The following is a 144,179-nucleotide window of genomic DNA, read 5'->3' on the forward strand; positions in this document are numbered from 1 at the left end:
ATAGTTTTATTGTATAACCATTTTAAATTGAGCTCCATAGTTGTATGGCTTGTGTAACAATTTTGCTGACTGGTTTGAACACTGGTATTATGATTAAAAAAAGAAAAAGTAATCTAGTTCCAGTTCGATTAATGAATACCTTAATTTTATTAATAATTAATGAATGTGTTAGGTTTGCGTTTCTTGAGTGATAGTTGTATAGCGTTTCCTGGTATGGCATTTTCTTACTTTCTCTTAGATTTTTACATTTTAGTCAATTTAACAGACCCTCCAGAGTGACTTACAGTAGTGAATGCATACATTTTGGTACCTTTTTCATACTGGTTCCCCATGGGAATTGAACCCACAACCCTGCAAGCGCCATGTTCTACCAATTGAGCCACACTGGACCATCCTCAGGGTTTTACCCCCAAATTGTGTGAAATGTTGACACTACTCTCAAAATATGTGGTCATACTTATTGTGATGAAACAGTAATGTCCCTTTTATTTATTTTATGGTGCACTATTAATATTTTATTTGAGCCCAGGTCAGTTGATATGCTCAATAGGGGGAGACCAGTTAGGGCTTGAGTAGGCCTATTTGTAATCCTCCCACGACATTCAATGTCCCATCTGGGTTCTCAACTGAATTGTGTTCAATAGCCATTTCAGTGGCTGACATTAGCCTCACCCTTTTGATCTGATTGTTGTGAAGAGAGATTTAGAGAATTTAATATTGTGATGTAGTATTAAATTATTTGCACATTATGGTAATGAGCATGTTATAAAGACTTACTGGGGATAAAGTGTATAGCTAGTTGAACAAAGATGAATACACAGACAATGGCTTGGCACTAGGGATGGCCTATGAAATTTCCTAAATTGAATTTGCAAGTGAAATCAGTTGTGTGTTCACCAATTAATTAATTTTGGTGAAACAATGCTGTTTATAAACAAATTATAAGTTGCAGAAGGATTTGTTGGGCAAAAGTTAATATAGAAATCTCATAATCACATAAGCCAATTGGGATAATGAGGATTGCAGTATCAACATGAGCAGTCCTGAGAGGACTCCTTGCGACAGGATGGCATAGGACTGTCGCCTTCGTGCTTTGTCATTCGTGCGATTGTGTGTTTTTGTTCATATTTCTCCTCTCCCATATTAGATAACCTTACTCTAAGTTTTCCAACTGTAGCTACACTAAACCCATCTGTAATGTACAAAGGTGTGTTGTGGAAATTCTACACAGGGTCACTAGAAGTCGATCTGTCGATCCATCAATCCATCTGTCAGGAGCTCTCTCGGGGCAGTCCCGTCGGATATACAGGTTACAGACATGTTACATAGTTCATAGGGTTGATTCCAGCAAGTCTCTGGAATAGTCTCCCATCTTAACTCATAGAACATATTCTGGGTGTTCTGCCAGGTGGTCCTAAGGAGGATGTCATGTCGCCACCCCCTCATATCTTTACCAAGCACAGGCAGGAACCAAAGATTATTTATGACACTAAGACAAGATGAACATTTTCAAGGCAGTCTCTTCACAAGTTAAAATGTTCCATCACAGGTGTATTAAAAGTTTATTTTCTGGATGAAGCTGGTGTGATCTACAGGTGTCGTCTGCTGCCTGTAGGGAAGTAGGACTTATAGGACAGTATGCTCCCGCCTGCACCTGAATTATCCATGTACTGGGGCATTAAGTGGAAATAAGTTATCAGATGAAAAAACAAATATCCCTATTTTTCTGCCTGTTTGACATTTCCAAGTGGAGTTGCTAGCACTGCTGTTGTGTAATATTTGGGGGGGTCAGAACACAGGTAAGTAACTCTGCTCTCCCTCATGTTTTGTTCCTATAGTGCTGCACAATGGGTTGGTAGCACCTTGCAGCACAACATGGGGATTGGGACTCTGCTATTGCTCCTACTCTGGAAGAACATCACTTACCGCAGAAGGAACATCACATAAACAGACAACTTGGATATAAAGAACTAACATTTCTCTTTATAAAAATTCTATAATGTATTCTGTTTCTGATTCTAACGTTTCTACTGAACCTGTCCCCCTTTATCATGTATGAAATTGATATCCATGCTGTAGCCTAATGAATGAATGAAGCCTTTATGGCCATTAGGCTATACTAGCCACTGTGTGTATGATGATGATTTCTTCCCTTTCCCTTACTCCAGATCCCCTGTTCCTCATCCTCATCTCAGTGCGTCGCTCTCATCCTCCCTACAAACCGAGCCAATGTGAGTGCTCATCATTCAGTGTTCTCTTGTGTTGACAGTGCTGCTCCAGTGTAAGCTGCCTACCACCTCTGCCGTAACACACAGGTTAAACACTCCCTCCCCCCTCTGAAATTTCCAGCCAATCACATAAGCTAGGTAAGAGTGATGCTGGGTGCCACGCACACTTTCCCCAGCCTGTTAGGTTCTTCATCTTCATCTGGCTTATTATGGACCTTTGTCATGCAGTGGTTCAATCACACAGTCGTAATATTGTATGTGTTTCAGGTTAATCTTAGTGTTTGCATTTGAGTCCATGGTTCACGTCAGTGAGAGTGTTTAGACTCTGGTTTCAAGCCAATCCTTGTCCTCCTAGGCAAACTGGTTGCCTCCCCCCATCCACCCACCCACCCACATTACAATGCTCTGACTGACATTTCTGGGACTAGGCCAATCCCTCTGTGCTGAAAGGAAAGTGATTATTACACACATCCAAATATAGGACAGGAACTGGGCAATAGTTCACCATGTTGACATGTTTTGCATGTCTCAGGACAATCCCTCAGCTAACAAATATACAGTGCATTCGGGAAGTACTCAGACCGCTTCACTTTTCCCACATTTTGTTACGTTACAGCCTTATTCTAAAATTGATCAAATATTTTTTTGCCCCGCATCAATCTAATACACAATAATACATAATGACAAAGCAAAAACGGTTTAATTTTTTTTTAACATATATAAACAAACAAAACTGAAATAGCTTATTTACCTAAGTATTCAGACCTTTTACTTTGAGACTCGAAATTGAGCTCAGGTGCATCCTGTTTCCATTGATCATCCTTGAGACAACAAGGATCATCCTTGAGACAACTACAACTTGGAGTCCACCTGTGATAAATTCAATTAATTGGACATGATTTGGAAAGGCACACACCTGTCTATATAAGGTCCCACAGTTGACAGTGCATGTCAGAGCATAAATCAAGCCATGAGGCTGAAGAAATTGTCCGTTGAGCTCAGACAGGATTGTGTCGAGGCACAGATCTGTGGTAGGGTACCAAAAAATGTCTGAAGCATTGGTCCCCAAGAAGGTCCCCCCGGGTGACCTTCATCATTTTAAAATGTAAGAAGTTTGGAACCACAAAGAATCTTCCTAGAGCTGGTCGCCCGGCCAAACTGAGAAAATAAATTGTGGGAGGGCCTTGGTCAGGGAGGTGACCAAGAACCCGATGGTCACTCTGACAGAGTTCCTCTGTGGAGATGAGAGAACCTTCCAGAAGGACAACCATCGCTGCAGCACTACACCAATCAGGCCTTTATGGTAGAGTGGCCAGACAGAAGCCACTCCTCAGTAAAAGGCACATAACAGGCTGCTTGGAATTTGCCAAAACGCACCTAGAGGACTCTCAGACCATGAGAAACCAAATTCTCTGGTCTGATGAATCCAAGATTGAACTCTTTGGCCAGAATGCCAAGCGTCACGTCTGGAGGAAACCTGGTACCATCTCTACGGCGAAGCAAGGTGATGGCAACATCATGCTGTGGGGATGTTTTTCAGTCCCCAAAAGTATGTATTCTATTCACATAATATAGTCTTTCAGCCACTCTGGTGGCTTCACATCTCTTTTTGGGCGAGCTTGTGGCTCTGTGAGCATTCTCTCTCCTTCCCCCTCTTTTTGTGCGTTGTCTGTGGCCTCCTCAGCCTGTGTGGCTGGTAGAGCTCTGACGTGTGTTTTGTTGTTCCGTACCTCAGCTGAGCCTGGGTCAACCACATAGGAGCGTGGGGCATCCGCTTTCCTCGGCACTATTGCTGGTGTCTGAGTTTGTAATCAGTTCGTCAGTTAACTGTAAGTGCTGTTATTGGGAAGTGGAAACTTCAGATTGACAGTTTTTAAGGAAGCTAACAACGCTGGTTCCCCCCCCCCCCCCAACTTTCTTTGTTGTAAAACAAAATGTTCACATTGTCAGAGAGCGATGCTTACACACAGTTTTTGTGTGTAAGCTAGGTCTACTGTAGAACTCACACTATATAATCATACTGCCCCTGTAACAGTATAACTTTAGTCCGTCCCCTCGCCCATACCCGGACTCGAACCAGGGACCCTCTGCACACAGACAACCTGTCACCCACGAAGCATTGTTACCCATCGCTCCACAAAAGCCGCAGCCCTTGCAGAGCAAGGGGGAACCACTACTTCAAGGTCTCAGAGCAATTGACGTCACCGATTGAAACGCTATTAGCGCGCACCACCGCTAACTAGCTAGCCATTTCACATCGGTTACACCCCCGAGTAGGGTACAGCCTTTACTCCCATGTAATTATCCTAACTTACTGACCCTTTTTTGACGTTTCAATAAACTTTTTCTGCAGCCTCACGTGTCGTTATTAACATACTTGGCTGTCACAAAACGTTATTCTCCCACTAATTTGTTACCCGACCTGCTAACACTGACAGTAGTTGGCTGGCTAGCTAGAGAAGTTTCTCTATCGAATTCGCTTGTTTTAGATATGTCGTATAACAACTTCCAGTCTTTGCTGCCCACGAACGGTCTAGGTATTTTAAAAAGTTGATTCTTGTCGGCTTGCCTATATGCCCTTTCAACTTGCTGGAGACCAGCTGGGAGATGAAACTACCAAATGGCCCCAAGTAGCCTATGGCGATATCTATACTTACTACCTACACCTAGCCAATTTATTGAAAGCTAGCCAATGTAACTTTTACTAGCCTAGCCAGCTATTGTAAATGTAAATTTGCCTGCTCAGAAGGGGCTGATGTTTCATTAGCCATCTTTGTCAGTGAATAAGAATTTTGAATCATGATATGTCTCATTTCATGTAACTAGCTGCGGCCTTAAAGAAACATTCAAACATATACTTTGCACAGAAACCCACATAAAAGCATGTAGATCCAAATATGTTTGTGCGTGTCAAGTACGCTAGAATGGAGGTTTAACAACTAGCCGCAGGCTTTAAAAACATTCAAACATTTACTTTGCATAGAAACCCACATACATGCATGTAGATACAAGTGTGTGTCATGTATGTTAGAATGCATATTAGCCAACACAGCATATCCAACACACATAGCATAGCATACATTGCAATACAATCTTCTCTAAAAACAGCTGGGCAAAATGTATCCAATGTGCCCTGCAATCAGATAACCAGAGCTTGATTTCTAAACTCAATCGTCAGTATTACAGGTTTGCCTAGACAATTACAGCCATAGATTCTTCAACTAACCTGGTATTGGTGATACTCGCTTCGTTATCTGTTCTGGAAAACAAATCTTATAAATGTTAGTGTCCAGTTGCAGGTGGTTCTACAAACACCAGAGAAAACTCAAAGATAGTAAATCCTTTTGTACCGCGCAAGCTGCCGCACATCTAGAATTTTCCAGCATTTTTGCCAGAACTAGTCATTTCTCTGCGACACAGCTGTGTCCATGTGTAGAAGTAGATGACAGTGCGTCACACAGTGCTACCAAAACAAAGATCTACACACATCTCACTCGATAGAAAACACAAATTTACTATCTTTGAGTTCTCTCTGGTGATTGTAGAAAAGTGTCAAAGTAGGCTATTACCACTTTAAGAATAATGAATACTTTGGGCCTGGCCAATGGATTAATATTCAAATTATTATTACATTCTAAAATATGTGAGAATAATGTGGACTTGCCTGACAAAATAAATTGGATGCAAGCATGGCGGTTTTTCTAGACTGTGGCTGACGCAGGCACACATAATAAAGCCATACATAGTGGTAGGATTAATTTCACCATGACAGTTTTTATAATGAGAAAGCGACCAAAAACCAGGTTCCTTTTTTAATGGAGGGATTTGTATGGAAAGCCAAGTTGAACAGAGTAGTGCAATACCCTTCAGTTGAAACGCCGGGAAACAAACTAAATTGTCCATATCTCTCACAAAAGCGGGGAAAAAATTAAATCATAGAATTCATTGGTGACCCGTCATTCAGGGCAGTTGGGGCAGAGGCCCATCTGTTTAGCCTGTTTTGCATGTTATTCTGGCATTAATACGTGTCACATACGTGACCGACCGGCTATATTGGGTCTTATGTAGCAAAATTTGAAATTGTATTTTTTTACACTGGATAAAAGTAGTCTCCGAGCTAGAAAATTGTATATCATACACTACAGTTGAGGAACAATGGGAAAGTAATTGTGCTCTGAAAGATGATAAACATAAACAAGGGCCATTTTCTCAAAAGTGAGGTTACAAGTATTGGTACCTACCTGAGAGCTCTTCTTTGTCTACACCCATTCAGTACCCTTCAGACCCTCTTAAGCAAAGAGGCACTGAGTTTGAAGGTAGGCCTTGAAATACATCCATAGGTACACCTCCAATTGACTCAAATTATGTCAATTAGCCTATCAGAAGCTTCTGAAGCTATGACATACTTTTCTGGAATTTTCCAAGCTGTTTAAAGGCACAGTCAACTTAGTGTATGCCACTTCTGACCCACTGGAATTGTGATACAGTGAAATAATCTGTCTGTAAACAATTGTTGGAAAAATTACTTGCACAAAGTAGATGTCCTTACCGACTTGTCAAAACTCTATAGTTAACAAGACATTTGTGGAGTGGTTGAAAAACGAGTTTAATGACTTCAACATAAGTGTATGTAAACGTCCTACTTCAACTGTAAATGAGAGAACAGCTTACTCTGACCATTTTACTTCCTGGGCATCCTTTACCCCTCTGCTCTGCTCATGCAAGATATCTGGCAGCCTTTTTTTCCCGTTATATTCTCTGACTAGACCTCTTCTACATACACCGACGTACTTTTACGATGTAGCCAGCCAACAATTTTTTGTTTTTCATCATGACAGATCGTCAGCAACTTCATTTGCATGAGCAATGTGTTTGTTTGTGCACCTTCTCTCAACTACAATGTTGCCATCTGGTCTAAAAGTGGCAACAGTGAAAAACGACCAATCAGAGCTCGAGAATCTGAATGGAGCATGGCTTTGAAATCTAAACTCACTGACCCCCCCTTTTATGGTGGTGTGTCATTTTGTAACCTATTCTATGCTCAGTATAGTTATAGCAATATGGTATACTACTTTATTCAATAGTAAGGCCATTTAGAAGTAACTAGCTACACAGGAACAAATCAATATTTTGTGAAGAGGTCACCTCCAAATGCATCAGTCCTCAAACTTAATGCTCTCTATTTTCCCCAGCTTGATAGAGGAGCGCAAATGCAGCTCTCTGCCCAACTCCCCAGCCAAATGTGTGTCTCTGACCAAGAAGAAACAGTTCTTCATCAACCAGGCCATATGCAACTCTGACCTCACACCCAGAGCCAAAGGCAAGAAGAACCAAAGGCGGCAGGAGAACAGTAAGTTCTCACTCTGCTGCAGATGTTGGGTTGTTACAGATTTTTTTTTTTTTTTTTTTTTTTTTTTTTTTCACCTTTATTTAACCAGGTAGGCTAGTTGAGAACAAGTTCTCATTTGCAACTGCGACCTGGCCAAGATAAAGCATAGCAGTGTGAACAGACAACACAGAGTTACACATGGAGTAAACAATTAACAAGTCAATAACACAGTAGAAAAAAAAAATGGGCAGTCTATATACAATGTGTGCAAAAGGCATGAGGAGGTAGGCGAATAATACAATTTTGCAGATTAACACTGGGGTGATAAATGATCAGATGGTCATGTACAGGTAGAGATATTGGTGTGCAAAAGAGCAGAAAAGTAAATAAATAAATAAAAAAACAGTATAAAAACAGTATGGGAATGAGGTAGGTGAAAATGGGTGGGCTATTTACCAATAGACTATGTACAGCTGCAGCGATCGGTTAGCTGCTCGGATAGCTGATGTTTGAAGTTGGTGAGGGAGATAAAAGTCTCCAACTTCAGCGATTTTTGCAGTTCGTTCCAGTCACAGGCAGCAGAGTACTGGAACGAAAGGCGGCCAAATGAGGTGTTGGCTTTAGGGATGATCAGTGAGATACACCTGCTGGAGCGTGTGCTACGGATGGGTGTTGCCATCGTGACCAGTGAACTGAGATAAGGCGGAGCTTTACCTAGCATGGACTTGTAGATGACCTGGAGCCAGTGGGTCTGGCGACGAATATATATAATTATAAAATTATAGATATAATTTGTGCTGAACAAGCATCTTCTCAGTACCCACTAGCTTGATTGCAGCATGTCTGAACACATCCATTAGTCATAGCCATTAGCCACACAGCATTTTATCAACATCATTTAATGATGCCTATTCTTTTCCTCTGTCCAAAAATAAAAAGGTTGCTACCTTGCCAATCTTCTTGATAGAAATGAGTGCTCCAAAGATGAGGCAGAGGTATGCAGCGACTGCCCTCCCTTCAAACTTCACTGTGGTCTGCACCAATGGCAACTACGTGGAGGTAGGCTTCTACTGGTCCCAACATCTTTCAAAAGCCTTGCTTGTTGCAAGTGAATGTTTTACCACTACTACCCTAACTACATTTTTTCCCGAAATGCCCCTAACTTGAAAGGGTAAGATGTAGCTCATTGTCCCGTTGTCTCTCTCCCAGCAATGGAATGACTTTATGAACCGCTCTGGATAGGAGCAGGAGAAGCTGCAAGCCCTTCTGGAAGAGGCCAAGAGGAACAACTGCAACAAGCTCCTCAAGGACCAGAGAGAGGGTGAGAGCCCAGGGTCAATGCCTGCCACACCACAACATACACTCCCCTAACAAGCTTGTAGTGTTAAGCTGTTGAAAGTTCATTACCTGTGTCACAGCCGGCCGTGACTGGGAGTCCGGGTTAGGGGAGGGTTTGGCCGGAGGGATTTCCTTTGCTCATCATGCACTAGCGACACCTTGTGGTGGGCCCGGCACCTGCAAGCTAACTTCTGTGGTCCGTTTCCTCCGACACATTGGTGCGGCTGGCTTCCGGGTTAAGCGAGCAGTGTGTCAAGAAGCAGTGCTGCTTGGCGGGTCATGTTTCGGAGGACGCATGGCTTTTGACCTTCGCCTATCCCGAGTCTGTTGGGGAGTTGCAGCGACAAGACAAGATCGTAACTGTCAATTGGATATCACAAAATTAACTTTTTAAAGAAAGTTAATTACCAAGCCTATGTTTTGGTTTGAGGTGTTTTAACCAAACATAGGGACACTGTTAGTCATGCTAGTGACACGTGTCATCATCGACACATACTAACCAGGTTTCCATCAAACCATTTCATGCAGATGAATTACCTGACTCATAAAAAAAACAATGACAGGGCTGATGGAAACAGGAAATGTCGATTCAAATTCATAAATGTTGACACTGTTCATTCGACATGGAGTCCATAAAATGAATCGAGAAATGGTGGTGGAAATGTCTTGATGCGCAAATATTGATATAATAACCATCATATCGATGTAAATGTAAAGTTATGTGATGATAGGCTGTTACGTTGTAGGCCTACCACCACAACGTGGAAAAGCATGAAATGTTTATAGGCTGGTGAAATAAGTTATTATTATCAGATATCAAGGTAAGACCCAAGTGCAGGTTGTGTGAAGTAACAATGTTTATTGTAACAACAGGGACAGGCAAATGACAGGTCAAGGCAGGCAGGGGTCGATAATCCAGAGTAGGAGCAAAGGTCACGGACGGCAGTCAGGGTCAGGCAGGGGTCAAAAAACAGGAGGACGAGAAAAAGAGAGGCTGGGAAAAGATAGGAGCTGACAGGACAAACGTTGGTAAGCTTGACAAACAAGACAAACTGGCAACAGACGGAGAACACAGGTATAAATACACAGGGGATAAGTGGGGAAGATGGGCAACACCTGAAGGGGGTGGAGACAAGCACAAGTGAAACAGATCAGGGCGTGACAATTATGAACTTCACATGGTGGTTAAGTGCACGGTGATAATGCAAATTTACAATAGGCTAAATATCGAGTATAGGCTATTGAATGCTGGTGACATGCTGATCAGTGCTTGGCTGCCAATTATCAAATAAAATGATCTTGCTCTTATCCATATGTCAACAAATAAGCCTAACCTGTCCACTTTAACAGCAAACTCTTGTCTAGAGAGCATGCGCCAAAACCAGAATGGGCAAGTTTTCAATTTATCGCAACCGTTTTTGCGAAAAAACCATCAGTAGAGTTAGAAACCCATTTAACTTATGTTTTATTTGTTACATGGGATCTTAATGCAACATTTATTTTTATGTTTATGTGCACTACGTCATCAGCACATCCTTTTATCCTCAACATGTCAGTTTGATGGAAACATACCTCTCGTGAGAAAATCCCTGTATTGTTTTTAATACAGATTTTAGAAGATTCACATGAAAATTTGTCACCAATTGGATGGAAACCTAGTCATAGACACTTTTACTTCCCTCGCTCACATTGGTTTAGGGTACACTTGAGGTACTTGGAAGAGAACATTCTCAGTTTCTTTGGTGCTCAACCTCACTCTGTTTACGCCACCAACCTTGGAATCAGATACTTTTTCCCTCTGAAGATTTTCCGAGGTGAAAATGTAGACGTCCATCTTGGCGAAAGACTGGACTTGCATAGATACTGTGGGAAATTATGACCCAATTAACTAATTTCCAGACAAATGAGATGGAAGGATGTTATTGATTTATTAATTTAGCTTTGAGAGGCTACAGCTGACTTTCATGTCTTAGAGTAATTATGGAATGTAATTTATCTTTGCTTATTTGAGCTGTTCTTGTCATAAAATGGACTTGGTATTTGACCAAATATGGCTATCTTCTGTATACCACCCCTACCTTGTCACAACACAACTGATTGGCTCAAACGCATTGAAGAAGGAAAGAAATTCCACAAATTAACTTTTAACAAGGCACACCTGTTAATTGAAATGCATTCCAGATGACTATATCATGAAGCTGGTTGAGAGTATACCAAGAGTGTGCAAAGCTGTCAAGGCAAAGAGTGGCTACTTTTAGACTAGTTGAGTATCTGGAGCATCAGCATTTGTGGGTTTGATTACAGGCTCAAAATGGCCAGAAACAAAGAACTTTCTTTTGGAACTCGGTAGTCTATACTTTTTGTAAGAAATGAAGGCTATTCCATGCGAGAAATGTCCAAAAAACAGAAGATCTCGTACAACGCTGTGTACTACTCCCTTCACAGAACAGCGCAAACTGGCTCTAACTAGAAGAGAAAGAGGAGTGGAAGGCCCCGGTGCACAACCGAGCAAGAGGACAAGTACATTAGTGTGTCTAGTATGAGAAACTGAAGCCTCACAAGTCCTCAACTGGCAGCTTCCTTAAATAGTACCAGCAAAACACCAGTCTCAACGTCAACAGTGAAGAGGCGACTCCGGGATGCTGGCCTTCTAGGCAGAGTTCCTCTGTCCAGTGTCTGTTCTTTTGCCCATCTTAATATTTTCTTTTTATTGGCCAGTCTGAGGTATGGCTTTTTCTTTGCAACTCTGCCTAGAAGACCAGCATCCCGGAGTTGCCTCTTCGCTGCTGACGTTGAGACTGGTGTTTTGCGGGTACAATTTAATTAAGCTGCCAGCTGAGGACTTGTGAGGCATCTTTTTCTCAAAATAGACACTAATGTACTTGCCCTCTTGCTCAGTTGTGCATCGGGCCTCCCACTCCTCTTTCTATTCTGGTTAGAGCCATTTTGTGTCACACCCTGATCTGTTTCACCGGTCTTTGTGATTGTCTCCACCCCCCTTCAGGTGTCGCCCATCTTCCCCTGTGTATTTATACATGTGTTCTCTGTTTGTCTGTTGCCAGTTCATCTTGTTTGTCAAGCAAACCAGCGTTTGTGTCAGCTCCTGCTTTAACCCAGTCTCTTTTCTCGTCCTCCTGGTTTTTGACCCTTGCCTGTCCTGACCCTATACCCACCCGCCTTACCACTCTGCCTGACCCTGAGCCTGCCTGCCATCCTGCACCTTTGCCCCACCTCTGGATTGCCGAACTCTGCCTGACCTGAGCCTGTCTACCATCCTGTACCTTTGCCCTTGTTGCTGTAATAAACATTGTTACTTCGACACGGTCTGCATCTGGGTCTTACCTTGATACCTGTTCTGTGAAGGGAGTAGTACACAGCGTTGTACAAGATCTTCAGTTTCTTGCCAATTTCACAAAAGGAATAGCCTTCATTTCTCAGAACAAGAATAGACTGACAAGTTTCAAAAGAAAGTTATTGGTTTCTGGACATTTTGATCCTGTAATCGAACCCACAAATGCTGATGCTCCAGATACTCAACTAGTCTAAAGAAGGCCAGTTTAATTTCTTCTTTAATCAGAACAACAGTTTTCAGCTGTGCTACCATAATTGCAAAAGGGTTTTCTAATGATCAATTAGCCTTTTTAAAATGATCAACTTGGATTAGCTAACACAACGTGCCATTGGAACACAGGAGTGATGGTTGCTGATAATGGACCTCTGTACGCCTATGTAGATATTCCATTAAAAATCAGCCGTTTCCAGCAACAATAGTCATTTACAACATTAACAATGTCTACACTGTATTTCTGATCAATTTAGCGTTATTTTAATGGACAAAAAAATTGCTTTTCTTTCAAAACAAGGACATTTCTAAGTGACCCCAAACTTTTGAACAGTAGTGTATATATGTTAAGTAAAGTCAGTACATGTTTAGGAAAATAATCAACATTCGTAATATAGTGGTGTAGCTTGTAAATGTAAACTTTTCTCTTATTTCTAAGCAATTGGCTGTGTAATCCTTACTGGAAAAGAGTGCTGATAGCCATGTCTGAATAGACAATTGCAATAAATGTTAATTCAAGTGTTCAATGACTCTTAAATGAGGTGATTATTTAATCATTGATTCAAGCAGTATTTCAGGAACAACTTAAAATATAATGTTGCATTTGTAATATGAAATGGACAAAGGGTAGTAAGACCGAGCCGTATGGTGGAGCAGAAAGACTCGCCACCATAAGTCATGAGTTTCAATGATTGGCAGGGATTCAGTATAGAAAACATGGTTGAAGGACACTTAAAACGTCATTTAAAAAAGTAATTAAAATAATTGATTACGTAACAGGAAATGTAGAATGTAATTCTGCTTCAAATGTGAGGAAAAGCCCACAAGAATGCAATACCTCTGGCAAAACATCTACTTTTCTGTGAGTTGGGTACCACAATGTGAAAGTCTGAACATGTTTAACCAATTACAAACCTGAACTAAACAAAAAAAGTGTATGTGCAATTGGTCAATAGATCTTGCATCCAAAGATGATTTTATGAAATATCTGCTGCAACTTCTAAAGTGGGCTTTTACCGTGTATCTTTGATTGTGTCAAAGTTTCAGAAAATTGGGAAAGAAAGCACAAACTCAGGATGTATGTTTAACTTAATGTTCATTCATTTTTGTACTTAAACCATACTACGTTTTATACGTTGGTTAGTTAGAGGCTAGACTACCTGTGTGGCTCCTGTAGACTGAGGAAGGGATGGAGTTGGGTCGGAGCAAGGGTCTTTGATACTGCCACTCCTTTTTGACTTTCTGCTGTTTGTAGCAGCCAATCAGACCGAATATTGATGATCAAATGTTACGCTGCTGTGGCAGTACTGTTGATATTTAAACTAGGTAGCTAGCTAAACACACTTGATGGTTCAGGGCAACAATGATACAACTTTATACAAAAATGTCTTATTTTACCACCACCCAAACGGGCATTTTGCAAGTCGGAGGGCAAAGGGGTATGTGCTCGGGCACAGGCTGACTCCTGTCTGTGCATATGCCTGGTGCACAGTCACGCCCGTTACAGTTGGGCAATTGCTGGCAGTATTTCCTCCTGTTAGCAGTGTGGAAATAAATCACACATTTAGCATAGGCCTATATGTGCATGGTAAATGACACAATGTTTTGTTAGTGATCATTTCAGTTGTTTTGCAACGCTGTCAAGAGTTCTGCTATAGTAAATTGCTTGCAAGACAGTGTATTCTATTTTGAGAGTTGCCATGATTCATGAATCTATCCACTAGATGGCAGCATGATGTTAGTAATGCATGATGTTGGTAAAGCTGTAAATATGTCACTTTTTTTTTCTTCAAAAATTCACGTAGGAATTTGAGTTATAAATCTGACATTCTCATTGAAAGCAAGTCAAAGAGGAGATATATCTGTTTTGTGTGTGCTATTTCTGTGTGTGCTATTTCTATGCTTGCTGTTTTAAAGTTTAGTTTTTGCATCTTTTTATTTTTGGTTTTGTACACCAGCTTCAAACAGCTGAAAATACAATATTTTTGGTTATGGAAAAGAATTTCACAGCAGTTTAGATATTACAATATTTCTCTACACTGTACTTTCTTGTTTTGTCACATAAACCGAAACTAGGCAAACTATTAGAATTTTTGTAACCAGGAAACAGAGATTTCTGCATAGTTCACTTTAATGTCTTAGAATTTTTTTTTTTAAACAATCTTTCATGTGTTAGAAGAACCTTAAGTTTTCCTCTGTAAACTTCAATAAATGATTTTAGTTTATTTGTTAACTGACACAAAATGTCTTATAGGTAAATTGTCGATACTGATAAGAATGAAATGATGCTTCAATTCAAATACTTGTGCTGAAAGTTGACTTAAAACAGCAATCAGCAGTTAGAACAATAACAAAGCGTACACCCCGCCCCTGTTTCAGTTAAACGTTGAGGGATGAGGCTGCGGAAATGTAACCACTCTCAAATTCATAGACCGATCCATGGATTCATGGGAATGACCATCCATTATATCAAATATATTGTTTTGACCATGTTTTGAGGCTATTTGGGGTTTGTTTGCATTTACTTTGTTTACAAACATGGAGTTAAACAACCTTTATTTTGGGTTCTGATGGGGTACGAAAGATGAACTATATCCTTCAAGAATTAATGGGTACATAATGAATACATAAGTAAAACAAATGGATGTAGCAACTGCAGATTGCCCCTTTAAGTCCTGTCTCACTTCAGCATTGTTAAAACTGACATTTGACTATATTTGACTATAAAATATAGTAGGCCTACACTAGTGAAACAGACCTGCAAACCAAAGATTTTTTACAAATGTATACAATTTGTGCCAAAAGTCTACATTCTTCATTATATCACCTTCAATGGCAAGAAAAAAACATATATGGAACCGAACCTGATTTAAAAGTATAAATGATATCAACACATTACGCTGCTTAAATCAGAAATGCAATTCTGCTCAAGTATCACATTTGTTTAAATGAGTAGCCAAATCTTATCAGGATTGCAGTCTGGGCAAGAATAGGCAACCTCAACTAATTCTTGCTATGGTCAGTAGTTTGACCATTATTGTACTGTTATTGACTCTTTAATTAATTAAAGGAGAGTAGTAGTAATTTGATACATTAAATGATTGTTTCATTAATTAATGTATGTATTAGAGCTCATGCAGTTATCTTCGGTTTAGTAATTGGTATTTATAATTACAAATACTGTAGCTGTATTGTAGCTAACCTTTGCTGGGTGATTGAAATGCATAACCCCTTTATAGGACAAGTAGTCTAACTCTGAAGAAACGCTAAATTTCTCTTATTAATTGTTATGCATTAATGATAGTTAATATAATAATCATTATTAATAATATTATAATAATGAAATAATTGACGTTTATTTCCCAAGAAAATTCACATGGTAAATTTGGTAAAGAATAAGTTAAATGTATAAGCGATAATTAGGAGGCGTGGACTTAACTCTTCATTCGGTCTGTTTACTTCTTGTGCTATATATTAAGCATACAGTAGACACCACCCACCTACCCGCTGTAGGGTTAAAATGATCACCACCTAAGGGAACGTCGCCAAAAGCTCTTCATGGGTTAGGTAGTCTTCATTATAATTTCAAGGGACAATCTGCCAAGTTTCCAACCATGACTACGCCGAGGTGTGCTTAAGCAGAAAATTGTTAACGCATTGCTCGAATTATAGAACGCGCACACGTTTCAACATCTCTTAGTTATTTCAACAACATGAAACGTATAAAGTCGGTTTATAATGCAATTATTTCCCCCACATTGACAGCACATATATATTACACTTGCCGACATTCCCTTTGTATTGGGGTAGGTTGGCCCCCTCTGATTCAGAGGTTAGGAATTTGCATCCGATTGCTGTTTGTCAACCAATGATTTGACTCTACGACCGTGAGCACGCCTTGGATTAGGCAAAGATACAATGTAACCTCTGAATCAAAGCCATACGTTGAAATCGAATAATATGTATACAACGGAATAGAAATATCCCAATCAATTGATATCAGTTTACTACTATATATGAAATGTACAATCAATAACCACCAGAACGCCGTAGATTCAGGGGAAATCAGGAATGTTTGTTCCGAGTGCAAAAACAAAACGGAAGCTGATTTGGTAAGTTTTTCTCTCTCTCTCTCTTATTGTGGCTCACATATTCGATTTGATTTGGATTTATACAAATAAGCGCCAGTCTTATTCTGTCTGTTTAAAAATATATATATAATGTCTGATTTAACTTGACTAATCGGATACAGTCTAATGTATTCGTATACGTATGCTGCCATGTGTGCAGTACATTCCCTTTTCGATATGTGGCGACGTGCCAAGTAATTAAATGATCGTTATGATATAAAAGCTTCAGTTATTATTATGGAATCCATCTGTGATCAATATGTTTCTGTGAAGCCTTTTCAACTGCAGTTATCCAGAGTTTGGGTTAATTTTGCATTTGCAAATAATTATTTAATAGACTTTCTAATATAAATAAGTGTGCTATTTAACCTTTATTTAACTAGGCAAGTCAGTTAAGAACAAAATCTTATTTACAACGACGGCCTACATCGGCCAAACCTTCCCCTAACCCAGACAACGCTGGACCAATTGTGTGCTGCCCTATGGGACTCCCGATCACGGACGGTTGTGATACAGCCCGGGATTGACCCCGGGTATGTAGTGACGCCTCTAGCACTGCAATGCAGTGCCTTAGACCGCGCGCCACTCACTAATGTGAATGTCACATTAGTTTGGCGAATGGGGAAGTTGGAAACAGATATGGTAGCTGTATTTACAACTGGCCTGAAGCCAAGTTAAATAGAAAACAAAAAACTTAAATGAAAGTTATGAATATAAAAACCAACGGGCCTATTATATTTATCAGGTAAATTACATGATATAGCATGGAATCAATTGGGCCTTTTCAGCACTGCTGGCCTGTTTTTGAATTGAATTGACTTTTTGTAGATCCATAAAAGTTGCAGCATTTACATTTAGATGCATGGTGAGCGGGAAACACTCCACTCTTAGGAAAACGGTGCTATTTAGAACCTACAAGGTTTCTTCCGCTGTCCCCATCGGAGAACCCTTTGAATAACAATTTGTGGTTCCAGGTAGAACCCTTTTGGTTCCAGGCAGAAAGAACCCATTTCAGTTCCATGTAGAACCCTTTCCACAGAGGGTTCTACATGAAACCCAAAGTGTTCTACCTGGAACCAGGTGGGGACAGTTGAAAACCCCCTTTGGAACTCCTTTTTCTAAGAGTTTTAATACACAAGCAGTGTTTCCACAATATTCATTTGCACAAGCCATCCTTGCTTCGTACATTTCTAATGAATGTGTATCAACTATAGTGCATAATGTATATACGTGTGGTATATTCATGTATATGTCTATATTTGTTTAGACAGCCCAACTTGTATGTTGAGATGGCAAATTTGAACAAGTAGAGCAAAGCAAGGGGATAGGAAGTGTCTTATGGTAGTGCCCCCAAAAAAAGGGCGTTTGGGTCTAGCAGTATGGAAGGAAATGAAGTCTGCAACAATCAAATGTCATCTCTTTGACTGTTACTACATCATGACATAAGGTGCCTGTGTCTACTGTTCCAATTTGGTAATACATTGATTCTGGCCCGTGAAGGTTTTGAGAAAGACTCAACGCAAGTCTCTTTTAAGTGTGTGACAAAAATGTCCCTTGGGTGAGCTGTAAGCATGGCATTTGTGATTTCATTGGAGATGACTAACCAGGGTTAAACTCTGGAAGAACTTGCTATACAGAGCGGCAGGGTAGCCTAGTGGTTAGAGCGTTGGACTAGTAACCGGAAGGTTGCGAGTTCAAACCCCCGAGCTGACAAGGTACAAATCTGTCGTTCTGCCCCTGAACAGGCAGTTAACCCACTGTTCCCAGGCCGTCATTGAAAATAAGAATGTGTTCTTAACTGACTTGCCTGGTTAAATAAAGGTAAAATAAATAAATAAATAAACAGAGGCTGACTTACAATATACTCTTGGGAAAAAAGAGTCCAGAAAACACACACACACATGCAATGTTGTTGTTTGTTTGATTTATTTTATTCATGTTAGCCTGACAAATAACAGTATTTTATCTCACTATCATACCCAGCCAAGGTAGTATCTCTACTTGAAATCTGTGTGGACAGCATGCCAAATTATGAAACCATAGTTGCTCACTTTGTGCCTTTCCATATTTATAGCCTGCTGTAACGCAGCATCCCATACATATTCCTTTTCCAATGGCGGGCCATTCTCCATATTAGCCTGCAATGAGTCCTCGTTAAGAAAAGGGGGGTTTGCTCAGTGATTGGACCTCTTTTGGATTAGAAACGTATGGTGGGCGATCAAGACCCAATGTCTTTGCATAATGAAGGCAGTCTAATGAATAACATGCCTTGTCAAGGCAGAATTTCTGTTACAGTTGGACATGTTGTGGCCATGAAATTGTTTAGAATGTGTTCAGAGCACAAACTGGGCTCACTAAGGAAGTGCTTTTGTAGTTCCATCAAAGTGAAAACTGTAACTGAGATAGTGAACCGGAAAACAAACAAGTACTTTTGGTTGGACATGTAACATCTATCATATGATTTGTACATGGTGGCAGTCTAGAGATAATGTCATTTTTCTAGGAAGCCGGGGAGTCAGCTGATTTTTTTTCCCTTTTGTGGAAAATATTCCTGGTCCCTCCCTTTTTATTTCTTGTTTTTTTTTGTGTGTGAAAAAAAAACTATTGGAGATCTTCATACTCTTGTTTAATGGAATTATACTTAGTTATGTTTTACAGAATATGTCAGGAATTCTATAAAAATCGAGATTCTGCACATTGTCTTGAAATGCTCAATATAAATTCAGTGTTATAACAGAATTATTCACTATTTCCACTAACACGACACTAATCCTTTTGTTGCATCTGGAATTCAATCAGCAGTCATTTTATTTAAAAAATTAAAAAGTAATCAAACAAGGGCAATTTGTAGAACAGTGACAGCATCTTCATCCTTGTCGATACATTACAATAGCTAAAACCAATTTGAACTGAGCTATCGTGTTTCTAAGCTATGAGCTTAACATCCGTCCAATAGTTCTCTGCTATAGCCTTGTGTGAATGTCTCCTTTTCCCAGGTGCAGTGAAAATACAGACTCACCTAACAGCTTAGTTGTTTATGAACACACTGGCAAAATATGAAGAAGAAAAATGTGGCGTATGTTTGCTGTTGAAATGTACGTTTTTATAGACACGTTTATATCTCAATGTAGCTCCGTTTATATCAGCTATAGTTATGATAGAAATGACATGGGTAAAATATTGTTACTATCCAATCTTACATCTACAGTGTAATTGGTTTCAAGTGACTTCATGTCACAAAGGATGACCGTCCTCTAAATACACATTTAGTTTGGCCGTATTACATACATCTTGTGATATTTGCCAGACATATTCATAACAGACAAGTAAGCAATTTGAATGAGTCTATAGTATCAGTGAACAGTAACCACAAAGGTCAATGAATTGAGAATTTGTTTTAAAAGGAGGATACATCTTCAACTGTCAAATACTGTATGTTTGAACTGAGCGCTGACCATACTTTTGTACTGTCATCGTCCTGTTGTTGCTCAGATATATTTGTTGCAAGAAAATGTCAATTGACATCTGTTGTCTTCTATAATTGTAATATCGTATGTCGTTTTCTATTACTGCTGCTCAGTGACCACACAAACCCAAAATGCCTCTTTTACTCCACTACTGTAGTTTCCCTGCCATTCAAGGGGGAAGTGTAGTGAGTTGGCTTGTTTTTCAGCTGTTCCTTTGCCAAAACCCACATATCAAAGTGTCCTTCTGGCACACAAGCCGTTTCTGTGTTTCTCCTGGCAGAAAAAACGGAAAAGAAAATCACTACTTCACTCTTTGGGTTCAAGCCATGGGGGGAATCCCGGAAGACTGATAGTGACGTAATGGAGGTGGAATGAAGCTTGGGTAAGAATCTTTCTGTGGGAAGAGCCATGTTATTTGTCCACCAATAACATTGATATACATTTTGCGTGGACAACTGCCAGTGCAATTATATTGAAAGCCAGAGTCATAGTCATCCAGGACTATCCTTACAGGTGTCTGCCTTGAGACCAACACAGAGCTTCGCACGTGTCCATCTACGAGTTTATTTGCGCTTCATATTTACACCCCTTGGCATGAATGTGTGATGAATGAGCAAGTTGGCAACTTGCCCCCAGAATAAAATCAAGACAAGCTACTGGATAACTATGGTTTCCCAACTGGGCTCCCGAGTCGGTTGCATGTTTTGCATGGGGCGGCAGCGTAGCCTAGTGGTTAGAGCGTTGGACTAGTAACTGGAAGGTTGCGAGTTCAAACCCCCGAGCTGACAAGGTACAAATCTGTCGTTCTGCCCCTGAACAGGCAGTTAACCCACTGTTTCCAGGCCGTCATTGAAAATAAGAATGTGTTCTTAACTGACTTGCCTGGGTAAATAAAGGTAAAAAAAAATAAAATACACAGGCACACAGCATGTGTCATGTAGCCCACATGTACGTGTCATTTTTTTCACCAGACTAGATTAGGAATCCATGCCAAAGAGCTGTTTCCTGCCTATCGCTCCTCACTTACCCAGACAATGGCTGGATTGTACAAGATTAAATTGAATCAAATTTTATTGGCCGTGTACACATTGTGTACTGTTATCGCAGGTGCAGCGAAATGCTTATGTTTCTAGCTCCAACAGTGCAGTATACCTAACAATACACACAAATCCCAAAAATACAAAGAAATATCAGAACAAGCAATGTCAGAGTCGTGTGTGTGTGTGTGTGTGTGTGTGTGAGAATGTAAATATATACTGAATAGGAAAGGTATGTACAGCAGTTATATAGGATGACTGGAATACAGTATATGCATATGAAGTGGGTAAAACAGTATGTAAACATGATTAAAGGTGCCAGTGTTAAATGACTATGTACAGTACATAGGGCAGCAGTCTCTTAAGGTGCAGGGTAGAGTACTGGGTGGTAGCTTGCTAGTAACAATGAGTAAGTTCAAGACAGGGTGTTGGGCAGAAGCCGGCTAGTGGTGACTATGGCCTCCCTGCAATTGTATGAATCAACAAGTTAATCCAGTTTGGGGCATTCGTGTTTCAATGTAGATACACTTCATACGCATATTAAGTACCTCCTCTTCAGCTCAGTCCTTAGGGAGAATTATTTTCCTGTGTCACTTAAAGAGTGAACATGGAAATGAGTCTCACAGCGTCTTATCTAGGAAATGCATTTCTAGGGCTGTTTCTGAACTCTCCGGGAAATAATATAAATGATGGTGCTTTTTAAAGGAATTAATAGCATCAGACATGATCAAACAGGGAACAATGATAATGGCTAATGGGCAGTGAAAGGCCAATATCCACAAGAGAGACCTAACTATCGACAGGCAGAATTTCCTTTCAGAGGTCATATAACATCTATGTGTGTGTCATTCATCCTATACAAGAGTAGTCTTACAGTTGCAACAGCTGTGCAAGGTTTAGTTGTTTGTTACGTGGGAGATCTGATATACTAAGATCACCATTGATTCAGAAGCCAGAGTGCTGGTGTCAGAACCTAGAGAACTGAGCACTATAGCAAAACTGCAATGGCCATTGCTGGTGCTGCAGTAAGAGAGAACCTTTCAAACTGAATTAGTTACTTTATTAAAGTTGTTGATGACTTTCCAATTACAGCAACCTTATTCTCTGATTTTTAGCTTTTATATTGGAAGTACTTGGCTGGTTTACTCTTCTGCATGTTCAACATGGTCAATCTGGAACGTATAGTCTCAATTAGGGCTGTTGCGATGACCGTATTAAAAATGACCGTATTGAAAATTAATCGCACACATATTATTTAGTATATGTAAAGACAAGATTAAATCAAGAATAGTCTGATGAGTGACTATTAGCCTATCACTTGTGAATAATGCCCAGCATAAGAAACTGCCTTATTTTTGTTGCAACTTTTCCTCCATCATAGTCGCACACCTTATGTAGCCTAGCCCATAGGCCTATATGTTTTGATAAGATTTGTATCACAACTAAAGTGGCCAAATAACTTCATAAAATTAAGCACATTATGCCGCTTCACAAGGGGTGTAGAGCCTAACTGGCATACATAAGCAGCACGTGAGATTCAAGTTTGGGGGAGATCATTTTCACCATAAATTTACCTTTATGATAAAAGCATTACATGCATAACCGCATTTGTGGTCACTTTTGAGAATGGTGTTTTCCTGCTCATGGAACATTCACGCTTATAGCCTACTGCCATGTGCGCATTGCTGCGCTTATAATGTGAAGAAATAACATAATAGTTTATCAACAACCTCTCCCCCCATTCTCATCGACGGGGCTGCAGTGGAGCAGGTTGAGAGCTTCAAGTTTCTTGGTGTCCACATCACCTACAAACTAACAGGGTCCATGCACACCAAGAAGAAGGCATGACAAAACCTATCCCCCCTCAGGAGACTGAAAAGATTTGGCATGGGTCCTCAGATCCTCAAAAGGTTTTACAGCTGCACCATCGAGAGCATCCTGACTGGTTGCATCACTGCCTGGTATGGTAACTGCTTGGTCTCTGACCGCAAGGCACTACAGAGGGTAGTGTGAACGGCCCAGTACATCACTGGGGCCAAGCTTCCTGCCATCCAGGACCTCTATACCAGGCGGTGTCAGAGGAAGGCCTTAAGAATTGTCAAATACTCCAATCACCCGAGTCATAGACTGTTCTCTCAGCTACCGCACAGCAAGCGGGGTACCAGAGCGCCAAGTCAAGCCATAAAACTCCTGAACACCTAGTCAAATGGCTACCCAGACTATTTGCATTGCCCCACCTCTCTTACACCGCTGACCGCTGCTACTCTCTATCCATAGTCACTTTAATATCTCTACCTTCATGTACATGAACTCAGCAAAAAAGGAAACGTCCCTATTTCTTTCAAAGATAATTCATAAAAATCCAAATAACTTCACACATCTTCATTGTAAAGGGTTTAAACATGGTTTCCCATGCTTGTTCAATGAACCATAAATAATTAATGATCATGCACCTGTGGAACTGTCGTTAGTGTCTTAACAGCTTACAGACGGTAGGCAATTAAGGTCAGAGTTATGAAGACTTAGGACACTAAAGAGGCCTTTCTACTGACTCTGAAAAACATCAAAAGAAAGATGCCCAGGGTCCCTGCTCATCTGCGTGAACGTGCCTTAGGCAAGGAGGCATGAGGACTGCAGATGTGGCCAGGGCAATAAATTGCAATGTCCGTACTGTGAGACGCCTAAGACAGCACTACAGGGAGACCGGACAGACAGCTGATTGATCATCCTCGCAGTGACAGATCACGTGTAACAGCACCTGCACAGGATCGGTACAGCCGACCATCACACCTACGGGACAGGTACAGGATGGCAACAACAACTGCCCGATTTACACCAGGAACGCACAATCCCTCCATCAGTGCTCAGACTGTCCGCAATAGGCTGAGAGAGGCTGGACTGAGGGCTTGTAGGCCTGTTGTAAAGGCAAGTCCTCACCAGACAACACTGGCAACGTTGCCTATGGGCACAAACCCACCATCGCTGGACCAGACAGAACTGACAAAAATTGCTCTTCACTTACAAATCGCGGATATGTCTCACCAAGTGTGATGGTCGGATTTGCGTTTATCGTCGAAGGAATGAGTGTTACACCAAGACCTGTACTCTGGAGCGGGATCGATTTGGAGGTCCGTCATTGTCTGAGGCGGTGTGTCACAGCATCATCGGACTGAGCTTGTTGTCATTGCAGGCAATATCAACACTGTGCGTTACAGGTGAAGACTTACTCCTTCCTGTGGTACCCTTCCTGCAGGCTCATCCTGACATGACCCTCCAGCATGACAATGCCACCAGCCATACTGCTCGTTCTGTGCATGATTTCCTGCAGGACAGGAATGTCAGTGTTCTGTCATGGCCAGAGAAGAGCCCGGATCTCAATCCCATTGAGCACGTCTGGGACCTGTTTGGTCGGAGGGTGAGGGCAAGGGCCATTGGTGGAAGAGTGGGGTAACATCTCACAGCAAGAACTGGCAAATCTGGTGCAGTCCATGAGGAGGAGATACACTGCAGTACTTAATGCAGCTGGTGGCCACACCAGATACTTACAAACGGTTACTTTTGATTTTAACCTCCCCTTTGTTCACGGACACATTATTCAATTTCTGTTAGTCACATGTCTGTGGAACTTGTTCAGTTTATGTCTCAGTTTTTGAGTCTTGTTATGGTCATACAAATATTTACATGTTAAGTTTACTGAAAATAAACGCAGGTGACAGTGAGAGGACGTTTCTTTTTTTGCTGAGTTTATTAACGAACCGGTGCCCCGCACATTGACTCTGTACCGGTACCCCCATGTATATAGTCTTGCTATTGTTATTTTACTGCGTCTCTTTAATTACTAGTTAGTTTTATTTCTTGTTCTTATCTGTATTTTTTAAACTGCATTGTTGTTTAGGGGCTCGAAAGTAAGCATTTCACTAAGGTCTACACCTGTTGTTGTATTCGGCGCATGTGACTAATAAAAATGTTTGATTTGACATTTAAAACTAAACGTTCTGATCTGTTGCGTCAGCCACTTTGCGTTAAAAAATGTTTTGAAGCTAGTGGTTGTATGCTAGTGGGATCTATCACATCCCACAACTGTCCCAGACTATCTTTGGAATATTTATTTCTAGCACAGAATAGGTCATCTTTTGTACTCTGGGGGATAGTAGATTGACATAGACTAGTGCTTTTGCTGTTTGTTAGACATACTCATCTTTTTGGCTGATGAAAAGTAAATGTGGCCAATTCTTCCAATATCTTCAATATGCACCTCGGAATTAGATAAGGACAGGTGCAGTTGCATCCCCGTTGGGTCTGTCTTCACTTGTAGCCTGTGAGAAATACCCAATCACGTGATTGAGAGCCATGTGAGAGCGGGCAGCACTCAGGGAGAAGGGCACAACGCAGCACTGCAGCACAACGGCCATTGGCTTTCAAAAGGCATGGATCTTTTTAGGGTGCATGACAGCCAAACAATGGGGATGCCACTGTGAAATTTGAGGCATTATCAAGTGCTTGTCAAATTGTGAATGAGAGACTGATAAAGTGTGTACAGCCTGCACAAAAAAAAACAAAGCAGAGCTCATGCCTTTCAAGCAAATTTTTTCAAATCATCATTACAGTCGCATCATACAGCCTTACAGTGTATTAAAAATCTAAACCTATAGCCCAACGTTTGTAGAACTAAAGTTACATAACTCTAAATTAAAGTGTAATGGATTTATTTTAGACAGGTCTAAAGAAGCATGGTATGAGGAAAATGTAGTCTATTTCAGAAGAACAGAAAAGCATACTCTGTGTTGTCCTTTGTGAAGGATTATGCTATATTGCATGGATTTATTATACTTTTTTTTAAATGCAGATGTTCCCAAAGGTCTGCATCTGTGTGGAATCCAGGAGATGCTAAATGCGTTCATGTAAATTACCGTGAGACCGACAGTTATTTGTTTGACAATCACCGGCTGACTAAATTTTGTGATCACCACAGCCCTAGTCTCAACTGAAATCCTGACTGCGCCAATCGTATGTTGACTTCCACGTCACACTATTTCCCTCCCATGGCTCAATGGAGAGTACAATGCAGCTCTTGATAGCAGGGTTGTTGCTAGCCTAGTTGCTAGCCTAGTGTTAGCCTATCATTCAGAGATGAGCACAGGCAATAGTCAATCAATCCATCCATCCTTCATGTATTTTCAGTCCCATTGATTGACCATGCTTTTGCTCTGAAAAATGAATAAAAACTGGTTTGCAGTTTCATTCCATCAGGACTATATTGAAGTGAATAGTCAGTAGGTTACTACCTGTGTCAGCATTTTCAAAATGGCTGAATGTGTGTGTTTGATTGAAAACTCCCCCAAAATTCCTCTAAACTTTTATAATAAGGAGATCATTGGATTACGATTATTCTGAAATTTGACCAACATAATTTAATGGCTGGCTTTGCTAATCAGATTTGAGATTTGAGCCCCATGCTGAATGTATTGTGGAAGAGGTTGGTGTAAAGTGCTGGTGACACTTCCTGAATGATCTTGTTGTTAGTGTAATGGGCTCAATAGAAGCAGTGTTATTCTCTCCAGAGGTAATACCTGGAGGAATGTGACAGAATACCACATACCAGTAATCAAGACCAGCACTATTGACCAGGTTTTAGAAATGGACCTTGTGTTTTATGGTGGTTATCTGGTCTGCAAAAGGCCTCCACCTGTATTCTAAGCAAAAAAAGGAGATGTCAAGATGTAGTCTGTCGTCTCAGAATATGTTGGAGAGATACCTACACACTTCCAAACTCAACTAGCGCTTTTCTGTCCAATACCAGCGTGCCGGTTAAATATACACAGCAAATGACAAATGTTACCAATGCACAATTTTAGTGCTCTGTACTGTCTCATGTGTTCTTTAGGAGACTATAGTTGAATATTAGAGCTTTATGTGAGGTGGCCCTTTATCATGTTGGAATTAGACCCTTAGCGCTTTCCTTATCTCTTTGTCCTGTTTGTTCAGACCTCACAATCTTCCACCCTCACCCCTCCCTCGGTCTCTGTGCCAGTAGGTAACCAGAGGATTAACCCAATAGCTCTCATCATTCGTCCCTTATCCTTCTTTTAAACCGGCTGTCCACCCGGTTGGCTTCGTGGCAGTCCCCCCCTCATCCTGTTTCATCTAGCCTCCAACAATAACCCTATGGTCAGATCACTTATGGGTGTCCATTGCTGTAGTTTGAAGCCAAAATACATTTCAATAGGTTGCAATGATACTGTGATTGACTCAAGGTTGTGGTTCACATTGTGTGTTGTGTAGAGCAGTATACTGAAGTTACTCAGTTTGCCCTAGCCATTCACCACCTGTGACGCAAAATAACTTGTTTGCACCAGAAGGCTGACCACGCCTACATCCATTTTGCATAACAAAGATGAATGATAATGGCATTATTATGCAGTCACACGAATCATTGACATAGTCCCAAAGTTATTTATATAATGGTGGTGAATGTGATGCAGCGCTTCAATGTTCCCTATTGACAATCAGAATGATGAATGAATGATCTAACATACAGTCCTCACTCTATCTTGCCATGTCTGTGGGAAATCAAAGATGTTGGCCACCAAAACAGGCTTTTGAAGCAGAGAAACCACTAACACCTCCCACAATTCAATGTATTTTAATCAGGAACAGCAAAGACCTTGAAAGCAGTTTGCTGTTATGCTATGGTGTGTCTCTGTAATGGAATATTTCCAAATATAAGGAAGCACATTTTGTGCAAAATTTTAGAGAACCACTCAGTCGTGAAGCAGTCAGTTTTGAATTGGGCTTAACCACTGGCTTATGAAACTGTATTGTGAAACATTGGGGGCTGCAAATTGGCTTAAGATAAATAATTATGGTCAATGCATTTGACTGTTGATGATTTCAACATGTATGTTTAGAATGTAATAGCAACACAGTTTTGGTCTGTAACCCCTAGTCTAGTTTTATGGTTGCAATAAACAGACAAGATACTTGTTACCATAGTGCTATAGAACTTGATACAATATGATACGCTATATGGCCAAAAGTATGGCCGAGCAGTCGCACACAAGCCTAAGATCACCATGCGCAATGCCATGCGTCGGTTGGAGTGGTGTAAAGGTCACCGCCATTGGACTCTGGAGCTGTGGAAACGCGTTCTCTAGAGTGATGAATCACGCTTCACCATCTGGCAGTCCGACGGACTAATCTGGGTTTGTCAGATACAGGAGAACACTACCTGCCCCAATGCTTAGTGCCAACTGTAGAGTTTGGTGGAAGAGGAATAATGGTTTGGGCTTGGCCCCTTAGTTCCAGTGAAGGTAAATCTGAAACGGTTTGTTGAGATCGTTGTGGCAGAACTTGACTGGCCTGCACAGAGCCCTGACCTTAACCCCATCAAACCCCTTTTGGATAAATTGGAACGCTGACTGCAAGCCAGGCCTAATCCCCCAACATTAGCACCTGACTTCACTAATGCTCGTGGCTGAATGGAAGCAAGTCCCCGCAGAAATGTTCCAACATCTAGTGAAAAGCCTTCGCAGAAGAGTGGAGCCTGTTATAGTAGCAAAAGGAGGACCAACTCCATATTAATGCCCATGATTTTGGCATGAGATGTTCGACGAGCATGTCTACATACTTTTGGCCATGTATTGTATGATGTTCTATTGCTACTCTTTTGGATCCAACAACTGCAGTGACACAGTTGCCCTCTGTGCCAGAAAATAATGTTGCGTGAATCGATATTGAATGTCTCTCACCTCTACTAATACAACTGTTCATCTGGTGTTTATTTCTTGTCTCCTGACACACAAGCCCATAGAAGGGACAAAGAGGTTTGCCAGTGCTGTTTTAGTCACTTTATTATCCCATTCATACTAAGACGTTTTTCTGCCAACTTTACCATACCGCCATCTTTCTTTTCTGCCTTTTCCTTATATCTGAAAGGTATTGCCGGTATCAAAGCCAAAACTTTTTTATTTCCGCTTAACGACCTAGTAATCATTTCGGTAAACAAGTGGAGGTGGTATAGCTCATCTATTCGTTTGCTCATCTATCACTGATCAGAAACATTTAGCATGCAATAATGTAGCCCAAATCAAGTGTAGGCCTACTATTTTGCCCGATCGCGTATAGGCAACTCCAAAAGCCAACAGAGGTCGTGAAATATGAACACAAGACCGCTTTTGAAAATATAATTCCTATTACTTTCAGTCGGGAAAAATATTATTTGTATTTTATTCTGTTATATTCCATTATGTTCTTACTACAAAATATGTGTGTTGACTGTGATCGTGGTAGGTGTGTCTTGTCTGTTTTAATTCCAGAGGCAACCTAGTCTGTTCAACACCTGCTTGGAGAATCTGTCTTCATATCCCTGTCAGTGTATGCTCTTGTTTCTAGAGCAACATATGTAAAGCTTATCTTTGTTCTGACCTAGATGTGACCTAGGCCTTGTTCAATCAAAATGTAGACCATAGAAGCAACTACAGTGCCTTCAGAAAGTATTCACAACCCCCTTGACTTTTTCCACATTTGATGGTTACCAGGAAGACAGTGAATATGTCTGAGTTACAGTTTTTGACTTAAATCTACTTGAAAATCTATGGAAAGACCTGAAAATGATTGTCTAGCAATGATTAATGACCAATTTAACAGAATCATTTTGAAAAAAAATATGGGCAAATGTTGCCAATCCAGGTGTGAAAAGCTCTTACACACAAAGACTCTTTCGCTGCCAAAGGGGATTCTAACATGTATTGACTCAGGGGTGTGAATACTTATGTAAATGAGACATTACTGTATTTACTTTTCAATAAATGTAAAGCAATTTATAAAAACATATTTTCACTTTGTCATTATGGGGTATTGGTTGTAGATGGGCGAGAGAGAAAAAATCATATTGAATCCATTTTGAATTCAGGCTGTAACACAACAAAATGTGGAATAAGTCAAGGGGTATGAATACTTTCTGAAGGCACTGTAGGAGCTATGAATTGCTGTCCATGTGAGTCATTTGAGTAAAGTACAAATAGATCTTAGTCATCCTAGAAAATACTCTGAGTAATGTTTATTGGACAAATTACATACTGGTCATGCAAATCGGCGCTGTATCATGGATTTCCCCCTTATATTTGAATTTCTGACCAAAAATATGTCCTACCATGAATAGGGTGCATTGTATGTCCTTCAGCCATTGTGTGTGTAAATGTTGGTAAAACACTCAATCACAGTGTAAAAGCTGATGAGCATAACACGTTGAGCCTGTTACCCATAGAAAGATAGGCTAGTTTACATTTTCTGTTAAGCTTGTATTCAATTTCCCTTCCTCCATTCATCCCTGTCACAAGGAGAGTTATGGGTGATTTAAGAGAAAATGGTCAACCCTAATACAGTCAGACCCTGTCGTTTTAAATTAAACTGAGTGGCTGCGGATCCAACTTCTCTAGACCCCTCTTCCCGACAGCTAAAGGTCAGAAGCTTCTGCCCATGTGCAGGATTCTTTACTTTGCACACCGTCTCTGCTCGTTCGGCTACCCAGAAAACAGACTACTCTGGCGAATGGTGCTCATTTAAGAAAGCTGAATCAATGTCTGAAAGATCACATAATGACCGTATTCAACATAACAGAACCGAATATAATAGCATAGTATAATGTTACTTTAAAACAAAAATACCACCTCTTTAATGATACGATTTTATAACGATTGTTCGACTAGTGGCCAATACTCAACAGAGCGCACCACTAGGCAAAATAAACTTGGTTATAAAAATAGAAAATATATTTTGATTTGTTTAGCACTTTATTTTGGTTACTAACTGATTCCATATTTGTTATTTCATAGTGTTGATGTCTTCACTAGTATTCTACAATGTAGAAAATAGTCAAAATAAAGAACAACCCTTGAATGAGTAGGTGTGTCTAAACGTTTGACGGGTACTGTATGTGCTTACCAACATGTGAAAAATGTTGAAGCAGTGGCTGGTGCTTTGTCTCACATGTGTTTGTCTCTTTCCCACAGGCCCTGGTAAATCCCTTCCGGTGAAGTCCACATAGAGAGATCTTCAGCCACTAGTTCTTAAGTACAGCACTCACATGGACTCTGCTAAGTGGTGAGACTTCACTGACCTTCCCTGCACTGAGAAACGGCACAAGAGTCTTCCGGCTCGGGAGCTGTGGACAGTGTCCGAGTGTATGTCTCATCGCTCTAAGCACCCTTCCCACTCTTCAAGAACCTACCCGTCAAAAGAGCTCTGCAGCCGCTGAGTTAGTTGGTCAGGCCTTCTATCCAGCCCCTCAGCATCAGGACTTAGAGAGGTGGCAGCCCCCACCGGCCCCTGTGACTGGAGCTGTTCAGGGGGAGGGGAAGGAGACCACTGACTGGTGCATCACTTTCCCTTGAGATGAAGCTTCAAGCCGTGATGGAGAACCTTCACAGGCAGCAGAGGGCCAAGTTGCTGATGGAACTGGAGCAGCAACAGCTGCAGCAGGGTGGCGCTCTGCAGGGTCATGGATGTACCTCCGCCCGCATTGGGGACGAGCTGATGGGAAGCCCTGCCCCCGAGGCGGAGCACGCCCAGATGGCGGCGCTGGCAGCCATGAGAGCAGTGGCGGCAGGGCTGCAGAGGGCCTCAGACAGCCCCACTTCAGAGCGCAGCATTAAGGGACAGGAGGAGGATGACGAGGATGAGGAAGGAGAGGAGCAGTACAAGGATATGATGGACTCTGTGGAAGAGGAGCAGATGTGAGTAGGACTGCCTCATTCTTCTACCCTGTTGTCTTCATTTCACCTTGAATGGCTGACTTGCTTTGCTCTGGTGCTCTGGTGCTTTGCTCTGGTCTAGGGTTTTGTCTGGTCTTTGTTCACTTGTAATGGGTGAGCGTTTCATACACATTTCCTCAATCTTTACCATTTAGCCTATATAATGCAACACCTTTTTAAAGTTTCAATGGTGTGTTAGCTAGCTTTCCATCGAATGTGATCATTGCCCTTACTGGTTACACAAGTGCACCAGTATTCAGGTATATTTCAGGTATATGCCATTTTGTGTACGGATGTTGTAACATGCGGGTGGCGTGGCTTTTCTCTCGGCTGCAGAAAGCAGAAGTGGGATGAGGAGGACTTTGAGGGGGAGATGGAGGAGGACTACGAGGACGAGCTAGTCAACGAGGGCCTGCCTACAGGCCGGCAGGCAGTGGCCCCGGGGAAGGGCATCCTGTTGCTGCCTCACCGCCAGCTGCACCCCCACTCCCAGCTGCTGAAGCCGGCCCGGCCCAGCACCGACCCAGACCAGGAGCCCCGAGCGGCCATCCTCCCCCCACACGGATCCCAGAGCCAGCTGGGTGGCCTGGACCATGGGGACTGGACCTACGAAGAGCAGTTCAGACAGGTAGGACTCGGGGGGGTAGCCTAGCGGTGAAGAACGTTGGGCCAGTAACCGAAAGGTTGCTGGTTTAAATCAACCAGCCGACTAAGTGAAAAATCTGTCATGAGCCCTGTAGCACGTCACTTAACCCATATTGCTCCTGTAACTATGCCACTTTGTTTACATACCCTACATTACTCATCTGTTACGAATCCCTTTTGGCCCGACAGTCTAGGGGGGATGGTAATGAGACCCGTAACATAACTCATGCAAATTATTATGGTGACAAAGTAAAAGTGTGCACGAAATAACCACGACAACAGAAATCTACCGTCAAACTCTAGGTTTATTTATAAACACACGGTAATGGGGGGAGCAGGAAAAGGGGCTGAGCTGGACCCAAGGAAAGAAACAATAAGTATTCAAAAACACCCCTAAGCTAGACTAGCCTACTTTAACAACAGCTAACTAACTAACCAAAAATACAGTGGGTGGTCCGCCCAGTTCTAACTAGTGTATTTAACAAAGTTCACCTACGGGTAGTGTATGCCCATGGGCGACTTGTCTTGGTTTCCCCTTTTCCCACCAGCAACAAACAAACACCATAACCAAAAACAATACTCACAGGTGATGACAAAGTGCTATGAGGTGCTTAAACAAAAGAGAGGTTAAGACACAAAGCGAGAGTGAAACACAGAGACCTACAGACATGGCATTTACAGAGAGATTGCTAGAGATTGAGCTAGAGATTGCTCTAGAACAAACAAATGATGGGGTTTTTAAACCATGGGGAAGGAACTGTGATAGGGTAGGAAATAGGAGGAGGTGTGTCTTCTGATTGATGATTGATTGTTGACTGATTGGGGAGTGATGGTTTTCACCTGTGAGGGGAGAAGGAGAGAAAAGAAACACACACACAGGATACACACACACACACAGGATAACTGTATCCGTAACATCTCATATGTATATACTGTACTCGATACCATCTACTGCATCTTGCCTATGCCGTTCTGTACCATCACTCATTCATATGTCTTTATGTACATATTCTTTATCCCTTTACACTTGTGTGTATAAGGTAGTAGTTTTGGAATTGTTAGGTCAGATTACTCGTTGGTTACTACTGCATTGTCGGAACTAGAAGCACAAGCATTTCGCTACACTCGCATTAACATCTGCTAACCATGTGTATGTGACAAATAACATTTGATTTGATATACCCTGGATAGAGAGTCTGCTCAATGACAAAAATGTAAATGTTATAGTACACTCAGTAGTAGTATGATATCATACACAGCTGGGCTCTTCCATTTGCACCCTCCCTCCATTGAGGTATGCTCACATTGGAAAGAGTCTTGTCAAATTTCAATTCTGTTGATGTAAGCAGGAAGACGCCTAGTTGTGTATGAGGATGTCATATTGCTGAGTCTACCTTTAACCTTCCTTAGCAGTCTCGTGTTTACTGTAAAGGACTTTGGGTATGAGCAGCTGTAGTTGAGCGCAGTAGTACATTTAGCCGCTGTAAACGCTGCCACAGGGTATTTTAGAAATATTGGGAAATGCAAGTTTGCTTCACAGATTGTCATTATTTGATCAGACTTCGGAAGTTATGTAATAATGACACAAAAATGGTGGTAATGTATAGGGGAGTTTGTGTATTTGGTCATATTACAGTGTAACTAGATTTTTTATAAACCATAATTATATGTCTTATGAGTTTATCTAAAAGGATATGTGCCTTTTTAATGTGAGTTACTTAAAATGTTGCTTTCAACAAATGTTTGACAATGTTATAAGACCCACGGCGAAATGTGATGCATTTTCATGTTGTAGTACATGTTATCAGGAAATGTCAGTAGCTAGGTTTCCATCCAATTGGCGAGGGACTACCCTGTGTATATTCACGTTTTTCCACCAGTGGTGGATTTCCACCAAATTGACTTGTTGCAGATAGAAATCAGCGCGTGATGACCTAGTCCTGAAAAATGTACCTTTTCCCTTAAGTTTTTATGTACCGAATAAAAAAAATCTGAAGTTCAATACATTTTCAACTCTACAGTTCTGTCACAAATAGCAAATGTGCCTACTCTGGTCTCGGCACGTGCGATCTAGCCGGCAGTTTGCGGATACAGTCTACATGGTGAGACTATTATGGATAAGGGAGAATATTTTCATTTGTTAAAAGGCTGTCAAGCATCGATCATCATGTCACCAGAATAAGACCCTCGATATTTATTGGAAAGGAGCGCTGTGTAATATTTGCACATAAAGGCCTTTCCACCGCCATTTCTCGCATAATACATTTTGCAGACACACACCAAAAACATCCCACCGCGTCAAACAAACAGATGATCTGTCGGCATTTAGAAAATTGTATCGAAACTTCCTGTTTCCATCACAGCTGTCGGGATTTTATTTTATACGGTATGACTATATTCGCATAAACACTGTGGATGGAAACATGGTTAGTGTTGCTGAAATGATCCGAGTTATATCATGGTTACCTCAGAAAATATGAATATTGTTGACAGTTAATAATTAAGATTGCCAGGATGTTTTTTTTCTTTACCTACCCCTCCCCCCCTGGTTAAATGTGTTTTTCTTACGATAATAGCTGAGTAGAAGTATTGTGATGGTCTGTGCCTCTCTCTGGGGAGGAAGGGGTTAAGACTGTAGAGTTTATTTTGGGTAGGTGGGTGGAGGCAGTTGGAATGTGCCTGAGGGAGCGTGATAATCTGTCCACTCTGGACCCAGACCCTCTCAGAATGCTGCATGTCTCTATCGGTCTGTGCCAGTTGGAACCATTCCAATCTGATATGTGAGCCCTACATACAAACTAGACATGCAGGTGAGCGTATTATGGATGTCCATGTTACATGAAAGCCAGTGTTATAGCTGCCTTTAGTCAAACCTGGTCATGAAACATAGGAGTGTCCATCCTCTTGGCTGACGAAAGGTCTGACTAAATCAGCCTCAATGTGGTCTGGGTAGAGGTCTGATAAAATATGTGGTCATTAATTAATCAACATTTCTAGGCAGGTTGCCAGTAGCCTCTGATAGACTATATCTGCCAGAGGCAGCTGAATTTAAAAAATGATTCATTGGGTGGATATCAAATTATACCAGCGGTGGATAATGTTTGCCAGTTAAACTGATTTGCCCCTGGTATAGTGCCATTTGAGCTGTGTTATGTTAGTGAGACCCATCCCCACCCCCTGGCACCTATACATACACCTATCCTCAGATATTTGTATATGACAGCACTTGTTTTACTACTACCCGGCCCTCTTTTTCCATTCAGAGTTGTTCACTCCCTCAAACATGAGGGAGAATCTTTAACTTTTTGTTTCTCCACCAACCTGTAGGCCTACATGTATCTGTTACTATTTGACATCTGATAAGGCATAGGTCATCGAAACCGTCCATTATCACAATCACATGAGGTGAGAATCTGCTTTTGGGGCTACTTCCACAGTGAAAATGTACCTGTGTTATGTCCAAAATGGCACCCTGTTCACTGTCCTACTTTTGCCCGGGAAGTAGTGCACTATGTAGGGAATAGGGTGCCATTTCAGAAGCAGCCTTGGTGCTCATTCACCAGAGGCAGGGCTCTACACTGACCTTTTTCTTTTTTACAAGGAGCACGTGTGTACCTAAGTTGGAAAATGTAGGCGCACGCAAAGGAATTTAGGAGCACAATGAAAAATATTAGAAAATATTAAAGCTAGAATCTTTGATTTTTCTAGGCGCACTTTTGCTCCTAAATTAAGTCTAGGTCGCACAGCAAAATATTTAGCATAAAATGGATGCACTGTAGAACCATGAGAGGGTAAACTCCATGTTTTTACCTCCCTGTTCAGAACTGACTCATTAACCCTGCAGCTAGTGTGTAGACATACATATTAACCTCTTCTATTTGTTCAAACACCTTGAAACATGTTTTAATTATGATGACAGCATGCAGTGTATTCAGGCCTCTATAACAAACATGTTTTAATTATGATGACAGCATGCAGTGTATTCAGGCCTCTATAACAAACATGTTTTAATTATGATGACAGCATGCAGTGTATTCAGGCCTCTATAACAAACATTTCCAATTCAAAGATCATTGCAAGCACTTTTTAAATAGAGAGAAATATTTAAGTAACAATATTAGCGTTTAACTTAACGATTTCCAGACGAAACCACTATCAGGGATTTAATTTTTTTGGGGGGGCCTTTTAGGATAACAATTACCACGTTCCTTAAAGTTGACTAATCACAACAGTCATTGTGTTGAAGGGGAATCTGCTGCTTGTCCACAAACAAGGCGGAGAGTGCCTCAGAAATAACTGTGTTGACCTCCCGACTGTCCATTGTCTAACCCTTCTCCCATTACACCATCATTCTCAGGCTAGAAAAGTCCAGAAGCAAATAAAACCTTTGTGCCCGCTCTTGTCTCTCTCCTTCTGTATTTTTAAAGACACACAGCAGGGAAGACGGAACACAGATGGACAGTAAAAGAGGGTATCTCTTTAAAAATTCATTCCACTCCCTATTATCAGGGAGTCGGCATTAAATATTGATTTGCATGCACACACACATGGAATGGGGGAAGGGCAGTGACCACAGGAAATGAAGGGCGAATTGGAGCCAATACAGAGTGCCACTTATTGGGATTGCTCGCCAGCACGATTCTGCTGATTACAACTCCTATACCGATGGCATTCCTTAATGTTCGCCTCTGAAATGTGTTAACAGTTTCTTCCTGACTGTTTAGTCCGTGCTCAAATGACAAAATACATTTAGCCTATAGCTTTGCCAGCCTACTTGTTAGTGTCAAAAGCAACTGCCATGCAGTTTTGTTGTTTTAGCTTATCTCAGTACTTTTTCAAACTGTTATTTCTTTTTTTTATGACTTGGTGTTTACCAGCTGCTGTTTATTTATTGTAACAGATCAAAATAAATATTCTAAAAAAAAAAATATGAACTGTCTAAAAAAACAATTTCACTATATCCTGAGGTTTAGCTTTTAATATAATTTAACAGACTTCTACATTTAGGCCTAAAGCCAATGACTCTGAATATTAGTGAAACATCCTTGTAATACAGACAGTCTTGCTCAAATGTGACTTAAGCATTTTGCCTTTGGTGTGAACCCCTGTAAAACAGTTTGCCTCTCTGAAACCATTTAGCCTATAAAGATTTGCTCATACAAATGTAGTCCATTGGCCTGATTTATAAATAAATCAAATCAAATCTTGGAGCAAAGTCAGTGAAGTATTGCATCCAGTTCGCACAGCATTGACTTGTGACCCAACCATTTTGTATAGTGCACAACGGACCATTGGAGGAGCATATGCTGAAGACAGTTGGACAACTGAATTTTTCTACAGATCTGCCTTAAAGTGCCCTGGTGAACCTTTGGGTGTGCGGCAGGCTCCGTTTAACACAAAGGAGGAACAGGGTTAATGGAACGTGGCATCCCACGAAAAACAATGTAAGGAAAACAAAATAAACAGTGACATGGGAAGCCCTATTAAAGTCTTCTTGAATCAAGGAGAAATTAAGGGTTGTAACTAAAGGGTGTGGGAGGGAGAGAGCAGGGAGGAGCTACAATTTGAACAACAGCCAAGCAGTACAAGTGTAGTGAATACTGGCCTTTGGCTATGAAGTAGAGTGTTGGAAAGTGTCCAGCTTCTAGTTGCTGTGCAGCTGATGTCAGAACTGGAAATTGGCAGGCGCTGAATATGGCGTCAAAGGGGGGTAGCTAGTAGCAGGAATGTAAACAAAGATTGCATAAAGGCCAGCACTTTTTTGCGTGTTCCCATTTTGGTGCTTGAACTTTTTTGTATTTGGTTTGAAAGGGAAACCTAGTCAGTTGTCCAACTGAAATGTGTCTTCCGCATTTAACCCGACCCCTCTGATTCTGAAAAGTCTAGCCCTTGTATTTCTTCATAACTTGATTTGATTTAGGCATAACCGTGAGTTGTCTGCTAATACATTGTCAGGGAATGGACTGAGATTACACAACTTGCATTTCCTTTATTGGCTTAAAGCAATTAAAAAAACTAAAAGGGTTGACATTGCTGGACTTCTCAAGCCATACATCTGTCTTTGTGGATGCCTTGTGTCTTTTGTAGTGTCTAATCTATACATTTCTATACAAGGCTTAAACTCTGTCTCCATTTGGTTCTCCCCACCTTACTGTATGAAAGCCTAGAATGTGACCTTGAGCAATAATACAAAGATATGTATTAGTGTTTCACACTGCCTCGCATTTTTGAATGCACCTTATTTGAAATAGATTGGTGTGATAGGAAAATGTCAAAAGGGTAAAATATTCATTTACAATTGAATCCGTAAAGACCCATTATGAGCGTGACATTCATACAAAGTATGATGTGTGATATTAGCAAGCCCACACCTTGTTTGGATCCCATTTACATCTGGAAGATGTTTAGGATTCAAGTCAAAACAGTGGACAGTGTCATGACTCTCCCTGATCTTGATATGACATTGGTGGGTCTTTGTCATCTGTTTTGTCTTGGTAGGAGGTGGGCTTGCCAAGTCCAGGCTGAGTTGCACACCTACCACCTCCATGGTTCCTCTCTTTGTCCTTTAACTCAATCTCCACAACATGGGGGAGGACAGCTGACAAGGAGTGGACAAATCAAGGGTCAGCAGAGGTTAAACGTTCACCCATACAACCTATTGATCTGGATGGTCCGGTCACGCGACCGGGACATCTCCTTCCCTAAAGAGCCCCATGGAAAGGGCTGCTGAGGGGGAAGGATCTGGGCTGTCGTCAACCATTACCTTCATAGCCCAAGCCATCAATCATTCTGATTGACACTTGAGGCGCCTTACCCCAGCCCTCTGTTGCACAAACAACTGGAGCCTTTCTCTCCAGACATAACATCTTCTGTTCCCTCCAGATTGTCTGCTGGTCCTGTTAGGTGACGCAGGCTCTGGTTTGTTTCGTGACATTGGCGTGAACCCTGAGTTTCACTACTATCTCTGTCTTCATCTCTCTAACGTTTAGAGACAACATTATCACTTCATCTCCACTGGCGCTGAATAAATGCTTCCAGCTTGCGCATGAATAGTCATTAGATGTTTATCTCGTTGCTAAGTAGAAATGTTGGGCCTTTTTGGGGTTAATTACGCTTATCAGTCTCTAACGTGGTAATGTAGTGTGGAAAGGTTCTAATCTATATAAAGGACCTCTTTGTTTTGTTAGGTGATGTTGTCGTTCTTAGAACCTGTTCTTGTTCGTGCCAATAAAACATTTCCCCACCCACTCACATTGCTGCCATGTGAAACTGCAGCTTGCTCACAGTTCTGCCCTACCTTCTTTGTCATTTATAAATATGATACTATTCATTAGACTTTATACAATGGGTGGGTCTAATCTTGGACGCTGATTGGTTAAAACCGCATTCCAGCCGGTGTCTAATCCAGAAATTACCACCAGCTAAAACTGATGTTGAAATGCCTTTTTACTCTGTTCCACCTCACTGCGCAATCCACTGTCTCTTCAGACCAGCCAGACAATTTATAAACTTTATCTCCACTTAAAAAGCATCTAGACATTATCTCCCATTTCTTTTAGACTAGAAATTGGTTTTCAATAGCGGAGATTTGTTTAAACCTTGCTGTCTGTCTGACATTTACAACATGGTTTCAATAATGAAATTCGATCTACAGCTGTCCCATAATAATGTACGTGTAGGGGTCGGGAGACGAGACGGACAGGCAGGCAGGCAGCATTTCTCAGCCAGTCGAAATCATGAATCGGCATAATTTGTATGGATATAAACAAAGAAATGTCAATATGAAACGGGTCAAATGAAACTAAATGCAGCTGTCTTTTCAGCTTTTTTGACGTGACTGTACGTTAGCCGTAGTTGGCTAGCTAGCAAGCAAGGGATAAGAACATTGCCAGCCAGTATGACAATAGAACATTTAGAAGAAACGATTGGGTCGCATCCATAGATGCAGGACAGAAAGTCTTCACAACTGGGCCGTGTTTTTGGCAACCAAACCAATAGAATGAATGACCAGATGGCTTGGGTAGCAACCTCAGACTTGTGTCAGGACTATATTTCGTGGAATGATAAAATGGTATGAATACATTCATCTAAATAAGGTGTTTCATGAAAATATGTCAATCATTATTTGAATAGGTTGGTAAGCTGTTGTTTGGAGGATATATTGGCACGGTTTGCCAGGCCTCAACTTCGTCTCGGGCCTAACGACACCCATGCCATTATATCCTCCAAACATCGGCTTCTCTGGCATTATCATTTAAGTGTAGTAAGGTTAGGCCTTTAATACATCATCCATGCAGTTAGCCATGTAGAGGCTCTCACAAGCTACCAACTATTCTACATTCATTATCAACGTCTGTACTGGCTGTGTGTAAGAACAGCTGGGGTTAATGGGAATGGGATACATGTATCATTTGAATATTGTTCATTCTATTTTCATGTTATGTATGGTCAAGTGGTGTTCACTCTCTTTTCACTTCAAATGTAAATATATACAATGAAAGACATGATTATTACTTTGCCATAGGCCCTATATAGGATTACTTTAATCATTTAAATGTAGTTATTTTATTGACTACACTAATTGGCAGAATTCAAACATATTACATGAGCTATCACCGTTACTCTTAATCCACACAAATCAATTCCTTGGAAGTTATTTTGACAGTCCTCTCAACTCTCTTCAGTTCTTAGAAAATGCAGCAATACTCACTACGAGAAACAGCTTTTGTTTTTGCTTTTTGAGTATTTCAGTTTCAGTTTTAAGTTCTATTATGTACAGGATACACATGGTATACACCGTTCAACGAAATGCGTACTTCCCTGCGTCTTAGTCCATTGATTGTGCCCCAACCCTCTGTTCATAAGGTGCATCTTGGATTTAAAGATCGGGAATTCAGTCAGGATTAAGATGTGTTGGAGCATGTTTGGCAGTGGATTCTGTCTCTGTAGGTATAGTGCTCAGAAAGGCTGAGTTTGTTCTCCGGTTTTAAAAGAGTAAATGTCTGCTCATGCATAGGTTTCTGTATTTGTTTGGGTGTAGAAAGAGGAGAGAGAGAGAGAGAGACTGGAAAGTCAAATAGACTAGTTTCGGACTCATTCAAAGACAGAGTGGAACTTCTCTAGCTATTCATTCATTGACCATACGCAAGCGTGAAATCTTTCTCACTGTGTTATGTCTTCGCACGACACTAGAAAGAGGTACAGACTGGGGATGATTTTGGAAGACGTTCATCTTTATTTACATACTACTTTGGTATATTCTGCAAGTCACTTTACCCTGTAGGTATTAGCTCCTTATTTTCACTTCAAAAATAAACTACAGTATACTTTGCTGGTTCCTTCTTCTTGAGCTTAGATTATGGGAAAGGGGGATACCAGTTCTACAACTGAATGCATTTAACTGAAATGTGTCTTCCGTATTTAACCCAACCCCTCAGATGCAGAGAGGTGCGGGGGGCTGCCTTAAATCGACATCCATGTCATTGGCGCCCGGGGCGCAGTTGTATTTGGGGGTTAACTGCCTTGCTCAGAGGCAGAACGACAGATTTGTACCATGTCGGCTCGAGGATTCGATCCAGTGACCTTTCGTTTATGCTCCTACCCGCCAGGCTACCATGTAGTCTTCATTTCCTGTTCTTGCAGCCAAGTAAAACTTTGACTTGACTTGTACAAATTATTTTCCTCTTGAGTGGAAATATTCTCTAGAAGGCACAAAATATACACAATTATGATATTTTTTTTCTTAGGGAAAAATAAAGGTAAGCCCTTAGTTGTGTAACGTAATATAGTAGGCCGTAGCCTAAAATAAGGGTATTATACTCAACACAATGATTTATCTGTTTTCTACACGCCAATTCAAATTGATAAATTCAGAACGTTTTTTAATTTTTAATTCAATGCTAGCATACTCAGCTAGTGTAGCGTTAGCTCTTTAGCTTCCTTACCTCACTGTGATGCATTTCCATTAATGTGGTTTCTTATTTGCAACTGTGGTTTTATATCTCTTTGAGTTGAGTGTGTATGAGTGTGATAATGAGTGAAAGGGAACAGCCAGCACCACCATTGTGGTGTTGAACTGTCCTTGTTCACTTGACAGCCATGTGAAAACGCAGAAAGCTAGCATAGGAGGGATACAGCTAGGAACAATGCACTATTTGAATATGAGCCATCATGTACCGATGTTCACAAACCATATCCAGAACCTTCTCACACTGGTGAAGTCAAGCTGCATGTTTGCTCACTCCCCCTCCTGACCTTTCCCTCCCATCCCCCACTCGTGTGTGTGTGTGTGTGTGCGTGTGTGTGTGTGTGTCAGCCCTGCCCGGAGGTGATTGTCAGGTGTGAAAGGATGGGTAAGTGTTTGTGCAACACATCAGCTCAATGCAGTTCCCTCTCAATATCCATGTGGGGAATAAGTGTTCAATAGCTAGGCCCAATTATGTGCTACGTGACACTTCTCGCCCGGTGCCATGATGATTTGCATGGGACTCCGGTTGCTGTTGTTTTTCTTAACTGGTTTGAGTACCAATTCCAGCTACCTGTGCTGGAATTATTCATGATATTTGACATGAAGCAGATTTTTGTGTGTGTGTGTGTGTGTGTTTAACCCAACAGGCACACGACAAGCTTGACCTGCACACAGTAGTTAGAGCATTCAGAAATGAACATGTTGCTTATCTTGTGTCCAATGATCCAAGAGTTACGAATGAAGAAACATTGTAAACAGCCAAATAAACATGGCGCGCTCAACCATTTTATGTAGTTTGCACAGACAATGCATTGAAGTGGTCTCTGACTTTCTGTGTGCATTGTAACTTTCTGTGTGCATCACATTGTAACATTCTGGGTGGATCTCAGGAAATCTGGTTTGGCAGGAAACCTGCTCATGTTAAAACTCCCTGCTACTAAAAAGTTACATCTAAAACGCCTACCTACTTGGCCGTAGTATCACTGGGGCACAAGTAAAAGTAATGTACTGTAATGCTCACCACCAATGTTTTTGCTCATTGACACAGCTCTTTGCGAGACAATCGCACACAAGGAGACGGTCAACGCCCTATCAGTGTGTATACTATAGATTTAGGTTGATGTGACAACCTGTAGCCCCCAAACCCCACCCAACCCAGATAAACAGATGTGTTATACTAGAGGTATGTGGGGGAGGGGTGGGGGGGTCTGGTTTGGAGGGGGATTAGATGGGTGTGTGTGTGGGGGGTCTCTAAGAGTTTCCTGGGAAAAGGAAGCAGCTGTATCCAGTAATACGAGAGAGAGGCCCAACAAAAAGGGAGTGGTGGTTGATAGAGAGAGGGGGTGGGGAAGGGAACCTGATTGGTGCGTTTCTCTAGTAACTTGTGTCAGGAAAGTAAACTGTTTTTTTGTTTAGTTTTTTAGTTTTTTGAATTTTACCCCCTTTTTCTCCCCAATTTCGTAGTATCCAATTATTAGTACTTACTATCTTGTCTCATCGCTACAACTCCCGTACGGGCTCGGGAGAGACGAAGGTCGAAAGTTATGCGTCCTCCGAAACACAACCCAATCAAGCCTGCTTCTTAACACAGTGCGCATCCAACCCGGAAGCCAGCCGCACCAATGTGTCGGAGGAAACACCGTGCACCTGGGACCTTGGTTAGCGCGCACTGCGCACCCGGCCCGCCACAGGAGTCGCTGGTGCGCGATGAGACAAGGATATCCCTACCGGCCAAGCCCTCCCTAACCCGGACGACGCTAGGCCAATTGTGCGTCGCCCCACGGACCTCCCAGTCGCGGCCGGCTGCGACAGAGCCTGAACGCAAACCCAGAGTCTCTGGTGGCACAGCTAGCGCTGCGATGCAGTGCCCTAGACCACTGCGTCACCTGGGAGGCCCAAAAGTAAACTGTTTAAAGTAAGAGGAGCATGCTCCATGGCTTTGCCTAAGTAAATTGATTCTGCTTGTCAGGGATGGTGTTGGTAATCTTGTTCAGAGTGGTTGCTGCTGTCCCTCAACCTCTCCAACTGTCTTGTTCAGAGTGGTTGCTGCTGTCCCTCAACCTCTCCAACTGTCTTGTTCAGAGTGGTTGCTGCTGTCCCTCAACCTCTCCAACTGTCTTGTTCAGAGGGGTTGCTGCTGTCCCTCAACCTCTCCAACTGTCTTGTTCACCCGCCACTGGTACTCCAAACACTTTGATATGGCTTGGCCCAGCTAATCAACTTTCCTTTGACATGAATCTCATGCTAATATTCAGTCTAAACCAGGGGCCTCCAAAGTAATTTTAGCGAGTGGCCCATTGTTTTTATAAGAAAATCTTATTTTCAATATATAGTACAGGCTCACAGTATAGCAATTACCACATTGCCAAACCAGAATTGACTGAATCTTTGAGGTACACATTAGATTAGATGGCTGCAATTGGGCCCCCAGACATCATGTCTCAGACCTCTGGTTAAGCTATGAAGCCAAAAGGGTATCCTATACCAGATGAAGAGAGCACACAAATCTCCCTATTGACTACACACAGTTGAAGTCATAAGTTTACATACACCTTAGCCAAATACATTTAAACTCAGTTTCACAATTCCTGACATTTAATCCTAGTAAACATTCCCTGTCTTAGGTCAGTTAGGATCACCACTTTATTTTAAGAATGTGAAATGTCAGATTAATTGTAGAGAGAATTATTTCTTTCATATTTTATTTCTTTCATCACATTCCCAGTGGGTCAGAAGTTTACATACACTCATTTAGTATTTGGTAGCATTGCTTTTAAATTGTTTATTTTGGGTCAAATGTTTCAGGTAGCCTTCCACAAGCTTCTAACAATAAGTTGGGTGAATTTTGGCCCATTCCTCCTGACAGAGCTAGTGTAACTGAGTCAGGTTTGAAGGCCTCCTTGCTTGCACATGCTTATTTCAGTTCTGCCCACAGAGTTTCTATAGGATGAGGTCAGGGCTTTGTGATGGCCACTCCAATACCTTGACTTTGTTGTCCTTAAGCCATTTTCCACAAAGTTGGAAGTATGCTTGGGGTCATTGTCCATTTGGAAGACCCATTTGCGACCAAGCTTTAACTTCCTGACTGATGTCTTGAGATGTTGCTTCAATATATCCACATAATTTTCCTTCCTCATTATCTATTTTGTGAAGTGCAGCAGTCCCTCCTGCAGCAAAGCATTCCCCCACCCCACTTCGGCTTGCAAGCCTCCCCCTTTTCCTCCAAACATAACGATGGTCATTATGGCCAAACAGTTCTATTTTTGTTTCATCAGACCAGAGGACATTTCTCCAAAAAGTACGATCTTTGTCCCCATGTGCAGTTGCAAACCGTAGTCTGGCTCGTTTTCTTATGGCAGTTTTGGAGCAGTGGCTTCTTCCTAGCTGAGCGGCCTTTCAGGTTATGTCGATATAGGACTCGTTTTACTGTGGATACAGATGCTTTTGTACCTGTTTCCTCCAGCATCTTCACAAGGTCCTTTGCTGTTGTTCTGGGATTGATTTGCACTTTTCGCACCAAAGTACGTTAATCTCTAGGAGACAGAACACGTCTCCTTCCTGAGCGGTATGATGGCTGCATGGTCCCATGGTGTTTATACTTGCATACTATTGTTTGTACAGATTAACACGGTATCTTCAGGCATTTGGAAATTGCTCCCACGGATGAACCAGACTTGTGGAGGTCTATGATTTTTTTTCTAAGGTCTTGACTGATTTCTTTTGATTTTCCCATGATGTTAAGCAGAGACACTGAGTTTGAAGGTAGGCCTTGAAATACATCAACAGGTACATCTCCAATTGACTCAAATTATGTCAATTAGCCCATCAGAAGCTTCTAAAGCCATGACAACATTTTCTGGAATTTTCCAAGCTGTTTAAAGGCACAGTCAACTTAGTGTATCTAAACTTCTGACCCACTGGAATTGTGATACAGTGAATTATAAGTGAAATAATCTGTCTAACCAATTGTTGGAAAATTACTTGTGTCATGCACAAAGTAGATGTCCTAACCGACTTGCCAAAACTATAGTTTGTTAACAAGAAATTTGTGGAGAGGTTGAAAAACAAGTTTTTACACCTAAGTGTATGTTAACTTCCGCCTTCAACTGTAGATGCTCTGTGGCAAACATATATGCCCTCTTGTTTATGTTTGCTGTAACTTATGTGAACTGATTTTGTCCAGACAGTTCTATTGTCAAGGCGATTATCTTTTCCCAGGCAGGTTAGGCCTATCTCAGGAGCCTACAGTAGGAATGCTGGCAGAGCAGACCGGTGTGGATTGGATAGAAGGAAAAGGAAGAACACAGCGGTTGCTCTGTGGAGGAGGTGGAGGGAGGCATGGGGGGAGATCTATTACAAACTTGTGAGAGAGAGAGAAAGAGCGAGAGAGACTGAGGGGAGCCATTTTGAAGATTTATGGCACGGCACTCCTCGAAATGCAGGCATCCTGTAATTAAGACTTGCCTTGCCTCCAGCCCTACATTACCGCTCTCTCTGCCTAATCATCCAGCCCCCCATCCCTCTGATAATAAGATCTTACGGCAGCATGGCGTCACTAATGAGCGCTAAATGCCACAAAGAGAATGGCCTGTTTGTGGTTACACAGCAAGAGCCTGAAAAAAGCCCTCCCAAACCAGGGTAGAGTTTTACATTGTGTGCTCTGGCCGAACTGTAATGATGAAGAACCTTGTGCAGCAGGTATATATATCATTTCTTTCACCTCAGGTATACATTTGTTTTGTTAACTGCACATTTGTTTGACATTCTAGCCGGTCAAAAGATACTCTTCGCACCAGCGAGTGTGAATCAATCTTCATACCGCAATTGAAGTTGCCTCAATAGCCCACTGTGTTCCCCTGAGCATGTGATCCACTTTTACTGTTAACTTTCACTGAGCTTTCCGGAGCTCTCAGCTATAGCAGCAGGGCCACATCAGGTTTTCATCAGACTGGGCCTCCTCTCTCGACTTGATGGCATTCTAAGGCTGAGGCTCCATCCTCCATTTTGGGGCAATAATGGCTCTCAACCCCCGTTGGTAATCTGCTCCCAGTTGTAACTTGTTTCATCTCTTCCCCCCTCCCCTCTTCTCATCTCCTCAACAGCTCTATGAACTAGATGGCGACCCCAAGAGAAAAGAGTTTCTGGATGACCTATTCAGCTTCATGCAAAAGAGAGGTGAGGGAGTGTCGTATGTGCCAGAGAGTGCAGTACCTTTCTGTCCCTCTATCTAGCAGAGCCACATCAATGCCAATAACTGCCATGACTCGATGGAGACTGGAAGGCTGTATTGTTTGCCTTGGTGGATTAGTACTGGGAGGCAATGTTCTGTTCTCTAGCCCAGTGGTTCACAACTCCAGTCCTCAAGTACCCCCAACAGTACACATTTTGATCGTAGCCCGAGACAAGCACACCTGATTCAACTCAAAAGGGTTTGATGATTAGTTGAATCGGGTGTGTTTGTCCAGGGCGACAATCAAAATGTGTACTGTTTGGTGTACTTGTGGACTGGAGTTGGGAAACACTGCTCTATAACCCCCTGTCCCTCCCCCTTCATTGACATACGAAACACCACTCTCAGCTTTCACCTCCATGGGCGGATCGTTATTCATTTGGAGATGATTGCCAAGCCCTCACTGTTCCCAGCGCGTCTAAAAGTAGAGCGTACACAAGAGTGCATGTATTGAGTTAGGAATGTATTTATGCATATGTTTAGGCTCCAGAGTTTGTATGTTGCTCCGTTCAGTTATGGTGTTTGGTTTGGTTCAGCATTCCAAGTGTGAATTGCTGCCTCAGAACATGGCAATTCCACACACGCATATTTTATTAATCGTAGTCAGACTGTATCTACAAAACAATGCAGAGAAAGATCATGGAGAGTAGTCAGCAGTCACATTGTGGGTTCATGTGGTGTTTTTATTCAAGCATTTCAAACAGCACAGTACATTGTATAATGTTGATACACAAATGAGTTCTACTTTGGAAATATGAGGCCAACATGTTGAATGTAATAACAATAAACATAAATAAACGTCAAGATAGTCAGTGTGGAAAATCCAGTATTGGAGGTTTACAGTATGTTTGCTCTCAAACAAATGTATGGGCGGGTCTGCGTGCATAGTTTCTCTAATAATTGGACACTGCCCTCTAGGGACAATATAGGGAATTGACAAAAGACTGAAAGGAGTATCTTCTTTTTCCCCCCAATAGCTTTCTTAATTGTTCAAGAAGATGTCACGTATTTGAAAGGATAATAAGACCCAATACCATAACAAGAATAAAACCGACATGGCATTGACAATGTATTATTTATTGAAGTAATGTGTGCTCAGAAAAGGTGTGACACTCTGTAGGAAAACAATACCCTCTCCCTATTAGACCATGACATTTCTGTCACCAAAGCCACGCCCATTGAATGTAGTTATTGTACTCCTGAAGCGTACAAACCGTTTCAAACGACTAGAAAGCTTTCTCAGTTCACACTCAGTTCCATAGTGACGTATCAAAAGAGAAACCTAGCAAAAGAGTATGGCATAACCACTGGCAGTGAGTTGTCTTTTCCCTGTCTCCAGGAACCCCTGTGAACAGGATCCCCATCATGGCCAAGCAGGTCCTGGACCTGTACATGCTGTACCAGCTGGTGACAGAGAAGGGAGGCCTGGTGGAGGTCATCAACAAGAAGCTGTGGAGAGAGATCACTAAAGGACTCAACCTTCCTACCTCAATTACCAGTGCTGCCTTTACTCTCAGGACACAGTGAGTACCAGGGGTTGGAACCAAAATAAACATAGTAAATGTTTATATCGTTTCTTTCTGATCGTTTTTTAAACCTCTGAAATCAACTTTTTGTCTCCTCCTCCACCCGCTCCTACCACCCGCAAAATTTCAATCGCATCTCGCACCCTACACTTGTCTGCCCAAGGCAACATTAAATGACTTCAATCAGTGCGGATAGAGCAGCTCGCTCTGGAGCGGGCAAGCTATTTACATGTTCATCCATTCTTCTCTAATAAAAAATCTCTCTAATTTCTGAACCCCACTTGTACGTCTGTAGGCTACAGTAGACTATACTTTGGAGGGGGAGTTAGCCTACACGCACACTCACTGGCTAAGATGTTCAGCTAGCAGGTAGACACTGGAATAAGTGATTGAAAGTGAGTGCTTTGCATGGGCGTTTTGTTGCGTTTTTTTGTGGGACTGAAAAAAAATGCTGTAACGTAAACTAATGTTATTATCCTGTTCCCATGCTTTTAAAATAACCGTTCTGTTCTGGAACAGTGTAATTCACTTTCGTTCTCGGTTCTGTTCCTCTAAATGTATTATTTTCTGGTTTTCTGTTCCGTTCCCTGAACCAGTTCCAACCCCTGGTGAACACACACACACACAATTTGTAAACTTGTTTCAAGGTATACTTACTCATCCATTGTAATAGTGTTTTTCACATGATTTCAAAATGTTCCTAATACCAACTGAAATTACGTTATCACAGATACATGAAGTACCTGTACCCATATGAATGTGACAAGAGGAGCCTCAGCAACCCCAATGAGCTCCAGGCAGCTATCGACAGTAACCGGCGGGAGGGCCGCCGGCAGAGCTTCGGCAGCTCCCTCTTCACCTACTCCCCCAATGGGACCCCCACCATGCTGTCCTCCCCCAAGATGTCCATGCAGAACATGGGGATGAACGTGGCCACCAACGGAGCATCTCTCACTCCCATCCAGAAAATCAAGAAAGGTGTTGTTGGAGAGCAACGGGTTTTGCTCAGATATCTTTAGAGGACAATTATGCTGCATTGAAATGAGGAAGTTTGTTTTATTTTATTTAAATTCTTCTTTCGGTTCATTCATATTATTCAGATTGAGGTGAACAGTAAACCATAACACGAACACAACCCCAAAGTGTTGGGTGCGTTCATACAGATTACCACAGAACAGTTGAAGTGAACAGTAACCCATAACACGAACACAACCCCAAAGTGTTGGGTGGGTTCATACAGATTACCACAGAACAGTTGAAGTGAACAGTAACCCATAGCGTCACACATTTGATTTGAAATGCCAACACATCCAACACTACTATCCTGTTCCAAACTTCTCCGTTTCCCCTGCAGACGATGAGGGCGGTCAGCCCCTGTCCGGCGTGGGCCGCATGTCTGGGCATCCTCTGGCGGGTCACTCGGTGGCAGTGGTGCAGGCGGCAGCGGCCCAGGCAGCCATGGCAGCCCAGGTAGCGGCTCTGGAGCAGCTGAGGGACAGACTGGAGGCGGGCGAGCCCCCGGAGAAGAAGATGGCTCTGTCTGCTGAGGAGCACCAGCGACTGCTGCAGAGAGCACTGCAGCACAACCTGCTGGCTATGACCGCCCAGATGCCCATGAACATCCGCATCAACAACCAAGGTAAAGAATGTTTCAATTTTAGATGCACTTTAAATAAGTTTTGATTTGAAGGTAGCAATATTGGGCCACCATTGCAGCCAATCAGTAAAATAACATATGTCGTTAATAACCACACAGTGTGTTGTGAAATTTGTGAATGAATTGTAATGTTTTAAAATGGTATAAATTGCCTTAATTTTGCTGGACCCCAGGAAGAGTAGCTGCTTTGGCAGCAGCTAATGGGGATCCATAGTAAATACAAATCCAGCATTGATTCCCAAACCTTTTTACATTGTGACCTAGCTAATGAAGGCCTTTCAATTTCTCCTTGACAACCACCACATTAGACAAAACTGTATCTCTAAGCCACAACCCAGTCTTTAGCTACAACCCAGGGACTGGCCACACAACCCATTTGTGGTTCTCAACCCATCATCTGAGAAAACACTGGTCTACAGTAGAGTCCTGAAAGGGGATTTATGTCATGTAGATCAGGCCTCCTGTTCTTAAGCAAAATTGTCGATCTTGAACTGGCCATGTCAAACAATTGCGTATATTGACCCCTTTTGCACAAACAATGTTCCCCAGCAGCATACAGACTCTATACGTAGGGGATTCAACAGCCAAACTTTCTTATCCTCTTATCAGTGTCTAGTAAAAGTACAGAATGCTGGGGAATTTTCCTTGACATTTTGTTGTTTTTGTTCAAATGAATGAGTACTATTTCATGGAAATGCCTTAAAGCTATGTAGCTTTTCCCCCCTCAACTCTTCTCTTATGTGTTTTCTGTCTATTTAACAGTAGTTTGCAAGTCTACACAGACACTTATGAGGTTGTGTGTGTGTCTGTGCTTCAGTAGTAGGGTTGTGTTTTCATGGTTGCTCAGACGTTTGGTTGTTCAGGCTGTTTGTATGTATAGTTCAGCAAGGCAGTTTACATAATAGAGATAGTATGTAAATGTTAGGTTGTTCAGTGACTTTGTTTAATATATTAGGTTGTTCCGTTTGTTAAGGTTGTTCACGTAGTTAGTTTATTCAGATATCAATTTGTACGTGTTAGATTGTTTAATGAATTAGTTTGTTTATAAATGAGGTTGTGCAGTTAGTTAGTTTACAGTGCTTTCAGAAAGTATTCCTGCCCCTTGACTTATTCCAAATTGTTGTTACTTCCTGAATTCAAAATGTATTTAAAAAAAAGAATTCTCACCCATCTACACACAATACCCCATAATGACTAAGTGAAAACCTGTTTTTAGAAATGTTAGCAAATTTTGAAATGAAATACAGTATCTAATTTACAATTACTATTCACACCTCTGAGTAAATACTTTGTAGATTCACCTTTGGCAGCAATTACAGCTGTGAGTCTTTCTGGGTAAGTTTCTAAGAGCTTCCCACACCTGGATTGTGCAACATTTTCCATTGTTCCTTTCAAAAGTCTTCAAGCTCTCTCAAATCTGTTTTGGATCATTCCTAGACCACCATTTTCAGGTCTTGCCATAGATTTTCAAGTAGATTGAAGTTAAAACTGTAACTCGGCCACTCAGGAACATTCACTGTCTTCTTAGTAAGCAACTCCAGTGTAGAGTTGGCCTTGTGTTTTAGGTTATTGACCTGCTGAAAAGTGAATTAATCTCTGGGTGTCTGGTGGAAAGCAGACTGAACCAGGTTCTCTAGGATTTTGCCTATGCTTAGCTCCATTCCGTTTATTTTTTATCCTGAAACTCCCTAGTCCTTAACGATTACAAGCATATTCATAACATGATGCAGACACCACTATGCTTGAACATATGGAGAATGATACTCAGTAATGTGTTGTATTGGGATTTGCCCCAAACATAACTTTTAATTGCTTTGACACATATTTTTTTGCAGTATTACTTTAGTGCCTTGTTGCAAACAGGATGCATGTTTTGTAGTATTTGTTTTCTTTACAGGCTTCCTTCTTTTCACTCTGTTAATTAAGTTAGTAATGTGGAGTAACTACAATGTTGTTCATCCATCCTCAGTTTCCTGTATCACAGCCATTAAATTCTGTAACGGTTTTAAAGTCATGGTGAAATCCCTGAGTGGTTTCCTTCCTCTCCGGCAACTGAGTTAGGAAGGACACCTGTATCTTTGTAGTGACTGGGTGTATTGATACACCATCCAAAGTGCAATTAATAACTTCACCACATATAATTGTACATATCATTTAAGGATATTTACCCATTAACATTTTTAACATACCCATTGATTCTTGAATAATATAACATATAAATGCATCATGAGCTTAGTTTAACTGTCATACCCCATCAACCTGAAATATAAGCATGTTTTACTCCAATGTTTGTAAACAAGTATCCTGTTTTCCGAAAATCGTCAGTCCACATGTCAAGTGTAATTGCGCCATTGTATTTGCCTAAGTTCTCTCGCAACTCCACGACCACCCTCCAGCAGATTGGTAAACAAAATGAATGTAAACAAACACTATATAGCCTCAAAACATGGCTAAACTATCATTTTGACATGGATGGTCTGTCCTTGCATCCATATCGGTGTCTATGAATTTGAGAGGGGTTATGTTTCTCCAGCCCCATCCTTCAGCTTTTTACGGAAACAGGGGCAGGGGAAAACGCTTTGTTGTTTCAACTGCTGATTGCTGCTTTAAACATCACCTATGAATGCTGTGTACGTTACATGCTGTGTGTGTTTTCTCAGGTGGCCGGCAGGACTCCGCTCTCAATCTCACCACAAATGGCATGAGCAGCATCAGTATGTCAGTGGAGCTCAACGGAGTCATGTACACCGGTGAGTCACCAGTCAGTCAACGACACTCTTGTGTTACTACAACTGTCATTCCTGACCTGTTGCAACTCACAACATTGGACCTTTTGTAGGTCAGGAAAACACAAGTTGAACTTTCAACTTGCTATCTTTTTGCAATGACATAAATGTTACTTTAAGTCTGTTTTTTGTGTTCATTCAGGTATGCTTTTTGCTCAGGCAGCAGGGTCAGCCTCTTCAGGCCCCTCTGGATCATCAAGTAACAACAAAGCCCCTGGTGGGCGCAGTGGATCCCAGCCGCTCCCCTACACACCTACCTCAATCAACCCATCATCTTAACAACTCTGAACCCTTCACTTTTTGATGCCAAAACTAAAGCCAAAAAAAGCCCTACCAAATTTTCTAAATAGCCTATGCCAAAAAAAAACATATACAGGAAAACACAAACTAAAACTCTGTGTACTACAAGTGGTCTATCTCAGGTTCTCTCATATCTTCTCTCCTCTTCTGTTCTTTAGCCAAAATAAGTTTGAATAACCCAACAAAGAGCCAGTATATGATTACGATATATGCACAGCATGTGAATAATTTATTTCTACATAAATGCAGTGATTATCTAAGAACAAATAAAAATAATAGGTTGGAAGGGTAATGCACTGTTTACACGTAACACAGCTACTGACTCACAATTAAACTTATTTTATTTTTAACATTATTATTCTCATCTTTATTATTATTATTATTATCATCATCATCACTAACAATATAGTTATTGCAAAAAATATATATTTGGATTCTATAAAGTAGAACATTTTAAATATATTCTATTTTAAGTAGAAACGCTTTAAAGATTTTATTTCTTCAGGGCATAACAAAGTAACATTGTGACCTCATGTTATAGAAAACCTCTACATTTGCATAAGCAGTCGCACACAAATCAATCTTTGCTGAGATTGTTTATTAATTGTACCTCAGACACAGGTTCACAAGTCTCTGTGGTCACGATGCAAGATCATTTAATTTTTTTTCCTGGTGGAAGTCAACAGGAATTGTTAATGCTCATTGGGACTTATATGTGCAGACATGTTGGTTTTTCTCAGGTGTCTGCCAGCTTGCTGTGAAACAATCACTTTGTATTTCACTGCTTTACGTTTCTGTCATAGTTACAAACTATACAACTGTATTTGCTGGTTTGAGTGTTTGTTTCGTTTATGACCCGTTTAAACCATTTGTTTTTTATTTTTATAATGTAGTTTTCTATCCGGTTGTCTCATCAATTACCCAGGGTCCTCTGTACTTTTATAAGTAGAGGGATCATCTTCACTCTAAAGTTAAGCTGCTCTTTTGGATGTCCTTACTTACAGCTTATAGTAGGGGATTGATGGGTGCAGGAATTCTTAGCTCTGCAATAGTGCTGCTTTAAAACAGAGGTTTGGGGTTGAAGTAGCTTTACTTAGGTGCTTGAAATCATGTCTTAAAAGCACCTACACATTGATATGACATCATCGTAACAACAAAGCGTTTATGAATTTAGGTACGTGCTTGCATTTACGTAGGGCTGCTTATGTAAAGGATTGGGGTGGAAACAGCCAATCAATTCCTGTCTTTGGGTCAGCACTGCTCTTCAAATTGACCTTTTGACCTCCTTGTCCCCAAGGCAACAACTGAGCATCTGGTCATTAAGAAAAGTATCTATTTTTATCAGATATCCATCGATTTGCAGCGCTCAGAAATATTTGCATTTTAACCGCTAAGGTACCACAGCTACTACGAAGGTTGTTTCTGCATCTTCAAGAAACTGCATGGATTCACACTCTTTTCGAGTTCAGAATCCTCAGTGAGGGTGGAGTTTTGAGTTCATTGTAGCGACAATCAGGAGATGTTACAACATTGTATACCTCGTGTGTTCTGTTTTTCCACAATGAAGCCCCTCTACCTCAAAGACTATGATTAGACTATATCTCTTGTAAGATCATTACACAGTACCTTAATGAAGTAGTATATTGCGGTTATATCTTAAAGTGTGATATATTATGCTGCGTTTCATGACTTGGGTCTATACTGTACAATGTATTGACAGAGATAAGAGATTGTAGTTGGATTGTGGTCAGGGAATTCAGCTTTTGATAAATAATGGTTGGAAGGATAGATTATTGCAGACAATCATATTAAACCTTTAATCTTTCCTCTATCATAGCTGATGATAATTACTTTGGATTTTTTTGGCAACATGCAATGGAGACCAGGGACGCCTCAGTCAGGAATACTTATTTTATTACTCTGGGATGCTGCCCCCTAGTGGACTTCTTTGTTACAGTGCACAATCATACGTTTCAGGGATGGATATGGTTGTTTTTTGGGGCCCCTATAGCTAGCGTACAGAAGTGTTCTCTTGAAAAAAATGACTTGCCTTTCCCCTGTTGATATTTGATTGCAAGCCCCCCCCCCCCTCCATTTCTTCATCTCAACCAAAGTTAAGAGACTTAGTTATTTCTAATCAGAATCATTCCATGAATTTTCAGCCTTGATATGAGATTTACCACTTGCTTGAACTATTTGTTTGGTAGATAGTGTATCGCAGGGACAACCAAAACATATGTGGAGATTAAATCAAATGAAATGTTATGATAAAATATCTGCTGTAATTGCAAGATGCCTTATGCTGTGACAATTCTTCTATGAATGAACCTGTATAGGTAACACTTCTGAAAAGGCTTTGGATGGCTGTAGATATGAGTTACTTTGTTTTCACGTTTTAGTTCTTTCTTTAACAAATATGATATAGAAACTTAGCACAGAGATTACACGATGACATGTATCATAATATTAATAATAACAGTCATAATATGAATGACGATAATAGTATTGTGAGATTTGGGGAAGCACTAGGTTGACATACCGGCTTTGGTTTTGTTAACTATTTTGTTTTCATGTACAGTACTTGGAAATTCAGAGTATAAATGAGGCTTTTTGTCTTTTACTTCTCAGGAATATACTTCTACCTCCAGTTTTGCAGATGTATCCCTGCTAGGGCTAAAGTTGGTGGGTGCACAAAGGGTCGCACTCTTCATTGGTGTTCTAGTTGGTTTTTCAGCTTTCAACTACTTCTTATAGATACAGGCACAAAAGTATTTTTTAATCTGTTCTGTACACGTGTGCAATTTTTTTTCTCCATTATTTTCCATGATGAACCTTTCCACTGAATGGGATGCTTCCCAAAATATGAGGAAACAAGTGAAGATGAAGTGTGGCATGTTGTGCCTCTTTAATAACCAGTTATTAGTATGGTGTAGTGCCCAAATAACAGATCGTCAACAACATGCTTTTTAGAATGTGTGACCTCTAATGCTTTTAACCATTTACTGAGGGGTGACGAACTATTCTTGCATATTTAATCAATATGTGTTTGTGTGAATGTTTTATTGGGGATTTTAATAAATATCACTTTTTCCTAGAATGTCAGCTGAGGTGTTACGTGCTGTTCTTGTCAACACAAATATACAGTACCAGTCAAAAGTTTAGGGTTTTTATTTGTACTATTTGTACTATTTTCTACATTGTAGAATAATAGTGAAGACATCAAAACTATGTAATAACACATGGAATCATGTAGTAATCAAAAAAGTGTTAAACAAATCTAAATATATTTGAGATTCTATAAAGTAGCCACCCATTGCCTTGATGACAGCTTTACACACTCTTGGCATTCTCTCAACCAGCTTCAGCTGGAATGCTTTTCCAACAGTCTTGAAGGAGTTCCCACATGTGCTGAGCACTTGTTGGCTGCTTTTCCTTCACTCTGCGGTCCAACTCATCCTAAACCATCACAATTGGGTTGAGGTTGGGTGATTGTGGAGGCCAGGTCATCTGATGCAGCACTCCATCACTCTCCTTCTTGGTCTAATAGCCCTTACACAGTCTGGAGGCGTGTTGGGTCATTGTCCTGTTGAAAAACAAACAATAGTGGGACTAAGCGCAAACCAGATGGGATGGCGTATCACTGCAGAATGCTGTGGTTTCCATGCTGGTTAAGTGTGCATTGAATGCTAAATAAACCACCGACAGTGTTACCAGCAAAGCACCCCCACACCATCACACTTCCTCCATGCTCCATGCACGGTGGGAACCACACATGCGGAGATCATCCGTTCACCTACTCTGCGTCTCACAAAGACACAGTGGTTGGAACCAAAATCTCAAATTTGGACTCATCGGACCAAAGGACAGATTTCCACCGGTCTAATGTCCATTGCTCGTGGTTCATGGCCCAAGCAAGTCTCTTCTTATTATTGGTGTCCTTTTAGTAGTGGTTTCTTTGCAGCATTTTGATGATGAAGGCCTGATTTCACGCAGTCTGAACAGTTGATGTTAAGATGTGTCTGTTACTTGAAATCTGAAGCATTTATTTGGGCTGCATTTTCTGAGCCTGGTAATTCTAATGAACTTATCCTCTGCAGAAGATGTAACTCTGGGTCTTCCTTTCTTGTGGTGGTCCTCATGAGAGCCAGTCATCACAGAGCTGGATGGTTTTTGCGACTGCACTTGAAGAAACTTTCCAGATTGACTGACCTTCATGTCCTAAAGTAATGAACTGTCATTTCTCTTTGCTTATTTGAGCTGTTCTTGCCATACCAAATAGAGCCATCTTCTGTATACCACCCCTCCCTTGTCACAACACAACTGATTGGCTCAAACATATTAAGAAGGAAAGAAATTCCACAAATGAACTTTTAACAAGGTACACCTGTTAATTGAAATGCATTCCAGGTGACTACCTCTTAAAGCTGGTTGAGATAATGCCAAAAGTGTGCAAAGCTGTCAAGGCAAAGGGTGACTACTTTGATAAATCTCAAATAGAAAATATATTTTGATTTAACAATTTCTGGGTTACTACATGATTCCATGTGTGTTATTTCATAAATTTGATGTCTTCGCTATTATTCTACAATGTGGGAAATAGTAAAAATAAAGAAAAACCCTGTAATGAGTAGGTGTGTCCACACTTTTGACTGGTACTGTAGTTTATGAAAGTTCAATCTGGAAGGCTGGTCTGAATGGCTTGTCACTTAATTCATCTTAGTAAACACAATTCACATTGCTTCCTATGTCACTCATCAGCATAGTAGGTGTTTATATGCTAATGATTACATCGTTACCTCATGCAAAGCAGGTATCCTTATGGATGCTGCATGTTGCAGTTGGTCGGAAGCAACTGCAGCGACTTGAAGGCGATTTCATCAAAACCAAGGCAACTTCAAAAACTGCATGACTTTTGATCACATGATTTTTGTAAAGTTCATGCAGTCGACATGCAAGTCAGCCAATTTTTATATCCATATTGCAACACACTTTAAAAGTCGGTGACCAACGTTGGTCAATGTCTTGACAAAAGTGATCCTCTCTAATGCGCCCGTTGACTCGGGTTGTTTCTGAACCACCACCCATTGATTACAAGTGCAGCGTTACAAGGGTTGTCACTAGTTACCACAGCCACTTTCTGGTCTTCATTTAAGGTTAGCAGTGTTTACTCATCTCATATGAATATACTGTATTCTAATCTACTGTATTTTAGCCAATGCCACTCCGACATTGCTCGTCCTAATATTTATATATTTTTTAATTCCATTATTTTACTTTTAGATGCGTGTATTCTTGTGAATTGTTAGATATTACTGCACTGTTGGAGCTAGGAACACAAGCATTTCACTACACCCGCAATAACATCTGCTAAATATGTGTATGTGACCGATAAAATTGTATTTGACTTGTCAAACCCCAAACCCCAGTCGTCACTGGCCTGATCTGCTTGGTCTGTTTTGCAAGGGCTCCCAGTTGTCTTGCGACGATGCGCTTCTTGGTTTAGAAACTATGTGGGCCTGTTCAAGCGGATCACTTTTGGAAATAGAATTAGTACAATTATTTGCCTCAGTGTGTTGCATGAATAAAAATGGTCCGATTTGTGACTGCATAAACTTTACAAGGTCATGCAGTCAACTACAAGTTTCTGCAGTTGCTCTTCACCAACTTCATCCTGCAGCCATCGGCTCCATTGTGGGAGGCTCTATATATATCTAATACATTGTCAACCAATCATTAGGGTGTTTTTGTTCGACCCACACGATGACGGAAACAGCAACCAACTTTGGTATAATTCATACAGTGGCTAGAAATTAATGTGATATTTAAGGCTCACTGATTATACAATGTACACACATGATTTCAGTTTGAGTGTGTGATATGGGGTTTGGAGACATGTTTACTTCCACATCATATATATTTTTTATATACAGTGCCTTGCAAAAGTATTCGGCCCCCTTGAACTTTGCGACCTTTTGCCACATTTCAGGCTTCAAACATAAAGATATAAAACTGTATTTTTTGTGAAGAATCAACAACAAGTGGGACACAATCATGAAGTGGAACGACATTTATTGGATATTTCAAACTTTTTTAACAAATCAAAAACTGAAAAATTGGGCGTGCAAAATTATTCAGCCCCCTTAAGTTAATACTTTGTAGCGCCATCTTTTGCTGCGATTACAGCTGTAAGTCGCTTGGGGTATGTCTCTATCAGTTTTGCACATCGAGAGACTGACATTTTTTCCCATTCCTCCTTGCAAAACAGCTCGAGCTCAGTGAGGTTGGATGGAGAGCATTTGTGAACAGCAGTTTTCAGTTCTTTCCACAGATTCTCGATTGGATTCAGGTCTGGACTTTGACTTGGCCATTCTAACACCTGGATATGTTTATTTTTGAACCATTCCATTGTAGATTTTGCTTTATGTTTTGGATCATTGTCTTGTTGGAAGACAAATCTCCGTCCCAGTCTCAGGTCTTTTGCAGACTCCATCAGGTTTTCTTCCAGAATGGTCCTGTATGTGGCTCCATCCATCTTCCCATCAATTTTAACCATCTTCCCTGTCCCTGCTGAAGAAAAGCAGGCCCAAACCACGATGCTGCCACCACCATGTTTGACAGTGGGGATGGTGTGTTCAGGGTGTTGCTTTTATGCCAAACATAACGTTTTGCATTGTTGCCAAAAAGTTCCATTTTGGTTTCATCTGACCAGAGCACCTTCTTCCACATGTTTGGTGTGTCTCCCAGGTGGCTTGTGGCAAACTTTAAACAACACTTTTTATGGATATCTTTAAGAAATGGCTTTCTTCTTGCCACTCTTCCATAAAGGCCAGATTTGTGCAATATACAACTGATTGTTGTCCTATGGACAGAGTCTCCCACCTCAGCTGTAGATCTCTGCAGTTCATCCAGAGTGATCATGGGCCTCTTGGCTGCATCTCTGATCAGTTTTCTCCTTGTATGAGCTGAAAGTTTAGAGGGACGGCCAGGTCTTGGTAGATTTGCAGTGGTCTGATACTCCTTCCATTTCAATATTATCGCTTGCACAGTGCTCCTTGGGATGTTTAAAGCTTGGGAAATCTTTTTGTATCCAAATCCGGCTTTAAACTTCTTCACAACAGTATCTCGGACCTGCCTGGTGTGTTCCTTGTTCTTCATGATGCTCTCTGCGCTTTTAACGGACCTCTGAGACTATCACAGTGCAGGTGCATTTATACGGAGACTTGATTACACACAGGTGGATTGTATTTATCATCATTAGTCATTTAGGTCAACATTGGATCATTCAGAGATCCTCACTGAACTTCTGGAGAGAGTTTGCTGCACTGAAAGTAAAGGGGCTGAATAATTTTGCACGCCCAATTTTTCAGTTTTTGATTTGTTAAAAAGTTTGAAATATCCAATAAATGTCGTTCCACTTCATGATTGTGTCCCACTTGTTGTTGATTCTTCACAAAACAATACAGTTTTATATCTTTATGTTTGAAGCCTGAAATGTGGCAAAAGGTCGCAAAGTTCAAGGGGGCCGAATAATTTCGCAAGGCACTGTATAAACAATGGCAACACTGCCATGTTAATCTGAGCTTTGCTGTTGGAAAACCACATTAGTATCCGACTTTTGGCTGTCGCAGATGCACATCCCCCGACTTCACTCCTCGACTTTCATCTTGTCAGTTGGTGTAGCCTTACCATTCAAAAGCGCCCTGTGTTAACAAGGCAACTCACCATCTTAAGTCCTCCTTCGCATTTACTGGATTGGTTGAACAGTGCAGAAGAGTACCTCCCCCGACAGTTTTTTCCCCCTTCTCGTCAAAGACCAGTGTGGAGCACAGCTGTCAAACTCATTCCAGGAAGGGCAGAGTGGCTGCGGGCTTTTGCACCTCCCTTGTACTTGATTGATGAATAAAGGTCACTAATTAGTAAGGAACTCCCCACACATGGTTGTCTAGGACTTAATTGAAAATAAAAAACAAAAACCTGTAGACCCTAGGCAGTCCATTGAATGAGCTTGGCACCCCTGCTGTAGGGGATCTAGCTCTGTGAAAAGGTTACGCACATGCGGTTCTATGAGCTATGGACTATGCTAGTCATTCAATGGGATATCCTTCCGCCTGGCGGCAGGATGAGTCGTGATATTAATATCAGAGTAATTCCGTGTCGCGGGTGTGATGCGCGTGCCCCAACCCCTTATAAATACCTGGGCGCATAGCATCACTTCCTCCAGACTCTTTCCGAGGCTACAAGGGAACCGACATCTGGACTAGCATAGTCCCTAGCTCATAGAACCGTGGTTACGTGAGTAACCTTTGTTCTATTTCACTTGAGGGTCTATGCTAGTCATCATCTGGCAGACGCACATGTCAGACAGAGCAGTGCCCAGGAGTTGGCAACGTTACCACAGACTATGGGACTGGGAAACCAGCTAGGCTTGCAGGATAATGTCTACAGTCCAATGTGAAAACCGTTGTTTTGAGAGGCTTGCCTCTCTATCGCCAAAGCACACAAACAGCTGATCACAGCGACGGATCACCTTAGTCCGCTCCACGTACATGTTTAGGGATTTCACAGGACAAAGAGCGCATCCATCAACATCATTAACCCCAGTGGGCATGGAGGTGGATAAGGCTGTTAGCACCATTTCCCTGTCCACGTGATAAGGCAGGATTAGGCCGCAGTGCAACACATTCCTGGGGCTCCCGAGGGGCGTAGCGGTCTAAGGCATGGCATCTCAGTGCAAGAGGCATCACAGCAGTCCCTGGTTCGAATCCAGGCTGGTCACATCTGGCCCGCGATTGGGAGTCCCATAGGACGGCGCACAATTGGCCCAGCGTTGTCCGGGTTTGGCCAGGGTAGGCCAAATAAGAATTTGTTCTTAACTGACTTGCCTAGTTAAATAAAGGTTCAACCAAAAAATGTAAAACACAAATTATAACACTAACAGATAAAGCATTGGGCTAGCCAATCCTCTTGGTAGAGGCGATGGTCACCAGAAACACAGTCTTAAGAAGAGGTTTCAAGTCTATAGTGTCTTAAGGGTCAAAGTGAGGTCTAGATAGTACTCCAAGAACCAGATCCAAATCCCATTTGGGAACCGAGGAGGCTCTTTAGGCGCGTAATCGACAGACTCCCTTAAGAAACCTTGCCATGAGCGGATGGCTGTCAAGTGGGCCCTCTTGCTCTTCATCATGACATGCTTAAATGACTGCTGCGTACACCTTAAGTGTGGATGCAGCCCTGCCAGCATTGAACAAACACCTCAAGAACTGGACCGCAGTTTTTATGCCGCAAGATTCTGGAGCAAGCCGCTGCTCCTCACACCACTGGCAGAACATGTGCCACATTGTGTCATAGGTTGACATGGTACACGGGTTCCTGGCAGTCTGTACGATGTTAACAACAGAGGGCTCAAGATGTAAACCAGACCATTTTCGCTGTTCAGCGGCCAAGCCCACAGCTGCAGGCCGGAGGGATTCGGATGCCGCAATGTGCCCCCCCCCCCGCCTGTTACAATAGGCCCGGCCTCCGAAGTAGTTCCCATGCTGTCCCCGCTAGGAGTGACAGTATTGTTCTGAACCAGTGGCGTTATGGCCATCTCGGGGCAATCAGAATGACCTGGTGACCCATTTCCCTGATTCTGTCCATTATCGATGGAATCAGCCACTGGTGGGCCAGGGCATCTAGGCCAAGTTGGGGGGGTGGACATCGTGAACCAGAGGGGGCACTGTGTGTTCCTCTCTCTTTTGTTCTTATTTTTACCCCCTTTATCTCACCCAATTTCGTGATATCCAATTGGTTGTTACGATCTTGTCTCATCGCTGCAACTCCTCAATGGGCTCGTGAGAGGCGAAGGTCGAGTCATGCATCCTCTGAAACATGACCCACCAAGCCGCTCTGCATCTTAACACCTGCTTGCGTAACCCGGAAGCCAGCCGCACCAATGTGTCAGAGGAAACACTGTTCAACTGGTGACTGAAGTCAGCTTGCAGGTGCCTGACCTGCCACAAGTAGTCGCTAGAGCGCGAGAGCCAAGGAAAGCCCCCCGGCCAAACCCTCCCCTAAACCGGACGACACTGGGCCAATTGTGTGCCGCCCTATGGGACTCACTATTCGGCAAAGAGCAAGCATCGCTCAAAATGGAGTATACTCAACACATTCAACAAAAAACTCACCTATAGTCTTCACATCCACTTCTCGCTCACCTGCGTAGCTGAGGGATGAAAAGAGGAAGTGATGCTACACTCCCAGGTATTTACAGGGGGTGGGGGCATGCGCATCACACCCTTGGCATGGAATTACTCTGATATTAATATCTCGACTCATCCTGCCGCCAGGCGGAAGGATATCCCATTGAGTGACTAGCATAGACCCTCAAGCGAAATAGAAGATTCAGGCATTTATTTTACGCTTGCTACATTAGGAGTGTCGCCATAAGATAAAGTATTAATCTTTATATCGGTGCCATTATAGTGTCTGTGACGGCATGGGCAGCACCATTGAGGCTACAACCCACCTAGTTGACTACTTTAAAATGGCAGAAGCATGGTGGAATGCCTCAATGGCCATGCCCATGCTAAAAAGGGTTATATCCATGATGTGTTCTCTATTATCTCTGAGTGTCGCCTTGTTAACATCCAAAAGCGGAAGTTGTGTCATAGGCTCTCTTTCCATAGGGGAAACACTCTTTTCATACCTTTTCGATACTGAAGTGACTTTTTCGTAGCAGGTTAGGAGACTGAGGTTAATGTCAAGAAGGGTGTTAAGGGTTAGCGAAAATCACTTCGTATCGAAGTAGCATGAAAAGGGTATCCCACAGCAGCTGTAAACAACAGAGTTTCTAAACACAGAGGCGCAACATCGCAAGACTTCCGGGAACGCTTGTAAAACAACAAGCAGACCAGGTCAGGGTTTGGAGATTGAGAAGTCAATGAGAGAAGTGAACAATTCTTCCTTAGTTTTACATTTTCTAGAAATGTAAAGGCACAACCTAGATTCAAGCAAATGTCTTAAGTAGTTGAACATGTTAATACTCCAATCTAATTTTTGTCAAAAATATATTTTATATCGACAGAGTGCCTTTGATTTTCCGTTCTTTACATGCACAGTTCGGCGAGAGACGACCGTCAGACCCGATAACGTATTCTGCGCATGAGTTTAGATAACCAACATCGCCTACAAGCGTGATCGGGGATTTATCGGAGAAGCAGTTTCTGCCTATCTTCCTACTGTACTCTCTTTGTGTGAACCTTTCCGGTAGATAAAAAAAAAAATACGGCACAAGAACGAATGGGAGACGACAGACAATCACAAACAGGAACTGGTTTTTCCTATCGACATTTTGAGTAGGCCCATGATTACTTTCACGAGCTGTATAACGAGTAATGTTTGTGTAGCTACACAACAAATTTCAGTTCATGAAGATGAGACTTCGGTCTCGAAGTATTGCTGACTCTTCATCAGCACGGTTTAACGGTCGGTGGAACTCAAAGAGAGAGGCGCGGAACGTAACTCAAAAGGTAAATCGAGAAACTTGTTTTGCCAAAATTGCTTGGCTTAATATGAGAACTTCGAATGCGTGTTACGCACTATCGTTGGCGAACAAACTACAGTAGCTAACTGGCATAGGAGCTTGATAGCTAACTGGTTTAACGTTAGCTAGCTAATGGTTGTCAAAATTGGTTATATCGTAAAGATTTATGAAAACACTATTTTTGGTCTTCATTTAAGGTTATTAATAAGGTTGGCAGTGTGGTTTATAGTCAGATTATTATGAGAGAGATTGTAGAAATAGGTGGGTTTAGTCTTTAGCTGTGGTAACTTGTGACGACCCCTAGCTATGTTTGTACAATTCGAAAAGTAAAACAATTGAGATGGTGCCAAGATTTACATTTACATTTAAGTCATTTAGCAGACGCTCTTATCCAGAGCGACTTACAAATTGGTGCGTTCACCTTAAGACATCCAGTGGAACAGCCACTTTACAATAGTGCAACTAAATCTTTTAAGGGGGTGAGAAGGATTACTTTATCCTATCCTAGGTATTCCTGAAAGAGGTGGGGTTTCAGGTGTCTCCGGAAGGTGGTGATTGACTCCGCTGTCCTGGCGTCGTGAGGGAGTTTGTTCCACCATTGGGGGGCCAGAGCAGCGAACAGTTTTGACTGGGCTGCGCGGGAACTGTACTTCCTCAGTGGTAGGGAGGCGAGCAGGCCAGAGGTGGATGAACGCAGTGCCCTTGTTTGGGTGTAGGGCCTGATCAGAGCCTGGAGGTACTGAGGTGCCGTTCCCCTCACAGCTCCGTAGGCAAGCACCATGGTCTTGTAGCGGATGCGAGCTTCAACTGGAAGCCAGTGGAGAGAGCGGAGGAGCGGGGTGACGTGAGAGAACTTGGGAAGGTTGAACACCAGACGGGCTGCGGCGTTCTGGATGAGTTGTAGGGGTTTAATGGCACAGGCAGGGAGCCCAGCCAACAGCGAGTTGCAGTAATCCAGACGGGAGATGACAAGTGCCTGGATTAGGACCTGCGCTGCTTCCTGTGTGAGGCAGGGTCGTACTCTGCGGATGTTGTAGAGCATGAACCTACAAGAACGGGCCACCGCCTTGATGTTAGTTGAGAACGACAGGGTGTTGTCCAGGATCACGCCAAGGTTCTTAGCGCTCTGGGAGGAGGACACAATGGAGTTGTCAACCGTGATGGCGAGATCATGGAACGGGCAGTCCTTCCCCGGGAGGAAGAGCAGCTCCGTCTTGCCGAGGTTCAGCTTGAGGTGGTGATCCGTCATCCACACTGATATGTCTGCCAGACATGCAGAGATGCGATTCGCCACCTGGTCATCAGAAGGGGAAAGGAGAAGATTAATTGTGTGTCGTCTGCATAGCAATGATAGGAGAGACCATGTGAGGTTATGACAGAGCCAAGTGACTTGGTGTATAGCGAGAATAGGAGAGGGCCTAGAACAGAGCCCTGGGGACGCCAGTGGTGAGAGCGCGTGGTGAGGAGACAGATTCTCGCCACGCCACCTGGTAGGAGCGACCTGTCAGGTAGGACGCAATCCAAGCGTGGGCCGCGCCGGAGATGCCCAACTCGGAGAGGGTGGAGAGGAGGATCTGATGGTTCACAGTATCGAAGGCAGCCGATAGGTCTAGAAGGATGAGAGCAGAGGAGAGAGAGTTAGCTTTAGCAGTGCGGAGGGCCTCCGTGATACAGAGAAGAGCAGTCTCAGTTGAATGACTAGTTTTGAAACCTGACTGATTTGGATCAAGAAGGTCATTCTGAGAGAGATAGCGGGAGAGCTGGCCAAGGACGGCACGTTCAAAAGTTTTGGAGAGAAAAGAAAGAAGGGATACTGGTCTGTAGTTGTTGACATCGGAGGGATCGAGTGTAGGTTTTTTCAGAAGGGGTGCAACTCTCGCTCTCTTGAAGACAGAAGGGACGTAGCCAGCGGTCAGGGATGAGTTGATGAGCGAGGTGAGGTAAGGGAGAAGGTCTCCGGAAATGGTCTGGAGAAGAGAGGCGGGAATAGGGTCAAGCGGGCAGGTTGTTGGGCGGCCGGCCGTCACAAGACGCGAGATTTCATCTGGAGAGAGAGGGGAGAAAGAGGTCAGAGCACAGGGTAGGGCAGTGTGAGCAGAACCAGCGGTGTCGTTTGACTTAGCAAACGAGGATCGGATGTCGTCGACCTTCTTTTCAAAATGGTTGACGAAGTCATCTGCAGAGAGGGAGGAGGGGGAGGGAGGATTCAGGAGGGAGGAGAAGGTGGCAAAGAGCTTCCTAGGGTTAGAGGCAGATGCTTGGAATTTAGAGTGGTAGAAAGTGGCTTTAGCAGCAGAGACAGAAGAGGAAAATGTAGAGAGGAGTGAAAGGATGCCAGGTCCGCAGGGGAGGCGAGTTTTCCTCCATTTCCGCTCGGCTGCCCGGAGCCCTGTTCTGTGAGCTCGCAATGAGTCGTCGAGCCACGGAGCAGGAGGGGAGGACCGAGCCGGCCTGGAGGATAGGGGACATAGAGAATCAAGGGAGGAGAGGAGGGTTGAGGAGGCAGAATCAGGAGATAGGTTGGAGAAGGTTTGAGCAGAGGGAAGAGATGATAGGATGGAAGAGGAGAGAGTAGCGGGGGAGAGAGAGCGAAGATTGGGACGGCGCGATACCATCCGAGTAGGGGCAGTGTGGGAAGTGTTGGATGAGAGCAAGAGGGAAAAGGATACAAGGTAGTGGTCGGAGACTTGGAGATGGCGGCTTGTAACCGAGCTCCCTACCAAACTTCAGAAAGATTGTGAAAAAAAATAACGTTTAGTCATTATTTTTATTTGTTCAAGATATAAGACCTTTCCTGTGACTGGAATGATAATTGGATAATTTATTTTGTCATGTCCATGCAAAGTCGTGACAAAAAAAGGCAGAAGTTAGCCGTTCTATTGCTAATCAACAAGAGAGAACGTGCTTATAGACAACTGCCATAACTACCCTTGGCCTATGGATAATATCATGCTTTCGAATGCTGTTGAAGATGACGAATTCCCCCCTTTACCGGTTACTCCGTGCAAACTTCCACCCCCCAAAAAACCCAACATGAACTCTGACATCGTGGCTACCCTCTCCTTACTCATCAACTCCAGGTCTGACGCCATTGAGAAAATGGTAGGCGCGAACACCATGGTTATCGAAGGCTTGAAAGAGACTGTGGAGTTTGCATGTGGTGACGTCTCACTGATCTGGAACAATACACAAGAAAATGGAACCTGAGACTCTACGGCTTGCCAGAAGTGGAGAATGAAGATGTGCGAGGAGAGGCTATCCGTATCTGCCAATACGTTTTGCCTGCAGAGAATGACAAAGTTGGTGATACCATCAACGTTGTGCATCGCCTCGGCAAGAAGCAACAGCAAATGATGAGTTGCTTAAATCTATAGAGAAATGTATACTACTTTTGGTTATCTAAATTTCCCAATTCGTTATTATTGATAGGAGGGGACTTAAAACCTCTTAGAGCTACCCCCCTACTTTTTTCAATTTCCACCTGAAGACACTAAGCTACGCTGGGGTTTGTTCTTAACTGACTTGCCTAGTTAAATAAAGGTAAAATAAATAAAAATAAACTGCCTGTAGCTCAGGCACAGAACCAAGGATATGCATATTCTTAGTACCTTTTGAAAGAACATTCTGAAGTTTGTGTAAATGTGAATTGAATGTAGGAGAATATAACACAATAGATCTGGTTTAGATAAAACATGTTTTTTTCATTGTATTTTCTTTTTATTGTTGTTTCATCATCTTTAAAATGAACAAGACAAAACAACCATTCAGGATGATGGGGTCAATTTCAGTGAAAAACATGAGGGCAAATATGCGCTTTACCAAAACAATGCTGTGCGCAACATGCTTTGCTCCTTCCGGTATGAATTGTCAATTGCGAATGAACCTCTTTGCTCCGGAGTTTACTACATGGGTTGGTCTTCCAACACATAAACATTACATATTGCCGTTTACCTCAGCTCATTGGCTATCTACCCAGCTAGATTTCGAGACGATCAGTGGTCATTGGGTTAAAATACAGTCAATCAGCGAAACAGCGGGCAAATCATTGGTGCACAATGATGTCATTACTTGTTGTCTTCAAATCGGTTTCTTTCAGTCAATACGTCCCGCGAAATGACCCATCAGGTTTGGTTGTGTTACAAACCAGTTGTAACACAACCAATAACACTAATACCAAACAAACCAGTTGATTGCAATGAAACCAAACATGACTGGAAAAGTCCCGTTTAGTGTGTGTATTTACCTCGAATGTGTCGTCAAATGGAATGAGACGGAATTCACGACACAAGCGGTTCACAAAATGTTTCGTGTTAGGCTATAAAAGTGGATTTTTATCAAACAAAAGACCATTCATTGTGTAACAATGAGCATTGGGATTGCAAACAGAGGAAGATCGTCAAAGGTAAACAATTTATTTTATTGCAGTTTGTGATTTTGTTACGCCTGTGCTGGTTGAAATAGTTTTTTTTATGGGGCTCTATCCTCAGATAATCGCATCGTATTCTTTCGCAGTAAATCCTTTTTTAAATCTGACAACGCAGTTGGATTAGCAAGATTCTAGGCTTTCAAAACACGAGACACTTGTATTTTCATAAATGTTTAATATGACTATTTATGTTGCGATCACCATATGTTGTTGAATTTCATCCCCGCTACTGGGTTCCGTGCAGAGGTTAACATTACAATAGATAATTCAACTGCTAAATGGCCCCCAGGTAGGCCAACCAATCAGAATTTGGGTTTAATACTTTTTATGGAAAAGTTTGATCTTACTGATATATGGAGAAAGAGAGGTTTCCGGCCGACAGATCATTCACTTGGAGTAACAAAACAGGTTCCAGACAGTCCAGAATAGATTTTTGGCTTATATCCAAATGTATTGATAGTGGGTGTGTTACTACAAATATTTGTACTACTCCCTTCACAGACCATAGGGCGATTTACATTGATATCAAAATATTTACCCCTGATACTAACCTTGGTAGAGCATCCTACTGGAAGCTAAATAGCTCATTATTAAATAATTGTATAGTTAAATTTGAGGTTAAAGATCTGCTCTCACACTTTTGGGAAAGGGCTTGTGAATAAAAATCTTATTGCAAGAACTGGGAGCTCTTTAAATTTGAAAAAATCTGCTAAGAGCTGAGGAGGAAAAGGTGATCATTAAGATAACTTCCCTTATAATGAGTTAGAGGTTAATAACACTAATACCTAATCCTAAAAAAGAAGTGCTGCTCATTGATAACTGCCATCCAATTTGTCTTCTTAATTAGCCTTACTACTTGCAAAAATAATTAAAGAAGTCCTGGATGCAATCATTGATGAAACACAGTCTGGCTTCATGAGGAACAGACATATTTCTAACAATGTCAGACTAGTATTAGACATACTTGACTACTCAGACCTAATAACTGAGGATAGCTTCATATTATTTTTTTAGATTTTTATAAAGCATTTGACACAGTAGAGCATTGGTTTCTCTTCCACTCCCTAGAGCGGCTTGGCTTTGGGAAATTTCTCTAAGACTATTAAGACTCTATATGCAAATGGTAACAGCTATATCAAATTGAAATATGGCACCTCACCTAGATTTGAGTTAACTTGTGATGGCTGCAATCCCACTGTGTCATCAACAACCGTGGAATAGCATAGCGCTACATTCAATAAATATTACTATAAATAGTGCAATATAGGAAAACACAGCTTAGCCTTTTGTTAATCCATCTGTCGTGTCAGATTTTGAAATTATGCTTTACAGCGAAAGCAATCCAAGCGTTTGTAAGTTTATCGATCGCACGACAACCTTATGTACATTTAGCATCAAGTAGCTTGGTCATGAAAATCAGAAAAGCAATCAAATTAATCGTTTACCTTTGATCTTCAGATGTTTTCACTCACGAGACTCAGTTACACAAATGTTCCTTTTGTTCCATAAAGATGATTTTTTTTTTATATCCAAAATAATGTGCCAAACAAACGGAGGTATGTTCAGAAATCCACAGGAAAGAGCGGTCACGACAACGCAGACAAATTCCAAATAGTTTCCATAATGTCCACAGAAACATGTGAAATGTTTTTTATAATCAATCCTCAGGTTGTGTTTAAAATATATAATCAATAATATATCAACTGCAAATGTCTTTCACAGTAGGAGAGGGAAAAGTAATACGTATCCAAACTCTGTTGCGTGAGCAAAACTCATGTGACCACTTGACGCGATGTTATCTTTCTGGCTCATTTTTCAAAATAAAAGCCTGAAACTATGTCTGAAGACTGTTGACACCTTGAGGAAGCGATAGGAAAAGGAATGTGGTTCATATCCCTTTAAATCCAGCAAAGGGAGGCTATGGAACATGGAGTTTTCAAAACAGAAGCCACTTCCTGCTTTGATTTTCCTCCGGGTTTCGCCTGCAATATCAGTTCTGTTATACCCACAGACAATATTTTGACAGTTTTGGAAACTTTCGTGTTTCTATCCAATACTAATAATAATATGCATATATTAGCAACTGCGACTGAGGAGCTGGCTGTTTACAATGGGCACCTTTTCATCCAAGCTAGTCAATACTGCCCCTGCAGCCATAAAAAGTTAGGACAACCTTGCCCAATTCCTCTCTATCTCTCCGTACTTGTTTTTATTAATCGCCAAACTTCTTGCAAATTCTTTAAATAATAGTCCTGTACAAGGTATTTCCATAGCTGGTAAAAAAATTATTATAAGCCAGCTGGCTGATACTACACTTTTTCTGAAAGACGTTAACCAAATTCCCATATCGATCAATGTGATACAATCCTTTTCCAAAGCGTCTGGTCTTTATCTTAACATTAATAAATGTGAACTCATAGTTGTCAAAGATTGTGTGACACCTTCATATTATGGTATTCCAGTAAAAGAAGAACATACATATTCAGGCATATCCATTACAAAGGATCAGAAGTCTAGAGGCTTACTAAATTTTAACCATCTTATTTTAAAAAAACACAAGAAGCTACAGAGGGACTTATCTTTAAAAGGTAGAGTCCTAATAACCAAGGCCGACGGTATCTCTAGACTAACATATGGTGCTCTTATCTATATCTTGACAGTAAAATAAGCAAGGAGATAGACCAGATGCTTTTCAACTTTCTGTGGAGAAACTGTACCCATTACATTAGGAAAACTGTTGTAATGAACACTTTTAAATAATACTTTTAAGACCAATTGGATAAAACCATTCCTAAGAAGACCCACTTCTATCTGGAATTGTATTCCTCATCATGTCTTCTCTACTTTTGGTGGCCTTAATTTCATGTTGTTTTGCAATTATAATATTGACAAAGTACTTCTCCTTGGCTCTTTGACTTTGGTAGCTAAGTCAATCAGTAAGTCGATTTCTCTACTTTATCTGCTGGCATTTTTTGTGTTCTGTGGGTTCCTGCCTAGTTTTTCCAAATATATTTATAACTAATCCTGTCTGTGGTTGTTCTCTAGCTAGGCTAGGTGGCTAGCTAGGCTGGCTGGGCGGCCAGGCTAGGCTTGCTGGCTGACTGGTTATATGGTGTTTATGTATTTTCTCAAATTTAGTTTAGTTTAATGTAGCTGTAAGCTAGGTGTTGATAGCAACTGGCTGACTCATGCAGGTTGGTAGGGCTAACCTAATGCAGGCTAGTAGGGCTAAAATTAGCAGGCTTTGGAAGCTAACTTGGCCGTCAATCGGTACGTCTCTGCTCTCTACGTCATTTAGCTGTAGGGGGGCATTCTGATCCTTTTGATGAGAACTTTTGGCTACTTTTTCATACTGTTGTCTCAATTATATTTTCTGTGTGTAGGATGAAGAGGTACAACAGCTATACGACCAGTCACTCTACTCTGATGATATCCCCACCTCTACAAAGCGCCCTCTTGTACAAAGGCGTGGGAGGAAAAGGGTGGCAGCCCCAGACTATGAAGAAAGAGAAGGTACCTGTTAATTTTGGTGAATGCAATTGCTCTATTGACATTTATTTCAAAATGGCAACTCAATACTGACTGACTCATTCTGTATACATTTCTAGATCTGGACTTCAAGACCCCCGTTAATGTGTGCCATCACCGGGTGTTGTCGGAGCTAAACCCCTCCTTTCCCCTCAATTCCACTGTGCGAAATATCTACTCCCCCGTTGTCCGTTTCCTCACTCCTACCAAGGAAAGTAAGTATAGGCTCAAAATCGCATACTTCCACACAAGCGGTACCGGAGCGCCAAGTCGAGGACCAAAAGTGTCGAGGACCAAAGTGTTTTTATACTGCTGCTACTAGCTGTTTATTATCTATGCATAGTCACTACCCTCACACATTGACTCGGTACAGGTACCCCTGTATATAGCCTCGTTATGTAATTTTCTTCTAATAATAAAAAACACTATTTAGTCAATATTTTCTTAACTCGATTTCTTGAACTGCATTGTTAGTAAGCATTTTACGGTAAGGTACACCTGTTGTATTCTGTGCATGTGACAAAATTTAGATTTGATTTATTAGGGAAGCATACGAGTGTGTTAGCTTTTGTATGCAGGTGGGATAGTCTGCCTGAAAGACCAGAGGCTAGTACATGGGTGTGCAGTTTTTCACAGCGTTCGGATAGAAATGTTTTGTGTAAAGCAGAACATACTTTCTTCGTCTTGGAGAATAGGCCATTATGATTTTGCACTTTCCGGGGTCCATTGGGTAGCCCTTTTTGTTTACAGAGAAACTGTCATTTGTCAGTTTCAAATTAACAAACTACTGTATAGGCTAGCAAGGACATGCATTGTTTATCAAACATGCATGTCATTCTGTGATTCTTGAGGCAAGAGTGGATGAGGTCAGCACAGTAACATCTTAATTGGTCTAGTCATATACCAGGGTGAATGAGTCCTTTTCATTTTAATCAAGGCAGTTTTTTCCTATTCAGATGTGAGAACCCCCAGCAGTGGTGATGTGATGAGCCCAGAGCAGTGTGTGTTTGGCTATGGTTCCATTAGCCTTCTCGCTGGAGATGAGGACTGCAATGACACTTTCAGCCCGTGAGTTATGCCATTTTTATATTGTGTTCTTGGTGCTGTGGAATACAATTATAGGGCTGCACTCTAGGGATGCACAATATATCGGTGAGCATATTGGAATCGGCTGATTTTAGCTTAAAAATGACAAAAAACGACGTCAAAGCTGTTGTGAATAACGTAGGTAGATGACATAATGACGCCATGAAGAATACAGCGCTACACAGAACAAAAGCAGAAAAATACTAAGTGCACACTTCCAACAACTTAATAAGTTCAGGTTGAGCAGTCATTTGAAAGAGTAAGAAAATTTCAGCGAGACAACTCAGGAAAAATCCATTAACGGCAAAATAATGGAATTCATTATGCTACTTGCTTTGGGCGTCACGACTGACATTTTGACCAGCGATGTCAGCCCCATGAGCATGCTGAGTCTGACAGCACAGTGGGTCGACGAGGATTACGTACTGAGGCAAGCCATATTCCATGCTCAAGAATGTGCTAGTTCTCTTACCGCTGCTGCCATTTCAATGGCATTTGAGAACATGTTTGAAACTTGGAAACATGAACACACTCCTATCACCAATCGCACTGACTTGAGAAATAAGCTAATTAACTGTCTGCAGCAGACGTGATACCCTCTGTCATGGCATTGAAACGCCTGCTCAACAAAACTGCCGACACAGACCGTGGGGTTAAAACTTACAAAAGTACTGAAGGCTGTGAACAAGCGATTCGGTGGTATTCTCTCTGAGCCTTTTCACTGTGTTGCCACCATGCTCGATGCTAAGTACAAGGACCGCTACTTTGACGTAGACAAGAAGCAGAGTTTACGTGAAATGTTACATACACAACTGGACAAGATGGAAATGGACACAGTGACAGTGCGCACCGAGGAAGAGAGGCCATAGACAGACAGCTGAAACTTCACTGCTTGACATGTATGATGAAATCCTGGTTGAGAATGAAACGACTGAACAAATGAACAATGAAACAGCAAGTAAGTGAAAGAAATAGGTTTTGATTGTTTTACTGGTAATTGGGGACATTTTGTAAATGGCAATAAAATAACTTTTTGGTGTGTGTGACCTTTATTTTAACTAGGCAAGACGGTTAAGAACAAATTCTTATTTACAATGACTGCCTTCCCGGGCCAAACCTGGACGGCGCTGGGCCAATTGTGCGCCGCCCTATGGAACACCCAATCACGGCCGAATGTGATATAGCCTGGATTCGAACCAGGGACTGTAGTGACGCCTCTTGCACTGAGATGCAGTGCCTTAGACCGCTGTGCCCATGTGTGTGTTAACTATTTAACTGTACTCGAGTGCTTAAAAGGTCGTTAAAATTGAAAATATCTGTTACCTGTATCAGAAAAAAAACATTGGTGCATCCCTTCTGCACGCCATAACATATATTATTAAATCCAATGTCTACTTATTGAGTTGAATCACCTATGGGGTTATATTAAAATGCAGGATCAAAGAGTTACCAACAAACCACCAAAATGGTATCAAATAACTTACAAGTTAGCTGGCCAGTCTGACCGACTTAATAGTTCCTGCTTTGTGATGCACCTCTGAAATAATCCACTGCCCAGAATCGCTTTCCCATTGTCCGTGGTTCTGGAGGACTCACTCCCTTGTCCTGAAAGTATTTTGAATCTGTTGCATTGTTGTCTTTAGCTTTGCTTTCATGAAGAACATTCCATCCAAATGCCAGCAATCCAAACCCTGCATAAGAGACATTCCACCTAAGACGAGGAGTACTCCCCAAGCTACGCTAGTTTTAGATCTGGTGAGTGTTGGGTTTAACTTTTTGAGTTCAGTGACTAAACAAAGCATTTACCTGATTTTATATGAATATTTATTTTATGTATTAAATCAAACACTGTGGTACCAATTGTTTGGAATTATTTCTGTGTTGTAGGATGAAACACTCATGTACAGCTCTCTGAATGTGATTGAGGATGCAGAGTACACCTTCCGCACATGTTTCCAGGACAATCCGTACAAGGTGAGTGAATCAACTAGTTCCTTCTAGACTTGTAATGACTGGTGTTGAGTTTATTTAGAATATTTTTTTTTAGATAGAATGAATGCCTGTTTTATAATGACAGTAACAGAGAAGATTGTAATATCTTCTCTTAACTCAATAGGTCTACGTGATTCTACGACCACATGTGAAAGAATTTCTGGAAGCCATGACAAAACATTTTGAGGTATGCTTGATTGCTAAGTTCTTATGTGTGCTGTACCCATATATATATATATTTTTTTTGTTGCAACATACTGAACTTTTCAGCCATTGTGGGGGTTCTACTAAGCTACAGCGTATTCGGAAAGTATTCAGACCCATTTACTTTTTCCACATTTTGTTAGGTTTTTAGAATTTTTTGCAAATGTTTAAAAAAAACGTAACTTATGTAAATAAGTATTCAAAACATTTGGTGTGAGATTTGAAATTGACCTCTGGTACATCCTGTTTCCATTGATCATCCTTAAGATGTAAATGCAATGTGATTGGAGTCCACATGTGGTAAATTCAATTGATTGGAAATGCTTTGGAAAGGCACACACCTGTCTATAAAGTCCCACAGTTGACAGTGCATGTCAGAGCAAAAACCAAGCCATGCGGTCGAAGGAATTGTCAGTAGAGCTCCGAGACAAGATGCAATTCTGCAGCATTTTAAGGTCAGAGTTGCCTCCATTCTTAAATGAAAATAGGTTTTGGTAGTTCCAACTCAATCGGGGGGGAAGGACCTTGGTCAGGGAGGTGACCAAGAACCCGATGGTCACTCTAAAAGAGCTTGAGTTCCTCTGTGGAGATGGGAGAACCTTCCAGAAGGACAACCAATCAGGCCTTTATGGTAGAGTGGCCAGATGGAAGCCACTCCTCAGTAAATGGCACATGACAGCCTGCTTGGACTTTGCCGAAAGGCACCTAAAGGATTCAGACCATGAGAAAAAATATTCTCTGGTCTAATAAAACCAAGATTGAACTCTTTGGCCTGAATGCCAAGCGTCATGTCTGGAGGAAACCTTGCACCAGCCCTTCGGTGAAGAATGGTGTTGGCAGCATCATGCTGTGGGGATGTTTTTCAGCAGAAGGGACTGGAAGACTAGTCAGGATCAAGGAAAAGCTAAACAGAGCAATGTACAGGGAGATCCTTGATGAGAACCTGCTCCAGAGTGCTCAGGAAGTCATACTGGAGCAAAGGTTCACCTTCCAACAGGACAACGACCCTAAGCACACAGCCAGTACAATGCAGGAGAGGCTTTGGGTAAATTCTCGAAATGTCCTCTGGAGAGACCTGAAAATAGCTGTGCAGCAATGCTCCCCATCCAACCTGACACAGCTTGAGGGTCTGCAGAAGAAAATGGGAGAAACTCTCCAAATACAGGTGTGCCAAGCTTGTAGTCATACCCAAGAAGACTCAAGACTGTAATCATTGCCAACGGTGCTTCAACAAAGTACTGAGTAAAGGGTCTGAATACTTATGTAAATGTGATATCTGTTTTTTATATATATATAAATGGAAAAACCTGTTTTTACTTTGTCACTATTGTGTAGATTGATAAGGGGGGGAACAATATAATAAATTTTAGAATGTGGAGAAAGTCGAGGCGTCTGAATACTTTCTGAACACCATCGTGTTCGTGAGAGTCGTCTTTCCATAGAGGGGTCATAATAGTTTGTAGGCCAAACTGTTTGGACGCTACAGACGATTTTGTGAGGTGACCAATTTTCGGGATGTCTCATGGTCTGGCAAACACCACTGTAGCTCTGTCACCTTTCACCACAGATGTGTTGGATTGAGATGCATTCAATGTAACAAAAAAAACATCTGGTTTAAACTGATGAATTTGTATAGGGATTTTTGTATTATGCTAATTGATTTTTGCAGGGGCATGGACCAACTCAAGGGGGTTAAGGACATTTAATTAAATATATCAAATGTTTGTTTTCAGATGTTTGTTTATACATCTGCGAAGAAAGAATATGCAGATAAAATCCTGGACATCTTGGACCCAAAGAGAAGGCTTTTTCGGTATGAGAATTTAACATTGTGACTTGTGTTCCTGTCTGTTATTTTAGCCATACTTGTTTTGCTGTATTGTTTTAGAGATATTGCAGCTGCAGAGTTTTGTTTACCAGAGACAGGCTGACAATATCATCTGATTTGAGGACCATATTTCAGTTGATATTTGGATGTACTTGAAATGTGCATTAATCTCCTTTTTTAATTTTTTTTTCCTTTTATAGACACCGTTTGTATCAACAGAACTGTACCTGTATTCTGGGGCACTATGTCAAGGACTTGGGTGTACTTGAGAGGGACCTTGCTAAGACGGTGGTTTTGGACAACGCTCCACACACGTACCCCTACCATGTACATTTGCTGTGATGTTGTTATTCACTTAATTATAAAATGATTTGTTGTTTTTTTGGATGCAGAGTGGTTTTAATAAACTTAACTTCCTACTTTTATTTCTGCAGCTGATGAATGTGCTTCCCATCAAAAGCTGGTCTGGAAATGACGATGACAAAGAACTTCAGAAGCTCATCCCGTGTCTTGAGAGACTGTCAGGAGCAGTAAGTTGACAATGATTTGGTATCCCACCTCACAGGGCATAAGTATTTTTATTTAGGGTATTTTTTAAAGAAATCTTTAAATTTCCATAATTTGCTACCTATACTGAACAACAATATTAACCCAACATGTAAAGTGTTGGTCTCATGTTTCATGAAATAATACATTTTCCACATGTACAAAAAGCTTATTTCTCTCAAATGTTGTGCACAAGATTGTTTACATCCCTGTTAGTGAGCATTTCTCCTTTTGATAGGATAATCCATCTCCTGGACAGGTGTGGCATATCAAGAAGCTGATTAAACAGCATGATCATTACACAGGTGCACCTTGTGCTGGGGACAATAAAAGGCCACTCTAAAATGTGCAATTTTGTCACAACACAATGCCACAGATGTCTCAAGTTTTGAAGGAGCGTGCAATTGGCATGCTGACTGCATGAATGTCCACCAGAGCTGTTGCCATAGAATTGAATGTTCATTGCTCTACCATAAGCCGTCTCCAACGTATTTTGAGAGAATATGGTCCAACCGCAAACCACGTGTAACCAGGCTAGCCCCAGATCTCCATTTGGCTTCTTCAGCTGTGCGATTGTCTGAGACCAGCCACCTAGACAGTTGATGAAAATTAGGAATATATCTGTCTGTTGGGGGGGAAAACTAATTCTGATTGACTGAGCCTATGCCCATCCATGGCTGCACCCCTGCCCAGTCATGTAAAATCCATAGATTAGGGCCTAATGAATATATTTCAATTGAATGATTTCTATGTATAAACTCAGGATTGTTGAAATCGTTTCATGTTGCATTTATTTATGTTCAGTATACTTGTCAAACTGGATTTAATCCTAGAAGACCAAACAAACGTCACATGCTACAGAGCTCTAATTCGGGAAGTAGATATACAATGGGATCCTTGTGAAAAACATGTTCCCTTGGGTGTAGAGAAAGCAGAGGAACAAACCTTGAGTCAATCTCTAAACACTTAGCCATTCTTCTACAAAATACCACAAGTCAAACTTGTCTTATGTTTGGAAATGTCGTTCAAGACCACTTGTATTCCACAAGAAACATCCCCAGCAATTGACCTACCAAAGAAATAGTTGATGTTTACTAATTTGAAATCACAATTTTTCTGTAGGATGATTTCCGGGAAGTACTGAAGAGGAGGACGGACCACTTTCACAGATTGCTCTCTGAGGATTGAGAAAAGGCTTCTGATCATCCTTATCCTGGAATGTGTTTAATTGTGAACATGAACTGGATCTTTGTACTATCCTTGCCCTTCTGTATGTACTGATGTAGTGTGTTAATTTCAAACATGTACAGTTGGGATAAGTTTCCACACAATATCACTCTGCAGAGCAAAACATTCCTAATAGTTAGAAAAAAACAAAACCACTTGAAATAGCAACTTCAAATGTTTATACTTAATCATGCTAATTTATTGACAGAAAATAGCTTTTTAAAAGTGATCTACATATTGTCACTAAAATAAACAGAGTATGTATCACCTCAACAACAGCCAGAGCAGTTTCTGTAACTAACAAACAACTTAAACCATAATGGTATTTTTCAGGTTTTGTTTGAGAAATGTCATGATTTAGTTTTCTGTTTGGATAATTCTGGGAATTTTTACGCGCATATCGTCTCCCTTTGAGTGCCTTTTTTTAGTAGGCCTACACTGCAGAAATGTCACGCATCTACTCCCAACATATTACGTTCATGGTTAGCCTATTTGTTTTTTTTGTACTAATCTGTGAAATGTATATTTATATGGAATTCTGACAATGTATTGACCTGGAAATATTAATTTTAAGAACTAACTTGTCAAACTTGAACATATCCCCATCCCTCCTTTTAACGGAAGGTCTTGCCAAAGCTACTGTGAAATTCTACTCCGTTTCCCCCCACATGCGGTTAGAACCCAAAGACGGCTATTGTTGGTTTCCCTATTCTCTTACCTTAAGTTTCAACATACTTCACAAATCGGTCGCTCAGGAGTTGGCACATGGTCACTTTTCTGTGGACACAAAGGTCTGGGTAGGTTCATTTCAGAATGTCTTGGAAACCTACATGCTTGCAAATAAAAAATAAAGTTGAAGTAACTGATTTGTTTTTAAATCTCTGGGTGGACCGGTGTGCATTACATAATGTTTTTATTTGATTGATCACCTGCTGTAACTGATTTGTTTTTAAATCTCTGGGTGGACCGGTGTGCATTACATAATGTTTTTATTTGATTGATCACCTGCTGGTGACTTTCTATTAAGATTGAAGTAAGATTTGTTTTCGATCTGGACACAACAGAGCCCCCAAACCCCCTGGTGTATAGGCTACGCTTTTGATGTATTTGCTCCATATGGTCTGTGTGACATGGTACGGAGAAAAGTGTATGTGCCGCATCGCGATCCTATGAAAGCCTATGGTGGGCGGTGGCTGAACCTTACTATTTTTTTCCTTGAAATTTAATTGAGAAGTTCATTGTGCTATAAGACAAAAGTTGGGGGGGGGGGGGGGAGTTGGATGGAAGGAATACATTTAAACAACAGTAATTCTGCATCCCTCGAAAGTATGTAACATTTGTTCTTAGCATAATTTAATATAACAATGCACACTCGCTGTACATTCTCTGTTGTATGGATATTTGGACTGCTCTGTACTATTTATAAACTAAACATTGAGTAGTGGTCAGACAAATGAGGCTGTCTTTTATATTGCTCCTCTTGTAATTTGAAACGGGAGTATTAGATTTATCTACTATTGATCAATAGACCACTTCAAGTATCCTTGTCAATAAAGAAAATCACTAGTCTCTTAATGATTGCAATTGTCATCAATTCACATGCAAATGAACGGGAAATGCAAATTTTTTCTTCCATTCAAATTCTGTATGGGTTCAATTCGATGCCCGTTTACCCACTTTTCAAAATCTGCACAACGGTTATTATAGTTTACGTAGTAAATCTGTATTTTGTTTGGCTAATGTACCCTACACGTGACTTGTTTGGTTTATTACATGTCTCAGAGATTCCAAATGTAATCTGCTGGGCCTATTTTCAAAAATTATCAATCTGGATTTTGCCTGTTTGTTAGGATTAAATGCATATACTGTAAATAGAATGAATAGAACAGGAGTCTTCATTCAAGTCAGTGATGAGATCGTTCTATTTATTATACACTGCTCAAAAAAATAAAGGGAACACTAAAATAACACATCCTAGATCTGAATGAATGAAATATTCTTATTAAATACTTTTTTCTTTACATAGTTGAATGTGCTGACAACAAAATCACACAAAAACTATCAATGGAAATCAAATGTATCAACCTATGGAGGTCTGGATTTGTAGTCGCACTCAAAATTAAAGTGGAAAACCACACTACAGGCTGATCCAACTTTGATGTAATGCCCTTAAAACAAGTCAAAATGAGGCTCAGCAGTGTGTGTGGCCTCCACGTGCCTGTATGACCTCCTTACAACGCCTGGGCATGCTCCTGATGAGGTGGCGAATGGTCTCCTGAGGGATCTCCTCACAGACCTGGACTAAAGCATCCGCCAACTCCTGGACAGTCTGGTGGATGGAGTGAGACATGATGTCCCAGATGTCCTCAATTGGATTCAGGTCTGGGGAACGGGCGGGCCAGTCCATAGCATCAATGCCTTCCTCTTGCAGGAACTGCTGACACACTCCAGCCACATGAGGTCTAGCATTGTCTTGCATTAGGAGGAACCCAGGGCCAACCGCACCAGCATATGGTCTCACAATGGGTCTGAGGATCTCATCTCTGTACCTAATGGCAGTCAGGCTACATCTGGCGAGCACATGGAGGGCTGTGCGGCCCCCCAAAGAAATGCCACCCCACACCATGACCCACCGCCAAACCGGTCATGCTGGAGGATGTTGCAGGGCAGCAGAACGTTCTCCACGGCGTCTCCAGACTGTCACGTCTGTCACGTGCTCAGTGTGAACCTGCTTTCATCTGTGAAGAGCACAGGGCGCCAGTGGCAAATTTGCCAATCTTGGTGTTCTCTGGCAAATGCCAAACGTCCTGCACGGTGTTGGGCTGTAAGCAAACCCCCACCTGTGGACGTCGGGGGCTCATACCACCCTCATGGAGTCTGTTTCTGACCGTTTGAGTAGACACATGCACATTTGTGGCCTGCTGGAGGTCATTTTTCAGGGCTCTGGCAGTGCTCCTCCTGCTTCTCCTTGCACAAAGGTGGAGGTAGTGGTCCTGCTGCTGGGTTGTTGCCCTCCTACGGTCTCCTCCACGTCTCCTGATGTACTGGCCTGTCTCCTGGTAGCGCCTCCATGCTCTGGACACTACGCTGACAGACACAGCAAACCTTCTTGCCACAGCTCGCATTGATGTGTCATCCTGGATGAGCTGCACTACCTGAGCCACTTGTGTGGGTTGTATCCTCCGTCTCATGCCGCCACTAGAGTGAAAGCACTGCCAGCATTCAAAAGTGACCAAAACATCAGCCAGGAAGCATAGGAACTGAGAAGTGGTCTGTGGTCCCCACCTGCAGAACCACTCCTTTATTGGAGGTGTCTTGCTAATTGCCTATAATTTCCACCTGTTGTCTATTCTATTTGCACAACAGCATGTGAAATTTATTGTCAATCAGTGTTGCTTCCTAAGTGGACAGTTTGATTTCACAGAAGTGTGATTGACTTGGAGTTACATTGTGTTGTTTAAGTGTTCCCTATATCTTTTTGAGCAGTGTATTTGTATGCTTTCAATCCTAGCCAATAGGTCAAATACACATCATTTTGGAAAAACGGCCCAGATGTTCATAATGCAGACTGGCGCGAATGGAGCAGACCATTTTAACCTTGACATTTGTTATTTTTTTAACCTTTATTTAACTAAGAACAAATTCTTATTCACAATGATGGCCTACCAAAAGGCCTCCTGTGGGGTCGGAAGGTTGGGATTAAAAATAATAAAATGTAAAAACAATATAGGAAAAAAACATCACGACCAGAGAGACAACACCACATAAAGAGAGACCTATAAAACAACAACATAGCAAGGCAGCAACACATGACAACGCAGTATGGTAGCAACACTACATGACAACATGGTAGCAGCACAAAACATGATACAAACATTATTGGGCACAGACAACAACACAAAGGGCAAGAAGGTAGAGACAATAATACATCACGCAAAGCAGCCACAGCTGTCAGCAAGTGTCCATGATTGAGTATTTGAATGCAGAGATTGAGATAAAACTATCCAGTTTGAGTGTTTGTTGCAGCTCGTTCCAGTCGCTAGCTGCAGCGAACTGAACAGAAGAGCGACCCAGGGATGTGTGTGCTTTTGGGACCTTTAACAGAATGTGACTGGCAGAACAGAACACTCGGGCTCCCGAGTGGCGCAGCGGTCTAAGGCACTGCATCTCAGTGCTAGAGGCGTCATTACAGATACCCAGGTTTGAATCCAGGCTGTATCGTGATTGGGAGTCCCATAGGGCGGCACACAATTGGCCCAGCGTCGTCCGGGTTTGGCCAGTGTAGGCCGTCATTGTAAATAAGAATTTGCTCTTAACTGACTTGCCTAGTTAAATAAAGGTTATGTTTTTTTTTAAAATGGGTGTTGTATGTGGAGAATGAGGGCTGCAGTAGATATCTCAGATAGGGGGGAGTGGAGCCTAAGAGGGTTTTCTAAATAAGCATCAACCAGTGGGTCTTGCGACGGGTATACAGAGATGACCAGTTTACAGAGGAGTATAGAGTGCAGTGATGTGTCCTATAAGGAGCATTGGTGGCAAATCTGATGGCCAAATGGTAAAGAACATCTAGCCGCTGGAGAGCACCCTTAACTCCCGATCTATAAATTACGTCTATAAATTACGTCTCTGTAATTTAGCATGGGTAGGATGGTCATCTAATCAGTTAGTTTGGCAGCTGATGTGATAAGAGGAAACCAAGTCCAGATTTAACTTTAGCCTGCAGCTTTGATATGTGCTGAGAGAAGGACAGTGTGCCATCTAGCCATACTCTCAAGTATTCGAGTGACTAGCTCAAGCTCTAAACCATCAGAGGCAGTAATCACACCTGTGGGGAGAGGGGAATTCTTCTTACCAAACCACATTACCTTTGTTTTGGAGGTGTTCAGAACAAGGTTAAGGGCAGAAAACCATGAGGAAAAGCAAGCAATATCAACATGACTGATATTACTTGTCAGGTTTTATTGTAGGGATTACATACTAAATGTGAAGTTGCCTATCTGCTGTTTGCTCTCTAGGCTGTACGACTCTGACAAGGCGTCAAGCCACCAAGCCAGAACATGGCAAGGAATCAATCGGTGACATCATCAATCAACTGCAGGACATTGATCTTGCCAGGCTGTCATTCTCCCCGTTCCTCAACTTGGACACACAGATCTCCTTGGCACCAGTGTCGGACAGTCCTGAATCTTCAGTGGAGGAGCTCTACTCCTCACTCTGTTACAGGTTCTCACCTCTCTCTGGGAGCCCTGCCAGCCAATCAACTTGTCCATAAGTGATAAACAAACTAGTTTTTAATTTGAGTGCAACTAATTAAACAGATTGGGTGTCATTCTTTATTAATTATTCACAACATTGACATATGGTGGCAGTTTTGTATAGAGCTTGATTCCTGCCACAATCAACCCAGAAAGGGCTTCACGGCAGAGCGAAGACCACATGAGGGGGAAGAGGAAGTTCAGGATGGAACTATTCCACTCTGATTGTTACAGTGCACAATTTGGAAGACCCGGTGGAAAACTGCATCAGCACTCCAAAGTCAGCCTCTCTGAGAGACATTGCCAATGACACAGACACAAAGAGATTGAGTCCAGAATCCAACAATCTGGTGTCCACCATTGATGAAGGCCAACCGTTGCTCGGCTTGCCACCGGAGGGCCTAGAGTTGACTATGTGAGGCTGTCCCAGAGGTGGCAGGCATGGTACCGTTCTGCTGCTGCTGTAGATGCTGCCAGAGGCCACGTTCCTGTTGTGTGCTCAGTCCTAGCCTCCCTTCTGTTTTCTGCGGGGAGTCTCTATGCATTCTATTTCTACATTCCCATAGATGCCCCAGACTGCCCTGACATGGTCAGCTGCATCACTTTCACACTTTGCTGCTGTTCTGTAGCTGCAGTACCCATCTTGTTGGGTAGGTCTGAATCATTGTTTCATGTTAGACTGAAACAACTGTGCCTGTATACTGAGCTTTACAATCCTACTTGTTTAGTTGGAGCAATCCATTTTAAAAATATATGCCATTTTAAAAGTCTCTCCAAATGCCTCATAATCTGTCTGTCAAAGGCTTAGTCTTTAATTGTCAACACTTTTAACCATACTGGATCACTGGCAATTTCCTCCCTCTCCTTATAAATAGCTTAAACTAAAATAGAAAAGATGACGGTAACTAGTTCTCCAGTCACCTGGGCTGTGTCCTAATAGTTTCCATTACTTTCCTAATTTCCTTTATTTCTACTGAAAGGATGATGAAAACTGATGAAAACAACATGGTGAAAACTAATCCCTTCACCTATTGGCGGTCAAGCAGGAACGGAAGATATTATGAAAGACTGATGGGAAAGGATGCTGAAGACACATAATGCCAGACAGAATCAAACAGACCATTAGGTGTTTTGTGTTAGGTTTTCAAATTCGAATACTAAGAGACCTAAGGCCTTTTTACACTGCATTACTCTCCCTCTAGCTATGCTGATTGGTGCGATGTGCCAGTTCTGCACTGGGTCTTTGAATGCAGCTAAGGCTCTCCCCGGATGACCGGCCATTCAGCAGCTGTTTGTCTATGCGTCTATGGAGCAGTTGTTTCTCTACATTCTCAATCTGTTGGTTCGGGCTACATTCCTGCCTCAAAAGCAGCTTAGGGTGGTGCCCATTTTGACTGGAGTTTTCGTTGAAGGAAGGTGAGTTGTTTTAAAGCCATTGCTCATTGTTTAACATTGCAAAGCTGATCATGTTTTGAGTTTCTCCTCCTCATTGTATTCCTGTATGCTTGTCTACTGGCTGTGCCTCCATATTTGTAGCCCCTGGAGAGGCTTTGGATCAGGGCTTACCATTTTCCCGCTCCTTGCCATGGTGGCTTTCGATCTGTACTGTCTGTATGACATTAGCCTCCGACAGCTGCTCTTTGGGTCTGGGGACACACTCTGTAATCAGACCACCCCTTCATCCTGGCCTCTGGAGATGTCACAGAGCCCCAGTGGCAAATTCAGATAGGGTCATACCCACAGACATCTTGGAAACTCAGTGAGGAGAGCACTTTCCCTTTCAACTTCAAGAGAAAGCTTATCCCAGAAATAGCCCATTATTGTAATCTGTGTACAGTAAAGCTACACAGAATGCCTCTAACCTCTAAGTCTGTAAAGGCTTAAGTTGTATTTTCGCTCCTCATATACAGGACTTTTTTATGTGGATTCATACATATTATCTGAAATGCAAGAGCCGTTCCTCCCTCTAGTTGTGGAGGAAGTTTTTAAGCAGTCTTAATGTGTAATTTTAAGCTATTCCGCTGCCTAGATTTAAAATGTTCTGTGACGTACTTTGAATTAAAATGTATAATTGCAAATGGATGGATATTCTAACAATTGATGTGCTCTCATTTAAAAAAAAAAATTTTTTTTTTTTAATTGTACCTTTATTTAACCAGGCAAGTCAGTTAAGAACACATTCTTATTTTCAATGATGGCCTGGGAACAGTGGGTTAACTGCCTGTTCAGGGGCAGAATGACAGATTTGTACCTTGTCAGCTCAGGGGTTTGAACTCGCAACCTTCCGGTTACTAGTCCAACGCTCTAACCACTAGGCTACCCTGCCGCCCCATAAAAAACACTGAATGCAACTTGGGTCTTAAAAATATATTTATTTTATCCATCCAAAAGTTTGTGAATGATACTGAAGTAACAATAAAAGCTATTTGTAAAATGTTTCTTCTGTTTCTGTTAGTCAACATGAAATTAGCCAATAATGAATTCTATGCTGACTGAAGTGAGTCATGTTTCTCTTGAAGTATTGGGAATGTTGGTGAATGTAGATGTACTCTCGCTGTTCTCTGCCTGGCTTTCTGTAATACTGAATACCACCATCTCCACATCCCTGGACTCATCATTGCTATGACTGATGCTGATGTCCACCTGGTTCCTGGCAGCACCACGTGGTAGAAACGACCTGCTCACCATCCATGCAATCGCCCACATGACAAACAAAATCACCAGCGGCCCTCCGATCAGAATACCCAGAACCGCTGCCGTCCGATCCATGCCATTTGTTACTTTACCTTTGTGGTCCCAGGGGTAGACGGGGGAACTACAGGTACTGCGACGAGAATCCAAGGTGGAATATGGAGGGCAGTCGAGACAGTTTGTGTCCTGTTTGCCGAAACAAGTGAGGCAGTTGCGATGACAGGGTAAGCACCTCTGATAGGAGCGGGTGCTGTTTCCATTTGATACATAGTAGTGAGGTGGACAGGACATCAGGCAGCTGTTCTCAAAAACGTACAGTGGGTATATGCACTCTATAAACAGAGGATACTTGCTTGGTTAGTAACATTTCCTAGATGTCTTCCAGAATGTGAAATGACAGTGTGTGTGCAACTGTTTCATTGTAAACTAAATTCAGGGAATGAATAATGTAGCAGCCTGCCTTCACAGCCGCCATCAGAGTTCCTCACTGCACACTGCTGTACCACTGCCCTCTCCATGCGACGGCCTATCATGCGTTCAGCTGTCCCATGCAACTCCAGTTGAAATTTCAACAGGAATCCTTTGAACAAAGAAAATAATGAACTAGTTGGTGGCTGAGTACATTGTAGAAAATGCTCATTATGCATATTGTATAGCGCACAAATAAATAAATAGTAACTGTGGGAAACCAGGGAACAAAAACATAATTTTCATGTTATGACATGAATACATTAAGTAGTATATTTTGATGAGATGTGAAGGAGTGTGTTTGAACAATATGGACTATAACAGATGATGAAAGCCAGAGCCAAACAGAGCCAGCTGCTGTCACGTCAGCTGCAGCACCGAGTGCTTTTGATTTGTAATCCTAGTTAAGGATGACAATACATTTTTCTAGTTCACATTAGATGTATAATATTTCTTTCTGCCATTAACTAATTTAATTGAGATACCAGAGATGTGTTTTAAGAGACTTGCGGTGTTATTGAAGTTGACACCTTAAATTCCAAAAACGTTGTTTTTTTCGTCAGTTTGAGAATGTCTGCTGAAGTCCGTGTACCTCTGTTGTTTGAATCTCCGTTGTTTTCTATCCGTAGAACCCAATATCCAGAGGGATCCTCATCCCAGCAGTGTGTACTCATGAAGGCCCAGTCTGAGAACCCTGCAGACGTATTATCGTAGGGCCTGTGATGTAACATTGGATTGGAATATTTTAGTACATTAAAGACAAGATGGGTTACACTTGGACCTCTTGTTGCATATTGTAAACCCTGATACTTCACCATTATGCTGTATGTATAATATTTATTATACCTTATGACAGAGTATCTATAAATGGTTTCATACTTCTATTTATTGGTTTCAAGTTTGCTGTCCATTGACTTGGCCGTGTCTTACCTGGTTGTGAGTAAATTGGAGATGGTCTTCTTCGGGCTAATGAGGGTGATGGAGAGATCTCCACGTCTGCTATAGGTCAGTGTGAGACGTGCCTGAATGTGCTCCAGAGACCGAATCCAATTCCTGGTGCCATGACAAGCTGTCACATTCCACCTCAATGTTAGTTTCATGCGGAGTTCACTATCGGACAGACATAAAGTACAACAAATCTAACCGGCCAAGTTGGTATTATCATTTGGTTGAATGACAGTTCATGCTCAATCAAATCTGAAGATCGTATTTATGTGTACTGTAAACAGCTGGAGAACACACTGATAGGTAGCTGTAACTATCCATAAGTGAGATAAGTGTAGAAGGGTGTTTTTCTTACAAGGATCTGGTAATGAGGTCAATGGTGCACTTCTTTTGAGGTTTGACTGTTTTCCATTTACTGGCCAAGTCCACCAGTCTGCCTGCATCCAGGAGCCCATATCCATAGTAATGGCTGACTATAATAAAGCAAATCAGATGCCAGTTCACTCTTTTTTTACTCAATTTCATGTCTAGCAAATCACATCTCAGTTTCCCTGAATGGTTAACTATCTAACAATAGAAGGTAGTGCTTTATGTCTCACCAGGTCTACCAACACCATTAGTCCGCCAATCATGCGTTCGAAGATCTGCCAGTCTTGATGCTCGCACCACGAGGTGTTGCACATCACGCCAGGTGAGTCTTGGGCTGTGGGAGAAGTTGGGATTTTATCATCTTTCTCGATGACTCAAAGCCTTACAACAAATAAGTTTATTGAGTTACAGGTGCAGAGACAAAGGAGTGGTTACTTTGCCTCCAGAGCCAGTGCAATAATCCCAGCAGCCAGAGGGGCAGAGGCAGAGGTCCCAGTATGGTCAGAGGTGCAGGACTGATGCAGGTCAGTGGTGACCTAGAGGGGAAACAACATCCAGGTATTTTGTTGAGGCTCTGCTTACTGTTGCTGTAGGTGGTGAATGTGAGATAAATATTGACCTCTTTCAAGTTCCACACATCTTCAGCAACCTCTTGCATTCATGTGACTACTTTTAAAGCATGATTATTCTAAAGCTAAACTAGTCAAAGATTTATCAGAATGCTTTGTCATTCTAAATGCATATTTGCACAGTGCCTTCGGGAAGTATTCCTGGACTTTTTCCACATTTTGTTACGTTACAGCCTTATTCTAAAATTGGTTAAATAAAAATAATTCCTCAATCTACACACAATACCCCACAATGACAAAGTGAAAACAGGTTTTTAGACATTTTTGCAAATTTACATTTCAGTTTAAGTAGGAAGTTTACATACACTTAGGTTGGAGTAGTTAAAACTTGTTTTTCAACCACTCCACAAATTTCTTGTTAACAAACTATAGTTTTGGCAAGTCGGTTAGGACATCTGCTTTGTGCATGACACAAGTCATTTTTCCAACAATTGTTTACAGACAGATTATTTCACTTATAATGAATTCACTGTATCACAATTCCAGTGGGTCAGAAGTTTACATACAATAAGTTGACTGTGCCTTTAAACAGCTTGGAAAATTCCAGAAAATGATGTCATGGCTTTAGAAGCTTCTGATAGGCTAATTTACATAATTTGAGTCAATTGGAGGTGTACCTGTTGATGTATTTCAAGGCCTACCTTCGAACTCAGTGTCTCTTTGCTTGACATCATGGGAAAATCAAAATAAATCAGCCAAGACCTCAGATTTTTTTTTTTGTAGGCCTCCACAAGTCTGGTTCATCCTTGGGAGCAATTTCCAAACGCCTGAAGGTACCACGTTCATCTGTACAAACAGTATGCAAGTATAAACACCATGGGACCACGCAGCCGTCATACCGCTCAGGAAGGAGATGCGTTCTGTCTCCTAGAGATTAACTTACTTTTGTGCGAAAAGTGCAAATCAATCCCAGAACAACAGCAAAGGACTTTGTGAAGATGCTGGAGGAAACAGGTACAAAAGTATCTATAGCCACAGTAAAACGAGTCCTATATCGACATAACCTGAAAGGCCGCTCAGCAAGGAAGAAGACACTGCTACAAAACCGCCATAAAAAAGTCAGACTACAGTTTGCAACTGCACATGGGGACAAATATCGTACTTTTTGGAGAAATGTCCGCTGGTCTGATGAAACAAAAATAGAACTGTTTGGCCATAATGACCATTGTTATGTTTGGAGGCAAAAGGGGGAGGCTTGCAAGCCGAAGAACACCATCCCAACCGTGAAGCACGGGGGTGGCAGCATCATGTTGTGGGGGTGCTTTGCTGCAGGAGGGACTGGTGCACTTCACAAAATAGATGGCATCATGAGGCGGACAATTATGTGGATATATTGAAGCAACATCTCAAGACACCAGTTAAAGCTTGGACACAAATGGGTCTTCCAAATGGACAATGACCCCAAGCATACTTCCAAAATTGTGGCAAAATGGCTTAAGGACAACAAAGTCAAGCTATTGGAGTGGCCATCACAAAGCCCGACCTCAATCCTATAGAAGATTTGTGGCCATACTGAAAAAGCTTGTGCGAGCAAGGAGGCCTATAAAACCTGACTCAATTACACCAGCTGTGTCAGGAGAAATGGGATGACATTCACCCAACTTATTGTTGGAAGCTTGTGGAAGACTACCTGAAACGTTTGACCCAAGTTAAACAATTTCAAGGCAATGCTACCAAATACTAATTGAGTGTATGTAACAGTTTGCAACTGCACATGGGGACAAAGATCGTACTTTTTGGAGACATGTCCGCTGGTCTGATGAAACAAAAATAGAACTGTTTGGCCATAATGACCATTGTTATGTTTGGAGGCAAAAGGGGGAGGCTTGCAAGCCGAAGAACACCATCCCAACCGTGAAGCACGGGGGTGGCAGCATCATGTTGTGGGGGTGCTTTGCTGCAGGAGGGACTGGTGCACTTCACAAAATAGATGGCATCATGAGGCGGACAATTATGTGGATATATTGAAGCAACATCTCAAGACACCAGTTAAAGCTTGGACACAAATGGGTCTTCCAAATGGACAATGACCCCAAGCATACTTCCAAAATTGTGGCAAAATGGCTTAAGGACAACAAAGTCAAGCTATTGGAGTGGCCATCACAAAGCCCCGACCTCAATCCTATAGAAGATTTGTGGCCAAACTGAAAAAGCTTGTGCGAGCAAGGAGGCCTATAAAACCTGACTCAATTACACCAGCTGTGTCAGGAGAAATGGGATGACATTCACCCAACTTATTGTTGGAAGCTTGTGGAAGACTACCTGAAACGTTTGACCCAAGTTAAACAATTTCAAGGCAATGCTACCAAATACTAATTGAGTGTATGTAAACTTCTGACCCACTGGGAATGTGATGAAAGAAATAAAAGCTGAAATAAATAATTCTCTGTACTATTATTCTGACATTTCATATTCTTAAAATAAAGTGGTGATCCTAACTGACCTAAGGCAGGGAATGTTTACTAGGATTAAATGTCAAAAACTGAGTTTAAATACTGAGTTTGTATTTGGCTAAGGTGTATGTCAACTTCCGACTTCAACTGCAAGTATTAATAAAAAAGTATTCGGACCCATTGCTATGAGACTCGAAATTGAGCTCAGGTGCATCCTGTTTCCATTGATCATCCTTGAGATGTTTTTACAACTTGATTGGAGTCCACCTGTGGTAAATTCAATTGATTGGACATGATTTGGAAAGGCACACACACCTGTCTATATAAGGTCCCACAGTTGACAGTGCATGTCAGTGCAAAAACCAGGTCGTGAGGTGAAAAGAATTGTCCGGTGAGCTCCGAGACAGGATTGTTTCGAGGCACAGATCTGAGGAAGAGTTCAAATAAAATTCTGTAGCATCGAAGGTCCCCAAGAACACAGTGGCCTCCATCATTCTTAAATAGAAGAAGTTTGGAACAACCAAGACTCTTCCTAGAGCTGGCTGCCCAGCCAAACTGAGCAACAGGGGAGAAGGGCCTTCGTCAGGGAGGTGACCAAGAACCTGATGGTCATTCTGACAGAGCTCTAGAGTTCCTCTGTGGAGATGGGAGAACATTCCAGAAGGACAACCTTCTCTGCATCACTCCACCAATCAGGCCTTCATGGTAGAGTGGCCAGACGGTGCACCTTCCAACAGGTCAACGACCCTAAGCACACAGTCAAGACAACACAGGAGTGGCTTCAGGATAAGTTTCTGAATGTCCTTGAGTGACCCAGCTAGAGCCTGTACCTAAACCCGATCGAACATCTCAGGAGAGACCTGAAAATAGCTGTGCAGCAACGCTCCCCATCCAACCTGACAGAGCTTGAGAGGATCTGCAGAGAAAAACGGGAGAAACTCCCCAAATACAGGTGTGCCAAGCTTGTAGCGTCATACCCAAGAAGACTTGATGCTGTAATCACTGCCAAAGGTGCACAATCAACAGCCTGGTCAACTTGTATGCAAAGTAGTTCTTCGTGAGGCAAATGGTGGTCACACCAGATACTGACAGATTTTTTTGATCCACGCCCCTACCTTTTCAAGGTATCCAACAGATGACCAACAGATGCAAAGCTGTATTCCCAGTCATGTGAAATCCATGCTCCTGAGTGACGCAGTGGTCTAAGGCACAGCATCACAGTGCTGGGGAGGTGTCACTACAGACCCTGGTTCAATTCCAGGCTGTATCACAACCGGACGTGATTGGGAGTCTGATAGGGCGGCGCACAATTGGCCCAGCGTTGTCCGGGTTTGGCCGGGGTAGGCAGTCATTGTAAATAATAATTTGTTCTTAACTGACTTGCCTAGTTTTTTTTATGTACTCATTTCCTTATATGAACTGTAACTCAGTAAAATGTTGAAATTGTTGCATGTTGCATTTATATTTTTGTTCAGTGTATATATGAATGTTGAAAACAATAACATGGTATGAGTTGGGAAAAAGACACTTACAATTCTGTGGTGTTGAAAGCTTCCACCACTGTAGGTAGTTGTTAGAATGGCCGAGCAGGGTTCACTGTAGAACGGCAGAGTTCCCTTCTCGGTGGTACTTCCAACAGACAACGTGTAAATGCTGTTGGTGTAGCCATCGCAGTTGCAGTTGTCAAAGCTGGCGCCCCCATTGCCTGAAGCCCAGACGTAAATGGAACCCAAGCCACCTCGGCCCTGTAAGGTATTGAAGTTGCTTTTTAATACTCATTGTATAATCTTACTGCAATAGTTACCTTGCCTCCAGAATCTTCAGCCAATGGATTGGTACTACTGATGAAACAGGTAATATAGGATGACCAGTGCAAGTTGTATCATACATTGCTTATGCCTCTGATAAAGGCTTCTTTAGCTAATGTGTTTGGCCCCTCCAAATTCCTCCCCAAATCTTCAGGTCCCCAGCTTGCGCTGTAGATGTCAATGTGCTTCTGATTCAAGTTTAAGGACATGGCTTCTATCAGGTCAGTCACTTGTCCATCCAACATCCGAACTCCTGGACAGAACAGAGCAAAAGCCAGGGTGGAAATTAAAGCAGGATAATTACCGTATTGTTTTATATACTATTAACAGAGAGAATTATTTCATGTATAGTTAATACTTGCCTCCGATCTTGGCCTGATATGCCACTCCAACCCCACACACCCCATTATTTGCCACCGCTGCCACCACCCCAGCACACCGTGTTCCATGCCTATGGAGTAGAGGACAAAAGGGGTTCATCAATGCAGAATGTCATCATATAGTGCAGATCATACATGTTATATGATGTAATGTCTTGTAGTAGTAAAATCTTAATAACATCACAGCCAAATTACCTCTTTGGTCTGGTCAGAGAGTATTGAGTCTCTGGGTTGGGGTCATTATCATTCATGTCATAGCTAGCCAGTGGATCCTACAGGTACAATGCAATGTTTTTTTATTCTACTGATGGATCATTTTCCATTTGTCTTCATGATTAACAAAATGCAATAAATGCCCCTACAACAATAATCATCTCGATAGCTCACATAATTTTTAGCAAGGTCTGGGTGGCTTGTCTCTAGGCCATCGTCTAAGATGGACACCACTACCCCTTTGCCCGTGTAGCCTCGAGCCCAGGCGGCCACCACATTCTGATTAAAGGCCTCACTCTGGAAAAGCAGAAGCCTACAGTTACAATTATTTTTTTTCAAAACAGGTTTACCATATGTTTTCACTCAAGGCAGAAAACCCTCAAACAGCAGAATAAACATCTAAAGAGCTTCTTATTATGGAAATAAACTTCAAACAAAAATGAAAGAATAATGTTGACATGTACCAGGTACCACTGCTGATTGAAAAATGGATCAGTGGGTACTGTGAAAGAGTGTCTTCTATTTCTACTCCTTCCAGATTGCTGTGCAAACCAAAGCACCTGAGAAACAGGTAGATCATTACACTCATCACAATAAGAGCAATACTGGGACTGGTTATCACAGCCAATTTTAGAAAGTGTTTTACAGATCTATTGGGTTTTCACCTTAGGGTCCATTTTCAGTCGAAGATTATGCAAATAGTGTGCCTGCAATGATTGTTTTGCCACCCCTCGTTGCTCCATATGGTAATAGTTGCCATCTGGAAATATCTACAAATATAATATACCAGAAGAAATTAGATTCTACAAGCAAGTCATATTATGCCAAAAGATCTACCTATTAAAAAATACAAATCATTATATTGCATAAATAAACTGTGAACTAACATTAACATAATTGTTTTACCTTTCCCAAGATATGGAAACCATGTTTCTTTGCAATCTTGTTGATTTGTTCAGGAGTGCCACCTAAATATAGAGCCCAACTGTTGGTGTAGATGACCTCTGCGTAAATTGTGCACACATACACCATACACAAAGAGCAACTAATGTACAGGTACCTCATTCTGGCTTCTTTTTTTAACTGTTCGGCTGATTTATTTTTGGTCTTTAGGAAACAACCCTTTCATTTTGATAACTCTCATGCCTCCAACATGACTAAGTGATTTTGACAAGTTGTATCACTAACGGTTGTTGTTTGACATTCGAACAGGCCTCCATGCGCATGATCAATAAATATTCCCGCCACAGATTGGCGCCCAATTATCGCATTATGAAGTCAGTTTTGCGTTGTAATGGGCTATGATTTGGGTTGTGTAAACTGATCCTGGATCTGTTCTGATCTACTTCTTACCCCATGGATCCACTGGCTAATGTGACATTATTTTCTACACCTTTGTTTTTTACTTTGAGCAATTCACTTCGAAAGTTCAGACCAATCAATAGGCCTACGTTTGTACTAATATACAGACATTTTTGTAGTCCTGTCAATAAAAAAATATGGAAGAGAGCGCCCCAAATGGTTCTATCGTGTAAGCATAGTCACCGGAAGTCCTAGCTATTATATATGTTTATGATGGCGGCGTTGGTGGGTGAGTGATGTTTTGGCTAAAACGTAAAGCGAGTTACTGGAACATATCTAACTAATTTGTCTCACAAATATTACACTTTTGTATCGTTTCCGATTCATTTATTATATTGGTTGTTCGTGACATTTTTTTGTTATCACAACGGTTTGTAATTCCCTGACCTTGCAAGCTAGTTAGCTGCTAGCACTCCAGAACCCCTGGCTTAATCAGAAACAACTATATGCTAGTTAGCAAATGCTGTTTGTTCGTGTAGTTAGCTAGCTATAAAGCTAGCACGCGTGAAGTTTCTCAGACATTGTGCATGGTTATTAACGTCTCAGTGGTAAATCTAGTAAAGACTAATACATGTCCCTGTTTTACATAAGAGCAATGGCTCATAGTGCTAGCTAGCTAAGTAATGTTAGTTAGGGACTCCCGAGAGGCGCAGCGGTCTAAGGCACTGCGTCTCAGTGCTAGAGGCGTCACTACAGACACCCGGGTTCAAATCCAGGCTGTATCACAACCGGTCGTGATTGGGAGTCCCATAAAGGCGTCGCACAATTGGCCCAGCGTCGTCCGGGTTTGGCCGGTGTAGGCCGCCATTGTAAATAAGAATTTGTTCTTAACTGACTTGCCTAGTTAAATAAAACATTTGTAAAGCATGGATGGTAGCTACTGTCGCTATTAATATTTCTATCACAAACGTCAGTCAGCTTATTATATCACCCATGAAAGCGCACTCCCTATTCTATAGCACTGCCGCAAGTAACCGTTACGTTATCTAAATACAACCTATAGATACATTTGTTGACATCTGTGCTTTTTTTTGTCTTTCCTGTGCAGTTCCTCGCCTCGCCGCGTTTGGTACCTTTTCATCAAGGTAAGCATAACGTTAGGCAAATTACGCAGATAAGGTGATTTAAACTAAGACAGGCCTAGGATAGGCTATAGTTAGTAACAGGTTCTTTCTGTTTTGAAATCACCTGTAACCTTATGAAATGTTTGCTCTATTTATTAAATCCTTAAAGTAGTGTAATTTGTGTATTGTTAATACCATTTAGTTTGTCTTGATGGTCAGTCTGTTGTATTGTAAAGTCGTATTACCTAATCTTTTTCTACCACACAGATCTATTTCAGTATTTGCGATACAACCGTGCCTGTCGCTACACCACGTTGCTAAAAGTGGCAATGCTACATGGTAAGGGAGGTCCTGTAAACGTCTCAATTTGTCAAAATATTTGTTTGAGTACTTCATATTACCTCCTTTTCTTCCAGTGTGGTTTCAGTCAGAGAGAAAAGCACAGCGGTGGCTGCTGCCAAGCCCGCTGCAGTAACAAGCAGCAAGGGAGAGTATGTTATCACTAAGCTGGATGATCTGGTGAATTGGGCACGCAGGGTAAGTCAATGTCACAACGCAAGTACTCTATGTTCTTCAGTGGCATATGGTCCATTTTGAATGTTTGTGTCAATCTTTCAATAAGAAAATCAAGAAGTGCACCCCTCCATCTAAAACTCCTTTGTGACATGTTCTATTCTTTGGCTGACTGGCTGCCAGTCAAACAACTGTCAAAATGATTAAACTAACTATAGAGGGCAGCACCGTATGATCACAGGCATTCCTCTAATCCAGCCTTAAGCTTTTTTTTCTTTTTTTGGCACTCAGTCGGGTCTCAACTTACTGTTGAGTCAGAAAAGTCGAATACACAAGGTGCAATTTCTATGTTTGATTGTGCGTGAGAAGTTTTATTTTGTTAATCACTGACAGTCGGGCACATGCCCACGGGTCCTGACCCACATTTTACAAAATGGTGCTGACAGCGAGGGCTGCCTCGCTTCTAGTCCTTAGGAACTTTGCAGTATTTTTTATTTATTTATTATTTGTTAGCCCAGAAAATCTTAGGTGTTATTACATACAACCGGGAAGAACTATTAGATATCAGAGTGGCGTGAATTTAACAGGAAAATGACTTTCCCGAAGCGGATCCTTTATTTACCTTTAGGCAAGTCAGTTAAGAACAAATTCTTATTTTCAATGACGGCCTAGGAACAGTGGGTTAACTGCCTGTTTAGGGGCAGAACGACAGATTTGTACCTTGTCAGCTCGGGGGTTTGAACTTGCAACCTTCCGGTTACTAGTCCAACACTCTAACCACTAGGCTACGCCCCCACCCCCCGAACTACCCAAGGCATTTGAGCTGATTCTAGGGGCTGACCCAAAACAACACCGCCAGAGAAGAGGTAGACGGAGCTCTCTTCTGGTCAGACTTCGAAAGCGCACACTCCACTCAACACTTCCGAGTATATTACTCCCCAATGTCCAGTCTCTTGATAACAAGGTAGAAACTAAATTAGGGCAAGGGTTGCTTTCCAGAGAGACCGGGATTGTACATACTCTGTTTCACGGAAACATGACTCAATCGGGATATGTTGTTGGAGTCAATACAGTCACCTGGATTCTTTGTACGTCGCGCCGACGGGAGTAAACATCTCTCCGGGAAGAAGGGTGGGGGTGTATGTTACATGATTAATGACTCATGGTGTAATTGTAACAACATACAGGAACTCAAGTCCTTTTGTTCACCTGACCTAGAATTCCTCACAATCAAATGCCGACCGTGTAATCTCCCAAGACAATTCTGCTCGGTTATTGACACAGCTGTGTATACCCCCTCAAGCCGATACCACAATGGCCCTCCAAGAAACTTTCCAACAATTGTTTACAGACATATTATTTCACTTATTCACTGTATCACAATTCCAGTGGGTCAGAAGTTTACATACACTAGGCTGACTGTGCCTTTTAAAAAGCTTAGAAAATTCCATAAACTGATGTCATCGCTTTAGAAGCTTCTGATAGTCTAATTGGCATCATTTGAGTCAATTGGAGGAGTACCTGTGGATGTATTTCAAGGCTTACCTTCAAACTCAGTGCCTCTTTGCTTGACATCATGGGAAAGTCAGAAATCAGCCAAAAACCCAGATTTTTTTTGTAGACCTCCACAAGTCTGGTTCATCCTTGGAAACCATTTCCAAACGCCTGATGGTACCACGTTCATCTGTACAAACAATAGTACACAAGTATAAAAACCATGGGACCACAGAGCCGTCATATCGCTCAGGAAGGAGACTCATTCTGTCTCCTAGAGATGAACGTACTTTGGTGTGAAAAGTGCAAATCAATCCCAGAACAACAGCAAAGGACCTTGTGAAGATGCTGGAGGAAACGGGTACAAAAGTATCAACAGTGCCTTGCGAAACTATTCGGCCCCCTTGAACTTTGCGACCTTTTGCCACATTTCAGGCTTCAAACATAAAGATATAAAACTGTATTTTTTTGTGAAGAATCAACAAGTGGGACACAATCATGAAGTGGAACGACATTTATTGGATATTTCAAACTTTTTTAACAAATCAAAAACTGAAAAATTGGGCGTGCAAAATTATTCAGCCCCTTTACTTTCAGTGCAGCAAACTCTCTCCAGAAGTTCAGTGAGGATCTCTGAATGATCCAATGTTGACCTAAATGACTAATGATGATAAATACAATCCACCTGTGTGTAATCAAGTCTCCGTATAAATGCACCTGCACTGTGATAGTCTCAGAGGTCCGTTAAAAGCGCAGAGAGCATCATGAAGAACAAGGAACACACCAGGCAGGTCCGAGATACTGTTGTGAAGAAGTTTAAAGCCGGATTTGGATACAAAAAGATTTCCAAAGCTTTAAACATCCCAAGGAGCACTGTGCAAGCGATAATATTGAAATGGAAGGAGTATCAGACCACTGCAAATCTACCAAGACCTGGCCGTCCCTCTAAACTTTCAGCTCATACAAGGAGAAGACTGATCAGAGATGCAGCCAAGAGGCCCATGATCACTCTGGATGAACTGCAGAGATCTACAGCTGAGGTGGGAGACTCTGTCCCCCACCTCAGCTGTAGACAACAATCAGTCGTATATTTCACAAATCTGGCCTTTATGGAAGAGTGACAAGAAGAAAGCCATTTCTTAAAGATATCCATAAAAAGTGTTGTTTAAAGTTTGCCACAAGCCACCTGGGAGACACACCAAACATGTGGAAGAAGGTGCTCTGGTCAGATGAAACCAAAATTGAACTTTTTGGCAACAATGCAAAACGTTATGTTTGGCGTAAAAGCAACACCCTGAACACACCATCCCCACTGTCAAACATGGTGGTGGCAGCATCATGGTTTGGGCCTGCTTTTCTTCAGCAGGGACAGGGAAGATGGTTAAAATTGATGGGAAGATGGATGGAGCCAAATACAGGACCATTCTGGAAGAAAATCTGATGGAGTCTGCAAAAGACCTGAGACTGGGACGGAGATTTGTCGTCCAACAAGACAATGATCCAAAACATAAAGCAAAATCTACAATGGAATGGTTCAAAAATAAACATATCCAGGTGTTAGAATGGCCAAGTCAAAGTCCAGACCTGAATCCAATCGAGAACATGTGGAAAGAACTGAAAACTGCTGTTCACAAATGCTCTCCATCCAACCTCACTGAGCTCGAGCTGTTTTGCAAGGAGGAATGGGGAAAAAATTTCAGTCTCTCGATGTGCAAAACTGATAGACATACCCCAAGCGACTTACAGCTGTAATCGCAGCAAAAGGTGGCGCTACAAAGTATTAACTTAAAGGGGCTGAATAATTTTGCACGCCCAATTTTTCAGTTTTTGATTTGTTAAAGTTTGAATATCCAATAAATGTCGTTCCACTTCATGATTGTGTCCCACTTGTTGTTGATTCTTCACAAAAAAATACAGTTTTATATCTTTGTTTGAAGCCTGAAATGTAGCAAAAGGTCGCAAAGTTCAAGGGGGCCGAATACTTTCGCAAGGCACTGTATGTCCAAAGCAAAACGAGTCTTATATCGACAACCTGAAAGGCCGCTCAGCAAGGAAGAAGCCACTGCTCCAAAACCGCCATAAAAAAGCCAGACTACAGTTTGCAACTTCGCATGGGGACAAAGATCGTACATTTTGGAGAACTGTCCTCTGGTCTGATGAAACCAGAATAGAACTGTTTGGCCATAATGACCATTGTTATGTTTGGAGGAAAAACGGGGAGGTTTGCAAGCCTGAAGATCACCATACCAACCGTGAAGCACGGGGGTGTCAGCATCATGTTGTGGAGGTGCTTTGCTGCAGAAGGGACTGGTGCACTTCACAAAATGGATGGCATCATGAGGAAGGACAATTATGTGGATATATTAAAGCAACATCTCAAGACATCAGTCAGGAAGTTAAAGCTTGGTTGCAAATGTGTCTTCCAAATGGACAGTGACCCCAAGCGTACTTCCAAAGTTGTGGAAAATGGCTTAAGGACAAAAAAGTCAAGCTATTGGAGTGGCCATCTCAAAGTCCTGACCTCAGTCCTATAGAAAATTTGTGGGCAGAACTGAAAAAACTTGTGCAAGCAAAGAGGAATACAAACCTGACTCAATTACACCAGCTCTGTCAGGAGGAATGGGCCAAAATTCACCCAACTTATTGTGGGAAGCTTGTAGAAGGCTACCCAAAACACATTTGACCCAAGTTAAACTATTTAAAGGCAATGCTACCAAACACTCAATTAGTATATGTAAACTTCTGACCCACTGGGAATGTGATGAAATAAATAAAAGCTGAAATGAATCATTCTCTCTCCTATTATTCTGACATCTCACATTCTTAAAATAACGTGGTGATCCTAACTTACCTAAAACAGGGAATTTTTACTAGGATTAAATGTCAGGAATTGTGAAACTGAGTTTAAATGTATTTGGCTAAGGTGTATGTAAACTTCCGACTTCAAATGTATATAGTATATTTTATACCATCTATTGCATCTTGCCAATGTCACTATGTCATTGCTCATTCGTATATTTATATGTATATATTCCTTTACTTAGATTTGTGTGTATTACGTGGTTGTGGAACGGTTTGGTTATTCTAACATGTAATCTATCAAATGTATTTATAATGTCCTTTTTACGTCAGCTGATGTCAAAGTGCTATATAGAAGCCTAGCCTAAAAACCCAAACAGCAAGTAATGCAGATGTAGAAGCATGGTGGCGAGGGGGGGGGGACTCTAGAAAGGCAGGAACCTAGGAACAAACCTAGAGAGGAACCAGGTGGTGGCCAGTCCTCTTCTGGCTGAGTGGGATGGAGATTATAACATTACATGGCCAAGATGTTCAAACGTTCATAGATGACCAGCAGGGTCAAATAATAATAATCACAGTGGTTGTAGAGGGTGCAACCTGTCAGCACCTCAGGAGTAAATGTCAGTTGGCTTTTTATAGCCGATCATTCAGATGTCGAGACAGCAGGTGTGGTAGAGGGAGTTGGAAAACAGCAGGTCCGGTGAACAGGTCAGGGTTCCATAGCCGCAGGCAGAACAGTTGAAACTGGAGCAGCAGGTGGACTGGGGACAGCAAGGAGTCATCAGGCCAGGTAGTCCTGAGGCATGGTCCTAGGGCTCAGGTCCTCCGAGAGAGAATCAGAGGTAGCATATTTAAATTCACACAGGCCACTGAATAAGACAGGAGACATACTCCAGATATAACAAGACTGACCCTAGCCCCCCGACACAAACTATTTCAGCAAAATTACTGGAGGGTCTGGAGACACTCTGGCCCCGTCCGACTATACACCCGGACAGGGCCAACCAGGCAGGATAACCCCGCCCACTTTGCCAAAGCACAGCCCCCACATCACTAGAGGGATATCTTCAACCAACCCGGACACGAAGATCACGTCAGATTCAATCCACTCAAGTGACGCACCCCTCCTAGGGACGGCATGGAAGCGCACCAGTAAGCCAGTGACTCAGACTCAGATATTGCTGCACTGTCGGAACTAGAAGCACAAGCATTTCGCTACACTTGCAACATCTGCTAACCATGTGTATGTGACCAATAAAATTGTATTTTGTTAGTCACTCTCACTCAGATATCATGTTAACATGGCATAAGTCATGGCAAAATGTGTAGAATTGCAGGAAATTAGCTTTGAAACAACTTGCAATTTTTTTATTCTCTGCCATCAAGAGGGGGGCGGGACTAAAATGTTTTGCCCAAGAGGTGGGGGCCAGCCATATCTCACTTTTCTTTTCACCAGAGATGAATAAGGGAAAGCATTGACTGACTCAGTGATCTTTGTTCAGATTGGACTGATAAGTCTACAAAGCAATCTGTCTTTGTGTGTTTCTACGTTAGAGCTCCCTATGGCCCATGACGTTTGGACTGGCGTGCTGTGCGGTGGAGATGATGCACATGGCGGCTCCTCGTTATGACATGGACCGGTTCGGAGTGGTGTTCAGAGCCAGCCCCAGACAGGCCGACGTCATGATTGTGGCAGGCACCCTGACCAACAAGATGGCCCCCGCTTTGCGCAAGGTATTTGACTGAAGGACATGTTTCTTTGGAGAAAGGAGTTCTGTATTTGCTTTTATTGAGTGTATGAATTCACCATGATGTTCATTATATCCCCTAGGTTTATGACCAGATGCCTGAGCCAAGATATGTCATTTCCATGGGAAGGTAAAGTATTGTCGTAATATGATTGGATTTAAACAGAAACATTTTAGTGGTTATCTAGTTTGAAATGGATCTCATGATCGCCTGAACTTTTTCCATTTAATAACACCTTATTGTTTAACATAACCTCCCTAAAGTTATCTGCTTCTACTGATTTGTGATTTATTTCCCCACACCAAGATTTACCATTACACAGTGCTTTTACTGTGTTGGTTGACATATTCATCTTGCATTTCATGTTTAACTGTTAGTTGAGCCACTTATCTTATTACTCTGTCCTTCAGCTGCGCCAATGGGGGTGGCTACTACCACTACTCTTACGCAGTGGTCAGAGGGTGTGACCGCATCGTACCAGTGGACATATACGTTCCAGGTATCTCATTGTTTTTTTTTATTATGAAACAAATAATACGTTTTGTCCCGGATATATGTACAGCATTGTGGAAAAGAAACAAATCACAACAATAGCTCTTGAAGATTTTATTTGCTTTTTATAGAAAACATTTGACTCAAATTGATTGTTTACTTGTCCTCTTGTAGGCTGCCCTCCCACAGCAGAGGCCCTTCTCTACGGGACGCTCCAGTTGCAGAAGAAAATAAAGAGAGAGAAGAAAATGAGGATTTGGTATCGCAAGTGAAATTCTCTGTCTCTGGCTGTTTGTAAATGTTGTATTTATGGGTGGTCTGGCCACCCAGTAAACCGGTAGGCAATATCCTCAGGAGTCACTCTGGGTATTCTCTGGCTCCTCTTCTCTGTATAAACAATTAAATTCATTTATTGTCATTAGTTTAACTGTTGTTGTTCTTGGCCCTGCACAGATTTTGATACTGGCAGGTATGACATTCATCAATTTCCAATTTTCTCTCAGCAATAGAATCATTTTAACTGAACATTTTAAACACTATTTCTATGGTCATTACTATTTAGATAAAGTCACATCAGGTCTTTTGCTTTCTTTTGTGGTCTATTTTTGTAATGTGTTGGTGTACTTTATCTGAAGACTATTTGTACTTCAGTCAGTAGATGGTGCACTTGGTACACACACTAGTTCTACAGAGTTTAGATATTTTCTTCCTTTGTCTCTGGTTCAACCAAATAGTTCCTGTTCGAATACTCAATGTTTCCTTTCTTCCTTGAAGTAATCACTGATCTGACATTGAATTGGCGTAAGCAAGCTTTCCTTGGTATTACTTTCACCAATTGTCATGTCAGATCAGTGTTTACTTCAAGGAAATGAGGTTGGATACAACCTCAAAGTATTGTCACAGGGCCCGTCTTTGGTTCTACTCAGCAACACCCAATCCCAAATTAACCCTGTATGCACATCTTAGACGATTGGTAGGTAGCAATAGGGATACAATTCCACCTAGCCTATCAGGAAGCAGGGTGGAGCTATTAATATTTTATGGGAAAGTTGATAGGTCTAAACCATTTAACATGTTGGCACAAAAAAAGCTCCCCTTGTGTGATTTGGCACGATAAATTACATCCAATCTACATAAAATTTTGAATTGTTTCCCTCTTGTGCTTATTCTGCAAGAAATGCATGCTCCATAAATATAAGTTGATATTTGACAAATCTCATTTTCAGTAACTCATCTCATTTACCAGGCTCAAGGATTTGTGACCCCATGGTAAATATTTATGGATTCAGTTGAATTCTTGTGAGATCTGAAGGTTGTCTAATATCCCGAGGACCTCTATTTAAAAAACACTTCATGATTGGGGTGTAAGCTACAAATAACACTTATCTATAACCAGGGCCAATAAGTGTGGCAATGTGCCACGACAACTTATCCATTAATGATTAACAACTTCTCTAGATGGAAAAAGTAACTCTTTACTTAAGGGACTTATTCTGAAGCTTGTCCCACCCAGCCCCTCGGGAAATAATTGTTTTCTTGTCAAAAGAGTGCCATTTTGATTTATATTCATTCAAATGGCAAATCGAAAGCTGTTTAAACAGGCAGCCCAATTCTGGTCTTTTGCCCAATTATTTGGCAAAGGAACTGATCTGATTGGTCAAAATACCAATAATTGCTTTTTGAGGTCTGTTCGATTACAAAAGAAATCAAGGTTTGTTGATTTTTGTAAATTTTTCTGAATGCTGTAAAAAATTTAACCTTTAACTAGGCAAGTCGGTTAAGAATACATTCTTATTTACAATGACGGCCAAACCCGGATGACGCTGGGCCAAATGTGTGCCGCCTTATGGGACTCCCAATCACGGCCAGATGTGATACAGCCTGGATTCGAAACAGGGACTGTAGTGACGCCTCTTGCACTGAGATGCAGTGCCTTAAACCGCTGCGACACTTGTAACACAGAATAAAACAATTAAGATCAGCAGTAATGGGCAGTCACTACCATCATAGGACTTATCATTTAACTATCCTTTAAAATATTTAACTTGTGTATATTACATTAGTTTTATTTGATTATTTCGTTCCAAGTCATTTCATCTCTGTAGAGCTGCTGTCTGACAAAATCACAATTTTAGTAGTTAAGTTAACAAGGCATACTTTTATGACTGCTAATCACCAACTATCAATCACTTAGATCATGTATTTTCAGGGTGAGATACTGTGTTCTGTGTCTGCTCAACACAGACAAGTAGGCGGTCGGGCAACCGAAGCAACTCCGTGTTGGTCCCAATAAAAGATCCCAGAAATGTTCCATATGTACAAAAAGCTTCTCTTAATAAAATGTTGTGCACAAATGTTTACACCCCAGTTAATGAGCATTTCTCCTTTTCCAAAATAATCCATCCACCTGACAGGTGTGGAATATCAAGAAACTGATTAAACAGCATGATCATTACACAGGTGAGTATTTGTCTATAAGTAACCCCTTTTGTGGGAAAAAAAAACTAAATTCAACTCCCAGCTACATCGCACAGTTCAGGTTTGATCTGATTTAGCTCTAGAGAAACTGCACATCGAGCTCACAGGAAAACCCCAAAACTAAATGGAATTAAAATGATCGGTCAATTAGTTGGTTTATCTCTCAGCACTAATAATTGGACAAAAGATCAGAATTGGGCTGCCTGTGTGGTATGTAAAATGCTTGTTGACGTTGCAATACAGTTAAATGTAATGCATTCTGTGACAAATTGCAAGAGATGCACAATTGTTAAAGAGGTAATACCCAAACAAATTCATTTTGACAAAAGAAAATAGAGTTGACGTGATTTAAATTGGTTTATTGAAAGATGAACATCCCTGAGTGCTTGTGGATTTGACAGTAAACTAATGTGGCTTTTTAAAATACAGGCACTTGAGAAGGCATGACATTGCAGTGGCACCAAGCCATTTCACTCTTTCAGAATGGTGGGAGTAATCATCTTGCGGAAGGCATAGTATTTGCATTCACTTGGGGGGACAATATCCATGGTTGTGGTGCTAATCATCTCCTTCTTGAAGCCAGCCTCAAGCAGTTGAGGCATCTGGGTCTCCTGAAAATCATTAACACAAAGATCTGGTCTTTATTGTGGACCTGCATCACACATTATGGGGCCATTTAACCCTTTACACTTATGGAAATTGGCCTATGTGAATAGTGCCAAATTGAAATGTTTCTATCAGAAGAAACATAAAAGGCATATGCATGACCATGGTAGCAATTAAAAGAGAACACTGGAGATTATGGGGAAATGATCAGACAACAGTTCACCTGACACGACTGAATCAAAACAAACTTGATTTTATATGCATTTTACATTTACTTTACTTTTTGCAGCGTTTGTCAACGAAATCTGAAAACACTCTGGATACTACAATCAGTAACATAAGAATATTCATGAAACTTTTGGGGTAGCTGCAACATAACAAAAAAAAATCTTACACGTGTTTGAGTGAGAGGTCTAACTGGTGTCTCCAAGTGGACACTTGTCCAAACTGCACAGTTCCTAAGTAATCAATGCACTTTTATGACTCATGGAAAGAGCCTTCAACGATAAGATGCTTGTTTGAGCTCTCCTAGCTTTGCCATTGAGGAACTGAAGCTAGAATACTAGTAGTTGTTTTGAACACAGCCCTGCGTCCCCAAAAATCACATAATTACTGTTTACACAATCCAGGAACGTTTCATTATAAATCGCAATCTGGGTCAGGTGAGCATCATTTGAAAGCTTATTCAATTGCCAACATGACTAGCGAAGTTATAAAATACGATCTTACAGTGTTAGGCTTTCACAAGGCACTTAAGACAAACAGAAAATAAATTTGGTGCGCGCAGAATGGAGTCATGAGTGCATGTTCTCAGCACATTTTCTTCACAATACGACACCGGTTCATTCTGCTCAGGACAACCCAGGGAGACACATCTTTGTAACTTTACATCAAACATAAATATTTCTACTTTTAAATGACATGAGTTTTCAAAACATGGAAATGTGAAGTGCACATTTGGACTTAATGTAGGTGTGTGGTTTGCTTGTATGACATCAAAGCGGTATTTATTATAGTCCTCAACGTCTCATCTTTCAGATGGTTCGATTTACAGCATTCCCCTCACTCAGACAACAAATGTGGGCATCTTTTTGTGTGTGGTACACACGCTTAGAACGGCTGTCAGTTGAATCCCATAAAGCACTGTAAATGGAAGAGCCTGAACTCTGACATCATATATGGCACAGTAGGTTACTGTACAGCCACTAAGTTACAATTGAGGCACTTATCAGTGACCAAATCTGCAATTTTCAACCAGTATACAGGATGATAGGGTCTGTGAGTTTAAAGGGTTACGCAGTTCAGATACAATTTATCATTAACCTTTGTTTAGCCAAGAAAGGTAATTGAGGACAGATTTTCTAACAGTGCCAGGACCAAGTGCAATAAAAATGGTATTAGTAGATATACAGTAATTGGTTTAGTTTGTCTAAGTAATCACTTCACCCCACACAGGAGTGGAATCAATCGAGTTGTGAATTTGATTTTCATAGTTTTGAAATAAAACTGTAGAACATTTGATCAAGTGTCGACTTTGAAGTACTGTAAAAAAAATTTTTTTACAAATGGTGGAAACGTGCAGCAGGAAAATGAGTTCGTACTGTAGCTACAGACATACCAAATAAGCAGAGTGCAACAGAGACATAGTCACTGTACGTTAAACTAATGGGTTAATGGATGAATGAACATCAAACAATATTGAGGGCCACACGTGAAATGACATAATGCCACAGTAACTATCCGTGATATACCTGTAAGTACCATCTGGCAGAAAGGCAGAATGCGTGCAAAGAAATTAAATGTGTCGAGCCTGAGAAGGAACATGTGTAGCCTACCCATACACCTCAGAGAGAGAGATTAGGTGTTGATCATTGACTGGCTGAAAGGCGGCTCACCTGGAACATGTTGTCGATGTTGTCATATTTGGTCTTGAGAAGTTCACCCCAGGAGGTCAGGTTACAGTAGGTGAGAACGCCACCTGGCTTCAGCAGCCTGTGGGCATGGCCCTATGGAGACACAATTCAACAATTTCACTATTAATGGAAACGTTAGCACGTCATTGTGGAACGATAGGCAATGTTTGTTTCAAGTGATAGGGATCAGATTCCATTAAGAAATATCTTATTCTATTTGGATTCATGTCTGTAAACGTCTGCCATATGTTTGCGTTGGATACAGTTATGATATCATATATGGTACCAAACATTTGTGTGTTTTGTAGTCTTTATTACAGGGGGAAATCCCACTCCTCTGTTGGTTCCTGTGCTTTTGCTGATATGTTCATAATGTGCAGCCTTGGTCATCGAAGTGTTACTTACCTTGATGAAGTTAAACTGGTGAGTGTGCCATGTGTCTTCAGACAGAGGGTATGTGTCGTACAGAATGCCTTTGATAGAAGAGGCATAATTACAATTACACATGCAATATTATATACAATATTCAATAATGGGTATGCCAATAGAATGCATTTTGAAACTTACCATCAAAGTGGTTGTCAGGCAGGCTGCCCACTACCTCCTCCCACAGTCCTTTGAGGGGCACAATCTGTGAGTGGAGAAGAATGTAGGTTGAATTTCATTCACATTAAAAAGGAGGAAAAAGTCTGAATAGAACCTAATGTGAAGTTGAAGATTTGTCTCACTTTATGTGGCTGAGCCTTGGCCCACTCCTGCAATCTTGCGAACACTCCATCATTGCACTCAATGATCCAGTGCTCCTCGATGGGGAAGGACTCGACTTTAGTTGCCGCGATGGCCATGCCAAACCCAATCTCCAGAACCCGTCCACCTGTGGGACAAAGCAGAACAAGCATCTCAATGTGTTTAGTATCTACCTGTATTGAAGTGTTTTCAACTTTTCTACCTTTATCCCAGTGCTGTGGCACCTTTCACGAAAAGCAAAACTAATAATGCACAATTTTTGTTTGTTATTTAAGGGTTCTCAAAAGAATGTTTGGGGGAAATGGCACGTGATAGATGGCCTGTGGCCACTTGAAGGAGTTCCACAGAGTAGTATTTCAGTCATGTGTAAAAATAGATTAGAAAAATACCATTTTGTTTTGCCATCACCCTTTAGGCTACTACGCTGTTAGAAACTGGCAAATTTCCACCAAATATGTGTATTTTCCAACAGACATTGCCAAAGCAATATAAAGACAAACATACACTATTTACTAGAACTGGTCATATTGTATTTGGAACCAAACAACTGTTCTCATTGGACCACATTCCTCCATGCAGCAACATGGGCGCTATGGTGACGTGAGTGCACAAACAACTAAACTTTTACGCAACTAACGTAGCCTAATGTATATATATTTTTAAAGTATCAGTGATAATCATGAAACTTCTTGAATGGTATGCGGTAATAAATTATTGACACTCCCCAGCAAGTGCGCATTTGGCACGGTTCAATTGGTAGAGTAACACCTGCTGCAACCACAAGCCATTATATCCAACTCCGCCATGCTTTTAAACACAACGTGCATTGAGAGGAACGTCGCATATAAACTGTAAACGCATTGGTTTCATGAACGTTTCCTAACGTCTGCTGATTGATTGTGATCGTCTGTATTGATTAACCTGCAGCGCTGAATGAATTGTAGCCATTGATTAGGTTATAGGCAAATGGGCTGTCCCTTACGGTCTATTTGTTTTACACATTTGTAAGGAAAATGAATTGCAGTCAGGTAAAATGTTATTATGGAACTACATCACAGAGTACCAAAATACACACCGTCTTGTCGTCCCTATGCGTTCATATGGCCCACTAGTTTGCACATTGTGTGTTGTACCTTTTGAGGAGGCTACAATTGCCAACGAGTGCATGTACGGAGTCTCCCAACGTTCCATAACGGGCTTGCCCAAAATCTCGAGATGAGTGTCGGTCTCATTGTAACCAGCACCAGCGTCATGCCAGCCAGCTTTGCAGTCTTCTCCCTTGGAAAATATGGGTTGTGCCGTAGTCATTTTGGTAGTTGGCTTTCTTTATTAGATGGGGGATGGACGGAGTTGCTGTCTCTACGTCGTGGCAGAGGAAGGACAGATTTTGTTGCGGTGGGGATTTATATGGGTCAGAAGTGCTGACTGTGCAAGACGTCAACGAGGCGTAAGCATAGACATTAGGCTTACTACTGTTGGTCAATAAGTTGCATTTCAAGGAGTAGCCGGGTCAATGAAGTCCTAAGTGTCGAAAGCTGAGAGAAAACATGATACACTGATTGTATTTTAATAATAATGGCATATTGTAGTCTGTTTTACAACATTGCAGTGTGCCCTATTAGTCTACTTTATAAAACGGGAGGCTTGAATCCTGGATGCTGATTGGTTGATAGCCATGAGTTATTCACGGTAATGTAAGGCAAAACGCCATGATGCCATAATTATATTTGAAGTTTCAATGTGCTTCCACTGTCCTGCAGCTGAGCCAGGCATTCATAAACGTAATATCCCCTGGAAAAAGCGCCTAGATATTATTTCCCCATGCTTCTTGCCTAGCATTTGGTTTAATACAGCTGGGGTTCAAGTGGCACTCCAGTCTATTTTTCACCTCATTTAACACCTGATTAACTCAACAAAAGGCACATCTCAATAGGTGGTCCAAGTAAGTCATGACATGGTACAAGTGGGAGGGGTTTCCTTTTTGTTTTTTATTGCTCCTCTATAGCAAGGGAGGAGGTCGATGACATCACGACTTCCCATCAAACCAACTCCTTGAATGACCAACTCCTTGAAGTTTGTAGTTGTCTAAAAATCACTATTTTGCTCAGAACATATTTTATTACCCTTTAGTGTGTGTACTTTACTGTATTTATACTTAGGATATCACTTTCAAAAGGAAAATGTAAAAAATCCCTGACTTTTTTTGTTGCTCAGGTTAATATAAGCCTTGTGTGCCTATCCGACTCGTGCAACATTTAGCATTTTTTGTATTATTTTGCGATCTCCATCATGCCATGCGAACGTGGCAAGCTTGACAGCTTCTCTGATCCAGGACAATTCATTCATCAGGGTCATTATAAAGGCTATATCCAAAGAATTGGCAATAGAAATGAAGGTTAAAAAAATGAAAATGTAAATAGTTTGCTGTCATTTCAGCTGCTTGATGTGAATGTGTGTTAGCTAGCTAGCAAAGGAGAAGTAACGTTAGCCTTGCATCATCATTGATGATGTTCATTTCCCCCCCAGTCTGATTGAACGCCTTTTCTAATGAGTCCTGCGCAGCTCGTGGGCATTGTCGAGGGAAACATACATGTTCCTGAGAGGCTTCTCTTTCAGTGATGGGGTCATAATATGTTGTAGCTTAAACGTTCAAAAGATAGAGCCAGATCTGTAGGAAGAAAACAGAAACCACTCTGTTTATTACAACTGCATCTAGCGGCTACCAGATGTTACTAACATAACAAGCGCAATTTTTGTTTTTGTTTGTTTCTCTTGCAACCCAATTTTCAAATCAGGCAACACCACATGTGGTCCCTCCCAACCCCTGGTTTGAGAAACGCTGCTCTAGGTCATGTGCTTATTAGGACAGTATATTTAGGCCCTGTTCAGAAGAAACCCTAGGTGCTTAATGGTGCATCTGTAGAAGTTTGTGGGCCAAGCCAAATTTATCAGGGGCCAAGCCAAATTTATTCAGCCTCCTAAGGTTGAAAAAAGGTTGAAGTTCTTATCCTCCTAGATCTATCTGCTGCTTTCGACACAGTGAACCATCAGATCCTCCTCTCCACCCTCTCAGGGCTGGACGTCTCAGCCTCTGCACACTCTTGGATTGCATCCAACCTGGCAGGCCGCTCCTACCAGGTGACATGGAGAAGATCTGTGTGCACCACATACTCTCCACTACTGGTGTCCCCCAGGGCACAGATCTAGGCTCTCTCCACTTCTCTCTATATACCAAGTCACTCGGCTCCATCATATCCTCACATGGTCTCTCCTATCATTGCTATGAGGATGACAGTCAACTACTTTTCTCTTTCCCCACTTCTGACACCCAGGTGGTTACACACATCTCTGCATGCCTAGCAGATAGCTCAGCTTGGATGACGGCTCACCACCTCAAGCAGTTGAGGCTGCTTAAGGGGAGGATGGCTCATAAGAATTTCAAAATAAGAAAATAAGAATTTGTTCTTAACTGACTTGCCTAGTTAAATAAAGGTACCATTTTTATTTTATTTTTAATAATAATAATAATGTCTGGAATAGAGTGAATCACTCCATTCCAGCCATTACACTCCATTCCAGCCATTATAATGAGCCATCCCCCCCTCAGCAGCCTCCACTGACGTCAAGATCAACCTCAACAAGACGGAGCTGCACTTCCTCCCCAGGAAGGCCTGCCTACTCCAAGACATCTCCATCACGGGTTGAAACTCCATGGTGTCCCCCTCCTAGAGTGCAAAGAACCTCGGCATAACCCTGGACAACACTCAGTCGTTCTCTGCAAACATCAAAGCAGTGACTCGCTCCTGCAGGTTCATGCTCTACAACATCCATAGAGTAGGACCCTACCTCACCTTGATGCAGCGCAGGTCCTATTCCAGGTACAAGTCATCTCCCGTCTGGACTACTGCGACTCGCTGTTGGCTGGGCTTCCCGCTTGTGCCATTAAACCCCTGCAACTTGTGCAGAACGCTGCAGCCTGCTTGGTATTCAACCTTCCCAAGTCTTCCCATGTCATCCCGCTCCTCCGCACACTCCACTGACTCCCAGTTGAAGCTCGCATCCACTACAAGACCATGGTACTTCCCTACGGAGCAGCAAGATGAACTGCCCTTCTCTACCTTCAGGCTATACTCAAACCCTACACCCCAACCAGAGCACTCCGTTCTGCCACCTCTGGTCTCTTGGCCCTTCCGCTCAGCGCAGGCCAAACTCTTCTCTGTCCTGGCACCCCAATGGTGGAACCAGCTTCCCCCTTAAACTAGGATAGCAGAGTCCCTTCCCTTCTTCAGAAAACATCTGAAACCCTACCTCCTCAAAGAGTATATAGAATAGAAAATGATTAAAAATAGCCTTTTGTGAACTAACAATCACACTTGACTACTCCCCACCCTTAACAGCTCTGACTTTACTGATAGCTAATTTATTGAGGGAAAATGTATTTACTATGTGATATGTGGTTGTCCCACCTAGCTATCTTAAGATGAAAGCACTAACTGTAAGTAGCTCTGTATAAGAGCGTCTACTAAATGACTAAAATGTCAATGTAAAATGTTGCACCTTTTTCACCACACTGACTGTGTGGATGGACCATTTTAGGTTGTCAGTGATGTGCATACCGAGAAACTTGAAGCTTTTCACCCTCTCCACTGCGACCCCATCGATGTGGATGGGGGCGTGCTCCCTCTGCTGTCTCCTGAAGTCCATGACCAGCTCCTTTGTTTTGTTGAGGGAGAGGTTATTTTCCTGGAACCACTCCATCAGGGCCCTCACCTCTTCCCTGTAGGCTGTCTCATCGTTGTTGGTAATCAGACCTACCACTGTTATATCGTCTCCAAATTTGATGATTTCGTTGGAGACTGGTGTGTGGCCACACGGTCATGGGTGAACAGGGAGTACAGGAGGGGGATGAGCACGCACCCTTGTGGGGCCCCCATGTTAAGAATCAGCGTAGCAGAGGTTTTGTTGCCCACCTTCACCACCTGGGGATGGTCAGGAAATCCAGGACCCAGTTGCACAGGGTGGGGTTGTTGTAGCAGAATCAGAATTATTTAGGTAACATTGATAAATAAGATATTTTATCAACTTTCATAAATATGCTTATGTGGGAAAAGTCACTTGGGGCCCAGAGAGGGGAGAGGTCAGGATTGTCTTCATATGTGAGGGTATCTGTTAAACCATGTGAAGGGCTCCACAATGTCTGTACACCAGTCACTCCCTACTTTTCCCTTTGGGGTGAGGAGTATGGCAGTGTCTGGAACCATTGAATGTCCCCTCTGATGTCGAAACTTGTCTTTCATAGTATATGACCTAGAGGCTCACTCCTCTCAGGGAGCTTGTCCAGGGGTGGGTTGTAATTTGAGATGGGAGTATATAGAATTGACCATTGATATATGCAATTGGATGAGGTAATTGTTTTGGTAATATGAAGTCCCAAAAACGCGAAGTAGAACCTTGTCTTAGAGAGCAAACTGAATGATGATTTATAGCTAATGCTGTCTGGCTATGGGATACTCCTCTCTCAAGTAAAAGTCTTCCTTTGTGCAGTTTTCCTAAGACCTGTGGTTCGTCATTGTGAATTGAGAGGGGTGGATCTTTGCTATAAAAGATCTCAGTTGCCATTATGTTGACACTCAGAATTCATTTATAGACACTGAATTGATCTGAGAATCAAAGGGCTATGGTGAAGCTCATATTATTAAAATATTAAGTTTAAAGTATAACTCTGACTTGTGTGTGGTTTTGTAAACTCTCCTTTCACTTAGTAATACAGGAAATGACCACGACAGGGTTCAGACTCTGGGCCCCGAGCTTAGTGATGAGCTTGGAGGGCACTATGGTATTGAAGGCTGAGCTGTAGTCGATGAACAGCGGTCTTACATACAGTTGAAGTTGGAAGTTTACATACACTTAAGTTGGAGTCCTTAAAACTCATTTTTCAACCACTCCACAATGTTTTTTTTAACAAACTATAGTTTTGGCAAGTTGGTTAGGACATCTACTTTGTGCATGACACAAGTAATTTTTCCAACAATTATTTACAGACAGATTATTTCACTTATAATTCTCTGCATTGCAATTCCAGTGGGTCAGAAGTTTACATACACTAAGTTGACTGTGCCTTTAAACAGCTTGGAAAATTCCTGAAAAATATGTAATGGCTTTAGATTCTGATAGGCTAATTGACATCAGTTGAGTCAATTGGTGGTGTACCTGTGGATGTATTTCAAGGCCTACCTTTAAACTCAGTGCCTCTTTGCTTGACATCATGAGAAAATCAAAAGAAATCAGCCAAGACCCCATAATCTTTTTTTGTAGACCTCCACAGGTCTGGTTCATCCTGGGAGCAATTTCCAAACGCCTGAAGGTACCACGTTCATCTGTACAAATAATAGTACGCAAGTATAAACACCATGGAACCACGCAGCCGACTTACCTCTCAGAAGGAGACGCGTTCTGTTTCCTAGAGATGAACGTACTTTGGTGTGAAAAGTTCAAATCAATCCCAGAACAACAGCAAAGGACCTTGTGAAGATGCTGGAGGAAACCGGTACAAAAGTATCTACATCCACAGTAAAACCAGTCCTACATCGACATAACCTGAAAGTCCTCTCAGCAAGGATGAAGCCACTGCTCCAAAACCGCCAGAAAAAAAAGCCAGACTACAGTTTGCAACTGCACATGGGGACAAAGATCGTACTTTTTGGAGAAATGTCATCTGGTCTGATGAAACAAAAATAGAACTGTTTGGCCATAATGACCATCGTTATGTTTGGAGGCAAAAGGGGGAGGCTTGCAAGCCGAAGATCACCATCCCAACTGTGAAGCACGGGGTGGCAGCATCATGTTGTGGGGGCGCTTTGCTGCAGGAGGGACTGGTGCACTTCACAAAATAGATCGCATCATGAGGAGGACAGTTATGTGGATATATTGAAGCAACATCAGTCAGGAAGTTAAATCTTGGTCGCAAATGGGTCTTCCAAATGGACAATGACCCCAAGCATACTTCCAAAGTTGTGGAAAAAATGTCTTAAGGACAACAAAGTCAAGGTATTGGAGTGGCCATCACAAAGCCCTAACTTCAACCCTATAGAAAATGTGTGGCCTGAACCGTGTGCGAGCAAGGCCTACAAACCTGACTCAGTTACACCAGCTCTGTCAGGAGGAATGGGCCAAAATTCACCCAACTTATTGTGGGATACTTGTGGAAGGCTACCCAAAACATTTGACCCAAGTTAAACTATTTAAAGGCAATGCTACCAAATACTATTTGAGTGTAAGTAAACTTCTGACCCACTGGGAATGTGATTGGGGGAAAATTAAATAAATCATTCTCTACTTTAATTCTGACATTTCACATTCTTAAAATAAAGTGGTGATCCTAACTGACCTAAGACAGGGAATTTTTACAAGGATCAAATGTCAGGAATTGTGAAAAACTGAGTTTAAATTTATTTGGCTAAGGTCTATGTAAACTTCCGATTTAAACTGTCGTTTTAGTGTGCCAGCGCGCAGATTAACTGATGCAGTTTAATTGTTGCCAGCAGCACAGTTACGGTCATTGACGCTCTAGATGAAAACAGCCTAACTAACTCTGCTAGGGCTAGTAAATTGGCGAGAATGAGGTGTACCCTCAATTGTGTCTGAAAGTAGCTAGCCAACTTTATTTAGCCAGTTAGTTTAGGTGCTTGACTGCCGTTGTGAGGTCAGAACGCTAGGATCGACCTTACTCCTCAGTCAGAGCGTTCAGTGTGCGCTCTGAATGCTCCAAGAGCAAAACGCTCTGAATTTATAACAGACTCTGACAACGCTCTGAAATTACATATTGGAGGCAATTTATGAATGCACCCTGAGAGAAGCGAGAACGCGCGGTCGACAGGGATAGAAAGCAGATGTTTCACAAGGTATCTCTACCTGAAAATATATGATCTAAGTGATTGATAGTTGTAGTTCAGTCATAAAAATATGCCTTATTTACTTTGAACAACTACTAAAATATTGATTTCGTCAAACAGCATAGGCAGCAGCTCTATAGAGATGAGATGATGATTTGGAATTAAATAATAAAGTAATCTTTATAAAACGAATATTTTATTAAAGTAAAGTAAGGAGAATAAATTGTGGTAAGTGATAAGTAGTAATGTTCAGTCACTACCGTTAATTGTATTTTATTTTAAATGTATACATGTAATGTCTACATTTTCTTTTGTAATAATCGAACCAACCTCAAAGCACTAATCACTCAGCACTATATAGTACATCCACAAGCAATGCCGTGTGGCAGTATTTTATTTTCTGATCTAATTTGTAAATGAAGAGACTACATCTTGAATTTCAACTACATATCCCACAACTGTCTGTATATTATTACATTTTTTTCCACCCCCTGGCAGGTGACCCCGTGTGGCAAACGTCGTCATTGCGCAGATTCAGTTTGAACCAAAAGCGGAGTGACCTTCCTCGAGAGGAGCAGTACTGAAGCAATAAACTAGTGACAGCATACCCGTTCCCTGCACTAGCCTTAGAAATGAACAGCAATTTAGCCGGAGATGAAGTTGGGTAAGATGTGATCGCCACCTAATTAATGAGAGTTAGTTATATAAGTATATACTCCTTTGCAATTTAACTTCAATCAATGAATTACTGTGATAGATATGACCTGCATCACCACTTTTACTCAGCTAGCTAACGTTAGCTAGCGTTTTTATATTTATAACTACTGGTAACTAACGTTAACTAGCTAGTTTGCGAACGTTAGTTGACTTTAGCCTAGCTAGTTAAGAATAATTTGGAAACATGCATGACATTGGTTTAGGTAACTAGATAGTTAGTCAAAAGTAATGTTTACATGGTGTCATTGAATAATTAATTGAAATACTCAACTATTCAGCTAGTTAGTTAACTAACAACACAATAAATATAAACCAAAACAAGTTGGCTCTCTAGCGTTAGCAGCTAACGTTAACTAGCTAGCAAAGTGGTGAAGTACCAATCCGGCACGGTAACGTTAGCCAAGTGTCGACTCCTGGTGATATCTTCGTTTTGTGGAGTAGTCAATTTCAAGTTTGATTGAAGTTGACAGAATATAACGTTAGTTAACACTACATTCTTAAAAAATATACCAGAAGCTAGTTAACTTTCAATTGTGGCTAGTTGCTGGAGATAGCTAATATTGCGCTGTTACTCTTGAATTGGATAGAGAACTGACTTCAGGGCATAAGATTGAGAGCATTGTAATAATATTGGTTTGATCCGTCAACATTATCCATATCAAATTATAGTTGAAGCAATAGTATTTTACCTATTTTATTTTTTACTTGCGGCATATAGCTAACGTTGGTTTTTAAGATTAACTAAAGGCAAATTTGTAACGTTAGCTAACGCTCTTTCAAGTTGGATAATAATGGATAATGGATAATTAATGTTTTAGTTAGCTAATTTAGCTATCTTAAATTAATATCTTCGCTTGCCTGGTTTATGTTAGCTTGTATACGTGGCATAAGGTTTCAAAACAAGACCAGAGGTGTTGTCGGTGCTAAACAAGTCACCCTTATTCCAGTATTTGAGTAGAAAGCAAGGTTTGTTGATATGCAACATCAGCAGCTTAAAGAAATATACCCACAGTAAAATAACTATCTATTGTGAGGTTACATTACAATTATGTCGCACAGTCAGTTTTCACATGTTAACGCATCAGAACCATTTGAGAATGTGTTCCTGTGTCCCAGGAATGATGCACCATCTCAGGTTTTGCTTAAATTCAAAGGAATGCTTTTTTTTCTCGTTTTATAGGAAACTGTTTGTGGGTGGCTTGGACTGGAGTACAACACAGGGTGAGTCAGCTGTCTACTTACCAACCAGTCAATATTAGGCGTATTGCAGTGCACATACTGTTGTGCTTGAAGGAGTACCAAAGGGTGGCATGTTAGTGTGTATTGTAATTAAAGTACACATGCAGGATTTTCTCATAGTTGCTCATATCTAGTCTTAAGCGAGTTTGTCTGTAGCTACGGTCCAGAGCCCTTCTCTGTATCATGCTTGATTGGGCAGTGTGTCTTTACACCTCGCTCTTCACTCTGACAGTGTTTTCTGAAGTTATGAGCAATAGCCACAGTACTATGTATTTTTGTGCATCCTTCCTTGGTACTTCCTTGGGGCTTTCAATGACAAGAAAAGCAATTATAAGAATTCGATGTGATTGTTATGACAATTATTTGTTGAAACCTCCATGCCCTGCCTCCAAAGATACATGCTTTTGAATGCACAATGTTTTGTTTGATGTAATGTTTTGTCTGTTTGGACCCCAGGGAGAGAAGCTGCTGCCTTGGCAACAGCTAATGGGGATCTTAATGAAATACTAAATACTTTGCATTCAGTTAACTTTGAAACGCATTACCCATAATGTCAGGACACTAGGCTATGTATGTATCCCTAAAGGATCCTGTAACGGATCGTCCCACTCATGTCAATGTCCTCTTTTCTATCAGAAACTTTGAGAAACTATTTCTCGCAGTATGGGGAAGTAGTTGATTGTGTCATCATGAAGGACAAAACCACAAATCAGTCACGGGGCTTTGGTTTTGTCAAATTCAAAGACCCCAACTGTGTCCGGACTGTACTGGAGACCAAACCCCATAATCTTGATGGCAGAAATGTGAGTATGCACTTTGCAGCTTGAATAAGGAAAGTAAAAATGTGTCTTATCAATTATGCCTTTTTTAAAGTATTAGAATAATTAAGCACTGCATGGGAATGTGGACATTTTATCTGAAGTATTACATGTAGATGATACTCTGTGCAAGAGCAAGTAGTAGGGAATTCATAACTGGCATTGGTATCTTCAGTAAATGTAAGGCTGGCTCTGAAGGACATTCATGGACATGAAAGCAGGCTGTTTGCCAAACAAGTGTTGCCTCTTCAGATGCCTATTAGTTGAACTAACATGTAACTGCAGTGGGCTGGACATGACATGCTTTGTTTGCTACAAGTTGCTTTATGCAGCAATATGAACAGGTCAAGTTAAACTTTGACTTATCATAATTTGAATTGTATAACACGTAATTTATTTAATTTGTATGTGGCTGTATTGAGTGGGCTAATTCACCAGATAAATTGGAGGGAACATTTGAAGGTGATTTTTCACTGAAGGGTGAGATGTACAATTTCATTCCTTGCCTTCAGATTGATCCCAAGCCATGTACTCCCAGAGGAATGCAACCTGAAAAAGTGAGAACGAAGGATGGCTGGGTAAGGGGCGTATTTTAATTAGTTGGGGCTACATGTGTCCTCTACAGAAATAGGGCACCAAGCCTTGGTAGAATGGATTAAATTGTATCCTTTTGGTCCTTTTATAAACTGGGGTCCTATCTGCCTCTAGAAATCTCATCTGTCACACTGAGGCATATTGCTGTGAACATGACTTCTACTAATGAGCCTAAAATGTAATTGTTAGACTTATTTTTTTATTTTTTTACTAAATCACTTATGCAGAGATCCTGAAATGGCTTGTCTCAGTAACTCTGAAGTGAAGGCACTAGTGTGCCCTGATCTTTTGGGACTGGTGTTTGCATTGATATGACGTGAAGAATTATACCTCAGGGCAGAATGAGAGAACCTAATTTCTTCTCCGCTGTCTGACTAGATGGTGAATTGTCTTCAGTGTGATTCAAATGCAAGTTTATTGGCTGCGTAGACAGTTAAGCAGGTGTTGTAGCGGGTGCAGTATAATGCTTGTTACTAGTGCCTAAAATGCAGGAAAAAATGTCTTAACAAGTACACAAATAATAATGAAAAACTAAAAAAACAAATCACAAATGTTAGAACCAATCCAGATAACAAACCAAATTACACTCAATAATCCATATGCCACCTAAAATATATACTGAGGATGATATGTAAAGCAGAAGATATTAGTGAGCCGTGTCAAGATTTGAGTATATAAACAGTTTAACAAAAATCGAACATACAGTAGTAGATATTTTAGAATGAGCTATGTGAATAATACACTATGAATACAGTGAAGTGTTTGTCTTCATATACATGGGACAGCAGCGTTGGCTGTGAGTGTGGGTGCGAGCGAGTCTATCTTTGTCTATCACTTACTACATGAGTACTACTCTCTTAATACAGGGGATGGTGTGATGGCTGTTCAACAGTCTGATGGCCTGGAGATAGAAGCTGTTTTTCAGTCTTTCGGTCCTGGATTTGATGCACCTGTACAGATTCTTAATCTGGCTTTGAGATCCCATTCTTTGTTTCAGAAGGGTAGCAAAGCTGACAGCAATAAATCAAAGAAGATATTTGTCGGCGGAATCCCCCATAACTGCGGTGAACCTGAACTCCGGGACTATTTCAATAGATTTGGAGTGGTGAGTCAACTATACGGTATTGTATAGCTTTTATATAAAAAAGAATACCTAAAACCGTTTTAAATGTGTTGCACAGGATCCAATATAGGAACTGCTTAATGGAAGACTACAGGAAAAATAGTATTTTCTGTTAAAATGCCATGAATATGAGGAGAGGATATTGATAGAATGTGTTAGTTTTCCAACTGAGAGATGCATGCAATGGCAATACTAGCATTTTTCCCCCTGTATCCTAATGCAGCCCATGTTCTCCTTTGTTGAATCCAAGGTCACAGAGGTGGTAATGATCTATGACGTGGAAAAACAGAGGCCCCGAGGTAAAAGCTGATCCCTTTTTTTCCCTCCGTACCTCCCATCTCTAAATCTCATGACAAACTATTCTGACCCAAAGAGAGTAAGCTGCATTCAATCCATATGTTCAATTATAGCTAGACCCACCTGTGTCTTCTGGTGGAACATCTTGTTCGTCATTCATTCATTCACAGGCGTTGTAATGGATGCCACCCTTAAATACGGAAAGCTTTCCCCGTGCAGACCTATTTACATGGTGAGGAAGTTTAGAAAGTTTGCAGGCATTTCAAACATCTTGACTTTGGTGTGACCGGATCAGCTTTTGATGCATTTAGATGTTTTATTAAGGGACATGCTAACACACTATATTATTACATGTAGTTTGAAATAAATTGGCTTCATCATGACGACTATACTTGAGTACAGTATCTTGATATTATTTTGTGGTATTATTCAGGCTGCAATGAAATGGATTGACTAATTTAAAACTTTGACCATTTGACAAAAGTGTTAACACTTGTCTTTTGAGTACTTTGAGTTAAATGCTGAAATGACAGAACTTCACCAGCATAGTGCCAGATTATTATTATTTTTTTTTAATTAAGGACCTATAAAATCTGCAATACGGAAAACGTGGACTCAATCCAGACACATTGGAATTCAACAATATAACTTTGTTTGGTAGCGAATCAACTAAATGTATTGAAAATGTATTAATTAGCCCAAGTTTATCATAAGACATGAACAGAATGCATCAGTGATTCGTATTTCCTGCAACTTTCTGAAGAGTCAACGAGAATTCCCCATCTGTGTGTGCGGTGCGCGCAGCTACCATTTTGCGTCGCGGTTAGCGATGATGCTAATGAAAAATCTTCTGATAGATGGAAAGGCTTTCCCAAAAACCTTCTCAATTAAATGTTAACTACATGGTAGTCTATGCTTACCTGGCAGAATGCTATGTCATTATTATTTGCATCAATCCAGTGGATATTTGTTTTGCAAACTCTACCATCATGTGTACTACAAAAACATCACTAAACGGACTCTTACTAGGTGCCCACTGGAATTAAAGGGTAAGACATTTCTCAAATTTTTCCCAGAACTCAAAAGTGGTCTCCTGATGTGGTTTAAGCATTGTTGTGGACTTACAACATCCAGTCTAGTTTTTTCTATTAGTGCGTAAATTATGCAGATGCAGTTCACTTCTTTTTTTTTCAGTCGGTTGACATTTGAAATTGTTTTTAAGAAGAACAGATTAAGGAGTTTCATCTAGTAACTTAGTTGATAGTTAGGCTGCGTTTACACTGGCAGGCCGGTTTTGATATTCTTTCCACTAATTAGTCTTTTGACCAATCACATCGGATCTTTTCACATCAGCTCATTTTCAGATCTGATTGGTCAAAAGACCAATTAGTAAAACATTTGAATGAGAATTGGGCTGTAAACACACCCCTAGAATGACAAGACAAGCATGGGTGGATGTTGATTAGTCTGGTCAGTTAGCTCAGAACTGTTTAGCCTAGATGTAGGTTACATTAGGTTGGGTAGTTTGCTCAGAGCTGTTTCTTCTGCACTTGTCCCACATAGCAATGATGCAGCAGTCAATGACTTCTGTCATTTATTACCTCTCTTCTACTTCAGTACCCCTTGATCTCTTTGGGGAGACAAGCAGAATAGTTTGTCATCCGAATTTACACGATGTTGCACAGCAATGACATTAACATATTCAAGCATAATATCCAGACTTTTCTGTTACTAAAATACTTTTAAACATTCAGTATTAAGCTAAGTTTTCTTTTGTTAAATTTAGACTTCGGATTTAAAATATATATATATATATATTAAGTGTTTTCCCGTATGTAGAAAGTTAAGTATTTTTGTAAGTATAAGCCCTTCCTATTTGAATTTTTCTGTCCTCCTTGTGAATGGTTTGAATGTGATTAACGGTGTCTCTTAAGATTTGTCTTTTCTCCTTTAGGTTATTGTGTACTGAGTGGTATCACAGAGGTACAGGCCAGATGTTTGAACCAAAAATGGAATGTGCAGGCTGTCAATTTGGGGTGTATACAAAGTTTAGATTCATCATGGTTATGAACTTGAGTTTTTGGTGTTTTTTTTTGACACCTTCGTTTTGGGTAGATTGTCTAGGAATGTTTGCTTGCAAATGCTTAAACTAAGTTTTGAATCTAGATTAAGGACAGGTCATCGATGGATGATATTTATAGTTGTAGGTCAGGCGGCTTGGGACAGCTTGAAATAATATTAGCGATTTCAAATTCTCGGTTGTCTCAAAGGACATTTAATTGGAATCAGGTTAGGTCCCAGAGTGGAGATTTTCTCACAACCCAATTCTGCCACTGGTATGAGTTTATCAAAATGAAACTGGTTCACTGTAGTGGGCTATTGCTGCTGCTGCATAACCCAAGTACTGTGGAAAGTTTTTATCACCACAAAAAAATCACAAGACTTTATCAGAACCAGGACATTTGTCAATGTTGGGCTTCTAAATGTACAATTAAATGAAGGATTCAATTACAGTGCTGTATATTCATAGGTTCAGCTAGAGTAACTTTTAATATCATGCAGGGACTGTAGTCATTGGGATGAATGGTGTTTTTGCTTGATATTGCTGGTGCTAGAAACAAGCATTTCGCTGCATCTGCAATAACATCTGCAAAACTGTGTACACCACCAATTAAAGTTTAGATTTGATTTGTTAGAATAACCCAGGCTCTATGCAGTTCAATGGAAAGCCATGAGAGGCTTCACAGTCAATCACCTTATCAAAGCCTTCATTTCAGGGTTTTGATTGTACAGTAAGAGTTGAATACTTACACCATTGGGTTTTTCACCATGTTTGACGGGAACTTTGTTTATCCCCCATGCAAACTCTTGACAGCATCATTAGTTATTACTTACACATTTCATAAGACAAAATGGCCTATATCTTTGTGTTGCTGTTGTAAGCAATATTGTAATTTTCCATTTAGGCTTATCCTGGCTGACTCTAAACATAAAACCACATTTGGGAAAACTTGAAAAAGCTTTAGACATTGTACAGTTTCTGTTTCTCCATTTTTTGTTTTGTTATGCATTAACAATGGATGCTGCCAGATTGTGCTGCACAGCAATATACCAAGGGGCAGATCAAGTTGGGGTTTGGATGAAAAGAACTAACATCAATACCGCTGGGCCAATTGGCACCCAATGCATACATGAATGCTCTGAAACTACTTAAGTGTCATGAAATCTATGTCGTTTTTATATTCCTCAGTAGTTCAACTGACTGCACTGGATATAAATATATTACAATTTGATATATTACATTACATTTTCAAACCCCTATATAATACATGAATACAGAACAAGGAGACTTTGCTGTGTTAGAAGTAAAAAAATAAAAATAAACAGCTGAAACCTTAGTTGTTCATGGAAAGGATTGGTGCAAAGTTTATCTTGGATGATACAAGTGCCTCGGGCCTCAAACTTCAGCTTGTGTATCGCTGCAAGTCAGTGACATCATCTGAACCCCAGGAGCCTCCAGCTCAGTCTTGATGGATCCTTGTCTTGCTGAGCACAATACTGTTCTTCATCTTGTGTTGTCACAACACCCTGCTACCTTGATTCACTCTTGGTCGTTGGCTAGGTTTTGGATTTATTACTTTCGAGGCCGAACAATCAGTGGACCAGGCTGTCAACATGCATTTTCACGACATCATGGGCAAAAAAGTGTGTAGTTGTAGTTTTATTTTACCCTCAAGATCAAACTGAGGCTTGGGCGACGGGATGCATTGTTTGCTGCTGTTAACTTTGAGTTACAGCTCTTATTTTCAGGGGCCACCAATGAGATTTGAAGGCCTAAAGCTCTTATAAACTCCATATTTTAATGACATGGCTGAAGATTTTCCTAAAAGATCAGGTCACAATTGTTTTCTGGATCACGTAACATTTCAATGGCCTGGTTGACCTTGTACTTGTTGTAAAGAATACTTGGTCACCCCTCCTGAAATATTAGTGACAACTTATGTATTCGCCCAAGGCTTTGTTTATTTTGACCTCTCCTTTAGGTTGTAAAAGGTATTCGATATCTTACTTCAAACGATACTTTCCCTGGCTTTGGAGATTCAAGGGAGTGGCCAGTTTTGGAGCATATAATGGGAGATAAGAGTTTAGCCTAAAATGCTTTATTTTACCACAGAGAAATCACCTAAAGGATTGGTCTTGTTCAGTTCTTTTTTTGTTTTTTGATTATTTTGTTGGCAGGTCACTTACTTTTTGAGTTATTTGATATATTTCCTAAAGAACCTAAATTAAGTGACCCCAGTTCAAGAATCTCCATACTGTGTCGACCACATCTGAGAACCAAAATGGGTGGGCCTTTTTCTAGGGCTATCTATTCACACCGTCTTTTAAGCCCCTATCATCCACTACTTCCTTCCAGCGGCAAGTTCTTAGATAATTGGGTGCCTGAAGCCACAGTTCCGTGATACCAGTAGTTTTTATTTTAGTTTATTATATTCAGTCATGAATGATTTGTAGTTTTATCATAAACAATTAGCATAACTACTTCTGAGACGTCCTTTCCTATAGCATTCATTATCTTGACAAAAATTCATTTGGAAAATTTGCATTCAATAGTGTGATTACACAATATTTATCTTTGATTGAAAGAGAATATTTAAGTGGACAATGACATATGGACCCATTTTTCATAGTTGATCTCAACCCATGTCTGTTCATAATTGATGTATGGGACCCTACCTACTTTATGCTATCCTCTTACCGACTTCTTTACTGTCCTGATTTCCAGAAAGAATCGGGGCTTGGCTTGATCTTGAGTTGACATTACCTTTGGCTTAGACTTGAGGGAGGCAGGGGATATAAAAAAGTGGAAAGTGGAGCACATCAAACTGTGGGACAAAATCCCAGTTCCACTGTTGGGTAGTGTATTGAAGTCATGGTATCCATCACTCCCAGCCACGATGCCCGTGGGAGAAGACCCAGGTAGTTGTGCTATAGACGGAGGGCCACTCGTGGAAACGTGCTTGTAATTAGGTCGACAGAGAATAAAGAGGCGAGGCAAAGAAAGTGGCACCGCCTTAAAGCAGGAGGAAAATTGAGATTCATTTTGCAAGGTGACCCCAATAACTCAACCTCCATAGAGCCTAGTCTATTTCTGTCTATTCCCCCCCTCTTCCCCACCATGTAGTTTTTAAACCCATTTGTCGCTCTGGTAAACTGCTGGTATCTCTGGCTGGCTACAACAAGTGAAGCTACTATTTTATAGGGCAGATAAGGGCTGGTAGCCTCACAAACCATCTGGTGTGATACAAAATTATTTGGCTTTTCAACCTCATTGAACATTAGTCCAGTCCAATACCAAGTGCTTCTATTCTGTGTGAGATGAGCAAATCAGATGGGTATTAGTCAATTGAGCACCATTGCAATTTTCTCCATTATCTGACACTGTATGAAGATTCATTTTTTAATTGACTTATGACTGTCCATTTCTATTGTCTGCATGTTCTACCTCTTCTGATATATATGATACATTTCTTTGTACATCCATCTCCCTCTGAAGTTCTACTACAAGTTAAATATAATTGAGATTCTTTAAACGTTAGCTGGGAAAAGGTAAGTCTTTACCTTCCGATAAATGTTTTTATCAAAGTTAAAGGGCACAAAAACAGGAAATATGAATATGTTTCTCAGACTGATTTTTGTCAAATGTATGACATTTTTGCACCATTTTAAATCAATTGCTATTTTATGCTTTATTCAAAATTATTTAACCAACAATTAAGCAATATCTTATTGTGACTGAAGTACCTGAGAAACATATTGTTACGCAACTCCCCTTAAAGTATTGATCAGCATTAGGCACAAGTGTAATGGCCCAGATAAGATGTAAAACTGAAACACTCTCAAGCTGATATGTTGAAGAGAAATATTAGTAATGGGTGAGATCAGGTAAGGAAGGTAGTTTGGTGATAAACTGCTGGTCTTGCAAATTGTGCCCTCCTTGTCCTTTGTCCAGGTGGAAGTGAAAAGGGCTGAACCTCGGGACAACAAAGCTCCTGGCCAGTTTGAACCTAACCAATGGGGACCCAGAGGCATCCTGAGTGCAGCCAATGGTTGGTCGGCACAGCCTGCCCAGGGCTGGCAGCAGAGTTATGGGCCTCCGGGTGAGTGGGAGACCAGCCAGAGCAGAGAACCTGGCTCGTTCTGTCAGACCAGGAACATGACATTCTATTATACCTAGGAGAAATATAGTATTGCAAACTGTTAAAATTCCTGATTGCTTTTTAAAATAATATTAACATTGTATTTCTAGGTCCACATTGAAACTTTACTTTGAGGAATGATCAACGTACTATAGTTACAAATTGCATATTGAGGAATTGTTTTTGTGCCAGCAAAATACTAAACTATTTTCTCTTTTGAAGGAGTTTGGGTGTCTACAGGCCAGCCCATGGGTACGTTTTGTCCTTGAATCATTTGATTGTTTTGGATATCTCGCACTAACTAGCTTTTTAAAAATAGTTATCTATTGTCTTGTGATGGTTAACTTATCAAGAAAGTATTGTGTCATAGACAGTTGCCTTGCACTTTATATTTTCCATATTGACGAATTGGGTAATGTCAGTTAAGCACCAGTGTTATCACGATGACAGCTGGGATACCTGAGGGCACTCGAAGTCCATTATCTGTCTCTAGAGGGAAATTATCATTATTCTCTTAACACTCTTCACCCTTGCTTAAGTCTTGTATCATACCACCCTAGCGGTGAAAATGTTATCTAATATGCAGTCTCTACTAACGGTGGGTTTCAACCAGGATATATCCAAGACTAAAAATGTACCAATAGACACCTGTCATCCCGTATTCAGTAACTTTGTTTTCTCTGACTCAGGTGGGTATGGGCCCCCTTTATCTGTGGGCCGTGGAGCTCCCGTCCAGCCCCCATCACCGTTCAACGCATTCCTCGTCACAACGACCCCGCCGGGGGGGTTTGGTGCACCTCAGGCCTACGCTCAACAGGGATACAGCACACCACCTCAGTTCGGTCAGTATCTGCAATGTATTGTTGTCATAAGAAAAGCATTTTTTCTATTTATGTAAATGGTTTTGTTTTCATATTGCCAATATTGCAATTAACAATATTATGTCCCCAAAAATGTGTGTTTAATAAAAAATAAAAAATCATTGCTTTATGATGAGTGTTTGCACATATGTACAAATTCCTCCACAAAAAACTTAAATGTCAGCACGAGTTTCAAATGCGGGCATCGTTAAGTCAGGTAAAAAAATGGAGGAAAATAATTTCAACACCAGCTTTGTCTCGAAGAAATTAATAGCTTGTCTGCAGCGCTAACAATAATGTAACACCAACAGTAACACGCTTAGAGTTCTCCATTTTTATCTTCACAAGAACGTTAAATATCGTCTTCACAATATATAATTTTTTAATACCACCAGTATATGATTACATTCTAATATCGTCCAACCCTACTGCCTAGGCTGACAAAGGTTGTATGATTATTTTGATTATAATAAAATGTAAATATATCTTACAGGTGATCTTTCATAGTTCAGAATGTACAGCATAACTACTCTTCCATCTGGCACTGGTTTAGGGTACAGTTTTGGCACGCCACAAGGTGAGCAGTATGCCCCACAAGGAGTGCCGCCCCCGCCCACAACTCCGGTAACAGGGCCGCTAGGGTTTGTTCCAGCTACAGCACCTACTCAGGACATCAGCAAAGCACCCACAGGACAACCAGACTTCCCTTACAGCCAGTATGGTAAGTAGAGCCTCCATGCATTCCCCAGCCCCACCCTCAGCATTGCTGTTATTATGGCTTATACTGGATAAATCCATTTTGTTGGATGCTTTATTGGGTCAAACAACCCCTCCCTAGCCTAAGCTCATTACTACAACCCTAAAACAAGCAGGAGCTCGCCCCTTTGGTACCATGTAGCTTTAACGACGACATATGCACACTTGCATACATATATACCCCCCCACGGCTTGGCCACGAAGATACTATAGAAGTCCCACCATACCCAGGACTCTTCAGTGTCACCTTTTTTAGAATATTCCAGTTAGGGCTGTGTAATGATGTGGATGGGTAACCAATGATAGGTTTGAATTAGATCATCCTACCTAGAAATCTTGTTTTTGAGATGAGTTGGAATGTCCACCAAACTGCAGATAGACCAAGGAAGATATTGTATTTTACTGGCAAAGGTTACAGGCAGTTTGACCAACTGTTCCATTTTTGTTATAGACTTGGCTGGCTTTTCTCTCCTGGCATGAGCTCCATGGTGTCGATGGATCCTGTAGATTATTTTTCTCCTGAGAGTAATAGGTTTCAGACCAATCTTTCCCCACAAACAAATATGAAAGCTTATATGAGAAGACTGAAGGCACTGTATCAGGATTTTTTTTCAATTCCTCCAATTATATTTATTGTACCATGTTGGGTACAAATCCAGCATTGTCATCAACTGAGGGGCTCTTGCATAAGGCCTCTTCCTCCTTAGTAAGCAAAATGCCTTGGTAAATCCTTGCTTTTTGAAAGGTTAATGTATGTTGCTTAGTTAGTTAATTCTGTCTCCCCCTCCTCGTCCCCACTGGCATTTGTCAGAGTGAACAAAAATCTGTGGGGAGAGACAGACCTAGATATCTTGTTTTGTTAATAGCTCTTATAAGTGTATAGATCTTCAAAATAGTACAGTGCATTTGGAAAGTATACAAACCCATTGACTTTGTCCACATTTTTTCGTTACAGCCTTATTCTAAAATAGATTCAAGGTTTTTCCTATTCAATCTACACACAATACCCCATAATGACAAACCCAAAACAGGTTTTGGAAATTTGAGCAAATTTATTCAAAATAAAGAACAAATACCTTATTTACATAAGTATTCAGACCCTTTGCTATGAGACTGGAAATTGAGACAGGATTGTGTGTCAACACAGATCTGGGGAATTATACCAAAACATTTTTGCAGCATTGAAGGTCCCCAAGAACACAGTTGCCTCTCATTCTTAAATGGAATAAGTTTGGAACCACCACGTCTCTTCCTAGAGCTGGCCGCCCGGCCAAACTGCACAATCGGGAAAGAAGGGCCTTGGTCAGGGAGGTGACCAAGATCCCGATGGTCACTCAAAGAGCTCCAGAGTTCCTCTGGAGATGGGAGAAGCTTCCAGAAGGACAACCATCTCTGCAGCACTTGACCAATCAGGCCTTTATGGTAGTGGCCAGACAGAAGCCACTCCCCAGTAAAAGGCGCATAACAGACAGCTTGGAGTTTGCCAAAAGACATGTAAAGGACTCTCAGACAATGAGAAACAAGATTCTCTGGTCTGATGAAACCAAGATTGAACTATTTGGCCTGAATGCCAAGCGTCCTGTCTGGAAGAAACCTGGCAACATCCCTATGGCGAAGCATGGTGGCAGCATCATGCTGTGGGGATATTTTTCAGCGGCAGGGACTGGGAGGCTCAGGATCGAGGGAAAGCTGAACAGAGCAAAGTACAGAGATCATTGATGAAAACCTGCTCAAGACCTCAGACTGGGGCGAAGGTTCACCTTCCAACAGGACAACGACCCTAGGCACACAGCCAAGACAACACCGGAGTGGCTTCGGGCCAAGTCTCTTTGTCCTTGAGTTGCCCAGCCAGAGCCCGGACTTGAACCCGATCTAACATCTCTGGAGAGACCTCTGTTTAGAGAAATGGAAGAAACTCTCCAAATGCAGGTGTGCCAACTAAGCTTTTAGCGTCATACCCAAGACGACTCAAGACTGCAATCGCTACCAAAGGTGCTTCAACAAAGTACTGAGTAAAGGGTCTGAATACTTATGTAAATATGATGTTTCAGTTTATTTTTAATACATTTGCAAACATTTCTAAACCTGATTTTGCTTCGTCATTATGGGGTATGGGTGTGTAGAGGGGGGGTCAAGAGGTCTGAATACTTTCCGAATGCACTGCATCAGTTGAATATATCCCTGTGACTGTCAGTTGAGATTCCCATCTTGTTCAGTGTTTCATGCTTGTGCTTTGCCTACCCATCCTGCTCTTTACCGTTAGCATTAGCTGCCTACTTTAGAATTGTTTAGTAAGGTAACCATAGGCGGCAAAGGGCATTAGCAAGTAGTGCCCCCCCCCCCCCCATTCACCCTATGTGTTTGTAATTCCAGGTGGATGTGTGCAGTGATGGTAGGAGTCTTAAGAGCAGGCAGTCAGTGGGAGTGTAATAATTAAGTGTTAAGCCAAGCCATAGTGGCAGGTCTAAGAAGGCGACAATGTTAAAGTGGACTATCTGGGTTACGTCAACCTAGTCTCCTCGTCTCCCTGATAGGCCTGAGTATCTACCCTCAGGAGCCCTCTTCCTACGGACCAACGCGTCCTTCTCACAGTAATGGTCAGGATGTGCAGGGAGGAAGTAGTGCAGGTAGGTGTGAGCATTGTCTTTTCCAACCACCAGAAGTACAGTTCAGTATAAAGTCGTATAGCTGCTACGTTCCTTTGCGTCCCTTTCCCCCTGTATGTGCTTTTGTATGTTTGTGCATACAAAGTACATACTTCTAGAGTAAACTAAAATACAGCTACGGTATTCAATGATTTGAGATTGAGATCTTATTGCGTGACCATATCTCACAATATGAATAATAAATCAATTAACAGGGTTCCATGCCTGTTGAATGTTAATGTCTCATTTCCTATCGTAGCTGTAGTTTATTATACCAACAACACCTGTGTCCTCAGATTTGTTTGTCCTCTCTCACTCTGCCTTATCTGGTAAAAAAAAAAAGATATATATTTAATTGGCCAAATGTGTTCATGGTATACTATAATTAACGTTTTTATTTTGCTCTCTGTTGTTGAAAGTGTTAGCAGTCAATTGTTGTTTTTTTCCCATATGCTGTCCTCTCCTTTGACAAATAAAATATGATAATCAGAGGAAAGTTTGTATGAAGAAACAAACACTTGGTGCTGGTGAATGAATGTCCGATATCTATTTGATTTCTGTTAGGTCTGCTCTTCCACATGTTTCTTCCAGCCTTGTAGCGCTTTGAGCACCTTGTGGGAAAGTTTGCTTGTGTTCTACCATTTTCTGTTTCATTTGTTTTCTTTTTTCGTTACTCTGTACTGTCCGACATGAGTTGGAACTGTTCAGCCTGATCTGCACTGAACGTCTATGCAGTTCTCTGCTTCTCCGACTACAGTGGATTGCAGGGAGATGGAGCCATCCAGTGTCTATTTAAAAAAATAAAAAATAAAAAAACCTGTTAAGTATTTATACTGTTTTCCTTTTGTTGATTCCTCTCATAACAGTTCAGATTACATATTTTGAATCCTAAAAATAATAGACCAATTGATTTCAACTGGAAGCACTCATTCTTAACTGCCTAACCAAACTCAGATTTTTGGTTCATGGAGGCTCATGAAGAAAGGAAGACAATATTTAACATGAACATTAAAAGCCCTGAAACCATGATCAATGCTGCATTTTGGGTAAAATAAGGGACTTTCACCTAGCTGGTTGGAATCTGTTTGTTTATGAGCACCATTTATGATTGTGATAATGAACCCCTCTTCCCTGTTCTTCACCCACCCCCACAGGTTATGGTCAGGACCTGAGTGGGTTTGGCCATACTTTCGCAGATCCCAGCCAGCAGACCGCTTCATACGGGGCACCAACAGCACAACCGGCGGCGGGCCCCCAGCCTACAGCAGCCGCTTTTGCTCGAGGACAGAATCACAACGTAACGGGCTTTCATCCATACCGACGCTGAGCGACTCCGACCGCCACAGCGCTCAGTTCTAAAGTCAGGGAAATGTGTTCTGGTCATAAGCAAAACTGGATTTCTGTATTTGTATTTTGGAACACAAATTGACACAATTTGGGGGGAAAAGTGAACTCTCATAAAACCAGGGATTCCAATTTACTTCTGTTACAATGTCACATGATGTAAAAGTTGATTTTTGCATAACCTTTCTTTCAAATGTTGACATGAAAGGAACTTTGTTTCTCCCCACATGTTTTAAAGTAGGACTTTACTACTTTGCAATAGGTTTTGATTGTCTGGTCAAACACTAGCACAGAGAATATATATATATATATATATGTATGAGAGAGAGACATATGTATATTTATGCCAGATACAGAACTGAAAACAGGGTCTAAAGTTATCAGCTTTAAATTTTAGGGAAAATGTTTTTAATTTGGTGGATTGTGTTTATTTTCTGAGTCTTTGTTTTAAAGTTTGGAAAATATGAATATATATTATACACAAACTGCAATTTTTTTAAAGAGAATTTTGTACGAAAAATGTACACTTTGCTTGTTTTTTTATTTAAAGATGTAGACTTCCCTCAGGTGGCTGTTTTTGAGTGCATTTTGCACTTATGCAAAAAGAAAGGAATTTATTTCAAATAAATGTTTTAAACATATCCTGCCTCTTGTTGCTGCCAATATTAGTGTTCCTAATGTTTGATATGCTTGGTGTATATTCTGTTTAGGATCCCTTTACACAATTTTGGGGGGCATTACATGAACCATCAAGGGGTAGGCTGTGTTGTTTCTGGGGTGGCTACAGTCTATGGGGAAAATAACACCCATTGTCATTTTCAAGGGTTAAGTAGAATGACAATCATGGACCAGGTTCCCTCAATATCAACAAAAACCTGAACATGTCAAACCCAAACAGGGTTGGGCCCTCTAAAAAAAATTAAAGATATATTTGCGTACACATAGGCCCCTCAAACTCAACTCTGGACCTCGTAGCCAGTTCCACGGCTCTTTTTTTTCTCCGTTCGCCTCTAATCGGGTACAGATTTAGAACTGGGACACCAGGTAGGTGCAATTAATCCGGTACAATTGAAAAACAGCTGGCTCTGGACCTAGTAGATTAAAAGTGTAATACCCCTGATTTATGGTTTTTATCTCCCCAATAAAATGCCTATATAGGCTTTAGCTCAGCAAGCTAACAAATGCATTGTGCAGATTACATTTTCAAACCCACTTGGTCTCACATGGTAAAACCACAGAATAGCCATCATTAAATATTATTTTGCCTCAATGCACAGAACTTTTACGTGAATTTTCTCTTAAGTACCACTATATCGAGAATAACGTTGAAATTAAACGTCAAGATTTCGAGAACAAAGTCGCAGTTAAATTTCAAGATTCAAGGGTTTGGTTGCATGCCTCCCTGGCTCTCTGCTGTGCAGAGTTGGAGGACCTGGTGAAACTACTTTAGAATTGGTTTTAGTAAAAAGGAAATCGTTACTCTTTTAGCGACAACCATAATATACGTATTAGGACCTGTAAAAGGTTGTGCCACAGACTGGGTCTTTTCAGAAGGATTTGTATGATGTGTGTGACAGGTAGTCCCTGTCATGGTGCCCTTCGAATCCGCTACAATGTTATCATCAACCAGTGGCGGTTCTAGACCATTTCAACTGGGGGGGGGGGGGCATTAGTGTCGCTGCATTGCAGGCATTAGCAAGGCAAAAGACCATGTTCATAATCATTAGTGTTCCGATATGCCACTGTCTAATAACGGATGTAAAGAAAGAATGATAGCAAAAATTTGTTATGTAAGAATTATTTCATACTCCACATTTAAGAGGGCCAGGGTCCACAAGGGGTCCCCTCCCCAGAACCGCTCCTGTCCTCAACACCTTGTATATACTTAGAGGCTGCTGGCCTAGCTGTTACTATGTCGAACTTTAAGGTTAATTTACAAATCTGTGCGTAATGGCACGGTGTTTTATGTACACTTCCAATGAAGTAGCATAGGCCTAGGCTTGTTTTGTGAATACAAGTGACATATTATGTGGAGGATGCGCGTCCCTGTCGGGCTCAAGGGCTTCCCCCAAACGCCTGCCATGGACCTTGCATAGCCACGGGGCAGGGATTTGGGTAAAGCCCCGTCTGAGACAGACGTTTTACGGTTAATTATTATAACCTAGCAGGTCTAGCCACTAGCCTCTATAAGGTGGAATTAATGGTAGCCTAAATTAGGTAGCCTAAGTGAGCGGTGTAGCTGAGGCGCATGCATAACCTATAACGGAGACGATGCCCCTGTTTTTGATCATTTACGCATCCATTACTCCCATCCTTGAAGACATCCCCGATAGATGACAGGAGATTTTAGGCTAGGCTACCATACCAAATAAGTATTGTCAGATCAGTGATTATTTATTTATATATAGGCTATTATTATCGATCCTTATTGATCCAGGCCTATATTTAGATATATTATTAAATAGTATTTCAAGAAATGGAGAATCCATCCTTTAATCTATTGAAACGGCGCCTAAATAAACTGCTTTGCACATGCAGGAGTGGTCATTGAGTTACCTCTCCTCCCATAGACGTGTTTGTGTAAAAATCTCTGTTTCATTCCACCCGCAGCCGTTGGATAAGCCTATAATTTACTTGAATTTGCCCACTTTAATGTACTATTAGCCTACAGGTTAGGGTACTCTATCTAGTGGTCCGCTATAGGTGTATAATGGGCTGCAAAATATCGGGTGTTGTAGCGAATTTGGAGAGCAGCTCGACATGGACACATACGCATAGCCCCCGGTCTCCAGGATACCAAGATAATTCGTTCATTGGGTGTGCTCACATAGCCTTCTAGACTGCCCCATAGTCGTAAGGAGAGTTGCCGTTAGAGGAAATACTAATATTAGTTAAACATAATGGATAAGGTCGTTAATAGTTGCCATTACGCACATAATTTTGGTTCCCCCCATTCTGAACTTCCCTTTCGCCATAAGCCTAGCTGTTAGACTCTCTAAACTACTGTATGTAGATTATGGAAAGTGTTCGACTACTAGGCTACGAAGAACGTTCCCACTTGGCAAAAACTGGTTGAATTATCGTTGTTTCAACACAAGTAAGGCCATTTCATATTTTTTTCACCCTACTTTTAACCTAAATCCAATGACAGGGTGACATGTTTGGTTGATTTCACGTTGAATTCATGTTAGTTGACAACTCCACCAAATGTAAATCCATACTAGATATTGAACTGACATCTGTTGTAACGAATATGGAGGGCAGACTGATAGGGACTCAATCTCAGATCTCTTTGCAGTCAATAATAGTTTTTTTGTTTGTGCTCATAACGCATCATGACCGTTAGAATGGTGTATATAGTCTGAAGTTACCTGTGTGTGTGTGCGTGTGCAGTGACCCCTGTTTGAATGAGTGTATTACTTTATAAGATGTATAATCGTGTGCAGTGAAGCCTGTTTGATCGAGTGTATTAGATCATTAGATTGATGGCAATTTGTTCGTTTTGCCCCGGGATGAAATACCTTTGAAATATCTAATCCAAGTCCGTGTGTTTGGATCCTCCTTCTGAAAATACCCAATCTCTGGCACAACTTCTTGCAGGTCCAAACAGTCTACTTATAATAATATGGTAATGTCAAAATGCCATTTGTAAGAAATAAATATATGAAAATTAAAACACTAATACATCTGGATTAGATAAATATTCAACCCCTTTGAGTAAATACATATTAGAATCACTTCAGGCAGCGATTACAGCTGTGAGTCTTTCTGGGTAAATCTCTAAAGGTTTTCCACACCTGGATTGTGCAATATTTGGCCAATTGTGCAATATTATTCCTATACAAATTCTTCAAGCTCTGTCAAATTGGTTGTTGATTATCGCATTTTAAGGTCTTGCCATAGATTCTCAAGCAGATTTAAGTCAAAACTGTAACTCCGCCACTCAGGAACATTCAAATCAAATCAAATTTGATTTGTCACATGTGCGGAATACAACTGGTGAAGAAGACCTTACAGTGAAATGCTTACTTTACAAGCCCTTATCCAACAATGCGTTAAGAAGTTAAGAAAGAAAGACAAATAAGTGTTAAGTAAAAATAGATAAGTAAAACATTTAAAATAGAAAATAAAAGTAACAAATAATTAAACAGCAGCAGTAAAATAACAAGCGAGGCTTTATACAGGGGGTACCGGTACAGAGTCAATGTGGAGGCTATATACAGGGGGTACCGGTACAGAGTCAATGTGGAGGCTATATACAGGGGGTACCGGTACAGAGTCAATGTGGAGGCTATATACAGGGGGTACCGGTACAGAGTCAATGTGGAGGCTATATACAGGGGTACCGGTACAGAGTCAATGTGGAGGCTATATACAGGGGTACCGGTACAGAGTCAATGTGGAGGCTATATACAGGGGTAAGTACAGAGTCAATGTGGAGGCTATATACAGGGGGTACCGGTACAGAGTCAATGTGGAGCTATATACAAAAGAGTCAATGTGGAGGCTATATACAGGGGGTACCGGTACAGAGTCAATGTGGAGGCTATATACAATACAGAGTCAATGTGGAGGCTATATACAGGGGGTACCGGTACAGAGTCAATGTGGAGGCTATATAAACGGTACAGAGTCAATGTGGAGGCTATATACAGGGGGTACCGGTACAGAGTCAATGTGGAGGCTATATACAGGGGGTATCGGTACAGAGTCAATGTGGAGGCTATATACAGGGGGTACCAGTACAGAGTCAATGTGGAGGCTATATACAGGGGGTACCGGTACAGAGTCAATGTGGAGGACGGTACAGAGTCAATGTGGAGGCTATATACAGGGGTACCGGTACAGAGTCAATGTGGAGGCTATATACAGGGGTACCGGTACAGAGTCAATGTGGAGGCTATATACAGGGGGTACCGGTACAGAGTCAATGTGGAGGCTATATACAGGGGTACCGGTACAGAGTCAATGTGGAGGCTATATACAGGGGGTACCGGTACAGAGTCAATGTGGAGACTATATACAGGGGGTACCAGTACAGAGTCAATGTGGAGACTATATACAGGGGGTACCAGTACAGAGTCAATGTGGAGGCTATATACAGGGGGTACCTGGTACAGAGTCAATGTGGAGGCTATATACAGGGGGTACCTGGTACAGAGTCAATGTGGAGGCTATATACAGGGGTATACAGAGTCAATGTGGAGGCTATATACAGGGGGTACCGGTACAGAGTCAATGTGGAGGCTATATACAGGGGGGTACAGAGTCAATGTGGAGGCTATATACAGGGGGTACCGGTACAGAGTCAATGTGGAGACTATATACAGGGGGTACCAGTACAGAGGAGACTATATACAGGGGTACCAGTACAGAGTCAATGTGGAGGCTATCACAGGGGTACCGGTACAGAGTCAATGTGGAGGCTATATACCAGTACAGAGGGGGTACAGGGGGTACCGGTACAGAGTCAATGTGGAGGCTATATACAGGGGTACCGGTATAGAGTCAATGTGGAGGCTATATACAGGGGGTACCGGTACAGAGTCAATGTGGAGGCTTTATACAGGGGTACCGGTACAGAGTCAATGTGGAGGCTATATACAGGGGTACCAGTACAGAGTCAATGTGGAGGCTATATACAGGGGTACCGGTACAGAGTCAATGTGGAGGACAGGGGGTACCGGTATAGAGTCAATGTGGAGGCTATATACAGGGGGGTACAGAGTCAATGTGGAGGCTATATACAGGGGTACCGGTATAGAGTCAATGTGGAGGCTATATACAGGGGGTACCAGTACAGAGTCAATGTGGAGGCTATATACATATACAGAGTCAATGGGAGTCTATATACAGGGGGTACCTGGTACAGAGTCAATGTGGAGGCTATATACAGGGGTACCGGTACAGAGTCAATGTGGAGACTATATACAGGGGGTACCGGTACAGAGTCAATGTGGAGGCAAGGGGGTGTATAGAGTCAATGTGGAGGCTATATACAGGGGGGTACAGAGTCAATGTGGAGGCTATATACAGGGGGTACCGGTATAGAGTCAATGTGGAGGCTATATACAGGGGGGGTACAGAGTCAATGTGGAGGCTATATACAGGGGTACCGGTACAGAGTCAATGTGGAGGCTATATACAGGGGTACCGGTACAGAGTCAATGTGGAGGCTATATACAGGGTGTACCAGTACAGAGTCAATGTGGAGGCTATATACAGGGGGTACCGGTATAGAGTCAATGTGGAGGCTATATACAGGGGTACCGGTACAGAGTCAATGTGGAGGCTATATACAGGGGGTACCGGTACAGAGTCAATGTGGAGGCTATATACAGGGGTACCGGTACAGAGTCAATGTGGAGGCTATATACAGGGTGTACCAGTACAGAGTCAATGTGGAGGCTATATACAGGGGTACCAGTACAGAGTCAATGTGGAGGCTATATACAGGGGGTACCGGTACAGAGTCAATGTGGAGGCTATATACAGGGGGTACCGGTACAGAGTCAATGTGGAGGCTATATACAGGGGGTACCAGTACAGAGTCAATGTGGAGGCTATATACAGGGGGTACCGGTACAGAGTCAATGTGGAGGCTATATACAGGGGGTACCGGTACAGAGTCAATGTGGAGGCTATATACAGGGGGTACCGGTACAGAGTCAATGTGGAGGCTATATACAGGGGGTACCAGTACAGAGTCAATGTGGAGGCTATATACAGGGGGTACCGGTACAGAGTCAATGTGGAGGCTATATACAGGGGTACCGGTACAGAGTCAATGTGGAGGCTATATACAAACAGAGTCAATGTGGAGGCTATATACAGGGGGTACCAGTACAGAGTCAATGTGGAGGCTATCGGTACAGAGTCAATGTGGAGGCTATATACAGGGGTACCAGTACAGAGTCAATGTGGAGGCTATATACAGGGGTTACAGAGTCAATGTGGAGGCTATATTACCGGTACAGAGTCAATGTGGAGGCTATATACAGGGGGTAGAAGTCAATGTGGAGGCTATATAGTACAAGTCAATGTGGAGGCTATATACAGGGGGTGTACCGAGTCAATGTGGAGGCTATATACAGGGGGTACCGGTACAGAGTCAATGTGGAGGCTATATACAGGGGGTACCGGTACAGAGTCAATGTGGAGACTATATACAGGGGGTACCGGTACAGAGTCAATGTGCGGGGGCACCGGTTCGTCGAGGTAATTGAGGTCATATGTACATGTAGGTAGAGTTAAAGTGACTATGCATAGATTATAAACAGAGAGTAGCAGCAGTGTAAAATATGGGTCTGGGTAGCCCTTTGTTTAGCTGTTCAGGAGTCTTATGGCTTGGGGGTAGAAGCTGTTAAGAAGCCTTTTGGACCTCGACTTGGCGCTCCGGTACCGCTTGCCGTGCGGTAGCAGAGAGAACAGTCTATGACTAGGGTGGCTGGAGTCTTTGACCATTTTTTGGACCTTCTTTTGACATCGCCTGATATAGAGGTCCTGGATGGCAGGAAGCTTGGCCCCAGTGATGTACTGGGCCATACGCACTACGCTCTTGATAGTGCAGCTGTAGAACCTTTTGAGGATCTGAGGACCCATGCCAAATCTTTTCAGTTTCTTGACGGGGAACAGGCTTTGTAGTGCCCTCTTTATTTTTTATGTACGCATTTTCGTGAAACAGTTTCATTTCTATAAGAAGGGTTTCTTTCCTCAAAATGATTGTCGCATGGTTCATTATAAAAATCTGAATTAAAATGATAGCAATCTAAAAGTTTAAATTCAATTTATGCAAGAGCACCAGCCTTTCCCATATGGAAACATTGATACAAGGTGATCCATTGGCAGCTAAAGAAATGAGCACTAGAAACTGAGATACTGCTGCATTGGCCAATAGGCTCTAACTTCCATCATCAACTAAATAAAATACTTAGGCCTAAAACCCACAAATAAAAACAGTAGAAAATATCCCGATGAACATTCAGGTTCTTTCAATCCGTTAATCTCTCTCAGCGGCGACCCGTCATTCAGGGCAGGTGGGGCTGTTTATCCCCCCCAAAACAAAAACAAATTATCCTATTTTTATTTTGTCGGCTTTAGTCCTATGTATATTATTTAGTTGATAATGGAAGTTAGAGGCCAACTGCTGTATTGGCCAATGTATTGTAGGCTGCTGCATTTCTTTTATTCTGTTTTGCATGTTATTTTGGCATCAATATGTGCCAAATATCAGTTTGCCAATTTAAAAAGAACAAAATTGAGTTAATAAAGCCGCATACAAACATGGTCTCTTTTTTTGCTTTCTTGAGTAAAGCAGCTCCAAAATACAGGTGTTTCAGCCTAGCTCAGTGCTTTCTGTGGTGGTGGTGGGGCAGCCAGCGGAAAATACAGAGCATATGGGCTGGTAATGTTCTCTAGTTGCGCCGTGATTGTCTCAGTGTTCTCTCACTCATGGGGACACTACATCATTGCAAAATATACAGGGAGATTAAGAAAGTTCAAGCCCCTTGGGTGCTGCCACAGAGTTACATCCAAGAAGGCTCAAGGTCAATGGCCACAGGTCAAATCACGTTATCTACCATAGCTTTGATTGGACTGATAATTTCACCATCATGCTTTCAAAATCTTAGCAAGCGAGACAAGCAGTCATCATCATGAATCAAGTCGACAATCTACTGGCAAATCCTTTTCAATCCTTATCATAAGAAGTGAAATTACAGATAAAACGTATCAGAGTTCATCTGCCATTGGACATAAACATTACACAAGTTGGAATTTGCAAATTCAACAATGAGTGGTTTGGAAGGAGTCAGTGGCTAACTGCAAGCATTTCAAAGCAATCAGTAGCCTGCTTTTCGGTAGAGAGGGTGTGTGGTTCAAGTCTGGTTTTAAGGGTCTCTTTTCCAAGCTTAGAAGGATAAACGTTCACATGCAAAACCATGGGCCAGAAAAGGTTGAATACATTGGCCATGCTGTCAATCTAGCAAGACTTCTGCCTCATTCAAAACAACT

At 41.5% G+C, this 144,179-nt stretch overlaps 6 protein-coding genes, 1 long non-coding RNA gene and 2 pseudogenes across 10 annotated transcripts; 6 read left to right on the forward strand and 3 right to left on the reverse strand.

Moving 5' to 3' along the window:
• Nucleotides 1-3,623: 3,623 nt before the first annotated feature.
• On the forward strand, nt 3,624-31,482 carry LOC115108723 (R3H domain-containing protein 4-like; annotated as a pseudogene).
• LOC115108192 (AT-rich interactive domain-containing protein 3A-like) lies at nt 16,331-57,055 on the forward strand. The gene is made up of 9 exons (XM_029632255.2): nt 16,331-16,569; nt 31,102-31,824; nt 32,179-32,470; nt 47,557-47,629; nt 49,024-49,207; nt 49,941-50,188; nt 50,565-50,849; nt 53,528-53,617; nt 53,796-57,055. Exons 2-9 carry the CDS (start codon nt 31,484-31,486, stop codon nt 53,930-53,932), a joined length of 1,650 nt encoding a protein of 549 aa, XP_029488115.1. The 5' UTR covers nt 16,331-16,569; nt 31,102-31,483; the 3' UTR covers nt 53,933-57,055.
• A 7,875-nt stretch (nt 57,056-64,930) lies between these two features.
• LOC115108193 (CTD small phosphatase-like protein 3) lies at nt 64,931-81,180 on the forward strand. The gene is made up of 11 exons (XM_029632256.2): nt 64,931-65,463; nt 73,287-73,416; nt 73,512-73,646; nt 74,388-74,499; nt 76,161-76,272; nt 76,405-76,491; nt 76,634-76,696; nt 78,447-78,526; nt 78,742-78,868; nt 78,976-79,071; nt 80,210-81,180. Exons 1-11 carry the CDS (start codon nt 65,362-65,364, stop codon nt 80,273-80,275), a joined length of 1,110 nt encoding a protein of 369 aa, XP_029488116.1. The 5' UTR covers nt 64,931-65,361; the 3' UTR covers nt 80,276-81,180.
• A 3,772-nt stretch (nt 81,181-84,952) lies between these two features.
• On the forward strand, nt 84,953-88,004 carry LOC135564243 (uncharacterized; annotated as a pseudogene).
• Nucleotides 87,928-95,181, reverse strand: LOC115108194 (furin-like). The gene is made up of 8 exons (XM_029632257.2): nt 94,953-95,181; nt 94,597-94,809; nt 90,478-90,578; nt 90,273-90,376; nt 90,029-90,146; nt 89,659-89,838; nt 89,321-89,445; nt 87,928-88,840 (listed from the first exon to the last, which is right to left on the reverse strand). Exons 1-8 carry the CDS (start codon nt 95,115-95,117, stop codon nt 88,677-88,679), a joined length of 1,170 nt encoding a protein of 389 aa, XP_029488117.1. The 5' UTR covers nt 95,118-95,181; the 3' UTR covers nt 87,928-88,676.
• A 54-nt stretch (nt 95,182-95,235) lies between these two features.
• On the reverse strand, nt 95,236-96,954 carry LOC115108196 (uncharacterized). Its single transcript, XR_003860310.2, has 3 exons — nt 96,372-96,954; nt 95,448-96,235; nt 95,236-95,323 (listed from the first exon to the last, which is right to left on the reverse strand). It is a non-coding gene; the product is annotated as an uncharacterized LOC115108196 (long non-coding RNA).
• A 38-nt stretch (nt 96,955-96,992) lies between these two features.
• LOC115108195 (NADH-quinone oxidoreductase subunit B-like) lies at nt 96,993-105,356 on the forward strand. The gene is made up of 8 exons (XM_029632259.2): nt 96,993-97,056; nt 97,876-97,912; nt 98,159-98,230; nt 98,308-98,428; nt 104,252-104,431; nt 104,529-104,575; nt 104,857-104,945; nt 105,113-105,356. The coding sequence occupies exons 1-8, from the start codon at nt 97,032-97,034 to the stop codon at nt 105,208-105,210; spliced, it is 669 nt and encodes a 222-aa protein (XP_029488119.1). The 5' UTR covers nt 96,993-97,031; the 3' UTR covers nt 105,211-105,356.
• Nucleotides 105,357-107,760: 2,404 nt separating this feature from the next.
• On the reverse strand, nt 107,761-112,074 carry LOC115108197 (guanidinoacetate N-methyltransferase). Its single transcript, XM_029632260.2, has 6 exons — nt 111,816-112,074; nt 110,664-110,809; nt 110,503-110,566; nt 110,341-110,408; nt 109,918-110,028; nt 107,761-108,027 (listed from the first exon to the last, which is right to left on the reverse strand). Exons 1-6 carry the CDS (start codon nt 111,988-111,990, stop codon nt 107,887-107,889), a joined length of 705 nt encoding a protein of 234 aa, XP_029488120.1. The 5' UTR covers nt 111,991-112,074; the 3' UTR covers nt 107,761-107,886.
• Nucleotides 112,075-119,089: 7,015 nt separating this feature from the next.
• On the forward strand, nt 119,090-135,808 carry LOC115108198 (DAZ-associated protein 1-like). 4 transcript variants are annotated; one of them, XM_029632261.2, is made up of 13 exons: nt 119,092-119,238; nt 120,472-120,512; nt 121,167-121,333; nt 121,861-121,926; nt 122,940-123,047; nt 123,316-123,364; nt 126,985-127,067; nt 129,376-129,523; nt 129,785-129,814; nt 130,252-130,404; nt 130,976-131,143; nt 133,713-133,805; nt 134,978-135,808. In XM_029632261.2, exons 1-13 carry the CDS (start codon nt 119,207-119,209, stop codon nt 135,148-135,150), a joined length of 1,311 nt encoding a protein of 436 aa, XP_029488121.1. In that variant the 5' UTR covers nt 119,092-119,206; the 3' UTR covers nt 135,151-135,808. The 4 variants fall into 4 exon arrangements, with proteins under 4 accessions (XP_029488124.1, XP_029488121.1, XP_029488122.1 ...); XM_029632262.2 differs by having other exon boundaries at nt 122,943-123,047; XM_029632264.2 differs by lacking the exon at nt 134,978-135,808 and having other exon boundaries at nt 119,090-119,238; nt 131,630-133,799.
• Nucleotides 135,809-144,179: the final 8,371 nt, after the last annotated feature.

The sequence above is a fragment of the Oncorhynchus nerka genome, linkage group LG24, assembly GCF_034236695.1.
Source record: "Oncorhynchus nerka isolate Pitt River linkage group LG24, Oner_Uvic_2.0, whole genome shotgun sequence".
NCBI classification, from domain to species: Eukaryota; Metazoa; Chordata; class Actinopteri; order Salmoniformes; family Salmonidae; genus Oncorhynchus; species Oncorhynchus nerka.

Excerpts from the sequence above, each read along its gene's own strand:
- LOC115108192 (XM_029632255.2), top strand. The coding sequence starts at position 31,484 with ATGAAGCTTCAAGCCGTGATGGAGAACCTTCACAGGCAGCAGAGGGCC. Across the intron at positions 32,471-47,556 it reads ACGAAGAGCAGTTCAGACAG|CTCTATGAACTAGATGGCGA; the intron begins GTAGGACTCGGG and ends TCTCCTCAACAG. Across the intron at positions 50,189-50,564 it reads CATCCAGAAAATCAAGAAAG|ACGATGAGGGCGGTCAGCCC; the intron begins GTGTTGTTGGAG and ends TTTCCCCTGCAG.
- LOC115108193 (XM_029632256.2), top strand. The coding sequence starts at position 65,362 with ATGAAGATGAGACTTCGGTCTCGAAGTATTGCTGACTCTTCATCAGCA. Across the intron at positions 76,273-76,404 it reads CTACGCTAGTTTTAGATCTG|GATGAAACACTCATGTACAG; the intron begins GTGAGTGTTGGG and ends TCTGTGTTGTAG. Across the intron at positions 76,697-78,446 it reads CCATGACAAAACATTTTGAG|ATGTTTGTTTATACATCTGC; the intron begins GTATGCTTGATT and ends GTTTGTTTTCAG.
- LOC115108194 (XM_029632257.2), bottom strand. The coding sequence starts at position 95,117 with ATGTTGGATGGACAAGTGACTGACCTGATAGAAGCCATGTCCTTAAAC. Across the intron at positions 94,810-94,952 it reads TTATCAGAGGCATAAGCAAT|GGCCGAGGTGGCTTGGGTTC; the intron begins GTATGATACAAC and ends AATACCTTACAG. Across the intron at positions 90,377-90,477 it reads GCACTGGCTCTGGAGGCAAA|CCCAAGACTCACCTGGCGTG; the intron begins GTAACCACTCCT and ends CTTCTCCCACAG.
- LOC115108195 (XM_029632259.2), top strand. The coding sequence starts at position 97,032 with ATGTTTATGATGGCGGCGTTGGTGG. Across the intron at positions 97,057-97,875 it reads TATGATGGCGGCGTTGGTGG|TTCCTCGCCTCGCCGCGTTT; the intron begins GTGAGTGATGTT and ends TTTCCTGTGCAG. Across the intron at positions 104,432-104,528 it reads TGGCCCCCGCTTTGCGCAAG|GTTTATGACCAGATGCCTGA; the intron begins GTATTTGACTGA and ends TATATCCCCTAG.
- LOC115108197 (XM_029632260.2), bottom strand. The coding sequence starts at position 111,990 with ATGACTACGGCACAACCCATATTTTCCAAGGGAGAAGACTGCAAAGCT. Across the intron at positions 110,567-110,663 it reads CCAAGGCTCAGCCACATAAA|ATTGTGCCCCTCAAAGGACT; the intron begins GTGAGACAAATC and ends CTCCACTCACAG. Across the intron at positions 110,409-110,502 it reads GCCTGACAACCACTTTGATG|GCATTCTGTACGACACATAC; the intron begins GTAAGTTTCAAA and ends CTTCTATCAAAG.
- LOC115108198 (XM_029632261.2), top strand. The coding sequence starts at position 119,207 with ATGAACAGCAATTTAGCCGGAGATGAAGTTGG. Across the intron at positions 120,513-121,166 it reads GGACTGGAGTACAACACAGG|AAACTTTGAGAAACTATTTC; the intron begins GTGAGTCAGCTG and ends CTTTTCTATCAG. Across the intron at positions 130,405-130,975 it reads CAGCACACCACCTCAGTTCG|GGTACAGTTTTGGCACGCCA; the intron begins GTCAGTATCTGC and ends GCACTGGTTTAG.